This window comes from Pelophylax lessonae (assembly GCF_965119305.1).
Source record: "Pelophylax lessonae genome assembly, chromosome: 11".
Classification (NCBI taxonomy): Eukaryota; Metazoa; Chordata; class Amphibia; order Anura; family Ranidae; genus Pelophylax; species Pelophylax lessonae.
The window spans coordinates 123884033-124028211 of record NC_138778.1 but is presented as its reverse complement, the minus strand read 5'-3'; the positions used below and the strand labels follow the sequence as shown (position 1 = coordinate 124028211).

The 144179-nt window shown below is 44.4% G+C and overlaps 1 protein-coding gene across 1 annotated transcript; it reads left to right on the top strand.

Moving 5' to 3' along the window:
• The first annotated feature begins 63014 nt into the window (after positions 1-63014).
• LOC309566695 (uncharacterized protein) lies at positions 63015-138402 on the top strand. The gene is made up of 4 exons (XM_082271959.1): positions 63015-63239; positions 88538-88653; positions 98621-98690; positions 137682-138402. The coding sequence occupies exons 2-4, from the start codon at positions 88549-88551 to the stop codon at positions 138377-138379; spliced, it is 873 nt and encodes a 290-aa protein (XP_082128085.1). The 5' UTR covers positions 63015-63239; positions 88538-88548; the 3' UTR covers positions 138380-138402.
• The last annotated feature ends 5777 nt before the right edge of the window (positions 138403-144179 follow it).

The following is a 144179-nucleotide window of genomic DNA, read 5'->3' as shown; positions in this document are numbered from 1 at the left end:
TCTTGGAGTCCTTCAGGTGTTTTTTAGCAAACTCCATGCGGGCTTTCATGTGTCTTACACTGAGGAGAGGCTTCCGTCGGGCCACTCTGCCATAGAGCCCCGACTGGTGGAGGGCTGCAGTGATGGTTGACTTTCTACAACTTTCTCCCATCTCCTGACTGCATCTCTGGAGCTCAGCCACAGTGATCTTTGGGTTCTTCTTTACCTCTCTCACCAAGGCTCTTCTCCCCCGATAGCTCAGTTTGGCCGGACGGCCAGCTCTAGGAAGGGTTCTGGTCGTCCCAAACGTCTTCCATTTGAGGATTATGGAGGCCACTGTGCTCTTTGGAACCTTAAGTGCAGCAGAAATCTTTTTGTAACCTTTGCCAGATCTGTGCCTTGCCACAATTCTGTCTCTGAGCTCTTCAGGCAGTTCCTTTGACCTCATGATTCTCATTTGCTCTGACATGCATGGTGATCTGGAAGGTCTTATATAGACAGGTGTGTGGCTTTCCTAATCAAGTCCAATCAGTATAATCAAACACAGCTGGATTCAAATGAAGGTGTAGAACCATCTCAAGGATGATCAGAAGAAATGGAAAGCACCTGAGTTAAATATATGAGTGTCACAGCAAAGGGTCTGAATACTTAGGACCATGTGATATTTCAGTTTTTCTTTTTTAATAAATCTGCAACAATGTCAATAATTCTGTGTTTTTCTGTCAGTATGGGGTGCTATGTGTACATTCATGAGGAAGAAGAATGAACTTAAATGATTTTAGCAAATGGCTGCAATATAACAAAGAGTGAAAAATTTAAGGGGGTCTGAATACTTTCCGTACCCACTGTATATAAGATCTTTGGTAACATAAACATCTTAACGACGTTTATTCTTCCTACCCATGAAATTTGATTATTTGATTTCCTTCTTATGTCTATTTTTATTTCATTCAATAACGGTATTTAATTAGCTTGATATAGTCCAATCAATAGAATCAATCACTTATGTTCTTTCCGAGCCTTCCAGTCTGTGGCGGTGGCCACTTGATGATCTTCCTGTGTTTGGAACGGAGAGATCGCTTCCGGTTTCGCTTGGTACGCCTCCGCAGTGTCACTGCAGGTGTGTCCTTTTTTAGTTCTACTATAAAAACGATGTGACGCAGACGCTTGGCTACGCCCCCTTGAAGACGTTGTAATGATGAAACGCGTCGGGAGGAACTAGCCGAGCGTCACCTGCGTCACACCCGGAAGTTTGGAGGTCGGCCATCTTGTTGGTTATCCACGGTAGGAACATCGCTGCCAAATTTCTCCTGGTTTTTCTTTGCTACTACGTTGGCTTACCTGCATACATTATCTGGGTGAGTGCATACCCTAGAGGTTTTAATAAAGGAATTGTTTTAAAGATAATGCACTATGGGCCTTTTTCATTCTTAATATCTCCCCGTTCTATGAGGTTCATTGCTTTCAAGTGTTGATTTGGTTGTCTATCATCTCAGTGTCATGATTGGGGATAGAAGATTTTAAAGGCCGAAGTCCCTTTGAAGGTGTTTGGTTCGAGAGGGTCTTAGCGGTCCCATAACCGCTTACTGCTGTATCCCCGCCATCCTCTGGTAAGAGTCAGTGTGAGGTGGCTGGGATTTCACATCATTCTGTTGAAATACACGTGGATGATAATAGGCTGACCCTTCTACCTGCACTCCTTGTGATATTCATCTGATATGGACTATATTTTATACCATATAGTAATATAATCTTTTAACATTAACTGTGTATACCCATTTGTTTAAACCTTCCAGTGTTTTGAGCTTGCTGCTGTTGTTTTGTCAAAGGGCATGGGGTGTTTTATATTTTAACCTATAAGGTAGGCCAAGCTCATATTTTTAGGGTGATATTTGTTTTAGGACTCTTAGTATATTTTATTGGTACAAGAATGCTTTTGTTTTAGATAACACGGCCCCTTTAAGCCCATCCTACTGTTAACGCAATTCGACCACACTCACTGATCCTTGTGGTGCATTACGTCACATTGCTGCTCTACTTAGGGCACACAAAGGAGTCCCAGGTCTTTAACAATCGTATATTGTATACTACAAAAAAAATTGGCTTAAAGAGAAGGTAACAACCTTAGACACCATGCCAGAAGAATGCAGCAGTGCTTTATGTGCAGATTTCAAGTCTCGCCCAGGCAGATTGCTGGGGAGCCTCCAGGAAGGAAGAAGAGCACACAGAAGCAGGCCTGTCTGGGTGGGGGTGCCGAACTGAGTCTTTGCCCTGGGTGAAAGAATGTCTAGCTTTTCCACTGATCTGGACCCAGCCACGGATGTATGTATGGTCCAGTGACACATGCTGGTAGAGGGCAGGGATAGCTGGCAGAAAAAAATGTAACTAGGTAGTTGTCACTGTGTTTCAGCTCAAGTCACAAACTCAGCGAATGGGGGTGACTCCACCAACTGGAATGGCAGCAACTGTAAAGCCAGCAGTTTTGTTGATGGGTATAGGGGTGATTAGGGGACAATTCTTTTCTTCCACTCCAGCAACTGCAAAAAAGACATTGACCCTGTTCCTTGCTCATGTGCTTTTAGGTAAGACTCTCAAACCCCCTGTCGGACTTCCCTCCCTTCTGCAGATGTTGCAGTGGATTCAGGTGGAGAATGTCATGGAGTAGGGAGGAGAGGTCGAAAATGAGGACCAATAGAAGGCGGAGCAGGCCATTGAGGTGCTGCTCCTATCAAGGTTTGTGCCGCAGAATCATATGTCTCCTCACGCATGTGGTGAGATGCAAGTGTTTGTTTTCTTGCAAATGTTTTCTATCCCCCTGTATTTTGTAAAATGTTAATAAAATTTATATAAAAAAAAAAAAAAGCAGAAGCTACAAACCAAAACATCTCTGTTGGCAGCAGATTATGAAAAAAGGCACAGACTGCTGAGCTATGTAGAGTGGCTCTGGAAATAGCAGTACCCATATGACAGTGCCATCCAGTGGAATTGGGGGGTTTCTCCTTACAATCCTCTGAAAGCTACTTGAATTAAATCCTCCCTCCCTAATGTTTTACCTCTGCCTCACTTTCCTCCTCTACATTTCCGGGCACCCAGGCACAGTCTGCCACCTTGTCATCCCCACTCTCCTTCCACTTAAGCCCATTGGCAGTTAGCTGCAGGAACTTCACAGCCAATTGCTGTTGAAAACTAGCTGCTCTGCACCTAGGAGGAAGAAAATAAGAAAGTCCTAGTTAACCACTTAACTACCTCCTCCACCTGCTCTAGCTGGCAGTTAGTTCCAGGAACATCACAGCCAATTGCTGCTCCCCACCTGATGTACACTTCCTTTATGCTGTTGGTACTCTCTTCTCTATATTATTTATTATTATACACACAGAGTGATATATTTAAGGCAATTCATTATTTTCATTTTGATGATTATGGCTTACAGCTAATGAAAACCCAAAATTCAGTATCTCAGAAAATTAGAATATTACACAAGATCAATAAAAAAGGATTTTTAATACAGAAATGTTGGCTTACTAAAAAATATGTCCATGTACAGTATAATATGCACTCAATACTTGGTCTGGGCTCCTTTTGTAATGAATTACTACATCAATGCAGTGTGGCATGGAGGCGATCAGCCTGTGGTACTGCTGAGGTGTTATGGAAGCCCAGGCTGCTTTGATAGCGGCATTCAGCTCGTCTGCATTGTTGGGTCTGGTGTCTCTCATTTTCCTCTTGACAATACCCCACAGGTTCTCTATGGGATTTAGGTCAGACAAGTTTACATGATCATTAAACCAGGTATTGGTCCTCTTGGCAGTGTGGGCAGGTGCCAAGTCCTGCTGGAAAAGGAAATCAGCATCTCCATAAAGAATTTCCTGGTAGAGGGCTGTGCTGACAGTGGACTGTGCCTCTCCCTTCTCCCTCCAGACTCTGGGACCTTGATTTCCAATTGAAATGCAAAATTGACTTTCATCCGAAAAGAGAATTTTGGACCACTGATCAACAGTCCAGTCCTTTTTTCTCCTTAGCCCAGGTAAGACGCATCTGACATCTCTGGTTCAGGAGTGGCTTGATGTCTTGGATACATGTGTGTGTGGTGGCTTTTAAAGCACTGACTCATCGTAGTCTTCTCCATGTGAATCTTCCTCAAAGTCTTGAATGGCCTTTGCTTCACAATCTTCTCAAGGCTGCAGTTATCACTGTTGCTTGTGCACCTTTTTCTACCACACTTTTTCCTTCCACTCAACTTTCCATTAAAATGCTTGGATACAGCACTCTGTGAACAGCCAGCTTCTTTAGCAATGACCTTTTGTGACTTACCCTCCTTGTGGTGGGTGTTAATGACTGTCTTCTGGACAACTGTCAAGTCGGCAGTCTTCCCCATGATTGTGTAACCTACTGAACCCGACTGAGAGACCATTGAAAGGCTCCGGAAACCTTTACAGGTGTTTTGAGTTATTTGGCTGATTATAATGGGACACCTCGAGTCCACAATATTGAACTTTTTCACAATATTCTCATTTTCTGGCAGTTAGTTCCAGGAACATCACAGCCAATTGCTGCTCCCCCCCTGATGTACACTTTCTTTATGCTGTTGGTACTCTCTTCTCTATATTAAGATAACATGTGGACAGCTCCATGCCAGTTCGTGAAAATAGGGTGTAAATAACAGTAAAGGGAAATTGGGGCACCTTCGGGCTGTTGTTGAAAACTAGCTGCTCTGTACCTGGGAGGAGGAAGATAAGAAAGCCCTACTTATCCACTCAACTACCTCTTTCACATGTTCTGGCTGTATAGCATGCCCACTGCCAGGAAGAAAAGGTAGACATTCCCTGCTTCCCAAAGCCCAACAACCGCTTTGTCCTGCAGATGCAGATCCTGCTCCCTCAATATTAGCTGCTTCTGCAGAATCTTTGTCTCTCCCTTTAGGCCTGTCTGACAGTATGAATGCAGGGGATTGCCTAACTGTATTATCACCCATAGCAAGAGAAGGAAATAGGGATGTAGTGCTGTAAATGAGGTGGTTTCGTACACAAGTATGTGGTGATGTGTTGCAAACAAAGGGCATGTTGCTGACCCTGAAATAAAAAAAAAAATCCTAGCAAAATAACATTTTAAATAAAATATACTTTCACCCCCCCCCCCCAAATAAAATCTAAAACACTAAACCCCAAAACCCATAGGGGCAGAGGGGTAGCAGCAGTTGAATGGCAACTGAAGTTGTTGCTGACACACACAATAAGGTAGCCCTAAAAAATATTGTTGGGGCTATTGTGAACCCTGGGGGAAGGGGGTAACCATTAATATGTAGCCCAAAATGCTACTTTTTTACAGCTTTGTGTATAGCACTGTACAAGTGCATCTTAAAAAAAAAAAAATTTATATCATCAAAATGTTAATTTATTTCAGTAATTTAATTCTAAAAGTGAAACTCGTATATTCTATAGATTCATTACACACAGAGTGATATATTTAAAGCAATTCATTATTTTCATTTTGATGATTATGGCTTACAGCTAGTGAAAACCCAAAATTCAGTATCTCAGAAAATTAGAATATGACATAAGATCAATAAAAAAAGGATTTTTAATACAGAAATGTTGGCTTACTGAAAATTATGTCCATGTACAGTATAGTATGCACTCAATACTTGGTCAGGGGCTCCTTTTGCATGAATTACTACATCAATGCAGTGTGGCATGGAGGCGATCAGCCTGTGGCACTGCTGAGGTGTTATGGAAGCCCAGGTTGCTTTGATAGCGGCCTTCAGCTCCTCTGCATTGTTGGGTCTGGTGTCTCTCATTTTCCTCTTGACAATACCCCACGGGTTCTTTATGGGATTTAGGTCAGGTGAGTTTGCATAATCATTAAACGAGGTATTGGTCTAGGTATTGGCAGTGTGGGCAGGTGCCAAGTCCTGCTGGAAAATGAAATCAGCATCTCCATAAAGAATTTCCTGGTAGAGGGTTGCACTGACAGTGGACCAACCCCAGCAGATGACATGGTTCCCCAAATCATATGTGGCTGTGGAAACTTCTCACTGGACCCCATGCAACTTTGATTCTGTGCCTCTCCCTTCTTCCTCTAGACTCTGGGACCTTGATTTCCAATTGAAATGCAAAATTTACTTTCATCCGAAAAGAGGATTTTGGACCACTGAGCAACAGTTCAGTCCTTTTTCTCCTTAGCCCAGGTAAGGCGCTTCTGACGACTCTGGTTCAGGAGTGGCTTGATGTCCTGGATACATCTGTGTGTGGTGGCTTTTAAAGCACTGACTAGTCATAGTCTACTCCTTGTGAACCTTCCTCAAATTCTTGAATGGCCTTTGTTTCACAATCTTCTCAAGGCTGCAGTTATCACTGTTGCTTGTGCACCTTTTTCTACCACACTTTTTCTTTCCACTCAACTTTCCATTAAAATGCTTGGATACAGCACTCTGTGAACAGCCAGCTGCTTTAGCAATGACCTTGTGTGACTTACCCTCCTTGTGGTGGGTGTTAATGACTGTCTTCTGGACAGCAGTCTTCCCCATGATTGTGTAACCTACTTAATCAGACTGAGAGACCATTGAAAGGCTCAAGAAACGTTTATAGGTGTTTTCAGTTAATTGTCTGATTAGATTTTGACACCTTGAGTCCACAATATTAAACATTTTCACAACATTCTCATTTTCTGAGATATTGCATTTTGGGTTTCCACTAGCTGTTGGCCATAATTATCTAAATCAAAAGAAATAAATGCTTGAAATATATCACTCAGTGTGTATTGAATCTATATAATATATGAGTTTCACTTTCTGAATTGAATTACTGAAATAAATGATTTTTGATGATGCACCTGTATATGCAGTAGCACTGTATATAGCACTGCTTATCAAAAACAATCTTCCTGCGCAAACACATCTACTCCAGGTCTCAAACACACACTGACAAAATGCTGTTGGGAACCCTGACTTTTATAGAGAGGGGGCTAGCACATAATATACTGTAGCATCCTCCTAGGTAGGTGCTAGTGAGAGAGTATAGTTTGGCTCTGTCTACTTATTAGAGGGGCTGTAGGCAAATCTATATTGATCTTTGTTTACCAGAGAGCAGGATCTGTTAGTGAGGTCTGCTCATTGTGCTCAGTATGTGATTCAGTGTGTCTAGATAGTGTTTCACACTGGTCCAATAGGGAGGCATGTTGGACAGTGGGAGGAAACCTGACAAATGAATGCATAGGCTTTGATACAGTCATGGTGATTGGCAGTGGTAAGTTGCCTCAGTGTATGGGATACTGTATAAAAGCCAGGAGCACATGTGCTGCGGGGTCTTTGGCTGGAGAGCAGAGTCCCGGAAAGAGGGTGGTGGCTGTCTCCTCCTCTGAAGCAGTGGCACGTGGACGCAGGAAGTCGTCCTGTGGGCCAGAGGAACGGAGCTGAACCCAGAGGTCCAGGAGTGCTGACTAAAGGGGAGACACTGGAGACCCTGGAAAAACAGTATCATGAGTACAGGGACTCGTGTCAAGGGGCCTGACCTGAGGGGTGCCACCCCAGGAGTAGAGTACTCGGTGGATGGGTGTCGGCGGTGGAGAGAGAAGGCTGAAGGCAGGGTGAATCAACAGCCTGGCTGTACATGAAGATAGAAGTCCTCCCACATTGTGCATAGTTAATTCGGAGTATCCCACTATCCCCTTCTCCTATCCCTAAATTATAATAAACATAAAACAACCAAATACCCCTGGACTGGTTATTGGAGCGAGCCAAGGAGAAAGAGTGAGAAACTGTGCATGTCAAGGTTCAGTGCTGTATCCTGGCCTAGGCCGACAAGGCCCAGGCCTAGGGCGGCACTTTGCAGGGGGGGCGGCAAAAAAGCCTCCACCTGAGACTACTTGCCACTGGTTGCTAGAGCCACCCGGCGACTCCTTGGCCATGCCCATAATCCCATAATTCAAAGCGGAGGAGGATTTAACTTCCTCCTCCTCGTGCTTAGTGATCGTGGGGCCCAAAGCAGCTGCAAAGTTGGTTCCCTTGTCACAGAGAGGGCACAGGAGGCACTGCAGGCAGGGCTTTCTCAACTCCGCCTCACCCACCTCTCTCTATCTCTCGCCCCTTCTCTCTCCCACCCCCCTTCTCTTCCACCCCCTCTCTCTTCCACCCCCTCTCTCTCCCACCCCCTCTCTCCCACCACCCTCTCATTGTTTCACCATCCTTTCTCTCTCACCCCTCTCCTACTCCCCTCTCCCGCCCCCTCTCTCTCTCACCACCCTCTCATTCTCTCACCATCCTTTCTCTCTCCCATCTCCTATTCTCTCCCTCTCTCACCCCTCTCTCCCCCACCCCCTCTCTCTCAACCCCCTCTCTCGTGAGATCTCAGGGATTCGTGCTGGGACTTGTAGTCCTTCAATTTTGGATGGAGTCACATCCATTAAACAGGAAGGGGTGGGACAAATTTACCTAGGAGGGGGGCGTCCAATTTTAATCTTGCCTGGGGCAGCACAAAATCAAAATACATCACTGTCAAGGTTGCTGTTGGTAACTCAGGGGGACCCGGAAAGTGTACATTTGGCAGTCCTTGCGGGGGCAGTGCTATAATAACAAAACCCTATTACTGTCTGGTCTAGGTGGTGTATTTTTGGGAATTGGTTGCTTTAGCAGCGAACAACCACATTAGTTTGTCATATTCTCAAATTGCAAATAAGTTGGGCTTGTTTTGAGTCATGTTCAACTTGAACCCAAAGCTCATCTCTATTGATGAAATAACAGGGCATAATAAATTCTGTTTCCTACTACAGAAACAAGGTAAAACAATGGTTAGCCATTCTCTAACAGGTTTGGGGGGTACATTTGGGTATACAAACCTTTGACATCTGAACTCCATGAGTTATCTGTATTGAATACTTACATCTCATACATCATGGCTTGCTGGGAAGCTGAAAATCACTGTGGTAGCTGTTACTACAGTGATAACCACTATCTGCAAGATACTGTTCAGAGTCTGTGCCAGAGGCTTTCCCTCTGCATGCTGACCACAGGGGGTTGCTCACCTGCCACTGCCCACAATCATAGAGCTCATATTTTTTTCAATGAATACAAGGCGTTCTTTAATTAAATGCAGTGGAGAGGAGGGGGGGGGGGGGGCAATGTCACAATCTCCACCAATCAGAGAAAACCTTATAGTAATTGAAAAAAATACTAGGCATTCTACTACAGTGATTTTAACTTCCCCAGTGGCACATCTGGTTTGATATGTATGCTTGCATTATGCAAAGAAGGGCCAATGTATGTATGCAATACGGATAATTACTGGAGTTCAGCTTTAGCCCTGGTTCACACTGATGCGATGCGGGAAACGCAGGAATCCTGTGCTTTTCCCGCATCGCATTGCAATCGCACAGCGTCCATGCGATCTGCTGCTGGTGTCAATGTTACAATAACAACACCCCAAAACAGCTTGCAAAATGCAGTGCGGTTGCCAGAATCGGATCGCATGGGTGTGAACACCCATTTAATGTTATTAGGATGCAGAAGAAAAAAGGGTACTGCACCATTTTGTTGTGGATGCGATGTGATTAGAGCCATACAAAATGTATGGCTCAAATTGCACTGCACAGCCATCGCATGTGATGTGCACAGGAATGTGGTGCGATTCCTGTGCGAATCACATGCTGTTTCCCGCAACGCACAAGTGTGAACCCAGGCTTAAACAGACATAAGGCTCAATTCTAACATACTGGTATAATGATACCCATTTTTAAATTAGGTCTATTGATATTTGAAAATTACAGTCATCTGGCTAAAAAAGTGCTTTAGGCTTGTGTAAAGCTTTGTGAATTGTGCCCATAGGCTCTATAAGAATATTGGCCCAATTATGTACCTCCTATCTCCTTTGTTCTCTGCCTAAAAGCTACCACTGGCTTGTTGGCTGCCTTTGTCTTCTCTCCCCATCTCTTCTTGTTGATCTCAATTTTGGGACATAGGAAAATGTACAAAAAAAAAACTACCCATGTCTCCATGTTTTATTTTGTGGAGAAATAATTTTGAAAAATATCCCCATAGCATTTCTGTCTGTGGCCATCCTGAGTAGGGATGATGGAACGGTTTGGGTCGACCATCGGTTCGACCCGAACATTGGGTGTTCGAAATTCGGCCGAATTCCAAACTTTTTGCAGTAAAAGTTCGGAATTCGGTCACCAGAACCGCCCAAAATGCAATGGGTCAGAAAGTGGGCTTTAAAAACCCGTGATTGGCCCAGAAATGTCAGTAAAAGCAAATGAAGGGGGCAGGAGTCTGCTAGGAACGTGATTGGAGTGACTACGGGATCCAGAGGCCAATCAGGAGTGAATAAGCCCCCCAGTATATAATATAGCCCCGCCTAACCTCTAGCACTGTAATACAGAGGCTTTTGAAGAGAGTGGAAGCATGTGTGTTTCTTCTGCTGTATGGAGCTGTTCTTTTAGTGTGAAGAAAGGGATATGCAGTGTAGTTAGGGTACTATATACCACTATAGTTAGATTCGATAATCTAGTTTCTGTAGGGATACTTTTAAGTGTCAGGGTGACCGGAGTTTAGGGTGACCTAACTCTGCCATGCCTGGGTGACTGAACTCTGCCATGTCAGGGTGACCGTAGTTTAGTTTAGCTGACTCTGCCTGCCATACCAGGGTGACCGAACTCTTCCATGTCAGGGTGACCATAGTGTAGTTTAGCTGACTCTGCCTGCCATACCAGGGTGAACGAACATTTCCATGTCAGGGTGACCGTAGTGTAGTTTAGCTGACTCTGCCTGCCATACCAGGGTGACCGAACTCTGCCATGTCAGGGTGACCCCACTATGCAGATTTTGGGTTAGGGGTATACATATATATATATATATATATATAAATATATATATATATATATATATATATATGTGTGTATATATATATATATGTATATGTATATATACACACACACACACACACACACATGGTTCTGGACATGCTACAGAGCTGAAACTTCACAGGTACACTTTTTAGACCCCCAGACACTAAATCCAAAGAAATCTCTTTTTTTTTTTTTTTTTCAATAATTTTTTCAATAATTGGCTCTCTATCAAAAACGACAATTTTTAAGAACTTTTTTTTGCCTGATTCATAGTCCCTGGGGCATGACCCAGAACCCTAGGCACTTTTTAGGTGCATTTATTGGGTTTTAGGGCTTCAAAATTGTGTTTTTTGATTACCGAAGTTCGGGTCCCATTGATTTCAATGGTGTTCTGGAATCCGAACCGAACTTTCGGGAAATTCGGGTGTTCTGGTCGAACCGAACTTTTCAAAAGTTCAATCATCCCTAATCCTGAGTAAGGGGCAGAAGGTTTACAGATTTGAGGTTTACAGATGGGTCCACTGGTGTAGACTATAGGGTTGGATGCTGGCGATAGGCTCCTCTATCTGGATAATTCTGAGCCCTTGCTTCTCATGGTACTACAAAACATACAACAATTTGGGGAATATAGAAAAAAAATAATTGAGGCTTTCCAAATTCTTGGACAGTTTTCTGCCATCTGGGGAACAGGCATTTCTACCATTTGCTAGAGTAAGCTCATTACAATATCTAGGAGTACAGACCAGGTCACCTGCTAAATATGTATCGGTAAATGTAGAACCATTCTATTCCCTCAGAAATAATCTAATTAAAATGGACCTGCTACCTGTCACAACCCTCCTAGTCTTCTATTTCATTACCAATGTATCTGGGAAGTAGCTGCATCACTGAATCTAATCTAAACTTTAATATACATTTCTTTTACTCCTCCCTGAAACAACAAACATTTATCAGAATTAACCTCTTTACCAAGCCCAGAATTTTATGTGATTTACTGCATGTATCACATATTCAATGCTAAGGGCCTCAAAACAAGCACAAACAGACAAATTCTCTATAGCTAACTACATGCTATTCTCTTACCTTCAGCTCCAACACACAGTAAGGACTCAATTCCCTGGTACATACCCAGAGTTGATGTCGGTTCCTCTGCTGGACATTGTTTATGATAATGATCCCAAAAAGTGTACTTCTACATTTTACAATATGCTTCTTACCCCCTGTGATGGTGTTCACTATCCCTGGAATTTAAGGACAGATGGGTGAGGGGTGAATTGCGTCATTTTTGTCAGCAAGGTCAATTGTTCCCTTTGCCATGAGGTTTCTGAGCAGGAAGCCCTCTCCTAATATGGTCATCCCAGGAAGTTCAACTATTGTCAGGTGGGCTAATGCTAATGACCGCACCTGTTGTCTGCTAAGGGAGGTATTGACACAGAGTAATGTGTATTCAGGGCTCGTTAGACAACCATTGTTCTGTGTCTGACTATTGTGTACATTGATTGCCCCCTGGGGCTTCTGTCTCCTTGCATTGGTCAAAGTTATCTGACCAATCACTACTGACTCATTTTCAAGCCCTCATTTGCATTGGTCAAAGCTATCTGACCAATCCCTGTTGACTCATTTCAAGCCCTCATTTGCATGGATATTCCACTTTCTGTATAAAGTGTGCTGTGTTCTTCCAATAAATTGTCTTCCTGTTTGAACTTTCATACAGCCTGCTTGGTGTTTGTTCTAATGGATTCCGAACGGCACATAGCTGTAGTTCGGATCCCGGATCCTTGGTTGACCGAACCATCAGACGATGCGACCTGCAAGCTGACTGACTAGAAACAGAGGAGTTTCGGGAGAGCGGACAGGGCGAGCAAGGGTCTCGTCACACCCCCTCAGGCCCTAAAACTGTCTATTTTTCTAAAATTCATACGGCAACAGACATAGAGGGGCTGAAAGACACAGGACGGGATACGATTCTAGATACCTGTATGATGGTCTCCCCAAGTTGTCCAACTGCCACAAATATATTTACTACATAGGGCTTATCTAACCCCCATCTGTATATCCAATATACCGCCCTACTCATGACCCATTATGTCCTATGTGTTCTAATACTCCAGGTACATTTTACCACCTCCTGTAGGTCTGTCCCATAATTCAAGGGTTTTGGGCACAAGTGGTAGGGTTTATTTTTTACCTATTTTGCTCCCAATTAACCCTGCCCCCAAGCAGTGCCTGCTAGGCATTTTCCCTGATCCTGAAACAGAAAAAATCCTGACAATGTTCTTACATGAAATCTTTTTTGCCCAAGAAGGCTCATAGCCTGTAACTGGATGTGAACTGCACTGCCCTAAAGACAATTCTGTTTTTTGGAAGTCAATACTACCCTCCCCTATAAGAAACAAATTTATCTTCTAGAGGTGGTCCCTCAAAATATTACAAAATTTTATTTAATGTAATCAGTGCTATAAATATGCACTGTTACTGTAAAAATGACACTGACAGGGAAGGGGTTAATTTTATTGGTGATCAAGGGGTTAAATGTATGCCTGGTGCTTACTGACATGTGTGGGGGGAGGTGACTGTGTGACACAGGCACAGATCGCATGTTCAGCTATGCTGAACCCTGCAATCTGTCCCTGCCTGTCACTTAGGAGATCCGCTCGCTTTGTTTACACAAGTGGGCGGATCTCCACACTCGATTCCCTGACGATCGGGGAAGAGCGGCGGTGATTACCGCCGCTCCTCCCCTGGCCCGACTCCCACTGTGACTGAAAACAGTGGGAGCGAGCCTCCGGCGGCGCGCGCGCGTCGCCCACAAGGGGAGGAGTCCAACGACCTAGGTCTACGTCGCTGGACGATAACGAGCCACATTGCTGCAGTAGCAGCAATGTGAGCAGTGCTAAAGTGGTTAATATATTATGAAAATAGATAGAGTTAATCTGCACCACTTTAATTGCAACTTCTTAAGGTTGAGGTAATAATCTCTTTCTTTCTTCAAATAATATAAACAGCACCATACCTATTTTAAGTATATATCACTTACAATTTCTGTTTTTGCCCCCACACTCGCCGGTGAGACGTACTATGCCACGCACCTCCTATTCCATCTGGTTTTAGGGATACTGCATTCAGGGCTTTGCATTAAACCTGGGATATGGTCCACTTGGAGATGCACTAGAAATAATGTACCTATTGTAAATTTGTGTATATTAAACTCATTTTGATGTTTTATAGATAAAAACAGAATTCTTATATTGCCAATCTTCCCCTGAAGAAGCTTTTGTTTAGCGAAACTTGTCGGGCAAGGATATGGGTGGTAGCACGAGTGGCCCCACTCAAGCATAAGAGAATCTAACGTATCAAATATGAATTGTCACTACTATCCAGTATATGTTTTTTTCGTATGTTGAATGTCTGTGTCTAAATTCTATGTTTTTATTTATTATTTTTTGTAATAAAAAATTCATTTTACAGAAATGATGTGTTGTTATATATCATGAGTATGATACCGTAAGAATCCCCTCTTGGCCCACTTTCACCAATCCCCCTAGTGGTGATTTGGTAATACACGAAAGAGTGAGAGCGATAACACCAAATTTTACACACCTGCTGCCCATTCATACCTGAGACCTTGTAACACTAACGAGTCACATGACACCGGGGAGAGAAAATGGCTAATTGGGCCCAATTCGGACATTTTCACTTAGGGGTGTATTTACTTTTGTTGCCAGCAGTTTAGACATTGATGGCTGTGTGTTGAGTTACTTTGAGGGGACAGCAAATTTACACTGTTAGTCCCCGTTCACACTAAGGCGACCTGTGAGGCGACCTGGTCGCCTCACAGGTCGCCGTAGGTCGCCTTCCATAGGGAAGCTGCGGACCCGTTCTAATTGGAGCGACACAAGTCGCTCCGACTTAGAAAAAGGGTCTGGAGCTTCTTTGGGGCGACCCGGAGCAACCGTCATAGACTTCAATGTTATGAAGTCCGTGCCGGCCGCTCCGAGGTCGCGGCGCGCTGCTCGCACCGCGACCTCGGAGGTCGCCCCCCAAGTCGGATCGCCCCAGTGTGAACGGGGCCTTATACAAGCTGTACACTCACTACTTTACATTGTAGCAAAATGTCATTTCTTCAGTGTTGTCACATGAAAAGATATAATAAAATATTTACACAAATGTGAGGGGTGTACTCACTTTTGTGAGATACTGTGTAGTGTATATATATATATATATATATATATATATATATATATACACTGTATAATATATATATATATATATATATATATATATATATATATATATATATATACATATATATACACACACACACACACATACAGTATATATTAGAGATGTTTCATGGTAGTTGCCCTTTAAGAGAGAAGCATGTAATGTGGTGGTTGTTAGTGTGTTTGCATAGTGCCTGGAGTTAATGTTTAACCACTTAAGCCCCGGAGGATTTGGCTGCTAAACGACCAGAGGGCATTTTGCGATTCGGCACTGCGTGACTTTAACGGACAATTGCGCGGTCGTGCGACGCTGTACCGAAACGAATTTGGCGTCCTTTTTTTCCCACAAACAGAGCTTTCTTTTGGTGGTATTTGATCACCTGTGCGATTTTTTGATCACGCGCTATAAACAAAAAAAGAGCGTAAATTTTGCAAAAATAGCAATATTTTTCCCTTTTTTTTATATGAAATTCCCCCAAAAAAAATGTAAAAATCAAAATTTTTTAATATTTTCGGCCAATTTGTTTTATGCTACCTATGTTTGGTAAAAAAAATCGCAAAAAGCGTATTTTGATTGGTTTGCGCAAAAGTTATTGCGTTTACTAACAAAGGGAAAGATTTTTGTCATTTTTGTTGTTTTTTTTTTAACGCGTAATGGCGGCGATCTGCGATTTTTTTTGCGGTACTGCGACATTGCGGCGACAGATCGGACCCTTGACTGACATTTTTGACACTTTTGGGGTTACCAGTGACATTTCTACAGTAATCAGTGCTATACATATGCACTGTTACTGTAAAAATGCACTGGTAGTGAAGGGGTTAACTTTATTTGAGAGGGAGGGGCTGTGTGTGTCCCTAGGGGCGTGATTCTAACTGTGATTGGCTGTGGCTTCAACTGTATGAGGAGTGATCAATGGATCTACATAGTAGATCCATGTGATCAGCTCTCATACAGAGAGGAGAATGACAGGCAGCTTGTTTACACAAGCTGCCTGACTTTCTCCCTCTCCCCCGCCGATCGCAGAGTGGCCGGCGGCGATCGGGTCCGCCGGTCACGCGCGCGGGGGGGTCCGTGACCACGCGGGAGCGGGAGCGCGCCTCCGGCGGCGCGCGCTCGCTCCCTAAACCCTCACAGGCGAGCGACGTAGACCTACGTCACTTTGCCTGTGAGGGGCTGACCGCCCACGTAGATAGTCGTGCGGCGGTCGGCAAGTGGTTAAATGCTGCAAATGAAAATACAAGCAGTAATAGCACAAGCAGCTTAATGGCAGCGTAGCCCAGATCACCAATTCAGGTTACGAAGCAACTGGGACACCTAGTGGTTCTAGTTTAGTATTTCTCTTCAGGAATAAAAGGTCTGACTGCAGTTTCAAAAAGCTTCAAGAAAAATGAATCTTCCATTTAGTTTATGTGGATGTGGTGAGTAATTGTTCTTATTTTGCATTCTCCTAAATTTCTTTTCCATGTCAGCCTACCATGGGTCAGTTCTGCCCTCTGACCCCTCCAGGACCACCTTTTTCTTAGCCCATAAAGGATGGCTGTCTGCCTGAGCAGGTGTTCTTTTTTCATCCTCGCTCCGGGCGCCTATTTTTATATAGAAAAATATATTATATATATATATATATATATATATATTTTTGTTTTTGGAAGAAGCAAGAGATATTTTTGGCTATTTTTTTTTTTTTTATCACCCTGCTCGGGTTCAGCCTCTCCCATGTCAGAAGACCCCCCCTCCGTATGGACTGTAAATCTCCCGAGGTGGTGGGTTCCCTTGGTGCTGGGACTGGCTGTTATGCATCTACTTCTTTATGGGCAGATGGCTGATTGACAGTATAAACTACTGTCTATTATACATAGGATTCTGGCAGCTCCCTGTGTACTGACCTGCACTGGCTGGCACATGTAGTTCAGAGGGCAGCTGCCGCACATGTGTTCCTGGCAATGGATGAGCTAGTCGGGCAGGTGACATGGCGGAGGTGGAGCTGTTGTTCGGCAAGCATGTGGGGTTGCCTGGCAACTGCCGCTGATTTGCGGGTGTCCCTATGTTAAGGGCGGGCTTCCCTGTCTCTTTCTGGCTTCAGTTTGCTTCTATCTCATCGCTGGCCAGTCTCCAGCCTAAAATGACTGCTGCTCTGCCCAGGAAAGCCTTTGGTTTCTCCCCTGCTTTGTTACCAAGCTTGGCTTCAGGTCTGTGGGAGTCCCGATGCCTGATTCTGCCTTGCAGGTGTCCTTATTGAATTCTGCCTGCCTTTAGCACTGAAGACTCGAATGGAAAACAACCTTCCGTCTTTTTTCAGGAGGAAGAGCACACCGCAGAATAAACACCCGTAAAGAGGTACCAAGTCATATGTCTCCATGCTCAGAAAAATAAAAAGGGGGCAGGACATGACAAGTCACAAAGTCACCGGGAACAGGAAGATTGCGCGTCCGAACAGTCCAGATCACCCTCATCTTTACCTCACTGTAGCCGCCCGGATCTGAGCCAAGAGAGGCTACAGCATCGAAAGGCCTACAAAAAGCATAAATCTGGGCGTAAGTACAGAAGAAGATCCTCTTTGTCTTCCGGAGCATCACCAAACCAGCCGGAAGAGTAAGCATGTCAGGCTTGCTCAGCTGAAACTCTGCCAGGGAAGCTGGTATGGGCCTCTTGCTTCAAAGAAGCTGCACGAGACGATGCGGCAGATGCTTGGCAGGTGAAAAGGAAGGCAGCTGTCAAGGAAAGGTAGAGGAGCGTTTCAAGGAATCCAGCTTGCCTCACATTGTCTTCAGCAGTAGGTGATTCGAAACCGGAAGCGTCCGTTCGTTTCTACTCTGATTTGGAGAAGAACTCTTATTCTTCTAAATCTGAGTTTGAGCCAGAATCTCATGCATTTAATTCCTTGGTGGAAGAAGAGACAGATGCTATGAAATGGCGCGAGGGGGCCTCGACTCCGAGGAGGCAACGCAAATATCCTGATTGAATTAAATCAATTCCTTCCTTCCCTCTCATTTTTGAAATTCAGGAAGTGTTTGAGGATGAATGGGCAAGTCCAGACAAAAAGCTTAATGTCCACAATAGAGTCTCAAAGCTTTTCAGCTCTAAAGATGCAGAACTATGGGACACTACTCCTAAGGTGGATGCTTATTTGTAGAGGTTTGCCCACCATATTACGCTTCCACTGGAAGATTTGGTTTCTTTTAAAGATTCCATGGATTGGAGAATTGACACAGATTTAAAGAGATTGTATACTGTGGTGGGAGCAGGATGCAGGCCGGCTATGGAGCTTGATTCTGTGGCAGCAGCCCTCAAAGTTTGGGTACCAGAGTTGGAGGCTGGGTTTTCAGGAGAAGGGCTTTGAAGTGGTCATTCTTCTCCTTTACAGTCTGTAAAAATAGCAGTAGATTTTGTGGGGGAAGCAGCTGTGGAGCAAGTCAGGATGACGGCAAAGATGATGTCTCATTCCGTGACAACCTGTAGAGCTTTAGGGTTGAAGCATTGGTTAGCGGACAATGAATCTCAACACAACCTTTGTTTGGTCCCATTCAGGGGGAAGCTTCTCTTTGGCAAGGCTTTGGAATCAGCAATTGAGCAGGTCTCAGGTGGCAAGTCAGACCTGATTCCCCAGGAGAGAGGGAGGCAGCTTCAGCCCTTTCACATCTCCAAAAGGGCTAAGGATGGTTTCAGAGAGGCTAGTTAATGGAAGGGAGTTGGTTCGTTCTTCCTGAAGTCTTTCAAGTCCAAGCCTAACCAGGCCCCAATGGGATTGGACAAAACCTTCTGAAGGTATCTCCGCCCAGTCCACTCTAGGGAGGTTAGCTCGTTTCAGAGAGGTCTGGGCGGATGAGGTGTAGGATGAATGGATCTTGACAATCATTCGCAATGGTTATCAGCTGGAGTTAAGGGCAAGACCCCCTCAAGCCATTTTGTGGAAACCCGGCTTCCAGCCTGTCCAGAGAAGAATGCTTGCTAGCATACATAAGGGAATTTTTGGGAGCAGGGGCAATTGTTCTGGTTCCAAGACAAGAATGGGGTCAAGGAGTTTATTCTCCTGCCTTCTTAGTCACAAAAGCATTGTGAGGTTTCAGGCCGGTCTTGGACCTAAAGATTTTGAATTCCTTTATGAAAGTTCTGTTATTCAAGATGGAGTCATTGGAAACAATGATTTCAGTCATGAAAGAAGGAGACTGGATGGCTTCAATTGATCTGGCAGATGCCTATCTGCATGTTCCCATTGATGAGGCTCACCATCGCTTCCTCAGGCTGGCAGTGGAAGGCGGGCATTTCCAGTTTCAATACTTTCTGTTCGGCCTCTGCATGGCTCCCCGGACATTCTCAAAAGTGCTGTCATCTGTCATTGCGATACTGAGGTTTAAAGACATCCAACTATTCCACTACCTGGACGACATGCTACTTCTGGGCCCATCCAGAGCTCTCTTTCGGGAACAGGTGGAACAGACTTGTGAAACACTGTCTTGTTTCCGGTGGTTGATCAATCGTCAAAAGAGTCAGATGTGTCCGACCCAAGTTTGGAATATCTCGGGGTGCAGTTTAATACAGTGCTGGTTCGTGTATTTCTTCCCCAGAGGAAAATTCAGGGGATTCAAACCCGGGTGGAGCAGGTGATGCCCAAATTCTTCCTGAGGTCAAAGGAATGTATACAGTATCTCAGCCTTCTGTCCTCCATGATCCCGGTGGTCCCATGGACCAGATGGCGAAGAAGGAGGTTTCAAAGCAATTTCCTTCTCCAATGGGATTGCCACTCTTCGATCCAGAAGATCTACATGCCAGTTCCGATAATCCGGTCGTTGGCTTGGTGAAGGGTCTCCTGCAATATATCTTGGGGTGTACTGCTCGAGTCCCCTGGGCTGGTAGTGGTGACGATGGATGCCAGTCTTCTAGGCTGGGGGGCTCACTGTTTAAGGAGGCATGTTCAAGGTCGATGGAAGGCAAAAATGTCTCACAGTTAAAATCCCCTGGAGTTGGAAGCCGTTCAATGCGCTCTGCTAGTGTTCCAACCTGTGCTACAGGATCGGGTAGTCAAGGTCCTTTCAGACAACAGAACCACCATGTCTTACATGACTTGGCAAGGTGGCACCAAGAGTCTGTCGCTCCTTCAAGTGGCCTGCCAAATCTTCCTGTGGGTTGAGAGGAATATTATCTCTCCTACAGCGACCTATCTGCCAGGGGCCGAGAACGTTCTGGCGGATCGTTTCAGTCAAAGTTTCATAGACCACAATGAGTGGAGCCTAAATCTCAGATACTCACTCAGGATCTTCGAAGCCTGGGGGGGGCACCAGCAATAGATAGACCTTATGGACTCGTAGACGAATTATCAGCTTCCTCACTTCTTCTCCCAAGTCTGGCATTCACAAGCCTTGGGTCAGGATGCTCTCTTCAAGCCATGGAGTTTCCCCCTGTTGTATGTGTTCCCTTCCCTTCCGTTGATTCTCAAGGTCTTGTTGAAGATTTATTGAGACAGAGTAGCAGCAATAGTTATTTTGCCCTTCTGGCCCAGAAGGCCATAGTTTCCGCTAGTATGGAGAATGAAGATCTGTAATCCAATTCCTCTACCCTACTGCAAAACAGAAAGTGTCACCCAAACCCCGGAAGGCTAAATTGATGGCGTGGAGATTGAGAGGAGGTCTTTGAGGGGTCTAGATCTTTCAAAAGGAGTTCTAGACACTGTGTTGCAAGCTCGGGTATGGACAACAAATTCAACTTATCACTGGGTTTGGAAGGCCTTTTTAACTTTCTCTGCAGAAAGAGAGATTGAAATTCCGTGTCTCCTTCAGGGTCGAATATTTTGGAGTTACTGCCGTATGGCCTAGATAATAGATAAGCCTACAATTCTTTGAAGGTCCAGATTTCCGCCCTGTCAGCCTTGACAAATAAGAGATGGACGTTGGATCCTTTAGTGGTCTGGTTTTTGAAAGCAGCCATGAAGATTAGGCCTCCAGTGAAATCCTTCTTTACCAAATGGGACTTGTCTTTGGTCTTGAAGGCCTTGTTGGCTCCTCCATTTAATCCAGCTTCCTCCTTCTCCTTATTTCATTTAACCTTAAGTACGTTTTTTTTTTTTTACAGACATTGGCTCTGCCAGAATAGTCTCTGAGTTGTACGCCTTCTCTGCTAGAGAACCATATTGTTTGTTTCTTCAAGACAGAGTTGTGCTTAGACTGGTACCAAGTTTCCTTCTGAAAGTGGCGACTTAATTTCACTTGAATTGTGAGTCAAGTCTGAAGATAGAATCAGCTTTTTGTCTTTCTGATAGGTGCAAAGGGTATGGCTGTGCCGTCTAGGACTGTAACGTCTTGGATCGTCAAAACCATTCAAATTGAATACAAATCTCTGGGTCTTCCTCCACCCTCTGAAGCTAAGGCACATTCGACTAGGGGTATGGCAGATTCAAGGGCGGTATATGCTAAAGTATCACCTGAAGTAGTATGCAGAGCAGCAAGCTGGAGTGTGCCCAATACCTTCATCTGGCATTACAGGGTAAATATATCTCTTCCGCCTTCGGAAGCCTTTGGTCCAACTGTTATTACGGCGGCTGTTGGTCATTAAATATATTTAGCAGCATTAAATTCTGAGCTTTGTGTTTTTTTACTTATATTTTCTTTACCTTCCTTTAGATGATTGCTTGGTGCATCCCATGGTAGGGTGACATGGGGAGGTCCAGGAATACAAAAAATAGTTCTCCTTACTTACCATAATTTTCCTTTGCTGGATACTCCTCATGTCAGCTGGGGATTCCCTCCCTACTTTTCCATCGCGAGGTGGGATATTATGAACACTTGCTCAGGCAGACAGCTGCCCTTTATGGGCTAAGAAAAAGGTGGTCCTGGAGGGGTCAGAGAGGGGGGTGCTGACCCATGGTAGGCTGACATGCAGAGGACCCATGAAAGGAAAATTACGGTAAGTAAGAACATTTTTCCGTTCACGTGGATGTGATGTGTAATTTTTCTATATGTTGCATTCTCCTAAATTTTTTTTTCATTAGTTGCAGAATGACAATGGGAGTGCTTGTGCCTGCTGCCAATACTGATAAAGATAAATTACAGCAGAGATGATTGACATAACATGATATCTGAACTCCCACCTTTATACAGCTCAAACAGCACCATATTTCATGTATTGGGAGAAATTTAGGGGCATGTTTAGACTATCTCAGAGTACAGGTATGGGTCAGGTGTCTGTCCCTAGAAAACTCGTCCTGGAGATAGCAGATGAAACAATAGAGATTCTGCTCTAATGTTTGAATCGTTCCTTCGGTCTGACCATTTGATTGTGGGTGAAAGGGAGTAGATAGGTTAACTTTAATTTCCAAAGTAGAACAGAAAGTCTTCCATAGCCGCGACATGAACTGGACTCGATCTGATATTATTTCATCTGGAAGACCATGCAGTCTGTAAATTTCTTGTATTAGTATTCCTGTGGTGCCTTCAGCTGTAGGAATGCTACTGATGGGCAAAAAGTGGGCCATCTTTGTTAAACAATCCACTACTACCATGACAGTTGTAAATCTTTTGGATGGTGGTAGGTCAACAATAAAATCCATGGAAATGGATCCCCATGGTCACGATGGCACACTGAGGGGTTATAACATACCTACAGGGAGGGAGCGTGATAACTTTTGGTTGGCACGGGTCTCATCCTTTACATCTTTCTGAGAGGATGACCACCAAAAGGTATGGACAAGGAGGTTTACTGTTTTCCAAATTCCAGGGTGACTAGCAGATTATTAATCATGCATCAGTTGAAGAACCTTAGGACAGGCCTACTCAGGGACATACATTCTTCTTTCAAAGGTCCATTGGCGATCATAAAAGTCCATGTGCAAATTTCCTGGTGGATTTTTTAAGAGTGGATCCCTAACATAAGCTTCTTTAATCTTTGTAAAAAGCTTTGCAGGTTACATTACTCCCAAAAAGTGTTTTTCCTGTAAGATATACCGTATATACTCGAGTATAAGCCGACCCGAGTATAAGCCGAGACCCCTACTTTTACCACAAAAAGATGGGAAAAATCATTGACTCGAGTATAAGCCTAGGGTGAGAATGCAGGGCGGCGGGCATGGTACAGGAGAATGCAGGGTGACTGGCATGGTGCAGGAGAATGCAGGGTACTGGCATGGTACAGGAGAATGCAGGGTACTGGCATGGTGCAGGAGAATGCAGGGTACTGGCATGGTGCAGGAGAATGCAGGGTACTGGCATGGTGCAGGAGAATGCAGGGTACTGGCATGGTACAGGAGAATGCAGGGTACTGGCATGGTGCAGGAGAATGCAGGGTACTGGCATGGTACAGGAGAATGCAGGGTACTGGCATGGTACAGGAGAATGCAGGGTACTGGCATGTTACAGGAGAATGCAGGATACTGGCATGGTACAGGAGAATGCAGGGTACTGGCATGGTGCAGGAGAATGCAGGGTACTGACATGGTGCAGGAGGATCCGGGGTTGTGGGCATACTACAGGAGATGCAGTGCTGTGGGCATGGTACATGTGGACCATGCCCGCAGCACTGCATCCCTTGTAGTGTGCCCGCAGCCCTGCATAATGGCAGGTAGTGAAGCTGTTTCACTTACCTGTTCCAGAGGCGCCTTCATTTTAAAAATGGCGCCGCCCGGCGCCGACACGTCATTGCGCACGCGCCGCCGCCGCTCGTATACTTTCGGCTATTCCCGGCCTCTCCCGAGCGGCGCCGGGAATAGCCTAAATTACACGAGCGGTGGCGGCGCGGTGACATGTATGCGACGGGCAGCGCCATTTTTAAACCTTAAACCCGTCGGAGCGGACAGGAAACTTTTTTTTTTTTCCTTGACTCGAGTATAAGCCGAGGGGGACGTTTTCAGCACAAAAAAATGTGCTGAAAAACTCGGCTTATACTCGAGTATATACGGTACTCACTGGTTCTTTGACAGTAGCAGAGTCACCTGACATTCTTGACAAAGCATCTGCTTTTAAATTTTTAAATCCTGGTCTGTAAGAAATAACAAAATTAAATCTTGAAAAACAAAAAAAAAAAGAGTCCATCTTGCCTGCCTTGCATTGGGCCTACGGGATGTGTGGTGCCCTTTAGACAGACTTGTATAAAGTACTCGAAATTTCTACTTGAGTAAAAGTACAAGTGCTCGATCAAAAAGTGACTTGAGTAGAAGTGGAAGTGCTCGCAGAAAAAGTTACTTAAGTAGAAGTACTAAAGTATTCAACATTTTTTTTACTTAAGTATTGCAAGTAGTTTTTTCAAAAAATTTGCTACTTAAGTACTAAAAGTAAAAAGTACCAGTAGTTTTTAAAAAAAAATTCTACTCAAGTACTGAAAGTAGAAGTACAAGTACTGTGTTATGTAGTTATTAAAGAAAGAAGTCAAAAGTTTGAACATCATATTGTTTTTTATTATTTCAAATGATTTATTCAAATGATTAACCTGTGTTTGTTAGTAGTTTCTTGATGCACTTTAAGTGCTGTAGCACCATTTATTTGTTTGTTTCATATTTTCTTTTTATTGGAAAGATTTGGTATAGCAGCTTTTATTATACACAGCCTTTATTTTCGTATGCGCTGATTTACAAATGACATTATACACATTTTTTTGAGCTTTATGCAACCTGCCATCTACTGTTCTGGCAGTGGTAATTTTTTTAAAAGTAACGAGTAACTATGCAGCACAAAAAAAAAATACTTGAGTAGAAGTATCGAAATCATCGAAAAAATGTAGTGAAGTAAAAGTAGAAGTAGGAGAAAAAAATTCTACTCTAGGAAAGTACAGATACCGCATTTCGGTACTTAAGTACAGTACTTAAGTAGTTCTACTTCGTTACTATACATCTCTGCCTTTAGAAGGTGTCTCCATTCGGTGAAAGCTTCTTTTATTACTAAAAGTTCCTTGTTACAGATATTATAATTCTGTTCTGCTGTTGTTATTTGGCGAGAATAATATGCACATCTTTTCACTGATTTTTTGAGAAAGAACTGCTCCAATGGCTGTATTGGAGGCATTTACTTCTACTATAAAAGTAAGTTCTGGGTTGGGGTGTACTAGTACAGGTGCAGTGGTGAATATGGTTTTCAAATGTGAGAAGGCCACTTCTGTCTCTGTGGACCACTGAAAACATGCTTCCTTTTTAGTCGCATGAGTAATGGGGCCACAATTTTTGAAAAATGTATAATAAATCTCAGATAAAAGTTTGAAAATCCTAAGAACCGTTGCACATCTTTTGTATTTTTGGGGGTTGGCCAGTCCACAATGGTCTGGATTTTGCTGGAGCCCTTCAGCAAAATTGTTCAGCCCTTCAGGATTAATAATGTAACTCAAAAACTGTATATGGGTCTGTTCAAAAAGCAAAATTTTCCAACGTAACCAGTTACCTACTGCCCACTGCAGTTTTACTGCGGCAGGCAGCTGCTCCAGGGCAAAGCGACGTAGGTATACGTCACTTGCTCTCAGGAGGCTAGGGGGCGAGTGCGCGCTACCAGCGGTGCGCTCCTGCCCCCGCTCGTCAGCGGGGAAGCCGATGCGTGTGTCAGGAGGCTCTGATTGTTGCTAAGCTCTGATTATCATATACATACATGTGTGTGTGTATATATACCCCTACACAGAAGTTCAGATGTCATGCCCGACTCCAAACATGTCCTCAAAAAAGCCCTATAAACGCCTGCAACAAAAAGCAGGGTGACAGGGGCAAAGCCACTATCCGGTTCTATAAGTGTTCTAAGAGAAACAATCTTTTCTCTATAGCGGTCACCCTGAAATGGAAGGGTTTTGTCACCCTGCCATAGCAGTCAGAGTCAGTTAACCCTACACTACACTACGGTCCCCTTACACTTAACACTTTCCCTACAGAAACTAGATTATTAAATCTAACTATAGTGGAAAATAGTACCCTAACTACACTAGATATCCCTTTCCTCACACTAATAATTGCTAAATGACACTTTGAGAGCAGAAGTAACAGAACTGCTTCCAGTCTCTTCCACAGCCCGGTATTAAAATGGTAGAGATTTGGCGGGGCTATCTTATATACTGGGGGGCGTATTCACTAATGATTGGCCTCTAGACCCCCTAGTCACTAAAATCACATTCCTAGCATTCTCCTGCCCCCTCAATTGGCTTTTACTGATGGTTCTGGTCCAATCACGGGCTTTTAAAGCCCAGTTCCTGTCCCATTGCATTTTGGTCGGTTCTGGTTGCCGAATTCCGAACTTTTTCAGCAAAAAGTTCGGAATTCGGCCGAACCTCGAACAGTCAATGTTCGGGTCGAACCGATGGTCGACCCGAACCGTTCGATCATCCCTACTAGTGAGTAGGGTTGAGCGAACCCGAACTGTAAAGTTCGGGCTCGTACCGGACTTTAGGGTTTTTGGTACCCGGACCTGAACCTGAACATCTTACTGTATGTTCGTTATCGAGTTCGGAGTTCGGCAATTTAATGGCACGTTAAAAAAATATGCAGGGCAGCCAATCCACAAGGGTTTAACTGGTGTGCCCTTAGAAGCCATCACAGCCATGCCTACTAATGGCATGGCTGTGATTGGCCAGTGCAGCATGTGACCCAGCCTCTATATAAGCTGAAGTCACATAGCGCCGCACATCACTCTCCTCTATCTAGTGTAGGGCAAGGCTGCGGGTGCTGCCTTGAGGGAGAGAATAGGAAGAGGACAGAATCATATTCATTATTCTTTAATCAGAACTTCAACTCAATCTACATAGATTTTGTGGGGGCGTGGCTTGACGCGCAGCAGAGATGGCTGCTTGAGAGAGAAGCTCCGGACTGCAGACAGCTCTCTACACGTTCTAAAGCCACGAAAATCATCAAATTATCCTCGAGATGGGTAAAATCACTAAACCTAACTCACAGGGCAAACTTAAGAGATCCAGCAAGACCCCTAACAACAGGATTATTGCAGATCTCTTCAAGGCCCAGGCTCCATCCAGACGGAGTACACTAGGGCCCAAGATGGCGCGGGTGTCAGCACACGAGGAGGAAGAAGATTACGATGCTGACTCAATTACAGCATCGGAGGACACGGTAGGAGACATCCCTCATAATGATCGTCAATTGACATTTAATGACATGACTGCTATAGCAGCAGACATAAAGGGGTCATTTGCAGCGGCAATCACAGACCTGAAGGCCGACATTATCAGGCTCACAGATCAGATGGCGGGGGTGGAGAGATCAGGGAAGCACAGGGACAAGGCCATAAAGAGATTAGAAGAGGTCACAGCTACACATTCCGGCCACCTAATTGCTATGAACCGTCAGCTAGAGGATTTAGACAACTGTGGGAGGCGAAACAACATCAGATTAAGGGGAATTCCGGAATCGGTGGAAAATGATAATATCAGACCGGTCCTGACATCTATATTTAACAATTTATTGGAAGGGCCTTCTGAATCCCCAATTGAGCTGGAAAGAGCTCACAGAGCCCTTAGGCCGAAAGCCCCTGATTCTATCCCCCCCCCCCCCCGAGGGACATAATCTGTTGCCTGTCAAGTCACACCTTGAAAGAGGAGATTTTATATAAAGCCAGGCAAAATGAACAAATCCTGTTCAATGAAATACCGATTCAGCTATGCCAAGATTTATCACCCATCACACTGAAGAACAGAAGGGCGGTCAGACCTGTGTTAGATGCCTTGAGAGGGAAAAATATACCATACAGATGGAAATTTCCATTTGCGGTACAAGCACCCTTCCAAGGGAAACAATTCCTTTTGCGAACACCAGATGACCTACCCTCATTTTGTGCCAGCCTGCATTTGGATCCAATTAATCTCCCTGAGTGGTATGCCGAATTTATGCTGCCCACATCTCCATCTTGCCAATACCCTGTGACAAGCTCTCCTGCCTCTCATAAATCCCCATCTGCAAAAGGAGGGAAAAATTTCAAAAACAGGGATTTACTCAACCAATTCTCCTCTCCCCTTAAGACATCAAGGTCAAGGGATCTCAAATAGATGTACCTTAGGAAGATTTTCCTCGTACGGTGCTGCTTAATCTTGCCTGCCTGTGTTGCCCTCAGGAATCAGTCATTTTTCCTCAATTCTCTTAAACAAGGACTTCATTTTGGTTCACTTCCGACTTTCCCCAGTAGATGGGGCTCACGCTGCATTTGATTACAACCATAAAGTGCTTTGATGTTTAGTTTTCCCATGCAGTGAACTGCACTCCCTTTTACTTCCACTAGATGGCACTGCTAGCTTTGGCCTGATGATATCTAGGAAAGAAGAATTCTTAGGGGCCAGTTGCTTTCCACTAACCCGCTAATGATCCTTCACATGTCAATAATTCTGACTGTTTTTTTTTCCTCTCAGTTTTGGTTTATATCGCTGACATGTATTAGAAGATCTTCCTGAATCCCTACTTAGAAGACTCGGACCTGCCTCTTATTGCTAACGCTGTTCTAGCGCTCAACAGGTTGGTGAAGGTAATGTGAGGTATTAAGTGCAGAGACCCCTCTATTATGGAACTGTCACTTTGCCAACTCCTTCATACATTTTTAAATTAGGGCAACATCCTCACATGTTTTGCCCTCCCCCCTCTTTTGTTTTCCCTGCATCCCGGGATTCAAGAGACTCGACCACACTCTCTGAGTTTTCTTACTTGCCAAACTGTCGTCCATGTTGACCTGTTTTCCTTTCTAATCTTCTTTCTTTGGCCTTCTTGGCAAAACCTGTGGACCCTTCTTTGCAGGACTCCATAGGTTTGACGTATATTATTATGCTGGAATTTACTTGATTGTCCTATTATATTCTGGACAGATACGTTTGATATGTCTACAAAATTGATACAATCTGTTGATTGGATTGCCTGTTCATTTTTGTTAATTGCATTTTCATTTGTATTGTTCACATTGTTAATCTTATTTTTGTATTTAATTCTCAATAAAAGCCTTTATTGGAAAAGAAAAACATTTTTTTATGTTTACTAGCGGATGCTGCTTTGAGGGAGAGAATAGGAGGAGGACAGAATCTTTAATCAGAACTCACAGCGATCTACATAGATTTTGTTGTGTGGGTGCAGTGCACAATCTTTTTACCCTGCCCTGATCCCAGTGACAGAGAAAAAATACTTTTATCCATCTGTTAGGTGGGCGGTGGGGGGGCATTTTATGCAAGCTCAGTGCACCAGCATATTCAGTGTGCATTTTAAGCTATATACAGTATAGCTATAATTTTCTGGGTTTTAAAAACATCCCTTTTGGGCTAAAATCCACAATTTTATAGCCCTTGCTTGCTGCATCTGTACGTGTAGAATTCAAGCTGCTGTCATATTGTGTTAGTAAAAAAAACACCCTTTTTGGGCAAAATACACAACATACTGTTGTTCTATTCTGCTATTCAAAAAACACCCATGTAGGGCAAAAAAAATAATTTTGCAGCGTTTGCTGCATATGTTACTGTGAGATACACCCTTTAGATACTGTTGTTTTATTTTGCTACTCAAAAAACACCCATTTAGGGGAAAAATCTTAAATTGCGGCCTAGTCTGTATCTGTACTTGTGAGATACACCCTTTAGATACTGTTGTTCTATTCTGCTATTCAAAAAACACCCATTTAGGGCAAGATCCTAAATTTCAGAAATATGAGGAGAACCTCAAAAAGGGACGGTCGTGGTGCTGCTGGTGGAGCTCCTGTTTCAAGGAGAGGACGTGTCGATCTGTGCCAGCTACACCCACAAGTGAAACACCTACCTCAGGTGCGAGTAGGAGACAGAACCTGCAGCAGTATTTGGTCGGCCTAATGCGGCTCTACGAATGTGGAGGCCAGAACAAGTACAGGCGATAGTAGATTGGGTTGCTGACAGAGCCTCCAGTGCCATCACATTGTCTCCCACCCAGTCTCCTGCTGAAAGATCAGAGTTGGCACCTGCAACCGGTGTACATCAGTCTTTCACCTCACCCCTTGCAAATCAACCAAGCAGTCTGAGCCCCAAGTCATGCAGCAGTCTCTTCTGCTTTTTGATGACTCTGTTAGCATGGTTTCCCAGGGCCATCCACCTAGCCCTGCCCCAGAAGTGGAATAGATTGAGTGCACAGATGCCCAACCACTTATGTTTGAAGATGAGTACATGGGAGGACCATCGCAGCACATCTCGGATGATGACGAAACACAGGTGCCAACTGCTGCGGCTTTCGGAATTGTGCAGACCGACAAGGAGGGCAGGGATGAAGACTGGGTGGAAGATGGTGTGGAGGATGATGAGGTCCTCGACCCCACATGGAATCAACGTCATGCAGGTGACCTGTGTAGTTCGGAGGAAGAGGCGGTGGTCGCACAGAGCCACCAGCACAGCAGAAGAGGGAGCAGGGTGCAAAAGCGGCCGTCCCCTAGACAGTATGCCTGCTACTGCCCAGTAGAGCAAGGGAGCGAGCACACCAAAGCCAGCTCCAAGGAGTTCCCCAGTGTGGCATTTCTTCAGACAATGTGCTGATGACAAGACAGGAGTGGTTTGCACGCTGTGCAATCAGAGCCTGAAGCGCGGCATAAACACTCTCAACCTGAGCACAACCTGCATGACCAGGCATCTAAGTGCAAAGCACTAGCTGCAGTGGAGTAGACACCTCAAAAACCAAGAAAGGTCTCTGGCTCCTCCTGCTTCCTCTTCTGCTGCAGTCTCAGCCTCTTCATCCACCTCTGTAGTGACAGTGGCACCTGCCACCCCACAAACAGAGGGTCAGCCAGCAACACCACCACCTGGGTCACCAACCATCTCCACAATGTCCCATGGAAGCGTTCAGCTCTCTATCTCCCAAACACTGGAGCAGAAGAGGAAGTGCCCCCCTACCCATCCGCGATCCCTTGCTCTGAATGCCAGCATTTCAAAATTCGTGGCCTTTGAAATGCTGTCATTCTGTCTGGTGGAGACGCAGAGTTTTAAAAGCCTTATGGCGGTGGTTGTCCCACAGTATGTCGTGCCCAGCCGCCACTACTTTTCCAGGCGAGCCATCCCTTCCCTGCACAACCAAGTGGGGGGTAAAATCAGGTGTGCACTGCGCAACGCCATCTGTGGCAAGGTCCACCTAACTACGGATACGTGGACCAGTAAGCACGGTCAGGGACGTTATATCTCCCTAACAGCACACTGGGTAAATGCAGTGGCGGCTGGGCCTGAGGCAGATAGCAGTTTGGCGCATGTCCTTCCACCACCGAGGATTGCAGGGCACTTCAGTTTGCCTCCTGTTGCTAACTCCTCCTACTCCACTTCCTCATCTTCTACCGCCTCCTCATCCAGTCAGCGTAACACCTTCACCACCAACTTCAGCACAGCCAGGGGTAAACAACAGTAGGCAGTTTTAAAACTTGCCTGTTTGGGGTAAAAACCCCACACCGCGCAGGAGTTGTGGAGGGGCAATGAACAACAGACCGATGAGTGGTTGGTGCCAGTGAGCCTCAAGCCCGGCCTGGTGGTGTGCGATAATGTGCGAAATCTCGTAGCAGCTCTGGGCATAGCCGGTTTGACGCACATCCCTTGCCTGGTACATGTGCTGAATTTGGTGGTGCAGAGGTTCCTTAAAAATTACCTCGAGAGCTGAGCTGCTGCAGAGCTGCTGCAGAAAGTGCGGGCCGTCTGTGTGCACTTTCAGCGCTCTCACCCTGCTGCTGCTCGCCTGTCAGCGCTGCAGCGTAACTTCGGCCTTCCCGCTCACCGCCTCATATGTGACGTGCCCACAGGGTGGAACTCCAACTTGCACATGCTGGCCAGACTGTGCGAGCAGCAGCAGGCCATAGTGGAGCTTCAGCTGCAGCACGCACGCGTGAGTCGCTCTGCGGAACAGCACCACTTCACCACCAATAACTGAGCCTCCATGCGAGACCTGTGTGCCTTGTTGCACAGTTTCAAGTACTCCACCAACATGGCCAGTGCCGATGACGCCGTTCTCAGCGTTACTATCCCACTTCTATGCCTCCTTGAAAAAACTATTCGGGTGATGATGGAAGAGGATGTGGCACAGGAGGAGGAGGAGGAAGAGGGATAATTTCCAAGGCTTTTAGGGCAGTCATTCACAAGTGGCTCAGAGGGTGGGTTCCTGCACCCACAAACGCCAGGTACACAATTGTCCAGCAAGGGCACAGTTCTGGAGGATGCCGAGGTGGAGGATGAGAAGGAGGAGATGGAGGAGGAGGAACCATGTTCACAGCAGGGTGGCACCCAGACCAGCTCATGGCCATCACTGGTGCGTGTCTGGGGGGATACAGATGATACACCTCCCACAGAGGACAGCTTTTCATTGCCTCTGGGCAGCCTGGCACACATGAGCGATTACATGCTGCAGTGTCTCCGCAACGACCGCAGAGTTTCCAACATTATAACTTTTGCTGATTACTGGGTGGCCACGCTGCTGGATCCCCGTTACAAGGACAACGTACCGTCCTTAATTCCCTCACTGGAGCATGATCGTAAGATGCGTGAGTACAAGCGCACGCTGGTAGATGGGCTGCTGGTGTCATTCCCACCTTCATACAACAAAAGGAATGACCGCACTTCCGATAAGTTTCAAAAAGGAGTGTCTTTATTCCACATCAATCGGCAAATACAGATACACACTGTGAGTGCAGGACAATCGGTGGACGCGTTTCACGACTGGATGTGTCGCTTATTCATCACCAAGTTCACTCTGGATGTGCATCAGCCATATATACACCCCATACATACAGCTGGCAACAATTGGAGTCATCAAACTAGTTGTTCCTCCCCTTGGTCAGCTGTTGGGAATCTATAGCTAGATTGCACAGACAGAGTGATCCCAACAGGGGAGGAACAACTAGTTTGATGACTCCAATTGTTGCCAGCTGTATGTATGGGGTGTATATATGGCCGATGCACATCCAGAGTGAACTTGGTGATGAATAAGCGACACATCCAGTCGTGAAACGCGTCCACCGATTGTCCTGCACTCACAGTGTGTATCTGTATTTGCCGATTGATGTGGAATAAAGACACTCCTTTTTGAAACTTATCGGAAGTGCGGTCATTCCTTTTGTTGTATGAAGCTATCCTGGATTGCGGATCCGACCGGCACCTGATTCCAGCCTCACCTAGAGCGGTCTTCCCTGTTTGGATTCTGTCATTCCCACCTGACAGCGGGGGCACAATGGAAGCACAAGGCAAAAACAGAGGAGGAGGAAGAGGTCGCCAACGCAACCAGGGCACCGCCAGCACCTCAGAAGGCAGGGTTAGCATGGCGGAAATGTGGAAAAGCTTTGTCAACATGTGGCAACAACCAGCACCACCAGCTGATATGGAACGTCTTAGCAGGAGGCAGCATTTCACCAACATGGTGGAGCAGTATGTGTGCACATGCCTAGACGTACTGAATGACGGGTCTGCCCCCTTCAACTTCTGGATCTCCAAATTGGGCATATGGCCTGAGCTTGCACTTTACGCCTTGGAGGTGCTGGCCTGCCCTGCAGCCAGTGTATTATCTGAAAGTATATTTAGCACAGCAGGGGGCGTTATCACAGACAAGCGCAGCTGTCTGTCCAGAGCCAATGTGGACAAGCTCATGTTCATTAAAATGAACCAGGCATGGATCCCACAGGACTTGTCCGTACCTTGTGCAGAATAGACATGCATGCCGACCTTACCCAGCCATTGTTGTATTTTTGATCTTTCTCACTCTTTTGGGGTGTACCCTAATTTAAAAAAAAATAAAATTAAAAACAAAAACCAGTGTTGGCTATCTTGTCCTCCTCCACTGCCGCCGCTTCCACCTACACCGCCACATCCACCGCCACCTCAACCTCCTACTCCATATGTACCTACATCTAGATTATTATTTTTTATTTTTATGTATTTTATGTTATTTTAAGTTATTTCCCTATCTACATTTGTTTGCAGAACACTTGCCATGCTCTTAACAACATTTTGCTGCCATTTGTCGCCCTCTAGCCCTTTCCATGACTTTTTTATAGCCATTTTAGTGCTCAAAATTCGGGTCCCCATTGACTTCAATGGGGTTCGGGTCAAGTTCGGGTGCCGAACTCGAACTTTTTTGCGAAGTTCGGCCAAACCCATCGAACCCGAACATCCAGGTGTCCGCTCAACTCTACTAGTGAGGTCTGCTCATGGTGCTCAGGTGCTGCTCAGTTTGTCTAAAGTGTTTCACACTGGTCCAATAGGGAGGCATATTGGACAGGCGGAGGAAACCTGACAAATGGGTGCACAGGCATTTAGTACAGCCCTGGTGATTGGAAGGATAAAGTGCCTTGGTGCATGCTGGGATACTGTATAAATGCAAAGGGCACATGTGCTCAGGGTCTTTCAGCTGGAGAACGGTCTCTGGGAGGGAGGGGGTGGCTGGCCCTCCTCTGTAGAAGCTGCAATACGGCCTCAAGTGGTTGGTCTGAGGGCCGGAGCGTCAGAGAGGAGCTGAACCCAGAGGTCCTCCAGAGCTGACTGGAAGGGAGACACTGGAGAGGATCTGATTCTGCCTACAATTTTTTTTAACAAAGAATAGAGGGGCTCCATCAGGGGAAGTTGAAGGGCGGATAAACCCCTTCGCCAGAATTTCTTGTAGAAAGTCCCTTAATGCTTTCATTTCTGGCTTTAAAAAATGCTATTGGGCAATCATAGGCTTGGTGTGGTGGCAATTAATCCACATTTTTCTTATCACAAATGTCCTTAAAGTCTTGGTACTGAGGGGGCAATATTTCCAGGTTAGTTGATGTCACTCCGTTAATAGTAGGTGAGATATCTCTCTTTATTGTTATTTTTTTTTTTTTTGTATTATTATACAGGATTTATATAGCGCCAACAGTTTACAACACTTTACAACATGGAAACAAAATCTTTATTAGTAGTAAGACTTTTTTGTTGTGTTAGTAAGAAGATGTAATGTTTTTGAATACATTGTCTAAATCCATTCTTAAGAGTCAAAAAATAATATTGCTGTTCAGAGACGAACTGTTGTATGTGCTAGGGATAACCAATTCTCCATTTGCTATTGTTCTGGGAGCCAAAACCAATGTGGTTCCCAATGGAAGCCTTTCATGGAATGATCTTTGAACCCCCCAGCCCACCCCACACTCCAAAAAAAAAAAAAATATGTTGGTACCCAAATAGATGTCACAATGAATTGAACAACTTTTACTTGTTAGATGCCCACCACCATTTTTAGCTTTGATATGACTTTAAAAAAAGAAAAAAAAATCATTACAGACATTTTGCAAGATTAGGAATAAGTGAATGATCTGCAGTGAAGTTCAAGAGACAAAGTCCTTTTGGCAAAATATACCTTGATTCTGTAAAATATCTATGATCAAATTTCCAAGTAAAATAAGAAAGGCTGTAAAATATTCTTACAGTATACCTGATAAAGCAGTTCTCAGCGAGAAGAGTAGAGTAATGTTAAAAGTATCACCCAACAGTTTGAAATCTACAACCAGGACATTCTAGGGCCCATCCTCTGATCACTCCAATCGTGTACATTTTGTAAAACTCTGCATCTTAAAGACCCTTACACCAACATATAACCAGATAGAAAACGTGGAGCTAGTTATCCTTCTTTAGACAGTGTAACTGATAATGTTCCAAAGAAAAGGCAAGGTTTCTTGCCTGCCAGTCAATAGTGGGATCATGAAATGATAGCCATGGTATTCATAAAATAAAAGGAGTTTGGGGAGAAGAGTTTAGATTAAAAGATATTAACCCTTGATGTCCAGGTTCGATACTTAACCGCAGAGAAACAAACAAAATATTCTAAGGATGGGAGTGTGGTGACACCCAAGGCCGGTGCTTCCACTAGGCAAACTAAGCAGCTGCCTAGGGCGCATTGCCACCTAGGGGCGCAGCCAGGAGTCAGCAATCTCTCTCCATCATGAATGATTATTGTGAGCTGAGGGGAGAGGTGGCGGTAGGGGAGGAAGAAGGGACAGAGAAAGATACCAGGTGTCTTGGGCAGTGGCGGAACTATCAGGCCCTGGCTTTCCACTACTGTTGGAGGGGCCCCAAGAGGCAGGAATGGAGCCCACCAGAGTGCTGCCTGCATGATGATCCTCTTCAGCTGGAGCTGAACGGCCTTAACCCCAGGCAGGAAGTGACTCTCTGCACTGAGCTGGTCCCTGGGTGTTACATGGAGCATCCCTGGTATGAAAGGGAATCGGGGTCACCAGGTGTGCCATGGGGAATCAGAGTCACCAGGTGTGACATGGAGGATAGGGGTCACCGGGTGTGCCATGAGGAATTGGGGTCCCTGGGTGTGCCCAGAGGCGGACTGGGCCGGGGGGAAAGGGGGCATTCTCCCTCCAGGCCGCTGTAATTCCCATTAAAAAGGCCGCTCTGCCGCCAGCTGGAACTGCGCATGTGCAGTTCCGGAGCTGGCCGAGTCTACTGTTCGGCCGGTGTCAGAGAGGAGCAGCCAGGAACGCTGGTGCTGCGAGTTTCTTTGTGTCCTGTGACAGGGAGTCACAGGGCTGAGTCTGTGTTCCATACACTGCACAGCACAGCCCCCTCCAGAAAAGCTCTGCCTTCTCCCGCCCCTCTCTCAATGTGCCCGCCCACACTCGGGGAAGCCTGTGTGTCTGATGTCTGTGAAGAGGATTGTGTGGGCGGGAAGTTTGAACTGACAGCCACATCGTAAGTCTGAAGCCGTGCATTGCATTCAAGTAAGTGAGCTGTGACCGATCTCTCCTCCCCCCCCCCTCCTGCTCTCTCCCAAATCCCTCTCCTCCTATTTCCTTATCTGCAGCTAAGGAGTTCTATTTCACCAGCCTGTGCAGTATCTGCTCCTGTGTAGTGTGATTTGGCTGCAGTGCTGCTGATGTCCCTGCAGTCTTCCTGCATGTTACCCCCAGTCCCATAGACTTCTATTAGGCTGTACATTTAACTGCTTTCTCACCAGCCACCGCAGTTTTTCTCTATTACACGAAACGACATACCTGTATGTTGTTTAGTGTAATAGACAGCAGGGGCATGTGCTGATTGGCCAGAGAGGAAGCCAATCAGCAGGTACGGCGAACGCAATGTCCGCCAGCAACCCGCGATTGCCCCCCCCCATGCAGACAGAACTGCGGGCTGCCTATGTAAACAAGGCAGTATGCCATTCTGTCAGTAATGAACACTGGGATCCTATGTTCCTGCTATTTAGGAACACAGGTCTCTGTGTTCATCTAGTGAGTCCATCCCCCACACAGGTAGAAAGCACTTCCTGGGGACACACTTAACCCTTTGATTGCCCCTGGTGTTAACCCCTTCCCTGCCAGTGTCATTATTACAGTAACAGTGCATATTTATAGCACTGATTACTGTAGTAATGTCACTGGTCCCCCCAAAAGTGTCAAAAATGTCAGTTAGGGGTCCGATCTGTCCGCCGCAATGTCGCAGTCCCGCAAATAAATCACAGATTGCCGCCTTTACTAGTAAAAAAAACTAAAATAAATACAAATTACAAATCTATCCCCTTGTAGATGCGATAACTGTTACGCAAACCAATCAAAATACGCTGATTGGGATTTTTTTTAACAAAAATATATAGCAGAATACATATTGGCCTAAAATGATGAAAAAATTTAGATTTTTTAATTTTTTTTATTGGGAATGTTTTACAGCAGAAAGTAAAAAATATTGTTGTTTTTTTGCAGAATGGTCGCTCTTTTTTGTGTGTTTATAGCGCAAAAAAAAAAAAAAAAACTGCACAGGTAATCAAATTCCACCAAAAGAAAGCTCTATTTGTGGGGGGAAAAAAAAGGACATCAATTTTATTTGGGGACAGCGCCGCACGACTGCGCAATTGTCAGGTAAAGTAGCACAGTGCCATATCGCAAAAAAATGGCCTGGTCCTTAAGGGGGTAAAACTGTCTTTAAGTGGTTAAAATGAACAAAAAGAGCTGCAACTTTGATGCACTTTCTAAAAAGAACAGCAGGAAAAACGCACAACCTAAAATAAATCTATGGGACTGCAGCTAAGGAAAACTGAGTACACCAGCACTGCAGCCAAACTACAGTGCACCATGCCCAAAGGATTGTATGCATTTGCAGCAGGCACTGCCACTCCACTGAAAAGAACCATGCTCGGGTCACTTTTCAGAGGCATTTGGCAGTCAGTGAGGAGAGGATATCACTTTTCCTCACTGCCTGTTTTAACCTCCTAAATGTTAATCTCCCCAGGCAATGACGTGGTTCACTTCCAACTCACACCTTATTTCCATCATTTCTGTAGGTATTAGATGTGCTCTTGCCCTATTTTGTGCACATATAATACATAAAGAGAGTTCTGGATATAAGGTGGAGTTCAAAGTGCCATTCTACACCTAATTGGAGCACATAACAGAAGATTTGAGGATTTTGTTAAAGGGGTTGTAAAGGTTCCAATTGTTAATAAAAACCTACTGGCTCCTTCATCGGGTGCCACCATAGAGAGACGATTTCCGTGGGGGTACACCTTGCCGGCGCGTTCCCAAGTCCCACTGCTGCATCCATTGACACAGACTCAGCCCCGCCCCCGCTCCCATGTCACTGGTTTTGATTGACAGCAGCGGGAGCCAATGGTTTCAGTCAATGGCTATCAATCTATCCAATGAGGACAGAAACAGCCGCTGGAGCCACTGGGCTTGTGCACATCACTGGATTGGCTCAGAAAAAGGAGAGGCTCTGGGGGCAACTGCAGCAAACAAGGGTTTCACCTTATTGCATAGAATGTGTAAGGGGGCTGGTCCGACAGAAGCTGGCTTTTTGGCCGGCCTCTGTCAGACGAGCATACTGCAAAACCAGCAGCCAACAAGCTCCCGATCAGCGGGTGCTCTCCGCCAATGGGTGAGAGCGCTGACCGGAGTGATCTGGCGGGGGGTGGGCTGTCCTCCTGTTGGAACACAAATGAACATCAGGGGTGATCACTGTACTAACATTGGATAGTTAGTACAGTGGCTGCGGCTCTGATAGGAGCTGACAAATTTTTTTAGTTCAACTTGCTGGGTTGAATGAAAAAAACGATGTAGCTCCGTAGGAGGGAAGAGACCCAGAGATCGAGGTAAGGTCCTCACTATTATTTGTTTGCTTTATAATGTCTGGGATGGGAGCCGAGTCGATGCACAATGGGCCTCTTGGTTGTATTTTCCCCCTGGGCCAAAAGTTGCCAGTCCTCCCCTGGGTGTGCCATGGGGGATTGGGGTCCCCAAGTGTGACACGGAGGAACATCGGGGTCCCCAGGTGTGACATGGAGGAACATCAGGGTCCCCAACTGTGACATGGAAAAACATCAGGGTCTGACATAGAGGAACATTGGGGTCACTGAGTATGACAGCATGACATGGAGGAACACGGGGGTCCCTGGGTGTAACATGGAGGAACATCAGGGTCAGTGGGTATGACAGCATGACATGGAGGAATATTGGGGTCCAAAGATGTGACATGGAATAACATCAAAGTCCCTGGGTGTGACACGGAGGGACATTAGGGTACCCGGGTGTGACATGGAGGAACATGTCACTGGGTATGTCAATGGGTATGAAAGCATAACATGGAGGAACCATCAGATCAGGGTAACTGGGTATGACATAGAGGAGTATTTAACCCCTTCCCCTTTTTTTTTTTTTTTGGGGGGGGGGGGCGCAAGTAGCTGGTCTTGCCTAGGGCGTAAAATAGTCTAGCACCGGCCCTGGTGACACCCTGTCTGCCAACATCCTAATATCAATAGATAAAAAGAACTGTGTGCAACAGGTGTCACCAGAAGAACCCCTCATGGACTACAGAGGCAGACTCATATAAACAACTATATTAAAAAATATATTTGATTTAAGACAATTCATATAAAGGAGGATAATGGTCCTACTGATTCAGCATTACATCAAAAAGAACTGTGCGTAAACATATTGTAGGGTGACATATACTTTATATTACCCTGCATACATCACATTACATCCAGAGGGCTACCCGTGTACAATTCCAGATCAGCTCCAATAAATAGTTGTGATGAAACCCAACATGTTTTGGACTTGTAGTCCTTCCTACTGGGTATTTGTTTTGCTTCTAAAACATAGCTATACTGTATAATAAACATTAGTTGCATAAAAAAATAGCTTCATTGTGCAATTGTCATATAATATCTTGCATAACATACAGTATCTCACAAAAGTGAGTACACCCCTCAAATTTTTGTAAATATTTTGTGACAACACTGAAGAAATTACACTTTACGACAATGAGTGTACAGCTTGTATAACAGTGTAAATTTGCGGTACCCTCAAAATAACTCAACACACAGCCATTAACGTCGAACCGTTGGCAACAAAAGTGAGTACACCCCTAAGTGAAAATCTCCAAATTGGGCCCAGTGTCAATATTTTGTGTGGCCACCATTATTTTCCAGCACTGCCTTAAGCCTCTTGGGCATGGGGTTCACCAGAGCTTCACAGGTTCCACTCCTCCATGAGGACATCACGGAGCTGGTGAATGTTAAAGACCTTGCGCACCTCCACCTTCTATTTGAGGATGCCCCACAGATGCTCAATAGGGTTTAGATCTGGAGACATGATTGGCCAGTCCATTACCCTCAGCTTCTTTAGCAAGGCAGTGGTTGTCCTGGAGGTTTTCTTGTATCATGTTGGAATACTGCCCTGCGGCCCAGTCTCGGAAGGGAGGGGATCATGCTCTGCTTCAGTATGTCACAGTACATGTTGGCATTCATGGTTCCCTCAATGAACTGTAGCTCCACAGTGCTGGCAGCACTCATGCAGCCCCAGACCATGACATTCCCACCATCATGCTTGACTGTAGGCAAAACACACGTGTATTTGTGCACCTCACCTGGATGCCGCCACACACGCTTGACACCATCTGAACCAAGTAAGTTTATCTTGGTCTCATCAGACCACAGGGCATCCATGTCCTTTGCTTGTCTTCAGCAAACTGTTTGCGGGCTTTCTTGTGCATCATCTTTAGAAGAGGCTGTGACGGAACAGGACACCCCGACTGGGTATCTCCGCCAGTAACCTGCTTCCTAAGCTCTGGAACACGGGATCCGTGATTCTGGCTATAGTTACCCCGAGAACTAGACAGTACAAGTTTTGGAGCGAAACCAGAATGAACTGTTTATTAAAACCAACTCACAGACTTTTATACATTGGAGAAGTATGTCATTGGCCAGTCAAATATTTACACAAAATATCACACAATAGCTACGATAACGAGGTAGGGCTGACCATGATATCATTAACATACCAATTAACTGAGCACTTAAATCAGCCTAGGCGGAATGCACAGAATGCTAGCAGGCAAACAATAGATGACACAAACACCTGAACATTCAGGAATCTCATTCAAGGCCAGACACACGGGCATCGAGATCCCAAAGAACAATAGACAGCATTAAAGTGTAACACACCCCCCCCAGCAAGAGTCTGATTAGTGCAGAGCTGGCCTGACTAGGGTTTTTGGTCACCCTGTGCCCCTTATAGACACAGGGTGATTTACACATAAGAGGGACTGGGGATGCTGGACAAGGGGTCTCCCAACCTCCCTAAAGCAATTGGGGTTCCACAAGCCCCCCAACCAAAGTGTCTCACGTCACATATCTTCCCTTTCGGCAGGAGACTAACACAGAAGGAGACCCCAAACGGGTTGACTTTGAAGTTAGTTCGTAGTTCCAGTCCCCCAATGTCTGCACCCACACAGTACCCCAAACAAATTGTCCGGAACAGATCGTTACTCACCCAGCCAACCTCTGCCTCTCTTGTAGAACAAAACCCCTGCTGGGGAGAAGTGTGGACTGGTCCTTCTCCCTGGAGTCCATTTAGCCGCTGGAGAGAAGACAGGGTGACTGGGATCACTCCATCATGCTGTTGGGGATCTGGGCCGACTGCCCAGCATCCCTGGGGTATGCAGGTGGAGACTGTAGTCTCATATACTTTTTCTGTATGAAAATCCACCAGTGATTGCACAACAAGGCTGACATCCTCCTGTCCCAATGCCAGACCTTTTTCTGGGGTTGTGTAAGTGGGAACCAAAGTCTCATCCACTACCACAGGGAATCCATCTTCTATTAGTTGGGGGCAGAGGCCAGCAGCGCTCTGCTCTGTTGCCAGCCCTTCTGCTGGGTTGGGGTTGGCGAATACTACCCCCAGAACCTGGTTGGGGGTCTGCTGTAGAGAGGAGGGATCACTTACCTCCTCCTCCTTGTATTCCTGCGGGGTAGGTGGGGGATCTGGACCGGCCGTCCACCATCCCTGTAGGTCTGGTGCAGAGACCGCGGTCCCATCTCCACCTGCCATCGGTGGGTCTTCACAGTACCCCCAGTCTGTACTGTCTCTCCAACCAAGGAGAGACTGTTGTGGGCAGTGGCCAGTAGCATTCTGCCCAGCTTCCAGCTTTTCCACTGGGAAGTAAATTGAAACATCGGTGACCTTGCACACATCCTTCAGGGCCACCGATTGTTGTATGCAGGGGTCCACAGCGCCATGCTCTGAAGTGAGCTGTTCTGCAGGAGTCTCACCGGGTTGTTCCTCCTCAATAGAAAAGTCTATTAAATCCCCAGTCTCTGGTGGTGTCTGGGGATCGAGGTTCACCATCTCCTTTCTGTGGAATCCAGAAGATGTTACTGGTGCTGGGCAGAGGCTAGCAGAGCTCTGCCCTGTTGTCAGCACTTTAGCTTTGGGAACAGCAATCTCCGGAGTTTCCACTGCCGACTCATAGGCATGCTGCTGAACGTGTCCTAGCAGTTTCCTGTATGCCCTTTCCAGATGCTGTTCTTTCCTTACCAAGTGTTCTAGATCAGGTTCAAGCTCTGAGACCCCTGTGAGACGGAGCATAGCCTCTCTGTATTCTTGCAGGTTCTCAAGGGTAGGTTCCCCTTCATCCCCAAACACAAAGACATCTGTAAGGCTCTCCCACAGCAATCCAGGGCCACCAAAGTCATATCCCTCCGGAGAGCATTCTGATGTCTCTCCTAAATATTTCTGCTCTGCGTGCCATTGCAGAGCCCGATATTGATTGTCCAGCTCTATCTCCTGCTGGACCAGCCTGTCCAACTCGGATACCCATTGCTCCTGGGGCCGCTCTCCCAGGAATGCCATCCGCAACTTCCGTTGATCACTGGCCTGTTCCCCTGGGGTTGGAAAGCACTTTCCCTGGTATATACCAGCAAGCTGGAGGGCTCCAAGCCAGAGCCCCACCCGAATCTGCTGCCTGAGCTCCAGGTATTGATCCGCAGAGACCGTCCTGGGGTATACTGAAAGGGCGATCCGCAGCACCCCCTCAAACTCTGATGCCAGGTCCATATCTCCGTTGGGTTGACCAAAGTCTGCTATCCCGATCTTGGATCCCGGTGGAGGTTTGGATGTCCCAGACTGCAGGAAGCGTCCCACCGCTTGCCACCAATGTGACGGAACAGGACACCCCGACTGGGTATCTCCGCCAGTAACCTGCTTCCTAAGCTCTGGAACATGGGATCCGTGATTCTGGCTATAGTTACCCCAAGAACTAGACAGTACAAGTTTTGGAGCGAAACCAGAATGAACTGTTTATTAAAACCAACTCACAGACTTTTATACATTGGAGAAGTATGTCATTGGCCAGTCAAATATTTACACAAAATATCACACAATAGCTACGATAACGAGGTAGGGCTGACCATGATATCATTAACATACCAATTAACTGAGCACTTAAATCAGCCTAGGCGGAATGCACAGAATGCTAGCAGGCAAACAATAGATGACACAAACACCTGAACATTCAGGAATCTCATTCAAGGCCAGACACACGGGCATCGAGATCCCAAAGAACAATAGACAGCATTAAAGTGTAACACACCCCCCCCAGCAAGAGTCTGATTAGTGCAGAGCTGGCCTGACTAGGGTTTTTGGTCACCCTGTGCCCCTTATAGACACAGGGTGATTTACACATAAGAGGGACTGGGGATGCTGGACAAGGGGTCTCCCAACCTCCTTAAAGCAATTGGGGTTCCACAAGCCCCCCAACCAAAGTGTCTCACGTCACAGAGGCTTCCTTCTGGGATGACAGCCATGCAGACCAATTTGATGCAGTGTGTGGCGTATGGTCTGAGCACTGACAGCCTGACCCCCCACCCCTTCAACTTCTGCAGCAATGCTGGCAGCACTCACAACTCTATTTCCCAAAGACAACCTCTGGATATGACGCTGAGCACGTGCACTCAACTTCTTTGGTCGACCATGTCGAGGCCTGTTCTGAGTGGCACCTGTCCTGTTAAACTGCTGTATGGTCTGCAGCTCAGTTTCAGGGTCTTGGCAATCTTATTATAGCCTAGGCCATCTTTCAGTAGAGCAACTATTTAGAGAGTTCTTTGCCATGAGGTGCCATGTTGAACTTCCAGTGACCAGTATGGGAGAGTGAGAGCGGTAACAGTAAATTTAACACACCTGCTCCCCATTCACACCGGGAAGGTAAAATGACTAATTGGGCCCAATTTGGACATTTTCACTTAGGTGCGTTCTCACTTTTGTTGCCAGCGGTTTACATATCAATGGCTGTGTGTTGAGTTATTTTAGGGGACAGCAAATTTACACTGTTATATAAGCTGTACACTCACTACTTTACATTGTAGCAAAGTGTAATTTCTTCAGTGTTGTTACATGAAAAGATAAAATAAAATATTTACAAAAATGTGATACTCACTTTTGTGAGATACTGTAGGCTGCTGTTTATACTTACAAAAATCACTCAAAAAGATATGCATCATACACGTATATCATGGGACAGCCACACAAATTTATCAACAGGGGGACGGAGAAGATACAACAGATGGCCCTGCGTGCATACACAAGGACCCCCAAATTAGGCAGCGTAGCCCCTTGGCAGCGTAGCCCCTTATGGCGCCGGCCAGAAATCATATGTTTCTAAAAGTAAAAAGTAACAATATGGTATAGATTTTACAAGATGGTGTATAAAGAAGGTAATAAAGTATGTTAGAGTAGGGATTTCAGCAATATATGTAGGAGAGGGGAGTCATACAAAAAAAAGTCCATAGACAAAATGTATGTAAGAGGGGGGCGTCAGACAAGGAGCCCCCTCATATGGCCACAAAAATATCCATCAACCGGGAAAAAAATAATATATATATGATAGTGTTACCTTTGAACTGCAGAGAAGTCCATATGGTCATAGTCAGCATGCATTAAGCAGCAGTCAGTGGTTGGGATATTGCAGTATATAGATCTCCTACCTAATGCTGGAGGAAGCCTAATCCCACAATGGAGATGGACTTCAGCTGGGTATTGGTGCCAGAGAGCTGCCTTGTCACGTACCCAAGCCGAAATTCTGAGATGGCTCTCCTTGCAGGTAAGTACTCAGTGCCCCTGAAGGTGATAACAGGAGACACAAAGCCCAAAGAAGCAAGGGTTGCTGGCTGTGCCATAGATTAGAGATGATGGTGTGGAGATCTCTCTGCAGGTGAATCCCAGATGAGGTGTGCAGTAGGACCCAGAAGAGCTGAAGGTGGAGCAGACTGCACACAGCAGAAAGCAGGTTGCAATGGTAAGTGCAGCAGGCTGGATACAGTAGATAAGTGCTGCAGGCTGGAGCAACATGTGAGTACTGTAGATAGGTACTGCAGGCTTGGTACAGCAGGTAGACACCAAGGCGGATCACAGCAGACAAGGCACAGCAGAAAGCATAGTTGGGAACTATAGCAGAGGTCAGGAAGCCAGTGGCCAGCAGATCAGGTATCAGAATCGTGGTCAGGCAAGCCGGGGTCATACACAGAACAAGAGACAAGAGAAGATTCATGGGCAATCTGAGGTCAGAGCTGGGAGCAAGACAAGAGATAACCAAGGGCAAGCTGGGTCAGTAAAAGGTGATTAGAAACAGCAGCAAACACAGGAACAGGAAACAGGTAGTTGAAGACCAGTCAACGATGTCCATGTGCCACAGTCATATTTTTAAAGTCCTGAGGGCGCCAGGATCTGATGTGCATTACGTGCCCCGAAACACACACATGTTCGCCATGGGGAACGTGCGTTCGCAACACGTGTGCATGTGTTTGTGTGGGTGCTGCCATATTGTGAACTGGGTACTGTGCCAGGTCTGGGGATAACTATCCTCCGGCTTGTTCCCTGACACACCCCATCCCAGTTCCGGGCATGAGCAGCATCCCTGGAGGGTCTCCCGGAGTGACCCCATCCCCATACAGCGGGATTACATCACGCACTGCAATGCCGCTGAAGAGAAGGAGGCTGTGATGAAATCCGGAGACACCCCTGACTGGGTATCTCCACCAAGAATCTGCTTCCTAAGCTCTGGAACACGGGATCTGTGAATCTGGCAATAGTTACCCCAAGAACTTGACAGTACAAGCTTTGGAATCAAACCAGAATCAAACTGTTTATTGAAACACAAAGCACAAGGAGATATACACTCTTGGACAACCCCTCCCCCTTAGAGCCAATCCACACTAACATACACATCCCATAATAAGCTTACTCAAGGCAGACAGGAATAATAGAACAATGGAATGCAGGTATTCAGCAATAACAAACCCCAACCCCACTAGCAAGGGTCTATGAAATGCTTCTGCAATATCCTAGCAATCTGCAATATATCTTTTTTTATATTTCCTGAGGGACACTGTTCAGAAATATTATTGTCCCAAGTGAAAGAGCCCCTCACTCTTTCAACACAAACCACACATATAGAACCCAGGATAATCGGGGTAACAGGAAATGCTGAGTCTGGTGTGATTGTACAGCGAGTCTGATTAGTGCAGACCTGACTAGGGTTCTTGGTCACCCTGTGCGACTAATAGACACAGGGTGACTTACACATAAGAGGGGCTGGGGAAGCTGGACAAGTAGTCTCCCAACCTCCCTAAAGCAATCTGGATTCCACAAGCCCACCAACCAAAGCGACTCACGTCACAGAGGCCAGATCTGCTCTTCAAGCTGGAATGCATGTGAAGGCAGAAGTGGCCCATGAGGAGTACAAGGCGGCAGCATGCACCTCCTTCTGGGCAAATACAGATACCCAATCCGTGCCAACTGGGATCTAGCACATCAGGTAATCCACAAAGGGCCATCAAAAGGAGCATCCAAAACAATTAACCAGCGGAACACCCCTGTTGCTGGCTGACCTGCAGGAAGACAAATGTCAAATAAACATAAACAAAAAATAAATCATAACATGTGAAAGAAGTGCACATCTATTACATACATATACATTCATATTGCCCTAGTAAGCCTAACGGAACATAAAATATACAATATATTTGTAAATACATCAAATATGTAAATACTACAAAACAAAACAACAAATAACGGTATAGATAATTTAAAACCTGCGCTAAGTGGATGAAGTGACTGAAATATATATGTGAATATGTGATGCAGCTGCTGTTCACCAAGACAAAACTACTACCAAGAAAACACAGTGCTTACAAATAGATAAATTATATAATTATAATTAGAAGGTGCACTAGTGCTTACATTTCATACATTAAGTGCAATACTTATAAAATACTATAAAAACTGCAAAAATCCAATGATATTGTGCAAAATGGTGCAAAAATAGGTATATTAGGTGGAATACTTATAAAGTGCTAATAGTGCTAAAAAGTCCAATATATAGTGCAGTATAGTAGAAAAAGTGCTGCAAAAAAACATGCTGAAGTGCGCCAAAGTGATATCCAGTGCCGGGTGTCTCAATCCCCTTCTGGGACCCTACTCGCCGGAAGCGAGGGACCCCTTTGGGGGTCAAAAGAAGCTTGAAACTAAAAGGAGAATTCCTCCAGGTTGACTCCCTGTTGTGACCCCTTATGAATGGTTACTCTGGGCAAGACAGGCAATTAATCCTCTCAATGGGGATCAAAAAGACTTGGGACCAGTATATCTCCGCAAGGGTCTCCTCCAAACTGGCACTTTGTAACTGCGGCCCCTTAAAAATATTGGCCCTGGGCAGCTCCAAAGAAATGAATGATCCACGCAGTGAAGCCCGTTAAAACAAAATTGAATCCCACATCAAACATTACTTACAATGTATTAGGATAATAGATACATAAATGAGAAGAAGAAGCAATCCCGCTGTACACTGCAGATTAGTTCCGGGAACGCCACAAAGCGTGTGTTCCATGGATACCAGGAAGTGACGTCAAGGCTCTGCAGCACCGGAAGTACACTGACGCATTTCGCCCTCCCATTTGGGCGTTTTCAAAGACATCACCCAAGACATCGTCTTTGATAACGCCCAAGTGGGAGGGCGAAACGCGTCGACGTAATTCCGGTGCGGCAGAACTTTGACTTCACTTCCTGGTATCCGTGGAACGCACGCTATGCGGCGTTCCGGCCACTAATCTGCAGTGTACAGCGGGACTGCTTCTTCTTCTCATTTATGCATCTATTATCCTAATTAGGGATGAGCTTCAAGTTTGAGTCGAAGGTAACATTGCTAATTCGATCATTCATGGAATGACGAACAAATTTGCTTCTTCGCAGGAAATTAGAGTGTCCCATAATGCACTGCACGTGCAGCACGTTATGTGCTTGGCCAAAGCATGCACCCTGACCTCATGCTTTGGCAAATCAAATGATCTCTGCCATGATTGGACTTAAGGCAGGCTGCCTTTTGCCAATCATGGCTAAGGGGCCAAGTACACACCCCACACTACATAAAGGCTGCTCGCGCAGCCGCAGCGTGTAGTGTCATTGTGCGGGCGATGAGACAAGGACAGGCACGCAATTCAGGCAGGGAGAGAGTATTTTTTTTTTTTGAGTCAGTCAGTGCAGATAGACATTCCTAGCAGTGTAGGGAGGGACAGGTTCCTGTGTGAGGTAGGGAGAGATTGATTTCTTTACATCATATCAGACAGTATAGCACCAGTGAGTGAGTAGCAGTGTAGGGAGGGCCAAGGTTCCTGTGTGAGGTAGGGAGAGCTGTCTTTCTTTACATCAGATACCAGTACCAGTATTGTTCATCGGTCAGTTTCTGCAACATTCTATAATATTCACAGACCTGTAGGAATAGAGATCACTGCAGATATCAGCCACAGTGACCATTGCTCAGTTGTGGATTTTTCTATAGGGATCACAGACCTGTAGGAATAGAGATATCTGCAGATATCAGCCACCGTAACCATTGCTCAGTTGTGGATCTTTCTATAGGGATCTCAGACCTGTAGGAATAGAGATCACTGCAGATATCAGCCACAGTAAGCTTTGCTCAGTTGTGAATCTTTCTATAGGGACCTCAGACCTGTAGGAATAGAGATCACTGCAGATATCAGCCACAGTAACCTTTGCTCAGTTGTGGATCATTCTATAGAGATCTCAGACCTGTAGGAATAGAGATCACTGCAGATATCAGCCACAATATTCATTGCTCAGTTGTGGATCTTTCTATAGGGATCTCAGAAGAGGAGGAGGAGGATTTCGGCAGCATGGATGTAGAGAAAGAGGATAGCATACAGCAGTCTTCAAGGGATGGTTTTGATTCCCCAGAAACCCCAGGAGTTGTACGTGGTTGGGGAGAGGTTGCTCCTGCTGACAATGTCATCCTTAGTGACCCAGAGGACTCAGAAGCTCATGCCTCCTCCATCTTATGTTGCATGGGCTCCCTGATTCTGCAAAGCCTGCGAAAGGACCCGAGAATTTGTGCTATTAAGGAGAGGGATAATTACTGGTTGGCAACCCTTCTTGATCCACGTTACAAGGGTAAAGTTGCAGAGCTCATCCTGCCTTTGCAGAGGGAGCAGAGGATGAAACATCTTGAGGAGGCCTTGAAAAAAAAATTGTGTACCGCCTTTCCAGACACTGGAAGGTCAACATTCTCCGGACGTATTTCTGAGGCATCATTCAGCAAAAGGAAGAGCGGTGGAGAAGGCCTTTCAACAGTTCTTTTGTCCTCAGCAGCACACAGGCCTTTTAGGTGTAAGCAACCATCGTCCGAGTCTCCATCATATGGTGCATGATTATCTAGGCGCAAGAGTAGACTTGGAGACCTTTCCAGCTGCGCATCCACTGGCTTACTGAGGATGGACCACTGGCCAGAACTTGCTCAATATGCAATGGAGCTACTGGCCTGTCCTGCTTCCAGCGTGCTTTCCAAACAGACGTTTAGTGCTGCTGGAGGTTTTGTGACGTACAAAAGAGTGCGTCTGTCCACAGACTCTGTTGATCAGCTGACTTTCATCAAAATGAAGCAGCCCTGGATCAAAAAGAGCTATCATGCCCCTGATTCTGATGTAACAGATTGAATCTGCTAGGAGTTTGCCATCCCTTGAAGACTGCATATGCTGCCTATCCTATTCCTCTACCTTGATTCTGCCAGCTTCCAACAATGTTTTTGGTTTAGGTCACTACCAACCCCCAAGGCCTAATTTTTCTGCACTTGTATGACAGCTGCATACAATTTAAATGTCGTATGTAATTTTTAACAGCAGGCCCTGTCCCTGTGCCATGCTAACTGTGAGGGGTTACGGTGTTCAGGCACCACCTTCCGCAAAGGCCCAATTTTTGGCACTTGTATAGCACATGCAATTTCAAATTTGCATGGAATTCTTACCAGCAGGTCCCGTTCCTGTACCCAGGAAGAGTAACTGCGAGGCCTTGGTTACAGTGTTCAGGCACCACCAACAGCAAAGGCCCAATTTTTGGCACCTGTATGACAAGTACATGCAATTTTATATTTGTATGGATTTTGTAGCAGCAGAGCCCGTTCCTGCACCCAGCAAGAGTAACTGCGAGGCTTTGGTTACAGTGTTCAGGCACCACCTTCCGCAAAGGCCTGATTTTTGGCACTTGTATAGCACATGCGATTTCAAATTTGCATGGAATTCTTACCAGCAGGTTCCGTTCCTGCACCCAGCAAGAGTAACTGCGAGGGGTTGGTTACGGTGTTCAGGCACCAGCAACACCAAAGGCCCAATTTTTGGCACCTGTATGACAAGTACATGCAATTTCATATTTGTATGGATTTTGTAGCAGCAGAGCCCGTTCCTGCACCCAGCAGGAGTAACTGCGAGGGGTTACAGTGTTCAGGCACCACCAACAAGCAAGGCTCAATTTTTCTGCACCCGTATGACAAGTACAAGTGATTTTAAATTTGTATGTATATTTGTATATGACATTTTTGGCTTTAGAAATGTCATTATAGCTGCAGCAGGCTACATACATCGTAGAGATGCACTACTTTACAGGCACATTCAGGGGACCCCCCAGGCACTATATTTGAAGGAATTTTTCATTTTTATAGTTTCACTTTAAGCCTCATTAAAATTAGTAAATCACTGCTCCTTTAAAAACGATCATTTTTAAAAACTTTTTTTTTCATTGCTACATGTTCCCCAGGTCAGGACCCGGAAGTCCATATACTTTTTTGGGACAATAACTTGCATTTAAGCCTTCAAAATGAGGCCATTTGATTTTTGAGGTTTGAGTCCTGTAGACTTCAATGGGGTTTGCTTGTTCAAACAAACTTTTCCTCTGTTCGCGGTGTTCTGGTGCGAACCGAACCGGGGGGTGTTCGGGTCATTGCACCTTGTAATCCTAATACATTGTAAGTAATATTTGATGTGGGATTAAATTTTGTTTTAACGGGCTTCACTATGTGGATCATTCATTTCTTTTTAGCTGCCCAGGGCCAAAATTTTTAAGGGGCCGCAGTTACAGAGTGCCATTTTGGAGGAGACCCTTGCGGAGATATACTGTTATATAATTTATCTATTTGCAAGCGCTGTGTTTTCTTGGTAGTAAAACAATAAATAAATTACAAAAAAAAAAGGCAAGGCAGAGGAAGTATATAACAAGATCCATAGTTATATATACCCAAAAATTACAAATGAAGTTCACACCCCCTGAAATAAAGCCCTGTAAACAGAGCTTAAAGTGGAGTGCCAAATTCAGGACAGGTGGTACAGTAGCCCTCAAATCTGAGATCCACAGAGAAACAGTCTCATGAGTGATTACTCCAGAGGTGAGCAGAGATCCATCCACTGTCTCCATATGTACTGGGGATAGTTTAGGTATTTAGGTGATGCAATTTTCTTCAGAAAGCTTCAAATCTATAACGTTACTACTAGCCTCAGCATCCAGCATTGCTGAAGTGGAGAATAACTGGTCTTTCTCTTTAAGAAAGATGCTTAAAATAAAATGCGGGGGATGATCTCATTTTCACCTTGTGTTACGGTAGACAAGGGTTGTGTAATGGATCCCACTTGTTCCCTAGATGTGGACATTCCTTATTGACCGACGGCTGCAATTGTTTGTTTTGATTTATTTGAACATCTTTGGACAAAGTGACCTGACTGACCGCAAAAGATGCAAAGATTCAGTTCACGTATACGTCTCTTTTTAGCTAGGTTGAGAGATCCAATCTGCATAGGTTCAGGTTCTGGTTCAGAGCTAGTAAAATGTTTAACCATTTGCTGGAGATTAAAGGAAAGAATTAAAGCCATCTGGTGTTTGTTTCTCAGTTCGTCTCTCCATAAATGGTCTATCGATCTTAATGCTCAATTTAATGAAGTCATCAAGACCACTTGGCGTACCTATTCTGGATAGCTCATCTTTTATATCCTCAGAAAGTTCTTTTCTGAAGTGAAAGCACTTAGCACTGTCGTTCCAAGTGGTATCAATCAATTTGTATTCTGAACGTCCACTCCTATCATAGCAGGGGGCGGGGTAATATTCATCTCAGCCTCCTAGCTATCGGAATGGATCTGGACGACCAACCTCCTAATTAATCAGTTGAGAATCTGGTACTATTATGCAGAGAGCTGCACCTCAGTGACCATCATCTTTCAGACACTCCCTGTCTGTTTTTTCTGCCAGTGTCTATTCACTTATAGGTGGCGCATAACCCAGGTAGCCATGATTTATAGTCTGATCTGTGTCCCATGATGTACAAAAAAGAAAAGATTACATTGCGCTAAAATTAGGAAGCGTGAAACTACAACAAACTTCAGTACCCAAATTCGTCCATAGGCAATGCTGAAAAACCTTTACAGATCATCAGTTCGGAGGCAACCTTCATTAACTTTCTCTGTCCACATGCCATTTTAATATTCTCAGAAATAATTCCCAGACTTCTCTGGCCTCCCTGTACTGGTAGATTTTCATAGCTGTGCATATAGACAAGGGGATCTGGAATGTTTTCTAAAGGGATTTCAAATGAAAGTCATTTTCTGCTTTCAGAAATAGGCCTCAGTATTCTAAACTTTATTTAACCACATGCCGACCAGTCACGTTGACTGTATTGCGGCAAAGTGGCTCGTTATCGTCTGGCGACGTAGACCTACGTCACCAGACAATCCCCTCTCTCGGCGGCGTGCGCCGCCGGAGGCACGCTCCCACTGTATTCAGTTACAGCTGGAGTCGGGCCAGGGGAGGAGCGGCGGTGATCACCGCTGCTCTTCCACCATCGTCGGGGATCTAGTGTGGAAATCCGCCCGTTTGTGTAAACAAAGCGGGCGGATCTCCTAAGTGACAGGCAGGGTCAGATTGCAGGGTTCAGCATAGCTGAACCTGCGATCTGTGCCTGTGTCACACAGTCCCCTCCCCCCACACACGTTAGTAAGCACCAGGCATACATTAACCCCTCCCTCTCCAATAAAAATGAACCCCTTCCCTGCCAGTGTCATTTTTACAGTAACAGTGCATATGTATAGCACTGATTACTGTAGTAATGTCACTGGTAACCCCAAAAGTGTCAAAAATGTCAGTCAAGGGTCCGATCTGTCCGCCGCAATGTCGCAGTCCCGCAAAGAAAAATGCAGATCGCCGCCATTACTCGTTGAAAAAAAAACACCAAAAATGACAGAAATCTTTCCCTTAGTTAGTAAACGCAATAACTTTTGCGTAAAGCCAATCAAAATACGCTTATTGCAATTTTTTTTTACCAAACATATGTAGCAGAAAACAAATTGGCCAAAAATGTTAAAAATTTAGATTTTTACATTTTTTGGGGGGGGAATTTCATATAAAAAATGTGAAAAATATTGTTATTTTTTCAAAATTGTCGCTCTTTTTTTGTTTATAGCGCAAAAAATAAAAATCGTACTGGTGATCAAATACCACCAAAAGAAAGCTCTATTTGTGGGGAAAAAAGGACATACATTTAATTTGGGTACAGCGTTTCATGATTGCGCAATTGTCCGTTAAAGTAACACAGTGCCGAATCGCAAAATATGGCCTGGTCAGGAATGGGGTAAAACCTTCCGGTCATAAAGCGGTTAAAAATACGCTCATTGAGAATTTTTTTGTCAGACATGTAGCTAAATACATTTTGGCCTAAATATATGACAAAAATTGAATATATTGGATATTTTTTAACTGTCAAAGTAGAAAAAAATTGTTATTTTTTAAAAATTGTCGCTTTTTTTAATTAATATCGCAAAAAAATTAAAATCGCACAGGTGATCAAATACCACCAAAAGAAAGCTCTGTTTGTGGGGAAAAAAGGACGTAAATTTCGTTTGGGTACGGCGTTGCATGACCGCGCAATTGTCAGTTAAATTCGCACAGTGCCGAATCGCAAAAAGTGGCCTGGAAGTAAGACAGCAAAATCCTCCGGTGGTAAAGTGGTTAAAAGGTTAAAAAGGCTGGGTGTATAGTGGGGGCTCTCCACTTCAATCAATTCTGATATTGCCTCTGCTGTTGGTGATGGTCATTCAGCAAAAACCTGGATCGACTTGGTTTAAGGTTTTAATTGGCCTGTGCTGTGATAGCTAGGCCATAACCATGTGTTTATAATGTTTTGTTTTTTTGTTGTTCAGTGATTTGGGTCTCCTTTTCTAGGTATCTATTTGGTCCATTGTTGGTTTTATTTATGTATATTTAAATTAAATCTATGATCACAGCATGCACTTTCATTTTTTTAACACAGCATTGCAATAGCAATACAAACAATGGATATTTTTGACAATCCAAGGAAATATTATTTGAAAAATCTGCCTGTCTGCTGGCCATCTCTTTCCACAACTTCCTGGATTCCCTGCATGCTTTGCAGCTTCTCCTCTTCTGTTTGCTTTTCATTCCGATGACTACATATCCCATGGTACCTTACTGCCTGCAAGCAGTGATTTCTGTTCTCTGTGAATATTGTGACACAGTAGTGCCTACTCACAGGATATAGTGAATACGTGTAGCAGAATTGAAAGAAGTAAATGTGTGGGGATCATTACAAGGTGAGTTTAGAAACTTCAAGATTATTCAGGTTATGAGGTGAGGACTAGAAATAATTAAAATACAATGTGGAAATGAATATCTGATTTTACATTTTGACCATAGATACACTTTAATGAATGTTTTAATTTTTATTGAATTGGAATGAATGAATGCATATTTTTACTGAATGTATTACCTTTGTTTTCCTGTGTGCCATCCCATGAGTTAGGATCTCATCAGTCAGAAAGGGACTGCATGGAATGAACAAGGGGATGGGGGTAAGGTTGGTGGTACATTAGCATCTTCTGCTTCTCTTACAGGCCCTGTACTTGCATTACCTAACCAATCACCTGGGCTTCTGAAGTTGATCTGGAGCTAATTGGTCAGAAAAGGGAGGCTGTAGTGGTGTCCGTGACAGTCACCTATAAATCTCAGCACCGTCCTCACTAAGGAGCGCCTCACCTCCCCATGCTATGTCAGGGTTTTTTTAGTGAGGAGTGTTCTGTTGGGGTAAAACTGGATGGACTTGGTTTACGTCATTTTTGGCTGTCTTAACTTGGTCTGCGCAGTGCTAGTTAGGTCATTAACCTACATGTGTAATATTATGAAAAAAAAATTTAAACCCGCGCTACACTATAGTGTTAAATATTAAATATGTGAAATTGTGAAGGTGTGCAGCTGCTGCAGACGCTAAGAAATTCTTAGAACAGATAAATAAATACAAATTTATGCAGCGCTAGCATCTAATTAATAAATAAATAAAAGCAAATATATACCATATAAATTCAGTGTATATAAAGTGCTATAGTGCTGTGATCTAAATGGATCAAATTATACCATATAAAGTGCATATATTTTGTGATAATATTATAGTGCAATAAATTATTAGCAAATAAATACAAATATAAAGTCCATAAGTGATAATAGTAATAAAGTGCAATAAATTATTATCCAATATATAGGTGAAATAAAGTCCTTTAAATAGTAAACCAATAGGTGCCAAGGTACCAAGTGATAAGGTGCTTGTAAAGTGGTAGGTGCCCTCTTGGTTCCCCACTCACCGGATTAAGATTGAATAAAAGCCCTTTAGCTTTAATGCACTGTAGCCCGGGATCTGGTGTAGGACTTCTCCAATGTAACCTCCGAAATGGGTTCGTCTCCGCAAACCATTAAACAAAGAGAGGACCATATATCGTGAAGTATGTTAACCACTTAAGCCCCGGAAGATTTTACCCCCATTCCGACCAGGGGGTATTTTGCGATTCGGCACTGCGTGACTTTAACGGACAATTGCGCGGTCGTGCGACGCTGTACCTAAACGAATTTGGCGTCCTTTTTTTCCCACAAACAGAGCTTTCTTTTGGTGGTATTTGATCACCTGTGCGATTTTTTGATCACGGGCTGTAAACAAAAAAAGAGTGTCAATTTTGCAAAAATAGCAATATTTTTCACATTTTTTTATATGAAATTCCCCCCCAAAAAAATGTAAAAATCAAAATTTTTTAACATTTTCGGCCAATTTGTTTTATGCTACCTATGTTTGGTAAAAAAAATCGCAAAAAGCGTATTTTGATTGGTTTGCGCAAAAGTTATCGCGTTTACTAACAAAGGGAAAGATTTTTGTCATTTTTGTTGTTTTTTTTTTAACGCGTAATGGCGGCGATCTGCGATTTTTTTTGCGGTACTGCGACATTGCGGCGGACAGATCGGACCCTTGACTGACATTTTTGACACTTTTGGGGTTACCAGTGACATTTCTACAGTAATCAGTGCTATATATATGCACTGTTACTGTAAAAATACACTGGTAGTGAAGGGGTTAACTTTATTTGGGAGGGAGGGGCTGTGTGTGTCCCTAGGGGCGTGCTTTCTACTGTGATTGGCTGTGGCTTGAGCTGTAAGGACACTGATCAACGGATCTACATAGTAGATCCATGTGATCAGTGTCTTTACAGCGAGGAGAATGACAGGTCGCTTGTTTACACAAGCTGCCTGACATTCTCCCTCTCCCCCGCCGATCGCCGAGTGGCCGGCGGACATCGGGTCCGCCGGTCACACGCGCGGGGGGTCCGTGACCACGCGGGAGCGGGAGCGCGCCTCCGGCGGCGCGCGCTCGCTCCCTAGACCCTCACAAGCAAGCAACGTAGCCCTACGTTAGTTTGCCTGTTAGGGGCTGACCGCCGACGTAGATAGTCGTGCGGCGGTCGGCAAGTGGTTAAGGCTATTTTATTTCCTAAAAGCCAATTGCATACTTACAGGAACAAAAAAAGTGTTAGGCATATACTCTGATCAAACGTGCGGCGCCACACGTTTGATCAGAGTATATGCCTAACACTTTTTTTGTTCCTGTAAGTATGCAATTGGCTTTTAGGAAATAAAATAGCCTTAACATACTTCACGATATATGGTCCTCTCTTTGTTTAATGGTTTGCGGAGACGAACCCATTTCGGAGGTCACATTGGAGAAGTCCTACACCAGATCCCGGGCTACAGTGCATTAAAGCTAAAGGGCTTTTATTCAATCTTAATCCGGTGAGTGGGGAACCAAGAGGGCACCTACCACTTTACAAGCACCTTATCACTTGGTACCTTGGCACCTATTGGTTTACTATTTAAAGGACTTTATTTCACCTATATATTGGATAATAATTTATTGCACTTTATTACTATTATCACTTATGGACTTTATATTTGTATTTATTTGCTAATAATTTATTGCACTATAATATTATCACAAAATATATGCACTTTATATGGTATAATTTGATCTATTTAGATCACAGCACTATAGCACTTTATATACACTGAATTTATATGGTATATATTTGCTTTTATTTATTTATTATTTAGATGCTAGTGCTGCATAAATTTGTATTTATTTATGTGTAATGTTATGTTGTTTTAATTACGTTAAATGGTTTAGGTCATCATGTGATAGAATGCTGTGGCCTTTCCAACCATCTATTTGCTCCATAGCTCCCAACTGTCCCTTATTTAAAGGGACTGCCCCTCTATGCAAATTAAATCCCTCTCTCTTTCTTTCCCACTCCAGTAACCCCTTTTTTCCCTTATATATAGACTATTAATAGTGAAAAGTGTTATATTATAACAAATATTTTACCCAGTCTCTAAATTATTGCATTTGCCATGTTGAAAATGAATTCCAAAGGAAAAGAAAAGGAAATAATTAGCACTTGGGTGTACAGCCAATACTTTTTTGGATCTTGTGGGCTACTGTAAGATCCTTTGCCTAAGGCTAGCCATAGATGGCTTGTTTTTGTTTGTTTTTTTGGATCTGGCAGTAGGCTAATTAAAAAACAAAACATGTTCAGATACCCCATCCACACAAGCGAGGTGCCAAGAGGAATCCTACCTGCAGGAATTCTCCTCAGTCAGAATTCACTGATTGGTGGCTGCAGCCCATGAAACATTTTCCAACAAGCCTTTTCAACAGAAACCGATCATTAGATTGACTTCAGTCAAGGGGGAGCAACCGCACATGGATTGAAATGCATCCATTCCCTGCTGAACCAGCCATATTTTGATCCAGTTATGACCAGCTTATATAGTGCCTTGAAAAAGTATTTATGTTACAACCAAAAAAGTAAATGTATTTTTTTGGGATTTATGATAGACCAACACAAAGTGGCACATAATTGTGAAGTGGAAGGAAAGTGATAAATGTTTTTTTTTTTTTTTGAAAATGTAAAATTTTTATTCAAAAAAAAAAAATACAGGGAGAAGGGAATTGTAAATAAACCCCAGCATGGACAAACACAAGTTCAACAATCCTTTGTTAAAAGTTAACAAAATCTGTACAAAAACAATATTTTTGTTATTGTGAAGCTAATTTTAATGGTATCGCCTTGGTCCTCCTCTTCCTCTGCCACGGCCTCTTCCTGGTCCACGACCTCTTCCTCTGCCACGGCTTCTTCCCCGTCCACGACCTCTTCCTCTGCCACGGCCTCTTCCCCGTCCATGACCTCTTCCTCTGCCACGGCCTCTTCCCCGTCCACGACCTCTTCCTCTGCCACGGCCTCTTCCCCGTCCACGACCTCTTCCTCTGCCATGGCCTCTTCCCTGTCCACGACCTCTTCCTCTGCCACGGCCTCTTCCCCGTCCACGACCTCTTCCTCTGCCATGGCCTCTTCCCCGTCCACGACCTCTTCCTCTGCCACGGCCTGCAACAGCTTCTCTTTTCTTAGACTTAACTTTTGGTTTAACCACCTAAGCCCCGGAAGATTTTACCCCATCCTGACCAGAGCCTATTTTACGATTCGGCACTGCGTGACTTTAATGGACAATTGCGCGGTCGTGCGACGCTGTACCCAAACAAATTTGACGTCCTTTTTTTCCCACAAACAGAGCTTTCTTTTGGTGGTATTTGATCCTGTTAGATTTTTACTTTTTGCGCTATAAACAAAAAAAGAGCGTCAATTTTGCAAAAATAACAATATTTTTCAAATTTTTTTAAATGGAATTTCCCCCCAAAAAAAAAAGTAAAAATCAAAATTTTTTAACATTTTAGGCCAATTTGTTTTCTGCTACATATGTTTGGTAAAAAAAATCGCAAAAAGCGTATTTTGATTGGTTTGCGCAAAAGTTATTGCGTTTACTAACTAAGGGAAAGATTTTTGCCATTTTTGTTGGTTTTTTTTTTAACGCGTAATGGCGGTGATCTGCAATTTTTTTACTGCGACATTGCGGCGGACAGATCGGACCCTTAAATTACATTTTTGACACTTTTGGGGGTACCAGTGACATTACTGCAGTAATCAGTGCTATACATGTGCACTGTTACTGTAAAATGACACTGGCAGGGAAGGGGTTAACTTTTTTTGAGAGGGAGGGGTTATGTGTGTCCCTAGGGGCGTGCTTCTTACTGTGATTGGCTGTGGCTTGAGGTGTATGAATAGTGATCAACGGTCCTACATAGTAGAACCGTATGATCACCATTCATTCACAGGGGAGAATGACAGGCGGCTTGTTCACATCAGCCGCCTGCCTTTCTCCTGCTCTAATGGATAATCGCGAATGACCGGCGGACATCAGGTCCGCCGGTCACACGCGTGGGGGAGTCCGTGACCACGCGGGAGCGGGAGCGCACCTCCAGCGGCGTGCACTCGCTCCCTAGACCCTCACAGGCTAGCGACGTAGCCCTACGTCGCTCTGCCTGTGAGGGGCTGACTGCCGACGTAAATAGTTGTGCGGCGGTCGGCAAGCAGTTAACATCAACAAGCAAGGTATCAAGGGGCAAACTGTCAGGTAGAATAAAGTATCGGATGTTATTGCCTTGTATACTCAAAGTCTCCAGCTGAACAGGTTCTCTGTTCTTTACGGTCATTTTGACAGGTTTCAAATGTGTATTCATGCTTACATCAACCCCTGTGATAGTGCCGTGCACCTGAGTCCCATTCTTCAGCTCCACTGTCACCGTCTCATGACTGAGTTTCATCAGGAACCTGACCAGCTTCATGATGGCCTACAAGCAGCGCACCACACTCTCCTTCACACGGGGCCGATGGACCTCACATCTTTAATAATACAATGAAAAAATTATGGCAAAAGCCAACGTTCAATAATTCTAAATGGTTTTAAACATTTTTTTAAATAAATATCTGAAAAGTGTGGTGTGCATTTGTATTCAGCCCCCCTGGGTCTATACTTTCTAGAACCACCTTTCACTGCAATTACAGCTGCAAGTCTTTTCAGGTATGTCTCTACCAGCTTTGCACATCTAGGAGAGTGACATTTTTGCCCATTCTTCTTTGCAAAACAGCTCAAGCTCTGTCAGATTGGATGGAGAGTGTCTGTTAACAGCAGGTTTCAAGCCTTGCCACAGATTATCAATCGGATTTAGGTCTGGACTTTGACTGGGCCATTCTAACATATGAATATGCTTTTATCTCAACCATTCCATTGTAGCTCTGGCTGTATGTTTAGGGTAATTGTCCTGCTGGAAGGTAAACCTCCGCCCCAGTCCCAAGTATTTTGTAGACTCTAACAGGTTTTCTTTTAAGATTGCTCTGTATTTGGCTCCATCCATCTTCCCATCAACTCACCATGTTTCATGGTGGGGATGGTGTGTTCAGGGTGATGTGCAGTGTTCTTTTTCCACCACACATAGCGTTTTGCTTTTAGGCCAAAAAGTTACATTTTGGTCTCATCTGACCAGAGCACCTTCTTCTACATGTTTGCTGTGTCCCCCACATGGCTTCTCGCAAACTGAAAACAGGACTTCTTGTGGTTTTCTTTCAACAATTGCTTTCTTCTTGCCACTCTTCCATAAAGGCCAGATTTGTGGAGTGCATGACTAACAGTTGTCCTGTGGACAGATTCTCCCACCTGAGCTGTGGATCTCTGCAGCTCCTCCAGAGTTACCATGGGCCTCTTGGCTGCTTCTCTGATTAATGCTCTCCTTGCTCGGCCTGTCAGTTAGATGGACGGCCATGTCTTGGTAGGTTTGCAGTTGTGCCATACTCTTTTCATTTTCAGATGATGGATTGAACAGTGATCCGTGAGATGTTCAAAGCTTATGATATTTTTTTTATAACCTAACCCTGCTTTAAATTTCTCCACAACTTTATCCCTGACCTGTCTGGTGTGTTCCTTGGCCTTCATGATGCTGTTTGTTCACTAAAGCCTCGTACACACAAGTGGAAATTCGGCAGGGAATTTTCGTCCGACGACCGATCTGCCGATTTTCGGATTGTTAGTATGGTGCTTTCGACAACCGACTCCGACTTTTCAGCCAAAAAAATCCTGGTGTGCAGGCTATAAATTTTTTGTCGACCATCAAAACACGTCCGATTTTCATCTCATTAGTACAGATTTCGATGGGGAAAAATCTTATGAGCAAGACTAGGCATGCTCAGAGATGAAAGAACACATACAAAGCAATCCAACACATGACATCACTTCTGAAGTAGAATCCTGTCGTGCGGGAAAATTTGTGTGCAGTCTAGAGCACATTCCAACCAACAGACACCACTCTGGACAAAAGACGGATGAACGGTCGGTGGAAATTCTTTGCATGTGTACGAGGCTTAAGGTTCTCTAACGAACCTCTGAGGGCTTCACAGAACAGCTGTATTTATGCTGAGATTGAATTACACACAGGTGAACTTTTTACTAAATAGATGACTTCTGAAGGCAGTTGGTTTCACTAGATTTTAGTTAAGGGGATTAGAGTAAAGGGGGCTGAATACAAATGCATGCCACAGTTTCAGATATTGATTTGTAAAAAATAAAAAAACAACATTTATCATTTTCCTTCCACTTCACAATTAGGTGCCACTTTGTGTTGGTCTATCACAGTGGTGGCGAACCTTGGCACCCAGATGGTTTGGAACTTCATTTCCCATGATGCTGAACTACTTTGCAGAGTGCATGAGCATCCTGGGAAATGTAGTTCCAAAACATCTGGGGTGCCAAGGTTCGCCATCACTGGTCTATCACATGAAATCCCAATAAAATATTTTTACGTTTTTGGTTGTAGCATCAAAAAATGTGGAAAATGTCAAGGGGTAGGAATACTTTTTCCAAGGCACTGTAGGTGTCCCTCTTTCCCATTTCAGAAAGTCGGGATGTAAGTTGGTCCATCGTCCATTTCTTTATTTCTATTTTTTAACTTTCTTTTTCCCACATTACATCCAAGGACTGTGCTGTCTGGCAGAGGTGTACAAATCAGAAATGTGGCTGGACAGAATTACAAATCCTTTATGTACTTCAACGGTATATTTAGCTGTTTTAATTCTAGGAATAAAAATCAGCTAGTATAGACCCGTGCTATTCTACATTTTAGATTTTAGAAACAAGCAGCAGGAACTGCAGTTAGGGATGAAGGGGTTAAGAGCCAGCATCCGCTGTGAAGTGTGGAAGCTGGGTCCCCCCACCCTCCTGATTTCTAACACTTCGCACCCTCCTTCTATACAGGATTCCACACAGGAGCAAAGGGCTAGAAGACCACAGCAGAGACACCACCATACAATGATAGAGACATCATTCCTCATTTAACACCATCCCTGACATGGAAACAAAGAAAACTACACCTCCCAGCAGGCACTGCATGCAGAAGTGGCGGTCACATGGCCTGTCTGCGACCAATCAAAGGTGAAACTGTGCTGTCTGCTTCCTAAGATTACAGACAGGAGGATACAGGTAGGATTCTACTTCATTTACTAAGGAGTGTTATCTGATGACATGCTCTGCTATCACTATAGGTGCTGCATTCTAACCAGCTTACCTTCTGTTTACTTTAACTATTATATTGTTTACTAACAATGCTGATAATAGAAAGGCTACAGGACCTCCTGAAGTCGGGACTAGTTCATTCTTCCAAAATAAAAAACGACGAGCCTCATGGATGGTACGCTTTTTTCACAACGTAAACGCCTTTCGGAGGCACGGCTACCTATAGTTGGGGGCTGACTCCATACACTGCCATATTTTGGAGATTGTACTGCACAATTCCTGGGTTTTAATCTTTAATCAACTTCACAATCAACCCGTGTTTTTATATAACTTTATATATTATCCCCTAGAATGCAAATATTAGTGTATTGCTTCACAGTGGTCCATAAGGCAGAATTTAACGCTAGCTTCACAATTGTGTGTATGGTTGCGGGATGGCGTGTAAATTACACCTGTTGCCACACCGTGCTACTCCTTTGCAGACGCGTGGGGCTACCAATTATTCGTGATGGTACCCCCACACTGGGGATCGATCTATATCAGTTTTTCGTTGCCGATACCGATATTTTGGCCATTGCATATCGGTGGTGGGTAGCTGGCTGGCTGGCACCCTGTGGTGGGTGGCTGGCTGGCACCCTGTGGTGGGTGGGTGGCTGGCTGGCACCCTGTGGTGGGTGGGTGGCTGGCTGGCACCCTGTGGTGGGTGGCTGGCTGGCACCCTTTGGTGGGTGGCTTGTTGGCACCCTGTGTGGTGGGTGGGTGGCTGGCTGGTACAGGCCCAGGGCCTGTGACTGGCTAGCTGGTACAGGCAGGGCCTGTGGCTGGCTGGTACAGGCTTGTGGGTGTGTGCGGGTTGCTGGCTGGCTGGCACCGGGCAGCTGTGGGTGGGTGTATGTATGTGGCGGCTGTGTTAAACACACAGTGAACACTCACTGTTCTGAGACTCCAGACGAGGCTGAGGGAGGCGGCCTAAGAAGGCAGAAGCTGTCCCAGTGCGTGTAGGCGCATGGCGCAACATACGCAATGACGTCACGACAATATTGGCAATATTGGTAACCTCCGGGGCCGATTACGATATATCGGGGAAAGTGCATATCGGCCCCCAATACATCGGCCTTGCCGATAATTGGTCGATTCCTACCCCACACATCTGCAACCGCAGTGCATTTTCTGTTGCAGGATTGCGGTTTCCCTTCGGCTGCGGTAAGAAAAGTGACACACAGGCACAAATGAATGGGTTGCTGTGGCTGTGCACAGAGACACGTAGGTGTGAACCCAGCCTTAGGCTGCACCCATGCTATAGCGCTTTGTGAAAATGCGCGAAATCACGAATATGTGCACCTTTACCTTTCCCTGTTGCACTCATGGTACCATTTATTAACCTATTTCTGCTGCAACAAAATGGTAGGCTTTAACACCCATGCGTTACACATATGCCCCGCTGGGTGGCTGATGTTTCAGCGCTGGGAGGGCGCTTACTGCATGCTCCTAACGCACAGACTGAGCTGTCAATGAAAGCTTTCAATCCCCACTAATGATGACATAACCACAGTGACAGCCAATTACAATTGACACATGATTATCGATCCTTCCTACCCCCTAGGCAAAACCTTGGCACCCCATATGTTTTGGAATTACATTTCCCATGATGCTCGTGCACTCTGCAGTGTAGTTGAGCATCATGGGAAATGTAGTTCCAAAACATTTGGGGTGCCAAGGTTCGGCATTACTGCCCTAGGCATTCAGCGCTTTCTAAAGGGATGCCAGGGTGGGCAGAAAAAGGTTAATGACACCACAAATAGGGCAAGCAGACGCACAATTTTTATGCTGAGTGCTTAAAAATGATGCATGAGCTACTTTGATCTGTTTTTCAGGCCTAGGACAGCCCACTGAAATGAATGCATGCACAAATACACACATACAGGCCACAACTGGCGTCATGCATTAATGTGTAAATGGAGACTTAGTTATTTAGATTCTGGATTTACCTATGTAATATGAGGACACATTAAACAACCCATTCAACTTGTATTCAGTTAGGGAGGCCCTTGCACAACTCAATGGTCTCCAAACTATGGCCCTCCAGTTGTTCAGGAACTACAATTCCCATCATGCCTAGTCTTGTCTGTGAATATCAGAGTTTTACAATGCCTCATGGGATGTGTAGTCCTGCAACAGCTGGAGGGCCGTAGTTTGGAGATCACTGCGATAATTGATAATTAATAGGGATGAGCAAGTTGTCACCGTGCCAAATCAGCACTTAGTCAGCCATAGCGGGGAATGCTCTAGCTGTGGCTGCTGGAGCACTGATTTGGTGGGAGTTGATGTTTGCTTCTGGGTTCAGTCCAAACCTAAGTTTGGACCAAACCCATCACTAATAGTGTATCCAAAAGAGTTTGTACAGTTGGATTGTAAAGTGTATGGGCAAGTTAAGAGCCTGTTCACACCAGGTGTGGTAGGGCTGCACTGGGCAAAATGCCTGATTTCCGATTGGGGCAACTGAAGCTACTGCATTGTGGTAGTGTGCACTGAAAAAAAAAAGTACACCATGCAGTACTTATTTCCAGGGCCATAAGGTCTGAAGCAAAATACCGTGTCCTATGGAACTGCGTCCAAGAGAACTTACTAAAGTGTTACTTTGTAGCATTTCAATAAAGTTTGCATTAAAAAAGGAAACCGTGTGATGAGCCGTGATCAGTGCATCACCACTACTGTCATCCAGCCGCACACCAGAGAATGTGTTCCAGCACAGCTGCTGGTGGGAATGAGCCCCTAAATCTTTACATTTAAATGGGGGAAAAAAGATTATATAATCCATTTATTAGGCACATCATGCTTAGTCCATAACCTTTCTACTTAACAGATAATATTATAACTAGCCGGGGAACATTGTTTTAAAAGTGTTTATACACCGATCAGCCATAACATTGACCACTGACAGGTAAATTGATCAACATTGGTTACTTAGTTGCAATTGCACCTAAAAATCGTGGAGATATATTATGGAACAAAAGAGAACATGTTGTCCCTAAAGTTGATGTAAAAGTTGAAAACAGAAAAAAAGGGCAAGTGTAAGGATTCAAGCGACTTTGACTAGGGCACTTCCAGAAGCGCATTTGTGAGGTCAGGCACTGATGTTGGACGAGAAGGCCGGGCTTGCAGTCTCCGCTCTAATTCATAACAAAGGTTGTCTGTCGGGTTGGGGTTTTATATATATATATATATATATATATATATATATATATATATATACAGTCAGGTCAATAAATATTGGGACATCGACACAATTCTAATCTTTTTGGCTCTATAATGGATTTGAAATAAAACAAACAAGATGTGCTTTAACTGCAGACTTTCAGCTTTAATTTGAGGGTATTTACATCCAAACCAGGTGAAAGGTGTAGGAATTACAACAGTTTGTATATGTGCCTCCCACTTTTTAAGGGACCAAAAGTAATGGGACAATTGGCTGCTCAGCTGTTCCATGGCCAGGTGTGTGTTATTCCCTCATTATCCCATTTACAAGGAGCAGATAAAAGGTCCAGAGTTAATTTTAAGTGTGCTATTTGCATTTGGAATCTGTTGCTGTCAACTCTCAATATGAGATCCAAAGAGCTGTCACTATCAGTGAAGCAAGCCATCATTAGGCTGAAAAAACAACACAAACCCATCAGAGAGATAGCAAAAACATTGGGTGTGGCCAAATCAACTGTTTGGAACATCCTTAAAAAGAAAGAACGCACCGGTGAGCTCAGCAAACAACTGTGGTGGATGACCAAAGAATTCTTTCCCTGGTGAAGAAAACACCCTTCACAACAGTTGGCCAGATCAAGAGCACTCTCCAGGAGGTAGGTGTATGTGTGTCACAGCCTACAATCAAGAGAAGACTTCACCAGAGTGAATACAGAGGGTTCACCACAAGATGTAAACCATTGGTGAGCCTCAAAAACAGGAAGGCCAGATTAGAGTTTGCCAAACCACATCTAAAAAAGCCTTCACAGTTCTGGAACAACATCCTATGGACAGATGAGACCAAGATCAACTTGTACCAGAGTGATGGAAAGAGAAGAGTATGGAGAAGGAAAGGAACTGATCATGATCCAAAGCATACCACCTCATCAGTGAAGCATGGTGGTGATAGTGTCATGGTGTGGGCATGTATGGCTGCCAATGGAACTGGTTCCCTTGTATTTATTGATGATGTGACTGCTGACAAAAGCAGCAGAATGAATTCTGAAGTGTTTCGGGCAATATTATCTGCTCATATTCAGCCAAATGCTTCAGAACTCATTGGATGGCGCTTCACAGTGCAGATGGACAATGACCCGAAGCATACTGCGAAACCAACCAAAGAGTTTTTTAAAGGGAAAGAAGTGGAATGTTATGCAATGGCCAAGTCAATCACCTGACCTGAATCCGATTGAGCATGCATTTCACTTGCTGAAGACAAAACTGAAGGGAAAATGCCCCAAGAACAAGCAGGAACTGAAGACAGTTGCAGTAGAGGCCTGGCATAGCATCACCAGGGATGAAACCCAGCGTCTGGTGATGTCTACGCGTTCCAGACTTCAGACTGTAATTGACTGCAAAGGATTTGCAACCAAGTATTAAAAAGTGAAAGTTTGATTTATGATTGTTAATCTGTCCCATTACTTTTGGTCCCTTAAAAAGTGGGTGGCACATATGCAAACATGTAATTCCTACACCGTTCACCTGATATGGATGTAAATACCCTCAAATTAAAGCTGAAAGTGTGCAGTTAAAGAACATCTTGTTTGTTTCAGTTCAAATCCATAGTAGTGGTGTATAGAGCCAAAACGATTAGAGTTGTGTAGATGTCCCAATATTTATGGACATGACTGTATATGTGTGTGTATATATATATATATATATATATATATATATATATATATATATATTTGAACATACATATACAGGGGCATCTCATAAAATTAGAATATCAAAAAGGTAATTTTTTCAGTAATTCAATTCAAAAAGTGAAACTCATTTTATATAGATGCGTTACACACAGAGTGAGATATTTCAAGAATTTATTTCTTTTAATTTTGATGATTATGGCTTACGGTTAGTGAAAACCCAAAATTCAGTAACTCAGAAAATTTAAATATTACATAAGACAAAAAAAATAAAGGATTTTATTACCGAAATGTTGTCCATGTACAGTATAGTATGCACTCAATACTTGGTCGAGGGGCTTCATTTGCATGAACAACTGCATCAATGCAGGGCTTGCCATGGAGGTGATCAGCCTGTGGCACTGCTAAGGTGTTATGGAAGCCCAGGTTTCTTTGATAGTGGCTTTCAGCTCATCTGTATTGTTGGGTATGGTGTCTCTCATTTTCCTCTTGACAATACCCCACAGATTCTCTTTGGGGTTTAGGTCAGGCAAGTTTGCTGGCGAGTTTGCATTTCATTCAGAAATCAAGGTCAAAGAGTCTGGAGGAAGAATGTAAAGGCACATAATCCAAATTGCATGATGTCCAGTGTGAAGTTTCCACAGTCAGTGATGATTTGGGGAGCCATGTCATCTGCTGGTGTTGCTCCACTGTGTTTTATCAAGTCCAAAGTCAGTGCAGCTCTCTACCAGGAAATTCTAGAACACTTTATGCTTCCCTTTGCTGACCAGCTTTATGGAGATGCTGATTTCATTTTCTAGCAGGACTTGGCACCTGTCCACACTGCCAAAAGTACCAATACCTGGTTTAATGATCATGGTATCACTGTGCTTGCATGGCCAGCAAACTTGCCTGACCTAAAGCCCATAGAGAATCTGTGGGGTATTGTCAAGAGGAATATGAGAGGCACCAGACCCAAAAATGCAGATGAGCTGAAAGCTGCTATCAAATATTCTCTGCTCTAAATTATCCCAAAGGTCTTCTATCCTGTTTAGGTTAAATAGTGCAGGCCAGTCATGTTTCCCCAGCCCAAACTCGCTCATCCATGTCTTTATGGACCTCGCTTTGTGCACTGGTCCAAATCATTTGGTGGAGAGGGGGATTATGGTGTAGGGTTGTTTTTCAGGGGTTGGGCTTGACCCCTTAGTTTCAGTGAAGGGAACTCTTAATGCATCAGCATACCAAGACATTTTGAACAATTTCATGCTCCCAACTTTGTGGGAACAGTTTGGGGATGGCCCCTTCCTGTTCCAACATGACTGCGCACCAGTGCACAAAGCAAGGTCCATAAAGACATGGATGAGCGAGTTTGGGGTGGAGGAACTTGACTGGCCTGCACAGAGTCCTGACCTCAACCTGATAGAACACCTTTGGAATAAATTTGATCGATGACTGGGAGCCAGGCCTTCTAGTCCAACATTCGCGCCTAACCTTACAAAGGTGCTTCTGGAAGAATGGTCAAACATTCCCATAGACACACTCCTACACCTTGTGGACAGCCTTCCTAGAAGAATTTTAGCTGTTATAGCTGCAACTACAAAACATTTTTTTTTTGGATGCAAATATTTTTCCCGATCACACTACTGGGTGTCCATGCTGGACCACTGGCAGGAGGTGTCTGTACACACACTTTAGGAACTAGCTTGTCCTGCTGTGTAATGTTGGAGAAGGATGCAGCCATGTGAATAAGTGACTTAACTAAGTAGTTTTACAAGGCCTCAATGTAAGAGGGAGAAAAGAAGCAGGTTTTATTGTGAAATATAATTCAGAGAGTATTATTTGACAAAAGCCAGCATTTTGTAGAGACTGCATAGTCTGCAATTTACGCTGTTTGGCTTCAAAAGGATGCACAGAATGCAGCTTTTCATCTCAAAACTCAACATCTATAGGTATGTGTATATACATCATAGAAAACAAAGAAGAAAAATATTGTACAGACTATACAAATAGCATTTTAAGAGTTTGAGCAAAAATAAAAGACCCCTGTGCAGCTCTTCAGGCCACATATACACAACAGAGTGAAGGAATATTGTACATACTGCCACTTAATGCATTGCCATACCATTATAGACCCAGTCTGTCCAAACAGTATTGTCACCAGCTGATTTGGCACCATCCACAGGCAGCTAAGCAGTTGAATCCAACTTAACTTCAGTGCAGTAGAGAGTCTTTTTCTAGTCTTTTGAAGTTTAAGAACTTACTTCTGCAATGACTAACACTAGCTGACTGAGGAGGAACATGGAAGAAACAGGGAGAGTCTAGCTAGGAATGTACCAAATAGCACAAAACAAGAAGGCAGAAACAGAGGGATGTACCAAATCACAAACAAACAAGATGTAGTGGCCCTATCCACCACTAGATGTCAGCATGCACCAGAATAATAATGATGATATTCAATAGTTCAATGCAATAACAGAAAAATACTTCTAAGTGGGACAGATAATCTACAATTTCAGTTAGACGTTAAAAGCTAAAACACTATTCCCCATTTAGCTTTGGAGGACAACAAAACAAAGTTTTTTTTTAGTTTTGTGCAACAAATCAGATTGAAAAATACAAACAAAATCTGATTAAAAAAAAATGTTTATATATTTGTACTTAAATTGGGATAATATGCTAAAGACAGCATAGGTACTATTTCTACCACATCCTGTAGACCTCCTTTCTAAACCACATTGCTTTTGCTTTGGAGGAGCATTATACATTTAAAATTATATTTGTCAGATTGGCTTAAACCACTCGGTTTAGCTTTGGAGGTTAGAAAAATGAAATTTTATATTTTTCAGATTACAGTAGAAGTAATATGCCACACAGCATAAAAGTATTTTACCATTTTATTTAGACCTCATTGGTTTAGAGCAGGGGTGATTAAACTCAATTTCATCACGGACCGCATCTGCACTATGATTACCCTCAATGGGCCTGTTATGTGTGTAAGATTATATAAATTGTATCTATTTTTTATCAAATTAAATAATTGCCTCTGCATTTGATTATTACTGATTTTCGTAATCATTTAATACTTAAGCTGTGAAGGACAGGTTCAGACTGGCACCAAGCCCACTCACACTTCTTTACCAAATGGTGCAAGTTTAAAAGAAGGGTGGCATCATGGTATCGTCCACATGAAACTTTACTGGAGACTGCTCAGACAGAACATGGTTCTGCCATGGTGTCTGAGCAGTCCCCAATACACAGAAAAGCCCCGGATCTAGAGGAGGAGTTCTATCCTCCTCTTTGCTGTTGACTGCTGAGACAAGGTGGTGGAGGAGATGAGGGGGGTGTCGCAGCTGCAGGAGAGGTGCAAGGGCCACATAAAATGGCATGGAGTGCCAGATTCGGCCCTCTGGCCTTATGTTTGACACATGTGGTTTAGAGTACCAAAAAATGCAAAAAGGCAAGTTTTATGTTTTCACAATAAAATGGAAAGGAATTGGTACAAACTGCATGGGTATAATTTTAAAAATTCCCCGGGAAGCCTCATTTGAGAAAGCTGCCAGACCAGCTGCTGACAAGACCTGTGCTTTTAATCACTCTAGAAGAAATAACATTAAGGCCCCTTTCACACATGGGAGTCCATCAGGTGGACTCCATTTTTCTCAGCGGGGGATCGATCTGCCAATCCCCAGCAGAGCAGGCGGATGACAGCTGTGTCTCCACGCTGTGTGCGGAGACACAGCTGTCAGGTCCCCATTCTTCTCTATGAGGGAATCGGATGGCAATGGACCGTCTGTCCATTCTCATCTGATCCGCCAGACGGATGGAAAATAGGGTTTCCATCCATCCGGTTTTGACGGATCGGATCGGATCTCAGCGGACATGTCTCCGCTGACATCCGATGCCCCATAGAGATGCATGGGACGTCCGTTCAGATCCGCCAAGAAAACTGACAGGTGGATCTGAACGGACTCCCTGTGTGAAAGGGGCCTTAAGGTCCAGTTCACTTCTAGTCTACTTAACATGTGCTTGATGGACCCCATGTCTCTGATCATATGGACCTTGCAAAAGGAGAAAATGCCAGCTTTCAGTGGGTGCGGGAGGAAAATGGTAGGGATCGGTTCCTATACTTGCTACCCCCCGCAGCCCCTCCTATCCTGGTGTAAAAGGGTGACTTATGGGCTGGGTTGCAATTCAACCACTATAGTTAAGTCCCTGGGGTGAGTGGCAGTGGTGGTGCGGATAGATGGGAATCAGTGGCAGGGGTGGTGGTAGTGTGGCATGGAATCAGTGGCAGCTGTAGTGGTGGGATAGGATGAGAGGCAGTGGTGGGGGTATGGGATGGAATTAGTGGCAGCTGTGGTGGTAGTGGTGGGGGGATGTAGTAGGAGGAGTGGCAGTGGTGGTGGGGATGATGGGAACAGTGGCAGTGGTGGCGGTGAAGGGATGGGATGGAGGTGGTGGGGAGATAAGTTGGGATGGGATCAGTGGCAGTAATAGTGATGGAATGAGTGGCAGTGGTGGTGGTAGTGGTGGTGGGGGGGGGGGTGATCAATGACAGTGGTGGCGGTAGTGATTGTGGGATGGGATGAATAGCAGCGGTGGTGGTAATGGTGGGGGGATGGAACAGGATCAGTGGTAGGGGTGGTGGGATGGGATGGGTGGCAGCAGTGGTGGTGGGAGGATAGGATGGGATAAGTGGGAGGGGGGGAGGGGGGGTTGGGTTCAGTAGCAGTACTGATACAGGGGATGGGATCAGTGTCAATTACTTGGTTCCCCCTCCTGTTTCCTTCCTTCATGTGTCTCCAGTGACCGCTCTCCTGACATGGGGTTTCCCCACACGGCAGAGAGATACTCCCCCATCATCTACTGGCCTGGCCCCAGTCAGCTGACTTTCTCTCTGTCTCCACTCCCTGACACGAGACGGAGACGGAGGACGAGAAGCCGTTATATGTGTAAACTGTGTGCCTGTGAGTTCCCAATGTACCTGCTCCCATTTCAAATTGCTAGAAAACCCTGTGGGTGGCAGGGGGCGGCAGGGGGCAGAACTCCAGAGCCTAGTCGCAAGTGCGACCTTTGCAACGCTGGTTGTTCAGCCCCAGTGGTGAACAAATATGTGTCTCAAGCATATGGTACCCAAGCATCAAGTTGATTAGGGTGGCTACTCCCCCCACCTCTCTGCAAGCTTCCCCTAGACAACATCCTGCTTCACTGATCTTTTTCCTGCGCTAAAATCTGAGGCATCAAAGTGTGGTCATCCCCACTCATAACTTAAAGCTGAAGCCCACTTGGTAGTGGGTTGCAGCTGCAGGAACATCACTTGGAGAGGTGAGCTGTGGTGTCCTCTGAACTCATCCCTAACTTTAACTCTGAACTTTCCACTTTGTTTCTACTCCATGAGTAGACATGGGCGAACGACCCCGGTTCATCTCGCGGCAGAACTTTCGAACATCGCAAACGCTCGGAACCAAATAACGAACCCCTTTGAAGTCTATGGGACCCGAACTGGAAAAATCAAAAGTGCCCATTTTGAAGCTTTATATGCAAGTAATTTGGCATATAATGGTTATGGGGGTCTGGGTACTGCCCTGGGGACATGTATCAATTAACACAAAGTTTGTAAAAAAACATCCTTTTTAAATAATCAGTGATTTACTGATGCTTAAAGTGAAACAATAAAAATGAGAAATAACAAAAATAATGAAAAATTCCTTTAAATATAGTGGCACGTCTGTACCGTGTATAGAACCTGCTGCAGCAATAATGTCATTTATATTCCCTGCAAGCTGTTTTGTAAAAAAAGGGTTTGGAGAGCCAGTCTGTGTGACGACTGACGAGGCCACAATTTAGTGCATTCGGAACAAGATTAGAGATTTTTTGGATAAATTCTGGTGTCTCTTTTACAAACTTTGGATAGAAGTAACAGGTGCAGAAAATTTGGGCTCTGGGTGTTGGAGGTGCCTTCACATGGTAATCCTATAGAGGTACTCTTAATAAAAGCAAGAATTGGCCTTGCTGTCAAAAATTTAAATACAGTAATATGCCCCAGTCAAACAGTGAAGGAAAAATTGGGCTTTGGATGTTGGTTGTGGACAAAGAGGCGGAATAAGCACCTCTGTCAGCTGCGGTGGACTGCACACTAGTCTCTGCTAGGGTGATGGAGGATAAGGAAGATGATAATGATTTAGTAGGCATGTCCACCACCTTCTCTGCATGCTGTGATTGGATAGCACGGGCAACATCACTAAACAAAGGAAATGATGCCCTGCCTGAGGACGGACCATGTTCACCTTTGCCTGTGAACACAGACAGACCCTCGCAGTGCCATGGGAACATCTGCCTCTCCTTGCTGGCCTCCCATGATTGGGGGGGGGGGGGCTTATTAACAAAGTGTAATATAGATGGGGAAATGTGTACGTGGATGCCCTTTAATCAATAGAAAGTGGTGTTTGGTGCACTTTAACTTGAGTACTCACTACACAGACACACTCCACTGACACACTAGAATATACTGCAGTAAAAACTGCACTGACGCACTGCAATATACTACAGTAAACGGGCACTAATGCACTGAAATATACTATGTTAAAGGTGCAATAATGCACTGAAATATACTGCAGGAATGCTGCCCTGACAAAATAAAACAACACAAAAGTAAAAAATTTATGGTTACACTATACTCACACTGTACTGTCACAAGATTCACACTAATGTGACACTCTACACTCACAATAGAACTACAACAGAACACTATAGCACACTAACTCGCTAGTAACACTGAACAGAGCGCTGTTCTATCTCTTTCAACGCCAATTTCACAGTGCAAATGGCCACAATGGGAAGAATATTTTCATAGTGTGGGATGTGACCAAGAGCAATGAGCCATGATTGGATAGAGTCATTGTGACGGTACTAACCATCACTATGAGTAAAAGACAGATACTTAATGGTTTGGATTGCTTCAAGTGAGACAGTAATATTTGTCAGCAATATCTCTCCTGAACTATGAAGATTTAATCCCACTTTACACTGTGTATTCCATGTATTTCAAGGAAGGAGACACACACACTGTCCTTGGCAGGCTTGTCCTATTGTCTGTTTTGAGATGGAATGTGTATTGTGTTAAAAGTCTACCTGTTCCATTGTTAAATGTTAATGACCTCACATTTTACTGTCTGCCTTAAAATAAACGTATTATGGGATGTATATGTGTATTGGCTGTTAAGGGGGAGGGTCGATTGTCCCGCAGTGTATATTTCTTTGTGCATGTGTTTTTGACTAGTTTGTGTTATACTTCACCCTCAATCTAGAGTCCTGTCTCTCATTGGGGGAACCTGCTACAAGGAATTGCTATGTTCTTCATACTCCCTTGGATAATCACCAAGCTCTTGTAAGAGCTTGTGTAAGAGCTTGTTCCTGTTCCTGCTGCACTCTCTGGAGAAAGAGAGGTTCACCCACTGGAACCTGGAGCCTTGTCGTAGGTCCAGTGTTGGTAGGAGACGGCAAGACCCCAACCAAGCTGCGGCGGTTTGTGGGGTCTGAGGCGGTTATGGTGTCTCGTGGAGTTCTTAGAGCCCTCGTTAAGCACTAGGACCATCCGTCAACGGAGGTACCCGGTCGGTGTGCCGGTTGATCCGTTACAGTCATCATCACAGTGTCCAATCATGGCTCTGCCTTGCTAGGTGCCCTGATTGGCTGAAGCAATGAAAACTTTGCCCAGTCAGGGCTTCCAATACACTGTGCGGCGGCACAGTGCATTGTGGTCCTTTTGCGGGCCGAACAAACGGTCGAACCCCCCAATAATTTGGGTGTTCGTGGAATGGGTGAACAGCCAATGTTTGGGCTGAACCGTTCACCCAACTCTCCCAATGAGCCAATCTACCCAATGTTGTTCCCCAAACTGCAGCTCATGTGAGATTCAGATTAGAGATGAATTTGGAAGGTGCATCTCTAATCACTGGTTTATGGCTCACCCTGCCTTTTGTCCCCTACATCTTGCGCCTTCCACTATCTTCTTAAAGATCGGATAAAATGAATTCTGGAAAGAAAAACCCATCCTTCTTTCTCCCTCAAGAGAAATAGGGATAGGAGAATAGAGGGATTTGAAAGTGCCACGCATAAATAAGCAAATATACAATATTAAAAGAAATACATTTTATTAGTATACCAAGTGTTAAAAACAGATAACATTTAATAATACATCATTCCACATGGTGTGTCTCACTAAGCACAAACAGTTTAAGCAGATGTGGGTAATTCTAGATCTACGTGTTTCGTCCGGCTTCTTCAGGATCCAAAACAGTTGAATTAACCCGACTATGGATACAAGAATATAATTTAGAAAAAGTCAAACAGATCAATACATAAATACAAATGTTCATCTGTACTTATTACAATTAAAAATATATGTAGCTATGAAATAGCAGCATGTTAGTGGCAAAAAAATAGGGTTTCCATCTGTCTGGATTTCACGGACAAGATCGGATCGGATAGCAGCGGGTGTCAGCGGAGATGTCTCCGCTGTCATCCGCCACTCCATATAGGTGTATGGAGCATCTGATCAGGTCTGCCTGAAAAACTGACAGGCGAATCGGATCGGAAAGCCCATGTGAAAGGGGCCTTCGTTTTGTTGTTGTGTTCTCCTCTTTCTTCAGGGTTTGCTGGTCAGCTGTGAACTTTCTGCTAGGTGTATTGTTTTACCCTGATGGGTGTTTCTTTTTCTCAGTTTAGTATTGATTAAGTCATCTGTGTTATTATGCAATCCCCTTTGGAGCATGGCTCACTCTGCTGGGAAGTCACTGCTTCCTGCAACTGGAAGTAAAGTCACCGGGGTACCAGAAGTGACAAACCCAGGGGCAGTGGAGCTTGAATGGGGGATGCAGCAAAAGGAAGAAGTTGAGCATCCTGCTGGTGTACACATGCAGACCTATGAAAATCAACATAAATCTTTGTTCTGAAGAAGCTGACCTGTTCTGAGAAACACGTAGACTTGTAGAATGTCTTATACTTATTATGGTGGTGATAGGCTCATGTATATTTAAAGTTACCCCTTGGAACGTGTCATATACTAGTTTGTTTTTATGATATAACAATTTGTATTCTGGTGACGTTTTTAACTGTTGATATGAATACAAATTTTATATACACTGCTCCAAATAATTAAAGGAACACTTTTTAAACAAAGTATAGAATCAAGTCAATTACACTCCTGGGATATTGATCTGGTCAGTTAAGTAGCAGAGGGGATTGTTAATCAGTTTCAGCTGCTTTGGTGTTAATGAAATTAACAACAGGTGCACTAGATGGGCACCAATGAGACAACCTAAGAAATGGTTTTACAGGTGGAGGCCACTGACATTTTTTATCCTACTCATCTTTTCTGAACGTTTTTCACTAGTTTTGCATTTGGTTAGGGTCAGTGTCACTACTGGTAGTTTGAGGTGATACTTGGACCCTATAGTAATTGCACAGGCAATCCAACTCCTCCAGGATTGCACATCAATGCGTGCCATTGTCAGAAGGTTTGCTGTGTCTCCCATTACAGTCTTAAAAGCATGGAGATTCCAGGAGACAGGCAGTTACTCTAGGAGAGCTGGACAGGGCCGTATAAGGTCCTTAGCCCATCAGCAGGACCGGTATCTGCTCCTTTGTGCAAGGATGAACAGGGTTACCTCTGGCAGGCCACTGGCATGAATGTTTCTGACCAAACAATCAGAAACAGACTTCATGAGCCTGAGAGCCCAACTTCCTCTAGTGTGCCCTGTGCTCACTGCCTGGCACCATGGAGCTTGATTGGCATTTGCCATTGAACACCAGAATTGGCCGGTCTGCCACTGGCACCCTGTGCTTTTCACAGATGAGAGAAGGGTCACCCTGAGCACATGTGACAGACGTGAAAGGGTCTGGAGAAGCCATGGAGAACGTTATGCTGCCTGTAACATCGTTTAACATGAGGGGTTTGGTGGTGGGTCAGTGATGGTCTGGGAAGGCGTATCTATTGAGGGACGCACAGACCTCTACAGGCCAGAAAATGGCACTCTGACTGTCATTAGGTAATGGGATTAAATCTGAGGACCCACTGTCAGACCCTACGCTGGTGCAATGGGTCCTGGGTTCCTCCTCCTGGTGCACGACAATGCTCAGCTTCATGCGGTGAGAGTATGCAACCAGTTCCTGGAGGATAAAGGAATTGATATCATTGAATGTCCCCCACACTCACCTGACCTAAATCCAATAGAACACCTCTGGGATATTATGTTTCGGTTCATCCGACGCCACCAGGTGGCACCTCAGTCTCTGCAGGAGCTCAGTGATGTCCTGGTCCAGATCTGGGAGGAAATACCCCAGGACACCATCCGTCGTCTCATTAGGAGCATGCGCTGACATTGTCAGAAATGCATATCATCATAGCATATGAGTACCATTTTGAGTTGCTGCAATGAAATTTCAGCAAAATGGACTAGCCTGCTGCATCATTTTTTCACTTTGATTTTCGGTTGTCTTTGAATCCAGCCCTCTATAGGTTGATATTTTTCATTTCCATCAAATAATGTGGCATCCTTTCATTCCTAACACATTACCCAGTCCAAATCAGTATAGATATCTAGCATGATATTTTTTCCCCTTTGAAATCTGATGTGTTTTCAAAGTGTTCCTTTAATTTTTAGATTAGTGTATTTTTATATATCCCCTTTTTTATTTATTTATTTATTTATTTTGGAATGATATCTGTTACATCTGCTGGATTTAAACTCATACAGTACTTGCAGTAAAATGCACAAATCAGGAATATTGCTTTACTCCTTGGTATCTTTATTGAAGCATTACAATGACATCACATGGATGACAGGAACATTAGAAGGTGACACATTTCACGCTAAATTCAGCACTTACTCAAACCTCATATGCATATGCATCAACTGGAGATGAATTTTTTTTATTTACAGAAAAAGCCCCAAAATTCTGTACTGTCACCATGCCCAGTATCTAATCACAAGTATCAACAAAAGAGTGTATTTATTTCACTGAAAATAGGCCCCCAAAATACAGTCGGGAGTACGTGCACAGTCATTACACACTCTGACTAGGCTGCTTTGTCAACATGACCTACACCCCCTAGTTTTTAATTTAAAAAAATCAGCATAAGGCATTTATTTCCCAAAATATTGCGAGCACATTTACGGCTTTTAATCCCTTAGAGCCAGCTTATGCCAGCCCTTTAAAGGGTTTATCATCATGGGACCTCCATGATTGGCTGCCATGATGGTCACATGATCAGAATGCTCCCGATCGCAGAAATAAAGAAATTATTCTCCCACTCTACAAGTGATATATTTCAAGTATATGTTTCTTTTCATTTTGATGAATATGGCTTACAGCTAGTGAAAACTAGGGATGATCGAACTTTTGAAAAGTTTGGTTCGACCAGAACACCCGAACTTCGGTAATCAAAAAATACAATTTTGAAGCCCTAAAACCCAATAAATGCCCCTAAAAGTGCCTAGGGTTCTGGGTCATGCCCCAGGGACTATTAATCACACAAAAAAAAGTTCTTAAAAATTGTCGTTTTTGATAGAGAGACAATTATTGAAAAAATTATTTAAAAAAAATGAGATTTCTATGGATTTAGTGTCTGGGGGGTCTAAAAAGTGTACCTGTGAAGTTTCAGCTCTGTAGCATGTCCAGAACCAGAAAAAAAATTATTGTTTGTCTTAGAATTGCAGTAGAGCAGGGATGGGGCTCCGCTCCTTTCACACCTGGCCATTTTTGTTTCAGGCGTTTATTGGGCTTTTTTGTGGACGTCTTTGGAGGCAGGCATGACATCTGAACTTCTGTGTAGGGGTATATATACACACACACATATATGTATATATACACATACACACATATAGGTGTGAAAGTAGCGGAACCCTATGCCTGCGCTAATGAAATTATTTGCAGGGATGTGGCTCCGCTCCTATCACATCTATATGTGTGTATGTGTATATATACAGTACATATATGTGTGTGTGTGTATATATACCCCTATACAGAAGTTCAGATGTTATGCCTGCCTCCAAAGACGCCCAAAAAATGCCCAAAAAAAAACGCCTGCAACAACACACCTGGGCGTTTTTGTTGCAGGCGTTTATTGTGCATTTTTTGGGCGTCTTTGGAGGCAGGCATAACATCTGAACTTCTGTATAGGGGTATATACACACACACACACACACACACACACATATATGTATATATACGCATACACACATATAGGTGTGATAGGAGCGGAGCCCTATGCCTGCAAATAATTTCATTAGCGCAGGCATAGGGTTCTGCTACTTTCACACCTATATGTGTGTATGTGTATATATACATATATGTGTGTGTATATATACCCCTATACAGAAGTTCAGATGTTATGCCTGCCTCCAAAGACGCCTAAAAAATGCACAATAAACGCCTGCAACAAAAACGGCCAGGTGTGAAAGTAGCGGAGCCCCATCCCTGCTCTACTGCAATTCTAATACAAATGATCTGTTTTCTATGGCGGTCACCCTGACATGGAAGAGTTTGGTCACCCTGCCATAGCAGCCAGAGTCAGTTCACCCTACACTACACTACAGTCACCCTGACACTTAACACTTTCCCTAAAGAAACTAGATTATTGAATCTAACTATAGTGGAAAATAGTACCCTAACTACACTAGATATCCCTTTCCTCACACTAATAATTGCTAAATGACACTTTTGAAGCAGGAGTAACAGAACTGCTTCCACTCTCTTCCACAGCCCCTGTATTACAGTGCTAGAGATTTGGCGGGGCTATGTTATATACTGGGGGGCGTATTCACTACTGATTGGCCTCTGGACCCCCTAGTCACTCCAATCACATTCCTAGCATCCTCCTGCCCCCTCAATTGGCTTTTACTAATGTTTCTGGTCCAATCAAGGGCTTTTAAAGCCCAGTTCCTGTCCCATTACATTTTGGTAGGTTCTGGTTGCCGAATTCCTAACTTTTTCTGCAAAAAGTTCGGAATTCGGCCGAATTTCGAACAGGCAATGTTCGGGTCGAACCGATGGTCGACCCGAACCGTTCGATCATCCCTAGTGAATACCCAAAAATCAGTATCTCAGAAAATTAGAATATTACATAAGAGCAAAAAAGTATTTTAATACAGAAATATTGGCTTACTGAAAAGTATGTCCATGTACAGTATAGTATGCACTCAATACTTGGTCGGGGCTCCTTTTGCATGAATTACTGCATTAATGCGGAGCATGCCATGGAGGTGATCAGCCTGTGGCAATGCTGAGGTGTTAGGGAAGCCCGGGTTTTTTTTTTGATAGTGGCTTTCAGCTCATCTTCATTGCTGGGTCTGGTGTCTCTCATATTCCTCTTGACAATACTCGACAGATTCTCTATGGGGTTTAGGTCAGGCAAGTTTGCTGGCCAATCAAGCACAGTGATGCCATGATCATTAACCACTTCAATACAGGGCAATTTCACCCCCTTCCTGCCCAGGCCAATTTTCACCTTTTAGCACTGTTGCATTTTGAATGACAATTGCGCGGTCATGCAACACTGTACCTAAACCAAATTTATGTAATTTTCCCCCCACAAATAGAGCTTTCTTTTGGTGGTATTTGATCACCGCAAGGTTTTTTCTTTTTTGCTAAACAAATAAAAAAAAAGACTGATAAGTTTGAAAAAAAAAAAGTTTTTTGTTTGTTATACAATTTTGTAAATAAATATGTTTTTTCCTGCACTGATGAGCACTGATGAGACTGCACTGACAGGCACTGATGAGGAGGCACTGATGGGGTGGCACTGATGGGTGGCACTGATAGGCGGCACTGATAGGCACTGATATGTGGCACTGATAGGTAGCACTGATATGCAGCATTGGTGGGCACTGATAGGCGACACTGCTGGGCACTGATAGGTGGCACTGATGGGCACTGATAGGGGGCACTGATAGGCGGCACTGATAGGCGGCACTGGTGGGCACCGAATGGGCACTGATAGGCGGCACTGATGAGCACTAATGGGCACTGATAGGTGGCACTGGTGGGCAATAATGGGCACTGGTGGGCGGCACTGATAGATGGCAATGATGGGCACTGGTGGGCAGCACTGATGGGGAGGGCACTGGAAGGGCAGCACTGATGAGGAGGGCAATGGGGGGCTCCCTGAGCCCTGATTGCCATCCCTAGTGGCCATAGTGGGCATCCCTGGGGTCATGGGTGGGCATCCCTGGTGGTTCTAGTGGCACCCCCCCCTGAGGGTCTGCACTGGTAATCAATGATCTGATTACCAGTGTCGACCCCCCCCCCCCCCCTGTCAGGAGAGCCGCAGATCGGCGCTCCTTTACTCGTGCCTGTCAGGCACGTACTGAGGAAAGCCGATCGACGGCTCTTCCTGTTTACTATGTGACTAGCCGTGATTGGACACGGCTGGTCACATGGTAAAGAGCCTATGTCAGTAGGCTCTTTACCGAGATCGGAGATGCGGGGAGTCAGACTGACACGCAGAGCTGTATTATCCTGCCGCCGTCATATGATGTCCGGTCAGGATAATGCAACCACTTTCCTGACGTCAAACGCCTATAGGGCGGGCAGGAAGTGGTTAAACCTAGTATTGGTATTTTTTGGCAGTGAGGGCAGGTGCCAAGTCCTGCTGGAAAATGAAATCGACATCTCTATAAAGCTGGTCAGCAAAGGGAAGCATGAAGTGCTCTAGAATTTCCTGGTAGAGAGCTGCGCTGACTTTGGACTTGATAAAACACTGTGGACCAATACCAACAGATGACTGTGGAAACTTCACACTGGACCTCATGCAGCCAGAAAACAGTTTTCTGAAGAGAAACAGACTAAGGACATGGATTACTGGAACCATGTCCTGTGGTCTGATGAGACCAAGAAAAAACTATTTAGTTTAGATGGTGTCAAGCGTGTGTGGCGGCAGCCAGGTGAGGAGTACAAAGACAAGTGTGTCTAGCCTACAGTGAAGCATGGTGGTGGGAGTGTCATGGTCTGGAGCTGCATGAGTGCTGCCGGCACTGGGGAGCTACAGTTCATTGAGGGAACCATGAATGCCAACATGTACTGTGACATACTGAATTAGAGTATGATCCCCCTCCCTTTGGAGACTGAGCCTCAGGGCAGTATTCCAACATAAGGACCCCAAACACACCTCCAAGATAACCACTGACTTGCTAAAGAAGTTGAGGGTAAAGGTGATGGACTGGCCAAGCATGTCTCCAGACCTAAACCCTATTGACCATCTGTGGGGCATCCTCAAATGGAAGATGGAGGAGAGCAAGGTCTCTAACATCCACCAGCTCCGTGATATTGTCATGGAGGAGTGGAAGAGAACTCCAGTGGCAACCTGTGAAGCTCTAGTGAACTCCATGCCCAAGAAGGTTAAGGCAGTGCTGGAAAATAATGGTGGGCACACAAAATATTGACACTTTGGGCCCAATTTAGAGATGTACACTCACTACTTTACATTGTAGCAAAGTGTAATTTTTTCAGTGCTGTCACATGAAAAGATATAATAAAATATTTTCAAAAATGTGAGGGGTGTACTTACTTTTGTGAGAATAATGGATTTGGGGGCCTTTTGTTGGACCTGATTTTTTTTTTTGGGGGGGGGGGCAGCAATTTATTATTGTATCCAGGCAGCACAAAGTCTTGGGCCAGCCCTGCATTTGAGGATGCCTCACAGATGATCAATAGGGTTTAGGTCTGGAGACATGCTTGGCCAGTCTAGCCCTGGTCATCTTGTGAAATACTGTATATAGTGTATTTATTCCTCTGTAAAAAGCCCTCTAATATTCTAGTGAGTATATGTATTAAAAACTTTTATCAAACACAAAAGCCCAACTCCCCCCCCCCCTTTTTATTTAAACCAAACTGAAAGGGGAAAATCTTAAAATAAAATAAACAAATACTGTAAAATAGAGAGGAGAAACAGCAACCAGACAGCAACTGAAGTTGACACACACACACACACGCAAAGGTATATTTCTCTGGAAAATGTGTAATACACCTCGGAGTGATTCAATAAGGCATTTGCAATACATTTCTGGTGGTGTGTACAGTGGTGTATTTAGGTTTTGTGCTGCCCTAGGCCTGACTAAACTTGGGCACCCCTAATTTAAATATGACCCACCCCTCCCTGTAAAGGCCACACCCTTTCCTGTTCATGACCCGCCCTGTCATTTGTAAACCACAGACCACAACTACAGTCTATCAGTGCCCATCAGTGCAGCCTCATCAGTTCCCATAAGTTCATCTTCATCAATGCACATTAGTGCAGCCTTGTCATTGCTCATCAGTGCAACCTCATTAGTGCCTATCAGTGCGCCTTATCAGTGGCCACCAGTGCAGCCCCATCAGTGGCCACCAGTGCAGCCTCTCAGTGCCCATTAGTGCAGCCCATCAGTGCATCATATCAGTGCCCATCAGTGCTGCCTTATCAGTGCAGCCCTATCAGTGCAGCTTATCAGTCCTGCCTCATTAGTGGCCATCAGTGCAGTGTATCAGTGCCCATCAGTGTAGCATATCAGTGCCCATCAGGGCAGCATATAAGGGCAGCCACATCAGCTTTTGTACTGCCCCCCCCCCCCCCTGCAAAGTGCTGCCCTAGGCCTGGGCCTTGTTGACCTAGGCCAAGATACAGCACTGGGTGTGTATGTAGTTGGAAGGCTTAATATATTTTCATTGTTATTACTGACGAATGTGACAAAACATAAAAAAAAAAAGTTTATATATGCTTTGATTGATACCACATTATAAAACTTATTTTTATTATATAAAAGGTAAAAAAAAAATATAGTAAAAAAAAAAAAAAACCTATGCGTAAAGAAATCTGGAGGCTGCTTTTTAATATATTCTGAATTATTGATCTACTGTAGAACAAGTATGCAGGAAATGAATCACAACTCTTGATCTGCATGCTTCCTCCAGGTCAAAAGAAACCTTTGCATCAGAATGAGTTTAGTAAACAGCATTCTGAGTAAGATGTGCACTGGTTTCCTAAAATGTATACTGTCTAGCTGCAGGATGTTCTCTGGCCAGCTAATGTGTATCAAAAATCAAACCTTTTCTTTTATTTCAGAAAAAAAAAAAAAAAACATCTGTTTCATTTCAGAGAATTTTTTTGGTTTGCTGCCTTGTAAACACAACAGGAAGTAACAGAAAATATCCGTAAAGTGAGGAGAAATCCCTTTCTGATACTTGGAAAATATCCCCTCTTTTATTGTTCTGGGGACAACTGTAACATTTTGGATTTCCAATCACATTCTGTTCCAGTTTATTTGCTTTCTGCTCACCTATGCAAGAAAGCTTAACATTTAACAGAACAGGAAAGAATCCCCCAGGGTTTTTTTTAGCAGCAAATTACTCTTGAAAACAAGATTATAAAATTATCTGATTTTATTGAACAAATTATTAAAAAATTCCACGTAGGATAAAATATGAGCTCTGGTTACAATATTGACCTATCCAATAGAATAACAGGAAAAAGGTGTTTAAAACAATTCATAAGTGGGTATATAATCACAACCAAACATGGTACCCTAATGCGTTTCGACCTATTAAGTGATGGTCTTCTTCAGGGGTTTTGTGATATCTACAAAATACGTTATAATGTTAGAAATACAATATACTATATACAAATCATATCAAATTGGCTATAAGGATATAGTCCATGTATTTACCATTGGATGGATGGATATCTTTCAACCAGAGATTTTTATTGATCCAGAGAAAGCCCTACAAGCACCTGAGAGGAATGAGGAAAAACACTGACTTGCAGAGGGTCACATTGGGAACAACCTGTGAGGTAGTGGGAGGTCTGCCTGCATAAACATTCCCCGATATGGAGGATATGAACCATATATATAAAAAAATATTAGTCAATAGGAGAGGACTATCCAACAGAGTGACTTAATAAGTGCATCTGGGGCGGTCAACCCTATAGACCTGTATAGCCAAAATAGGATGAAATAGTGCACAGAGAAGTGTAAAGATGTGTGGGTGTTGAAAAGTGATGAGGAAAGTGATACAATTAAATACAAATATATTAAAGTTATCTAAAAATAACAGGATTGTTGTGAATTGGCAGATGGATATGTCACACAATAGCATGGGAATATGTGGGCTTGCGAGGAATGATGTCACAAATCTGTGTATAAAGGTGTGGTGCCGCCTAGCACATACTAAAGATAAAAATATTGTCATATGGTCGAGCTCCATTTGTGCCATTGCGTTCCATGTTGCCTACAGAATACCATATTGAAAGCACTTTTTATCTACCCCAATTGTAAGTGTTCTTAACCTTTGGATACATTTTGTAAGTGTTCTTAACCTTTGGATACATTTTGTAAGTGTTCTTAACCTTTGGATACATTTTGTAAGTGTTCTTAACCTTTGGATAAACCCTTTACTTTATGGTTTTTCACTATGATGGAGATGTTTTGTCTTTGTCCTCTGGATATTCATTCATTGAGCATAAATGGAGAAGAGTTTATCCATGTCTTATTGTGACTCGGTGGATTCCTTATTTAGTTGTTCCTGTTGATGGTAGATGTGGAGTATTCCGGGGTGTGGAGAACAGAGTGGAAAGTGGCAGGAGAGATTTCAACCACCTTCTTCCCTTTCTCACCAGGTGTATAAACACCACTGCCTGTGCTGACCCAATAGGCGTAAGCCAAACTTGGTTCATTTGCTCCGGTAAGCCTCTTTGATGTTGGTGGTGGTTGATCTATTCACACTGTTTCCAATATTCACTAGGATCACATATTGAAGATTCACATCTTCACATCAGTTTGGACTTTTGATTTGAGGACTTTTTTCTCTTTTTTATTACGTAATTTTAATAGGGTCACGGTACATGCAATATGTACCATTTACTAATTTGTAATTCACTGCATCATATGTATTATATTTCATTACCTTTATAGTTACACTATGATTTTTTGTGGTGATAACAGTCATGGATATTAATTGTCAGTTATTCACCATTTTCCTGTTATATTATGCACATTTATTTCTCAATCACTAGAGATATCCTAGATATAATAGTGCCAAACTATTTGTTTCCATTTTGTACACAGATTGTCTTCTGCTCACTTATCATCTCATTAGGTTATCAGCGCGGTATTATTTGGGTTTTTGTATATATTTATGCCTGTACACTACACTGACTGCACTAAACTGATTGAACATACTTGAATATGGTGTATCACTGCAGTTGCATTGGTGTCCGGGGGGCCGGGGGTGTGGCGGTGGGTTGGGGTCTGAGCGGCCGCTCCCCTCCATTCGGCGCAGTGTGTTCCCTTGCGGGGCGCCAGGGGGGGGGGGGGGCGGGTCCAGGCCTGGCTCGGGACGCCTTGGTCCGGGACACAGTTAGAAATGTGTTGATTGGCGTGACACGCCACTGTTCTGCGCTCCCTCGGGGGCTGTGTCGCTAGTTCTTTTTTCCTGATCTGTATTATTGTATTTCATAACAGCTGTTCTTACATTGTTTTCTTGTGTATTGTTCATTTGCACTTAAACCAAATAAAAATCTATTGAAATCTAAACTGACTGAACACGCTATCCACTAACTACCGGCCTAATCTCTATTGTCACACACTATACACGGCTGATGTGTAAGCAGCAGCCTTATATAGTGTGGGGCGATTACCTTAGCCCCTGAGCCATGATTGGCGAAAGGCACTCTGCCTTCGCCCAATCATGGCTCTTACTGTACATTGTGCTGTGATTGGCCAAAGCATAAGGGTCAGGTGCATGCTTTGGCCAATCATCAGCAATCAATGCACTGCAAGAGTGCAGTGCATTATGGGGCGCTCATCAGTGGGCGAACTTACCGCGAGCGCCCTGTTTGTTTCTGTGCTCAGAGAACACGCGAACAGCTGATGTTTGAGTCGAACTTATGTTCGACTCAAACACACAGCCCATCCCTAGCGCTTACACAGGACTCCACAGGACACAGGACTCCTTGCTTCCAAAGGAGGCAGAGGAGCAAATGAAAGTAAACAGCCTCAGGGCAGAAGATCTTCTACAGGGGGCCACATTAAAAACGTAACATTTTGTAAATCGAAATCTTCCGCTCCTATTATATAATATCTGAGTGGATCTATGTCGTTGTTGAAAGTTTGCAGATGCCCAAACATCATCATGGAGCATCAACTGAGAATGCCTACTGTAAGTAATCAGCATGTGTATATGCAAGGATTGTTCACTGTATATTCGGGCCGCACATTGGCCATGTTTATTTTGGTGCCGTTACTGGTACTAAAACTGCCATAAAAAAACATACATAATGTACTTGTTTAGGCTGTAACAGTTTACTGTAAGTTGGTTGTAAATCATTGTCTCCAGTCAACTGTATATAGTAATCAACACCAATGTGGAATTTTTCAGTTCCTGTGAAGATGACAGATCAAAGTATGATGAATGAAACGTCCCCGTCCATGTCGGATTCCATTTCAAATGAATGCAGCAACATTCCCATAGCAGAAAAGGATACATCTGTAAAGGTAATGTAGAAAACTTTTACTGGGGAAAAGTTAGGTGCCCATCAGTTAGCAACTGACGGGCATACTTTTGTTTGCTAACCACCTATGGAAAAAAAACATATTATATATACACTAACGGGCTACTTTATTAGGTACACCTTGCTAGTAGTGGGTTGGACCCCCTTTTGCCTTCAGAACTGCCTTAATTATTTGTGGCTAGGGATGGGCGAATGGTACGGACCGAGCATGAGTTCAGGCTGAACATTGGCTGTTCACCTGCTCGATGAACACCCGAATTATCGGGCCATTCAACCATTTGTTTCGACCCACCGAATGACCACAATGCACTGCTCCACCACACTGTGCATTGGAAGCCCTGATTGGCTAAAGCAATGAAAGCTTTGCCCAGTCAGGGCACATAGCACTGTCAGAGTCATGATTGGACATTGTCACGATGACTCTATCCAATCATGGCTCATTGCTTCTAGTCACACCCCACACTATAAAAGGATTCTTTCAATAGTGGCCATTTGCAGTGTGATATTGGTGTGGAGAGAGATAGAACAGGGCTCTGTTCAGTGCTACTAGAGAGTTAGTATGCTATAGTGTGCTATTCTGATTCCATTATCCGTGTAGAATATTCGTTTATTGTGAATCTAATGATAGTTCAGTCAGGGTGAGTGTAGTGACAATTCATTTTACATTAGGTTCAGTTTATTTTGTCAGGGCAGGTTTAATGCAGGAAATATTTGTGCATTAGTGCACGTTTAATGCAGTATATTTCTGTTCGTTACTGCACGTTTAATGCAGTATATTTCTGTGCATTACTGCACGTTTAACGCAGTATATTTCTGTGCGTTAGTGCACATTTATTGCAATATATTTCAGTGCACTATGTACTGTTTAACGCAGTATATTTCAGTGCATTACTCCACGTTTAACGCAGTATATTTCAGTGCATTACTGTACGTGTAACGCAGTACATTTCTGTGAGTTACTGCACATTTAATGTAGTATATTGCAGTGCGTCAGTGCAGTTTTACTACAGTATATTGTAGAGTGCCAGTGTAGTGTGTCTATGTAGTGAAACCCTATGTAGTTAACTCAGGTTAAAGTGCCCCAAACTCCACTTTCCATTGATTAAAATACATCCACGCACACAATTATTACATTTTGTTTAATATGCCCCCCCCCCCCCCATCATGTCTAGGAGGCCAACCAGGAAAGGCAGACGTTCCTATGGCAGTGTGAGGGGGGTCAGCAGCGTATGTGTCCAAAGGCAAAGATGGACGTGGTCAGTCCTCAGGTAGGGCATCATTTCCTCTGTTTAGTGATATTGCCTGTGCTATCCAGCCACAGCAAGCAGAGGAGGTGGTGAACAAACTTACTAATCCATCCTCATCCTCCTCATCCTCTGTCACCCAAGCAGAGACTAGTTTGCAGTCCACTGGCTTCTGCCTCCTTGTCCACAGCTACTCCTGCCATAGCCCCAGCATCAGGCATGGAGGAGTCAGCTGAGTTATTTGAACATACACTTGCTCCTTGACAATGCACAGTCATTACTTGATTCAGATGTTGATTCTGAGATTGAGGAAGGTAGGAACATGAGCCTACAGAGAGGGGAGAACATTGGTACACAAATTGGCAGTCATGTTCCCCCAGCCACAGCGTATTGCCAAGTTGTCTCCAGTGATAATGAGGATGAAGAAGATGATGATGAAGAAGTCACTGACGCGACTTGGGTGCCGGATAGAGCAGAGGATTGCAAAAGGAAAAAGAATGGGCGCTCTTGCTGGGGGATGGGTCCTTTGTTCCGGACAGTCTTGATAGGTGAGATGTTAACTAGACTGATGGTGAATGTTCCAAAAGCACAGTGTTAATGCTATCATCGAGGGCAGCTCTTACAGGGCCGAAGCGAGATTCCACATGTAAGCAGAGTAAAGAGAAGGCAACACTCAGTGAAGCAGTAATAACAAATTTATTAAGCTCATATCAAGACTTACATAAAAGCAAAAAGTGGAGCGTCATGATCCGGCGTCCTTCCTAATTCACCATGTACATGTTGTGGAAGCTGCCAGCAGCCTAAACCAATCTGAGGGCTGAATCAGAGTGTGGCTGCGCCGAACCACATACCTCACAGAAGGACCGTGCGGCCGTAGACGAGGAATGGGCGGTTACCGGTTTCGGAGCATGCTCACAATAGCTCCTTCTTCAGACCAATAGAATACACGGCCAGACGCAGGACACTTAAGAGCACTGGCCGGAAGTATCAATTACCAAAGGGGAAACAGGAAATGGAGCCAATAAGCCGGGGACACCCGAATCAGATGACAAAGCATGACAAATCAATTTAATATTAACAATATTTAAAAAGCATTAAAAAACTATAATGAATACTAGCATACATAACCATACACTAGTTTATACCAGGCACATGGTGCAGTGAACATTTTTTAAAAATAAAAATAATAATAAAATAAAAATGAAAAAACGAAGAAACTTAAAACAAAAAAAAAAAATATAAAGAATAAATAAATAAAAAAAAACAAAAAAAACAAAACACGTGAAAAAAAAAAAGTGAAAAGAACAGGACTGGACCTTACAAGATAGTGTTAACATCAAGTTCTTCATTAAGTCCTCCAGGCGAGAGGACATCCAGGGCATAGATCCAATAGGTTTCTTGCTGACAGAGTCACTTGAACCTTTCTGCCGCTGGAAGCCCTCTCTGGATGGACTCGAGTATGGGTCATTGAGTGACTCTGTCAGCGAGAAACCTATTCGATCTATGCCCTGGATGTCCTCTTGCCTGGAGGACTTAATGAAGAACTTGATGTCAACACTATCTTGTAAGGTCCAGTCCTGTTTTTTTTCACAGTTTTTTTTTTTTTTTCAAATTGTTTTTACATTTTTTTTCATAACTCAGCTGTTTAGATTCTTTTGAGGGAATTTTTTAGAGTGGTGTTCCATTTTACATTATTATTGTTATATATTTTATATATATATATATATATTTTTTTTATATATATAATTCATTTTATTCTTTATATTTGTTTTTTGTTTTTTTGTTTTTTTTAAGTTTGTTAGTTTTTTAATTTTTATTTTTATTTTATTATTATTTTTATTTGTAATAAATGTTCACTGCACCATGTGCCTGGTATAAACTAGTGTATGGTTATGTATGCTAGCATTCATTATAGTTTTTTAATGCTTTTTAAATATTGTTAATATTAAATTGATTTGTCATGCTTTGTATGTTTCATATACCAACATTGGGGCTGGAGTCCTCCTGATTCGGGTGTCCCCAGCTTATTGGCTCCATTTCCTGTTTTCCCTTTGTTAATTGATACTTCCGGCCAGCACCCTTATGTGTCCTGCGTCTGGCCGTGTATTCTATTGGTCTGAAGATGGAGCTGTTGTGAGCACGCTCCGAAACCGGTAACCGCCCATTCCGGGTCTACGGCCGCACGGTCCTTCTGTGAGGTATGCGTTTCGCAGCAGCCACACTCTGATTCAGCCCCCGGATTGGTTTAGGCTGCTGGCAGCTTCCACAACAGGCACACGGTGAATTAGAAAGGACCCCGGATAGAGCAGGAGGAAAGGGAGGGTGAGGCACAACTCCAACAAAGCAGTCATCATGGTAGAGTAAAGAGCAGCCACCCTATTCCATCACATTGTGGAGCTGTTTTCTCCTGGCCCACTTCCCAGAGCTCAGCTGTCTGGGCCTTTTTTTTAGCACATGTGCAGCCCATCGCACTGTTTGCAAACTTTGTCTCAAGCACATCAAGCACGGCAAAAACACCAGCCATTTGGGTACCACATGCTTGACAAGGCATTTAACCTCCCATCACTTGGCAAGAGCACCTAAAAGCCACACAAAAGGGGTGCAATTCTGTTCCTCCACCTTACTCACCTCAATCTACCCCTGCTATACCTCATAACCTCTCAGCAGCCCCCATTGATGGCAGGAGCAAAGTATAAGGCATATATTAGGTTCAATAATATGCTTAACCTCATAGTAATGCAAGCTTTCCTGGTGACATGAAATGTTTTTATTCTCCTGTCAGGTACTAGTGTCCTTGGCAACTGTTACATTTTAGAAGGGATTATGAACACTACCTAACCTGTTACTTTTGCATGTGGTCCTACAATTTCTGCAGCTAACAGATCTCTGCCTGAGACCTTATTTCACACTAAAGTTCCTAGCAAATACTCATGGGATTGAGCCCCCATTCACACCGGTGCGACTTGTGATGAATTTGACGGGTCCATATTGCATGGCAAGTCGCATCCTATTGTCAGCAATGGAACTGTTCAAATCAGTGCGACGCCAACTGTGTGGTGCTACATCGATTTGAGAAGGAATTTCCTGTACTATTTTTGGCAAATTCAGATGTGACTTGCATTGACATCAGTGCACAGATGTCAGCCAAGTCACATCTGAAGTCGCACTGACATGCAGTTTGAAATTGTGCAATTTCAAGTGAAGTGGAATGATTTTAAAGTCGGATTCAGTGTGAACGGGGGCTAGAGGGAAAGGCTAGAGAAGACATGTTCTCCTTTTTAATACTAGGCAGGCCAAAGAAAGTTCTGGTTTGATGCACCTAATGCTGCTTGAGCTGCTTATAACAATTGATTCTACTGTGGACAATGTAAATGATTTTCCTAATAGCAATAGTTTAGCACAATACTGTGCGCGGTTGAATTTTCCTTAGGAAGTGCATGGTCTTCAGATGATTTTTTTTTTTAAATAGTATGAATTGAGAATAGATTAAATAAAAACCTAAATCTTTTTGTTCCCAGGGTGTGTTTGGTGAGAATAATTCTTAAATCTGACTTATGACACAATCAGCATGAAGGGTCTATGTTCTCCATATACTGTATATTAGGGATAGACCGATTATCGGCAAGGCCGATATATTGGGGGCCGATATGCACTTTACCCGAAATGTCGGTATTGGCCCCTTAACTGACCGATATTGCCGATATTTTTGTGACATCATGCTACCTTCTTAGGCTGCCTCCCTCGCCTTGGACAGCCTCCTCTGGAGTTGAGACTAGTCTCGCGGGAGTGTATCACAGCCATACACCCACTCACAGAAGCCTGGTGCCAGCCAGCCACCCACATCCACAGGCCCTGTACCAGCCACCCACAGACAGGGTGCCAGACAGCCAGCCGCCCACAGGCCCTGTACCAGCCAGCCACCCACAGGCCCTGTGCCAGCCATCCACCTACTACAGGGTGCCAGCCAGCCAGCCACCCACCACAGGGTGCCAGCAAGCCAGACATTAAGCATTAAACAAAAATTGACATGTTCAGTACCAGATTCAAAAATTGTCTTTATTTTTCAAATTTTTAAGTGTACAAAATATCAGCCCATATCAGCTGATACCGATACGTTGTGACCAAAATATCGGTACCGGCCCTGAAAAAACCATATCGGTCTATCCCTACTGTATATGCATTGGCTTAAGATGGGTGCTTTAGTTTCCTCCCGGAATCCAAAACCAGCAAGCTGGTAGTTTGTTTTCCACCCAAATTGTAATGTATGTGAGTTTAAGTGATTTTAAAGCCTTTCTATGCATTTAAGTGAAAAACCTTCTGTGCTGTGGTCCCCCCCGACCCCCTTTTTCTTACCTGAGACCGATCTAATCCAGCGATGTGCTCCAGCCGCTGTCTCACTCCTCATTTGAGAGATTGATAGCAGCAGAAGCCTGCTGCTGTCAATTAGATCCTGTAACACGGAGGGGCGGGGCTGAACCCGCTGTCTGTGTCAATGGACGAGGCAGCGGGACTTGGGAGCAAGCATGCATGGGTCCCCCAGAGAAATTGGCTTTCCATGGGGGCACCTGATGAAGAGGGGGAGCCTGGAGTGCCGACAGGGGACCCCGGAAGAGGAGGCTCGGGGGTTCTCTGTGAAAAACCAAGTTTTGTTCCTTACTAAGTATGGCCTTCATCCCAGGATGCTTACCCCTATTTTACTAACTGCCCGTGCCTCTGCTGACAGAGCAGACTTTCAAGGTGTTTGAGAAAATGTGAGGAGGGCCTTTTAGCACTCTTCTCGCTAAAACAACTGGGCTAACAGTAAGAGGAGACCAGCACCTGTTTTTTTTTTCCAGGGTAACAAGTTTTTGATTTCCACTAAATATATTGGATTAGATCGGTCTCAGGTAAGAAAAAGGGGGTCGGGGGGGACCACAGCACAGAAGGTTTTTCACATTTTGGCAAACTTGCTCCGCAGTTTATCAGGCCCCTTCACAGTTCCTTCCAAAGATGACCCCAAAAACCTATAAACTTAAGTTGCCCCCATTCCTTTGTATCCATAAATAATTCCATGTGCCCCTCCTCCGAATGATAATTCTGAATCAGTATTACCACAAATTTCCCACTCCCTAATCTATTTCATGGATGTGGAGGATGAGTACACAGTGCAGAAAATTCTTGACTTCAGATTTCTGAAATTGCTTGTCCTGAAAAGCCTATTGATCTGAGGAGCGTTCTTGGGTCTTCAAGATGGATTTACATTAGGGATGCACCGAAATGAAATTCTTGGCCGAAGCCGAAGCCGAATAATAATGAAATGCTTGGCCGAAGGCCGAATACCGAACGCGGTGTTTCACATTTTTTCCATTTATTTTGCCAATTTTTAGGGGGCACGCTGATGGGCACATTTTATGTTAGGGGGCACGCTGATGGGCAAAACAAAACATTTAAATCAGCGTTGCTCTTAAAAATAAAATATGCCCATCAGAGTGCCCCTTAACATAAAATATGCTCATCAGAGTGCCCCTTAACATAAAATATGCTCATCAGCATGTCCCTTAGCATAAAATAAGGAGCACGCTGATGGTCACATTTTATGTCAAGGGAGCACTCTGTTGGGCACATTTTTTTTCTTTTTTTTTTTAAGGGGCACTTTATAGGGCACTCTAATGTAATGAGCATGGCAAGTGGCAACAACATATGGCAGTCTGCACACTAATGCTTGTGCAGCTGCCAGCTACCGTATTCTCCCCCAAATGTGCTCAGCTCCACATCACATACCTGAACTGCAGCCAGAGCCAAAAGCCGCGAACAGGGGGGCGGGGCGTGGACCTAGTGTGAAGGAGCCGCAGTCAAGAGCAGGGGGCCGGACGCGCGCGTGACGTCACACCCCCTACTCGCGGCCGGACAGGACACCGGCGGCGTGTGAGAAGGGAGCCGCGAGCCGCAATGAGGAAGGTGAGCGGTCAGGGTGGAAGCTGACATTGTTCTGCTCAAAATTATTCGGCCTTTTGACTTATTCGGCCGAATGCCGAAAGTGTTATTTTCTCTATTTTCGGCCGAATAATGTTCGGCCGCCGAATATTCGGTGCATCCCTAATTTACATGCTGCCTGACTACTCAGATTTACAGCATTCAAAAAACCAAGGGGCCCTAAGAGAGGGTATTGTGATAGATCAGTCCCAATTAATCTGACCCACAGTCGCTGGGGCTTGCCAGGCTCCTGTTGTACCCAATTTTGCTCTTTGCTCCAGCAGCGTGCATGAAACTCCTTTTTTTGTGTCAGTATCCTCAACTGATTCACACCTCAAGTGTTTCATAGATGTGAGCTTGTGTTGTACTAGGGTTTATTTTAGTACTACCATGCCAAGAACCTTATTGTGCACCTGAGAAAAATTTCTCTAAATGGCATATAAGGAAGCATCCGTCAGATTTCTGAGAAAAAAACTGTTCTAAGGAGTTCCTTAGCTCTGGTTTTTATTCTGTGCTTATTCAGTGTACTATGTCTACAAGACACGTGTGGTTAGTTTTGTTACAAATCCAAATTCGGACAAATGTTTTTCTTTTTCGGAAATTCAGATGTATCCAAATTTCTGAATGCCAATAGTAACAAATCTGAAATAACAAAACGCAATTTTGGACAAAATTCGACTTTGAATAGTTTTTAAATCAAATTCAAATTTCTGAAAAGAGTAAAATAGAATACAAAATAAAAGAATAGAATAGAAAATAAAAGAAAAAAATAGAAAATTAAAATAAAGAATATAAAAGAGTAAAGCAGAATAGAAAATAAAGGAATCTAATAGAAAATAAAAGAATAGAAAAGAACAGAGTAAAAGAGAATAACATAGAATGGAAAATAAAAAAAAAAATAAAATAGAATATAAAATAAAGATATAGAATAGATTAAAAAAAGAATATAATAAAATAGAAGATAACCATCTTCTAAAATATGAATTTCAAGTGAATAAATTTGAATAGAATAGAAAAAATAGAATATAACCTTCTTCCAAAATTCAATTTTTGAATAAATTTGAATAGAATAGAAAATAAAATAATAGAAAAAACTATGGGAAAAAAATGAATATAACCATTTCCCGAGATTTGAATCGAATAGAAAAAACTGAATAAATAAAATAGAATTAAAAAAACGATAGAATAAAAATAAACGTATTCATTTTAGCAGCCAGAGGAAAGAAAAATAAATTTAAAATCCCACAAAGAGAGGATTTTAAAAAATATCTTCTTGCACTACCAAAACAGTCCTAAAGCCCATGTCACATTAGTTATTCTATAATTTATAGACCTGTCTAAGTATCACAGTCTTCAGAAGGTACATGAAGAGTAGAGACCTTCAGCTGGTGATAGTCCTTCTACCTGTAAAACACTTTCTCCACTCTGAGGTGTTGAGGAGATCCATAAGGTAGGGCTAAGTGGATTCTTACTACTTTCCTAATTTGTTACCCAGAGTTTATGTACTACAGGTCTAGACTTACAAGTAATGCATTCAATGTAACAACATTTCTTATGGCTTATTAACCACTTCCCGCCCGCCCTATAGCAGATTGATGGCGGGAATGTGGTTGTATTATCCTGACCGGACGTCATATGATGGCGGCAGGATAATACAGCTCTGCGCGCCCCCCCGGGGTGACACCCTGACATCTCCGATCTCGGTAAAGAGACTACTGACGTAGGCTCTTTACCATGTGACCAGCCATGTCCAATCACGGCTGGTCACATAGTAAACAGGAAGAGCCGTTGACCGGCTTTCCTTAGTTCGTGCCTGACAGGCACGAGTAAAGGAGCGCCGATCGGAGGCTCCCCTGACAGGGGGGGGGTCGGCACTGGTAATCAGATCATTGATTACCAGTGCAGACCCTCGGGGGGGTGTCACTAGAACCCCCAGGGATGCCCACCCATGACCCCAGGGATGCCCACCTATGACCCCAGGGATGCCCACTATGGCCACCAGGGATGGCAATCACGGTTCAAGGAGCCCCCCATTGCCCTCCCCATCAGTGCTGCCCGCCAGTGCCCCTCCTATCAGTGCTGCCACCAGTGCCCATTATTGCCATCTTTCAGTGTCGCCCACCAGTGCCCATTATTGCCCACCAGTGCTGCCTATCAGTGCCGCCCGTCAGTGCTGATCAATGCCGCCTATCAGTGCCCACCAGTGCCGCCTATCAGTGCCACCTATCAGTGCCCGTCAGTGCCACCTATCAGTGCCCATCAGTGCCGCCTATCAGTGCCCAGCAGTGCTGCCTATCAGTGCCCACCAATGCTGCATATCTGTGCCGCCTATCAGTGCCGCCTATCAGTGCCACCCCATCAGTGCCTCCTCATCAGTGCCAGTGCAGTCTCATCAGTGCTCATCAGTGCAGGAAAAAAATTATTTATTTACAAAATTGTATAACATAAACAAAAAAACTTTTTTTTTTCTTTCAAACTTTTCGGTCTTTTTTTATTTGTTTAGCAAAAAGGAAAAAACCCAGAGGTGATCAAATACCACCAAAAGAAAGCTCTATTTGTGGGGGGAAAATGACATAAATTTGGTGTAGGTACAGTGTTGCATGACCGTGCAATTGTCATTCAAAATGCAACAGCGCTAAAAGGGGAAAATTGGCCTGGGCAGGAAGGGGGTGAAAGTGCCCGGTATTGAAGTGGTTAAAGTGTGTAAATTCTCATAAATGTCTGTCTCCTGAACCTTCTTTTCTTTTGAAACAGCATTTGGTATCCTGTAATTTGAAGAATGAAGAAGAAAATGCTTTGTTGGTTAAAGAGAAGCCTGAGACAGGTGTGTAGTTTTTTTTTTTTTTTATTAATATAACCCTACCAGTTTTGAAATTTTTATTGAAAAAACATATTTAAAAATATCAAAAGCAATGCTGTAAAAGAAGAATTCTGTGTGTAATCCTTCTCAAAGAAGATCCTTTCATAAAGACATTAAAAATGTATATATGGCTCAAATTCCTACCTGAATCAATCAGAATACTTAAATAATCCCCTAGGGAAATTATCACATTTCAGTTGCTCTCATTACAAAAAGAAATCAAAGTATAACTAATGTCAAAACTTTTTTTCAGTTTTAATGTATATGGATTAGAACACGTCACTTTTTATTGCTGTAAATTATTACACCCATGCTACCCATTCTGAACATTATATAAATATATCAAACATAAAATCCAGATCCAAAGACTAATTTATTACTCAATGGGCACAGTTTACTAAAGGTTATCGCATGAGTTACGATGGTTACGTGACCACTTAACGCATGTGATAATGAAAATGTAAATTAATTATTGCTCATAGGCGGTATTTAGCGCAAACGCCAAAAATGTTCATTAAATACCACACAAAAAGGCATTAAAGTCAATTTACAAAAGGAAATAAATAAATAAATGCATGCAGTAATTTAATACTGGTCAAAGCTTACAATAACTATGCGGTAACTACGGCAATGGTCAGACCCCCCAGTGATTGGTTTAACAAAATGGGCAGGAAAGTGCAAGCTAGAGCAGGTGTCAGCTAGATTTTAGTGAGGAGTTGTTTCTGGAGGCTGGCAGATAACATAGCAAAGAGGATGGAGCCTTTGAAATCAGTTTTCTGGAATTCAAAGCAATGGAGAAAAGGAGAAGATCTCAAGTGGTCCTTTTAAAGCAAAGAACCTTTAAGGAGCGCACACTGCTGGATCAATTTTTCCGATGATGATACCCTGCAGACGTTAAGGTTATCCAAGCCACTTATCATGGAGCTCTATACCCAACTCATAAGGTACCTTGAGCCTTCAACATACAGAAGCCATACCAGCCATACCATGCCATACCAGCCATGGCGTTCGCACATGGGATGGGAGGTTCATGCAAGATGCTTGCAATAACCTATGGTTTCATGGGGTAATTGAGGCATACTTCAGGAAAGATAGCGCATGTGAGTTTTTAACCACTTCTGGACCGGAAGGATTTGCCCCCCTTAATGAGCAGGCCATTTTTTGCAATTGCGTTACTTTAACAGACAATTGCGCGGTCATGCAACGCTGTACCCAAATAAAATTGATGTCCTTTTTCCCAAAAATAGAGCTTTCTTTTGATCACCTGTGCGATTTTTATTTTTCGCGCTATAAACAAAAAAAGAGCGAAAATTCTGAAAAAAAAAAAAATTTCACTTTCTGCTATATAACATTCTCAGAAAAAAAAAATTGCAATAAGTGTATTTTAAAAACATCCATAGCCGCAGAGTACAATACATTGTTAATAAGTGTATTTTGATTGGGTTGTGCAAAAGTTATCTCGTCTATACTAACTACGGGAAAGATTTATGTCATTTTTATTGTTTTTTTTTTAACTAGTAATGGCGGCAATCTGCGATTTTTTTGCGGGACTGTGACATTGCGGCGGACAGATCAGACCCCTTACTGACATTTTGGGGGGGACCAGTGACATTACTGCAGTAATCAGTGCTAAAAATATGCACTGTTACTGTAATAATGACACTGGCAGGGAAGGAGTTAACACTGTGGGTGATCAAGGGGTTAAATGTGAGCCTAGTGGAGTGATTCTAACTGTATGGGGGTTGGGCTTGTGAAATGTCTCACAGAGACATGTGATCCTATATAGAAGGATCACAGGAGCTCTATGATCATTCCAGGGAGAAGAACGGTCAGCTGTGTTTACAAAAGCTGACCATTCTTCTCTCTCAGTAGGGGCTGCCTGCGGTGGGCGGTCCAGAAGCAGTTAAGGAGAGTTTCTAGAGTGCCCCTAGTGTCTACACTTAAGGGAAGAATTATATAGTATGTAGCACCCTCCTAGGTAGGTGCTAGGAAGAGGCATATGGGTGGCCCTGTCTGCATATCAGGAGGGCCTGATCATTTTGTCAAGTGCTTCCCAGGGTGTCTGTTGAGTCTGGGGAGTCTCTCCACTGTGCCCAATAAGGGTTCTTATTGTACATTGGAGGAAACCTGACCAATAGCACACCAGGGCTTGTATTCATCTCAGAGGGCAGAATCTGCCGCAAAGCATCCTAGGATAGGGTATAAGTCTGAGGGGAGCACATGATGCAGTGTCTTTGGCGGGAAGCAGAGTCCCAGGAGGAGGGTGACGACTGTCTCTCCTCCTGTCAGCGCAAGTGAGAGTGTCCTGGGAGGTCGGCCTAGAGGACGAAGTTTGAGCTGGGCTGCAGAGAGGGATCCAGAGTGCTGTGGACTGAGTGGAGCTGCTGGGCAGAAGTTTCGGGGGAAAAACTTTATCGCGAGTACTTGAGACTGTCCAGGGGAGAGGGGACCACTCCAGAAGGTCAAGGGGATCCAGGAGCCAGCTAACCTGAGGAGATGGTTTAGAGAAAGGGGGTGCCAGTGTTTAAGCCCTGAAGATAAGTGAGAGGAAGGGGGTGCCAGTGTGGACCCTGGAGTGTTTAGCAGCGCAGCAGCATCACAAGTAGCTACCTCATCAAGGAGTGCTTAAGGGAGCTAAAAAAATGACTTATTTATGTGAGAAAGCAGTCCAAGGTCAGGTTGGAGTTAACAGGCAGCAAGCCAGCATTAACCAGCGTCAACTGGCATTGACCAGCATTTAGCCAGCATCAAGTCAGCGCCAAGAAGCATTTTCAGTTGTCCCTAGCAAATTGTGCATAGTTGAGCCAGAGGAGTATCCCACTCATTCCCTTCTCCCATCCAAGTTCTCAATAAACACAAAAAAAAAACAAAGATACTGGACTGGGCATTGCCTCAGCGCTCACACTTGGAGGAACATGCACAGGGGTACTTATGTTGCACGCGGTGGCCCAGGGGAACCCATATCCAGCAAAACGGCTGGGAATTCTGCTACAAGTATAATAGCTATAGGCAGAAATGACCTCCTGTGGCGGCTCATCGGGCATCATGGTTGTAACAATCAACTACTGAAATTACCCCTTAGACTGGCCAACATATTGTGGAGCAGATGGGAGGAGTTGTCCAAAATGGAACATACACTGAATCAATCTCCATTCCAACAACCACGCCAGCCTTGCAGATCAGTCTATTAAGCCTGTTTGTGTCCGCCACCCTCAACCTGCTTCCCCAGCATACCACCGCATAGAAGAGAGCACTGGCAATCAGAGATTTATAAAACATCCTCAGAGATAGTAATGTAATACCCCGATTCTCTTTTTATTCTGGACTGCAAAGTGGGAGAGTCCTTTTTCACTGCCTACTGAACTTGGCACTTCTTATAGGGTTCCAAGACATGATTCTCACAGGATCCTAAAGACCTTAGTGGCAGTGGTATGACATCATGCCAAGGAAGCAGAAACCAAACCCAAGCATGTTGTGGATTGTAACAAGACAACTTTTTTCTGTCATTAAAATGTGAGGGGGGAGGTCATGATCTGCCTGGATGAGTAAACAGTATCCTGAAGCTGTCATATTTGAATGTCCAGAGATAACCTAGAGAATTTAGAACTGTTTTGTGTGTCCCTTCTGCCCCAGTATCATAACACATTTTGCATGGAGACCAACAGTCCAACACCACGGTCTGGATCTAGTCTTAAAATGTTTTCTTTTCTGTTAGTGTGGAATTGTATTACACATTTTTCTTATGGTGGAAGAATAGATTCAAATTTTCTAACTAAAATTTACTAACAAATGTGTTAGCAATTTGCTTATACAGAAAATATGTATGTTGTCTACGTACCTTCCGGTCCAGAAGTGGTTAAAAACTCACATGCGCTATCTTTCCGAAGTTTGCCTTAATTACCTAATGAAACCATAGGTTATTGCAAGCATCTCGCATGAACGTCCCATCCTATGTGCGAACGCCATGGCTGGTACGCCATGGCTTCTCTATGTTGAAGGCTCAAGGTACATGTAAGGTATATGTATAGGTATATGTATAAGTAGTTAAGGCTAGATGTACACATATTATTCTGAGGACATTTTCTCAAAAATATATGGTATACAACACCACTCACTGTGTCAGTGTAATAAATAGGCTCAGCAGAGTATAAATTATTCATGTGTAATCTTTTTTCATACAACAAAGCTCTAAAAAACATTCCATGTATAGTTGTTACATAAAATCATATGTTATACAGTAAAAAGCCATTAGATAAAATATTCATGCAGAAAATGAATAATCATACAATAGGCCTTTCACATACCTCCTTTAGACCTGATAGGCGTCAACCCAACTAAAGGAGCACAAGCAGTGAAGCCAACTAATGGAACACACATGCCAAGCTGACAATACCGCTGCTAATTGTGACATAGCTTAGTAGGCTACGTTCACATGTTAGCGTAGCGGACCACGGGCAGAATCACTGCGATTCTGCCCGCGATCCGGAAATCATTGCAAATCGCGGGACGCCTGTGCGTTGCCGTTGATTTGCAATGGCACCCCAAATGCTGTGCGATGTTGCCACGATTTCCGCCTGCCGAATTGAGGTAACATCGCGCAAACAAAATTACGTGTAGCACCACCCCCGCAGGAGCTGCTGATTATATTATTGGGTCTACACCCTGCCTAACAACCCAATCAAATTGGCTCGATCCCTCCTCAGGCACAACTGACCCAGAATAGGACTGGACTATCAAATAGATACCCAGGTTGGAATACAATACTTCACTATGCAACAATACCTTGTTACCTTCTTGAATAGTAGTCCTTCTGGGTGACACAATAGAACAACGCACAAGATTGTAATTAACCAAACTTAGTTTACTATATATCAAATTGAATAGGGGAGATACAATACAATACAATACAAGTCCATAAAAGGTTATTTAAAACAGCTTTAAAAAGGTAAAAGAATACCCCCACACTCCTCCTGCATTAAGGCTAGACACAGTACCAGGTAGGTGGGCCTATCTGAGTCCCTCCCCCAGAGTTCTCTTCTTTCTTGTTGATCTTCGCTAGCAAGGTTATTGAATAGAGCTCATTTGTAATCCAGATTAGGAATAAAGATCAAGAGAGAGAAAACAACGAGCTGTTAGTTGTCACCGCAGGGTGTCTGCGTAACTGAGCAATAACTTCTGCGAGAGAGATAAGCCTCTGGCGACTCCTTTACAGACCTTATTGTTTGTCTATGAGTCTCCTGAGAGAGTATGGTGATAAACCCCGGGGTTTTATCACCTCCTGCTGCGCTACCGCTATCTGTAGATAAAACTGTCTCTTCAGCAGATAAAGTCAGTTATTGGGCATGTGCCCTCTCACCAACAGAAGTTTCTCCTTCGCGCGCTTCCACTGCGGTCTCAGTCCTTTGGCTATATGCCAGCCGCGCGGGGTCCTTCTGGCGGATGACTTCCGGTCTCGGCAAACAGCAGTATGACCTCCAGGAATGTGCCTCGTGCTTGAGATGGGACGGTTCCACGTCGTCCCTCCAGGCTAAAAGGCTCTGGCCCAATATCCAGTGTCAGTCCTTCACTCTCGCTCGCTGGTTCCTCAGAGTCCAGCGCAGAAAGGCCCCCCCTTCGCGCGCTTCTCTCTTCCTTTAAATAACCTCCCCCATAGTGCCGTGCGGTGCAGCCGTGCACCCTGGATCTTGCAAAGCAGCCTGGGAGATGTAGTTTCTTCATCTTGTGAAAAGGAAGTCACAGCCCGGGAAATTCCATGCAGCTACCACTAGAGGGAGCCTAGTTCCTGGATCTTGCAAAGCAGCCTGGGAGATGTAGTTTCTTCATCTTGTGAAAATGAAGTCACAGCCCAGGAAATTCCATGCAGCTACCACTAGAGGGAGCCTAGTTCCTTCCCACATATCAAACAGTGTCTTTAGGCATGTTTAACCCCGCTACACACTCCCCCCACTTGAGAAACTTTGGTCCCCAAAGAGGTCAACAGTATGTACCCTAGTGCATAGGTTGGCATTATACAACAAAAACATTAACATTTTGCTGAAATAAGTCAATCTGAATACATCCAATTTTGTATTCTAATAGCAGTGCAACAGTAAAACGATAAAGTGCAATTAATAAGCAAATAAGTGATTTCTACAGTGTTAATATAGTGCTGATTTCTAGTGCTTTTATATAGTGCTCCTTTAAAAAGCACATGTGCCTTTGCAATTTCTTAAACACTTACATCTTAAAGTTTGTGTTGAAAAAAAAACATCAAAAGGTGAGAAAGAGAAAAAAACATATAGTGAGGTCAGAGCAACAAAATGTGCGCAAACATTAACTCACAAAGTAAACCAAATTGTGAACATCAAAAACTGTGCTTATTATAATGGCCAAACCCAATATCCTTATGTACAAACTTAAATGCAAACGTTTTCTACTTCAATACTTTGTTCTCATGATCTCTCACAGACCCCCCAAAACTTGGGTGGCTTGTACAGTTGTGCCTGGGGGTGAGCTAGGGTTGTCCCCCACCAAATCTACAGTGGAGGAACTAGGCTGGTCAGGAGATCTTTTGGAGGTAAAAACAACTTCTTCCGAACATTCACCCAATTGATCATAGGTCAGTCTCTTAGGTGGGTGAATGACTCTCCTTTCCCTCTGTTCCCGTGGAGGCATGCTCTCAGAGGTGCTAGGATCAGGCACTTCTGAGGATTCTTCAATGTCCCCCTCCTCATGTTCCAACACAGAGGAACCTGATGGTTCAAGAGAGGTCAGTTCTTCTTCAGAGAAGGGTGCAACCTCCTCCTCAGGATCTTCATCCTCAGCTGCTTCTTCTGGAAGCATATGAAAGGGTATGAATTCAGGGGCTTCTGCCCGAAGGGCTCCTCTATCAGCCAAGTCAGATGAAGACAGGGAGGCAGGTGTGGGTTCTGGCAACTGAGATGACCACAACCAGTCGGGTACCTCCTCTTCATCTTCCAAATCTTCAGATGGAGAACTTCCCTCTCCCTCATCTGGGAGCGTCGTCTGAGATCTGGTAACTGGTCTGGACCGGCGAGAAGTCGAAGGGGCCTCTGACACGTCTTCCACAGGGGGCATACGAACCGCTTCAGAGAGAGGCAGCAAATGGTTCCGATGCCAAGCCTTCAATGGACCCACACTTCCTTCAGGCCGAATTTGGTACACAGGAAGGTTTGGCAGTTGCTTGCAGATAACATAAGGTTGGGACTTCCAGCGGTCTGCCAACTTGTGTTTTCCCGGGACACCCAAGTTTCTCAACAAAACCCTGTCCCCTGGTTGCAGGTCATGGATCCGAACTTTTAGGTCGAAATTTTTTTTATTCCGCAGTCCACGTTGATCAGATGTGGCCTGAGCCTTGTCATAGGCCGCTTTCAGACTCTTCCGCAGTCGGTCCACATATCCTCTATGCGATGCTGAAGAGGTATGATCAGGCGAAATGCCAAAGGCCAAATCCACTGGCAACCGAGCCTCCCTTCCAAACATCAGCCGATAAGGGGAATATCCAGTAGCATCACTGACAGTGCTGTTGTAGGCATGCACAATGGCAGCTACGTGCTTGCCCCAATGCTGTTTCTTCTCTGAGCTCAAAGTCCCCAACATATCCAAAAGAGTCCTGTTAAATCGTTCAGGCTGGGCATCCCCCTGTGGATGGTAGGGAGTGGTTCTAGTCTTTTGAATGCCTAACATATCTAACAGTCTCTTGATCAGTCTGCTTTCAAAGTCCCTTCCCTGATCAGAATGGAGGCGTTGTGGTAACCCATAATGTACAAAGAACTTCTCTACAAGAACTTTGGCTACCGTTGAGGCCTTCTGATCCCTTGTTGGGAATGCTTGAGCATATCTGGTAAAATGGTCTGTTACCACAAGGACATTCCCCTGGCCACTCAGATCAGGCTCTAAGCAAAGGAAATCAATGCACACCAGCTCCATGGGTCCCTGACTTTGTAGATGGCCCATTGGGGCTGCTTGACGTGGCAGAGTCTTCCTCTGTATACACCGGACACAAGAATGACAGTATCCTTCAACTTCGGCCCTCATACAAGGCCAGTAGAACCTGTCCCTGACAAGCTGAAAGGTTCTTTCGGGCCCCAGATGGCCATGATTATCATGAAGAGCGGCCAGAACTCCCTCTCTGTATTTAGCTGGTAAGAACAGTTGCCACTTCTCCTCCAGATCTTCAGATGGACCTCTCCGGTAGGCCACTCCTTCTCTGATCTGTAACCGGGTCCACTCTCTATGTAACAGACGGGCCCCCTGAGGGGAGTCAGTTAGAAGCAACTCAGGGCTCTGGATCTCCAAGGCTTCCAAAAGAAGTTTTCCCAAAGGGTCTTCCAACTGCTCCTTCCGCAAGTCCCTTTTGGACAGCCGGGGCAAACCCTCCCCTTCAACTTGGGTCACCTGGCAGTAGCATTTGGGTACTCCGATAGCCGAAACCCCAATCTCTTCTGCTCTTGACCCTCCTCGGGATCGAAATTCAGTTCCCTGATATAGGGCACGCACCCCTTCTGGAGCCAAATGAGTCCATTCTTCCGCAGGTTCCTGTGGAACATGCAACCTTCTGGATAGGGCATCTGCATCCCTATTTCCGATTCCTGGCCGATACTTCAGGCTAAAATTGAAGCTAGAGAGGGCAGCCAACCATCGATGTCCTGTTGCATCCAGCTTGGCCGTAGTCAACAGATAGGTGAGGGGATTATTATCTGTCTTGACAATGAATTCAGCTCCGTACAGGTAGTCTTTCAATTTGTCAACCACTGCCCACTTCAAGGCCAAGAATTCAAGTTTGTGAGTAGGATAATTCCTTTCAGCAGGCAGTAGGCTTCTGCTCACATAGGCAACAGGTCGCAGATGACCCTCATGCTCCTGATAAAGTACCCCCCCCAGCCCATCTCGGCTGGCATCAACATGCAGTTCATATGGTTTTGTGGGGTCCGCATAGGCCAACACAGGGGCAGTGGTTAGGGTTTCCTTCAGCTGGACAAAGGCCCCTTCGCATTCCGGGGTCCACTGATCCTGGATGGATTCCTTAGCCTTCCGGGGGCCTATGGTGGACTTCGCCGGCTTTACCAACTCAGGGACATCATCTTCTTCATTCTTCAGGAGCTCATTTAGGGGTCGGGCAATCTGGGCGAACCCCTCCACAAACCTCCTGTAATAGGAGCAAAAGCCCAAGAATGACCGGAGTTCGGTCACATTTGTGGGTCTCGGCCAGGAAGCAACAGCATCCAGCTTGTCCGGGTCAGTGGCCACCCCTTCTTCAGACACGATATGGCCCAGGTAATGGACCGAGGACTGATAGAATTGGCACTTCTCAGGAGAAAGTTTCAGACCTTCTTCATGTAGCCTCTTCAAGACCTTTTCCAACCTCTCCTCATGTTCTTCTAAAGTTCTGCCAAACACGATAACATCATCCAAGTATACCAGTACCTCTATCAAATTCATATCTCCAACGGTCCTCTCCATCAGCCTTTGGAAGGTAGCAGGGGCCCCGGACAACCCCTGAGGCATGCGATTGAACTCAAAGAACCCCACAGGGGTGATGAAGGCTGTTTTCTCCCGATCTTCAGGGTGCATGGGGATCTGATAATACCCACTCTTTAAGTCCATCACACTGAACCACTTCGCCCCTGACAGACTCTGTAGGGCATCTTCGATTCGAGGAGTGGTATACTGGTCTGGGATGGTTCTTCTGTTCAGCGTTCGGTAGTCGATACAAAGCCTCAAAGATCCATTTTTCTTCCGGACTACCACTATCGGGGAAGCATACGGGCTCCTGGATTCTCGGATAATCCCGATCTTTTTGAGCTCTGCCAGCTGTTGACGTAGATCTTCTAAGTCACCTAAGGGGACTCGCCGGACTCTCTCCCTGAAAGGCTTGTCCTCACTCAGGCGGATCTTATGAGTGGCGCTCCTGGCACATCCCACGTCAAACTCGTCCTTAGAGAATATTTCCCTACATCGAGCAAGTTGTGCCTTGGCCCTCTTCACCCATTCCGGCGGGAGGGCAGCGTTTCCAGAGCAAAGCTCCTCTATAACCGCTTCACCCTGTTCCTTTTCTTTGAAATCAATGGGGGCAACTGGGGTAGCCGGGTTGACTTGGCCCAGAAGCACTCTGGCCGGTACCTTCACTGGTGTAATAGAGGTGTTTCTGACACTCACTAAAACCCTTCCACGGTTTTCCTGTAACACCTTCAAAGGGATCACCTCAGGGATCACTTCTATCCCTCTCTGTCTCTCCTTTTGACCTGATTCAAAGATAATGAAGGGACCCGGCTGTTGCCATGTGAGTTTGACAGAAGCCTTAAAACAGGCCACCTCTCCTGGCTGTAAGACCTTTTCTGCTCTATCCAGCTTCCAGAGTCGTCCAACTCCTTCTGCGGGGGTCTCTTGCTCCAACACTAATCGTTGGTAGGCCTGCCGTAGCATGGGATGGATCCTTGGCGCCTGAGCATCTTGTCCCTGGACCAGTTGTATCAGAAGGCGCCTTACCAGGTCAGTGTTTGTTCCTACGATGAGAGAGCTTTTGTTGGCCCCTGGTGGACGAGGACAGACCACCGCTAAGGTGTCGAAGGTTTCCGCTTCACCAGCCACTGATGGATCAAAGGTCAACTTGATTGGCAGATACCCGTCATAGGGAAAACTTTGGGTCCCAATACCCCATATCTCCAGATCTTCCAACTTCTGCAAAGGTAGATGGGTAAGATATTTATCATAGAAGTCTCTATACAAAAGAGTCACCTGGGCCCCTGTGTCAAGGAGGGCTCTTGTGTAAATTCCTTCCACCTGAACCGAGACCACTGGGGAGGGCCCGACCAAGTTAGTTGGGAATTCTCTTGATGTAGCCTTGTTATCTGATTCAGTTCTCTGTACCCTGGCCCTCTTCTCCTTTTTCTTCCTTGATCTAGGCCCCCGCCGAATCCGGTGTGCATTGACTTTCCTTCCCTCAGTAACCCGGAGTCTAGAACTGGGGGTGTTATATTTGGGTCTGACCCCCTGACTCAGTTTCCCTGATCCTGCACCACTTCTGGAGTCCCTTAAGACTGGCGGACACCCGGTTGACTCCTTCACCGGTGTCCTCTGAAGTTTCCCGCTGGCTCGCGAGGTTTCGCGGCAGCATTTCCTGAGCTGGGACATACCCTTCTAACATGCCCAACTCCCCCGCAGTTGAAACAAGTTAACAATCTTGCAGGCCGTGGCTCTGGATCTGTGCTGAGACTAACAGGTTCATCTGGCCTCTCCGATATACTCCCCTTGGGTAGAGTGGATACCTGACCAGTCAGGATGGACACCATTTCTATCAACTGAGACACTTGGGTCTTTAGGAGTTCAACTTGAGAGTCACCCTCTTCCACACTTATCACTCCAACCCGGGCAGTTGAGTCAAACTGCCGACTTTTCTTCTTGTTGTCCAACATGACCTCTTCCTCTCTGACCATTCGAATCAGATCGGGGTATTCTAGAATGCCACCATCTCGACGAGTTCGTAACAGTATGGCAATGGGATCTAAAGGTTGAGCCCCTTTCAGAACCTGTCGTGCACGAGTCTCATCTATTTTCCGGGGGTCTATTCCTTTCTTTAACAGAATCTGGTGGATAATCCTATCCAGACGTTTAATGAATTCGGACAACTTCTCCCCCTCTTCTTGATAACAGTGGTCCAACTGGTAGAGAAGTTCAGCCGCGTTCTCCGTCCGACCAAACACATCTTGCAGAATGTCCAAATAATCCTGTGCAGTGCAGTTCTTCTTGCTAAGCTTTAGATTACGTACAGCCTCTAATGCAGGTCCCCTTAAACTCTCTGTGATCCTCTGCTTCTTGTGCTGTTCTGGTACCTCCCATTCCTCCAAAGCCTGAGTGGCGGTATCTAGCCACTCTTCGAACCCATCTTCTGCTGAAGGCACAGGCTGTTTCCCAGAGAATGTCCGGAGCTTCCTATATCCAGTCATCAGATAGCTCGAGGAGTCCCTGCTACATTTTGCCACAATCTCCCCAAGAACAGCACACAGTTCTGAGCTAAAAGTCGACAAAGGTGATGACTCAGGATGCCCTTCTTGGACACCTTTTTCTTGGCTGGATACCCCAGGGGTGGTGGATGAGGGACCCGCAGTAGGAACTCCTGGATGTATCAGGAAAAGTTCTGTTTGGTCAATAGTTTTTACACTGTTTCCATTGAAATAATCAGGGACCCCTTTCCTCCACTCACACAGTGCATACGTGTGTGGGGCAGTGGTGTCAGTTTTTATGTCAATCACCCAGAATTTCCTGTCTGTGGATAGTGCCCTTAAAACAGGGAGGAGCTTTTCTTCAGTCCAGGCTTCTCCCTTGATTTCAACCACCAGGCCATTTTCCACTATGACATTCTCTTCCTTGCACCACTCAGCAGCAGCGACAGGATCCATTTCTGCGTGGGAGGGGATTCTGGGGCTGAGAGGGTTGTGTTGCAGGACTGTAGAAATCCCGGACGAGCCCCCACGTGTAGCACCACCCCCGCAGGAGCTGCTGATTATATTATTGGGTCTACACCCTGCCTAACAACCCAATCAAATTGGCTCGATCCCTCCTCAGGCACAACTGACCCAGAATAGGACTGGACTATCAAATAGATACCCAGGTTGGAATACAATACTTCACTATGCAACAATACCTTGTTACCTTCTTGAATAGTAGTCCTTCTGGGTGACACAATAGAACAACGCACAAGATTGTAATTAACCAAACTTAGTTTACTATATATCAAATTGAATAGGGGAGATACAATACAATACAATACAAGTCCATAAAAGGTTATTTAAAACAGCTTTAAAAAGGTAAAAGAATACCCCCACACTCCTCCTGCATTAAGGCTAGACACAGTACCAGGTAGGTGGGCCTATCTGAGTCCCTCCCCCAGAGTTCTCTTCTTTCTTGTTGATCTTCGCTAGCAAGGTTATTGAATAGAGCTCATTTGTAATCCAGATTAGGAATAAAGATCAAGAGAGAGAAAACAACGAGCTGTTAGTTGTCACCGCAGGGTGTCTGCGTAACTGAGCAATAACTTCTGCGAGAGAGATAAGCCTCTGGCGACTCCTTTACAGACCTTATTGTTTGTCTATGAGTCTCCTGAGAGAGTATGGTGATAAACCCCGGGGTTTTATCACCTCCTGCTGCGCTACCGCTATCTGTAGATAAAACTGTCTCTTCAGCAGATAAAGTCAGTTATTGGGCATGTGCCCTCTCACCAACAGAAGTTTCTCCTTCGCGCGCTTCCACTGCGGTCTCAGTCCTTTGGCTATATGCCAGCCGCGCGGGGTCCTTCTGGCGGATGACTTCCGGTCTCGGCAAACAGCAGTATGACCTCCAGGAATGTGCCTCGTGCTTGAGATGGGACGGTTCCACGTCGTCCCTCCAGGCTAAAAGGCTCTGGCCCAATATCCAGTGTCAGTCCTTCACTCTCGCTCGCTGGTTCCTCAGAGTCCAGCGCAGAAAGGCCCCCCCTTCGCGCGCTTCTCTCTTCCTTTAAATAACCTCCCCCATAGTGCCGTGCGGTGCAGCCGTGCACCCTGGATCTTGCAAAGCAGCCTGGGAGATGTAGTTTCTTCATCTTGTGAAAAGGAAGTCACAGCCCGGGAAATTCCATGCAGCTACCACTAGAGGGAGCCTAGTTCCTGGATCTTGCAAAGCAGCCTGGGAGATGTAGTTTCTTCATCTTGTGAAAATGAAGTCACAGCCCAGGAAATTCCATGCAGCTACCACTAGAGGGAGCCTAGTTCCTTCCCACATATCAAACAGTGTCTTTAGGCATGTTTAACCCCGCTACATACGGGTCGCATGACGCCCTAAAGAAGCTCTTGTACCTTTTTTGGGCGTCATGCGACCCGCAATTTTGTTTGCACAATGTTACCACGATTCGGCAGGCGGAAATTGCGGCAACATTGCACAGCGTTTGGGGTGCCATTGCAAATCAACGGCAATGCACCGGCGCCCCGCGATTTGCAATGATTTCTGGATCACAGGCAGAACCGCTGTGATTCTGCCCACGGTCCGCTACGCTAACATGTGAACGTAGCCTTAGTGTTGTCTGCCTATAACAGGAAGTATTGGTATAGGCAGGTTAAAAAATAGCAACAGGTTCACAAAAAATATTTGCTTATGAAAACTGTATATAACGTGGCATTCCGCCAAACATAATGGAAAATAGATTTTGGGTTTAAGGGCTATAGCAACTCAGAACTTTTTAATCAGTTTAGAGTTAGAATAGTTGCCAGTGTGTTGAATCGTGCACTAGTTATCAAATATTTCCTGAGGCTATAATATAATGAACAACCACTGGTACACTACACCCATTATTTTATATTCAAGAACAGCCAACATAATCCATACAGCAATACCTAGAACTCCTGGCTGGCAGCACTAGGGTTGTTGGTTCAAATCCCAATTACAGCAACACCTGCACCTGAGTTTACATGTTCTCCCTGTGCCTGCATCGTTTCCTCCCAGGTACTCTGGTTTACTCCCACACTCCAAAGACATGCTGGTAGGTTAATTGGCTCCTGGATGAATTGGTCTTAGTATGTATGAATGTGAGTTAGGGACCTTAGCTTGAAAGCTCCTTAAGGGCAGGGACTGTTGTGGATGTATAATACATATGTAGAGCGCTGCATAAATTGACAGCACTATATAAACCTGTAATAAAAAAAATAAATTAAAATATCATGTGCAGCACTAAATTCACATACTGTGTTAGGTAATACATTAAATAGTATAACCAATGACATAGTATGAACAACATTTACCCGGAGGCAGTGTGCAAACCATGTGTATTTGACACCCAGGACAAATATTTTTAATACATTTTACTCATACTTCAAAATTATTTTCAGTAATTGGCAAATAAAGATTTAAGGACATTGACAGTTTTTTTATTACATAATCTTTAAATCTTGCCAATAAAAATAAAGAAATACAACTTTAACATTGAATGCAGTTTTGTTTTTTCATAATAATAGGCTTGCGGCAGTTCACATGATAGAAATACTGTCTGCTAAACAGCAGTGATTTGACAAAAAGTGACAATCCTGACTATACATAGGCTACAAATGGACAATTATATACAATATTCAGGCAACAAACAGTCACTGTTAATAGACAATAGACGGGCAACAAGACAGATGAACAGCCACTGTAATACAGAGGCAACAAACATGAGACTGTTGGAATGGTAATTTGGCAATTGTGGCAATATACTGGCATCAAATGTGCAAATGTGACATCATGCATGCAACAAGAAGGCAATAATAATCACATATGGGCAACTTCCCTAACATCAATCCTCAAAATCCACCTCCTACCTACCATGACACTCAGCAGTCCCCTCACCAAATCCTCCCTCTCTCTCTTTTTTATCTCTTTTAATTCAATTAAATTCAAATAAGCTTTATTGGCAGGAACAAATACATTTTAGCATTGCCAAAGCAGTTGAGTTTGTGAGGGGGGGGGGGTAATGGGTAATATAAAGGGGAATGGGGAGTGGGTCCATGTAAAGGATTTTTAAGTCCTCCGTTTTTCATGTCCCTCTCAGTCTGTGCAGCTATTTTTACCATTGGCTCCTCTTCTCCCAGTAGGATTTGGAGTTTCCTCTTCTCTTCTATAGAATTGAACTCCGGGATGAAAGCGTCTCTGGAAGTGAGTGTCCCTCACTGATGAGTACTTAGGGCACTGTAGCAGGAAGTGGTCCTCGTCCTCCAGGACCCCCTGGTCACATTGCTGGCACAATCTTCTCTCCCTGGGCTTGTAGGTCTGTCTGTGCCATCCTAACTCGATTTCCAGGCTGTGGGCACTCAGTCTGTACAGGCTCAGAGTCTGTCTGTCTTTGGGCTCTTGTAGCACCTCCAGGTATGGGGCCAGTTTGTAGTCTCTCTGCAGAGACTGGTAAACAGTTAGTTTCTTGGAGTTTATTTCATTTCTCCATTCTTCAACATATTTTTCTTTTGAATATTTCATTATGTTTTTTATTTGTGATTTTGTCAGGTTGAATTGTTGGGAGTTTGGGATAGGCAAGGCGCTGATGAGTTGTTGCAGACCGCCAGGCTTGGGCTGGTTCTTATTGGTCAGTAGGCCCTAATGGTGGTACGAGTCAGGACTGCTTTTTCGTAGATGATCCCAAAATGATAGCGCCCTCTTTTGTACTGCAAGTAGTAAGGGAAATCTGCCCAGCTCAGACCGGCAGGCACTGTTAGAGAGGTGCTCCGGTGGACTTGGAGGAGTAGCTTGCAGAATTCCAGATGGAATATTTCTGTCAGGCTTAAGTCCCATTTTGATTGGTCTGGGTAGGTGACAGGACCCCAAATCTCACTGCTGTAAAGAAGGACTGGGGTGATGACGCTATCAAAGATTCAAAGCCAGACTCTCACTGGGGGTTTTAGGTGATACATTTGTCTTCTGATGGCATAGAAGGCTCTGCATGCCTCGTCTTTTGGTGCCTCTATGGCTGGCTTGAAATGTCCTCATTGGTTAATTTCTAGGCTGAGGTAAGTGTGGCGGTTAGTTTCATCTCTCTCTCTCTCACTCTCTCCATATTTCTCTCTCTCTTTTTTTCTCTTCTCATAAAAACCTTATTAGACCTCGGATGCAAAGCACCAGCCAAATCAGATGGAAGGTAAGTCCTCCCCAGCTTCCTTTCTTGGCTTTGTGTCATGTGACACATCAAAGCCAAGGAGAAACCTTTTAGAGCTTGTGTCCCTCCCACACTGCTCTACATCTGGGGTCTTACGGGCACGTTACAGCTATACAGGTGGTCCTGCAGCACCATGTGCAGCACAACCCTGGCTTTGCAAAGACCCCACCCCCGCATAGTGGTGATGTGCAAGATATGTGTCCACAGAGCCAGGGGACAGCCCCATCATGGAGCAGGGGTGATATAACAGCAACACTCTCTTCACATTGTAGGGGTGATGCACTGGTCATGTCTTCTACACGTAGACAGATCTACACGTAGACAGATCTCAAAGCCCAAAGGCTGCCTGATCTTACACTTATTGGAGCTTAACAAAGAATTTTAATTAGTAGCTATGAGTATCTGAACTTAAGGATAAGAACTCATCAAAAAAGACCATGTGAGTCACTGAGAATTGCCACTTCCAGCAAAAGTTTCTGAGATGTTTAAGCTTTCTAATTCTTTTTAAGTGATATTTCACATTTAAAGGGAATCTGGTGGTTAAAACGGCTTCTCATATCTCGCAGGGACTTAAAGCAGCTGATTTGCCAGTTTTCCCAAATGCAAAGAATCTCTTTATCTTTGTAACGGAACTGCAGAAAGAAAGATACTGCTGCTGAATTCCCAGCGGTTTTAGAAAACCATAATTGACCCATCTGCATTCACTTACAACTGAAACATCCATTTTTTTTAAATTATGCTTTAAAAGGTTATGCACTTAAAAAAACTTCTCTAGGATTATGGTCAGAGTTAAAAGTCTGAATCCAGTGCATAAATACTTTTACTATTCTCTTCTGTATATTCTTTATAAATTAACTCTTCTGTATATACTTTATAAATTAACTTAAGGTAAGCTATACTATTTATTTAATAAGAGGGAATTATGTATGTATTCTAAATATAAAGCTGCTTTGGTAACAGAAGTTTTTTTTTTTTTTTTTTGGAGAAATGTCAATCATGTGTATATGGAATATGCAGTTGGCTGCTTCGTCTAAACATTCAGAATATACCCTCATAGTGTACATATGTATAATAACATATATTGATATATAATCACTGATATATATATATATATATATTTTATATACACACTGTGTGTGTGTTTATTCACAGTTTTATTTAATCTTTCATCAAGGGACATGGGAATTTAGGCAATTCTTAAACAGTCAGGTTATACAATGTTGCTTACAGGAGATTGGGACACTGGCAAACAAAAACAAAAAGTGGAAACCATCCCATGTAACCCTTCCATTAATTGTCGTGCCTCCGTTTTTTGCTACTAGGAGGGCGTAATTTTGGTATATTCTCAACGACATCTTTGAAGGCTGTACACAGACCCCACTGGACTGGATAATTTCAGGACTGGCCTGCCTTTAAAGCACTAGACTCTGCATTGGGGCACTTTCCAGACCTGCCTACTGTTTGCCGCACAGTGTTTTCTTATTCCAGAGACTTGGCACAGCCTCTTGTGTGACCCTGTCTTTGAAGACTCACATAGTGAGTACAGCTAGGCTCCTTTCACACGGCCGCTCCGCTGCTTCAGTCCGCTGCGGGACTTTTTTTTTTTTTTCCACGGAGCGGATGACATTTCTGTCATCCGCTCCGTTTGCGGATGATATGCGGACATAATGTAAGTATATGGCATTGCGGATGTCAGCGGATGACACCACTGACATCCGATTTTCCTTCCTTTCCGTTTTTTACACGGATGGAAAAATGGGGTTCTGTTCCATTAAGAAAAACGGAACAGAACTGAAAGGAGGAAAATCAGATGTCAGCGGATGGTTTTCCGCTGACATCCGCAGTGCCATTCACTTACATTAATGTCCGCAAATCATCCGCAAAAAAATAGGATGATTTGCGGACACACGGAAAGCAGCGGAGCGGCCATGTGAAAGGAGCCCTAGTCGAGCTAAAGCATTACGAGCTACTTCACAACTGGTTCTGTTGGGTGTCTTTTTAAATTTCCCCAAAACGTTTTTGTCTGTGAAAGGGTTGAGACTGAGGAATTTGAGTGCTGATGTCATCCACTAGATGGAGTATTACTCCACAATCTTTCTCTTGCCATTTCAGTCTATAACACGTGTGTTAAACACAAGGCCCGGGGGCCAAATCCGGCCCTCCAGGCCATTTCATGTGGCCCTGCAGCCAGGATTCTTGCCCTCTGCTCCCCGCTCACCACTATCACTTGTAAACACAGAAGCCTTCTGTGGTTACAAGGACAGCTTTACTCTCCTGAACTCTGTACGTAGCACATTGCTGAACTCTGACTCTGTACATAGCGTACTCCTGAACCCTGCACTCTGTATGTAGTGTACTCCTAAACTGTGCACTCTGTACTGAGCTCACTCCTGAACTCTGCACTCTGTACATAGCACATTCCTGAACTCTGCACTCTGTACGTAGCATACTCCTGAACTCTGCACTCTGTACGTAGCGTACTCCTGAACTCTGCACTCTGTACGTAGCGTACTCCTGAACCCTGCACTCTGTATGTAGCGTACTCCTGAACTCTGCACTCTGTACATAGCATACTCCTGAACTCTGCACTCTGTACGTAGCGTACTCCTGAACCCTGCACTCTGTATGTAGTGTACTCCTAAACTGCACTCTGTACTGAGCTCACTCCTGAACTCTGCACTCTGTACATAGCACATTCCTGAACTCTGACTCTCTACATAGTGTACTTCTGAATCTCTATATGTAGTGTGCTCCTGAACTGGGCACTCTGTACAGAGTTCACTCCAGAACTCTGCACTCTGTACATAGCGTACTCCTGAACTCTGCACTCTGTACGTAGCGTACTCCTGAACTCTGTACTCTGTACATAGCATACTCCTGAACTCTGCACTATGTACGTAGCGTACTCCTGAACCCTGCACTCTGTATGTAGTGTACTCCTAAACTGTGCACTCTGTACTGAGCTCACTCCTGAACTCTGCACTCTGTACATAGCACATTCCTGAACTCTGCACTCTGTACGTAGCATACTCCTGAACTCTGCACTCTGTACGTAGCGTACTCCTGAACTCTGCACTCTGTACGTAGCGTACTCCTGAACCCTGCCCTCTGTATGTAGCGTACTCCTGAACTCTGCACTCTGTACATAGCATACTCCTGAACTCTGCACTCTGTACGTAGCGTACTCCTGAACCCTGCACTCTGTATGTAGTGTACTCCTAAACTGCACTCTGTTCTGAGCTCACTCCTGAACTCTGCACTCTGTACATAGCACATTCCTGAACTCTGACTCTCTACATAGTGTACTTCTGAATCTCTATATGTAGTGTGCTCCTGAACTGGGCACTCTGTACAGAGTTCACTCCAGAACTCTGCACTCTGTACATAGCGTACTCCTGAACACTGCACTCTGTACGTAGCGTACTCCTGAACTCTGTACTCTGTACATAGCGTACTCCTGAAACCTGCACTTTGTATATAGCACACTCCTGAACTCTGCATACTTAGTCTTACAGATACAACCGACCCTTTGAGGGCAACCATAATGCCAATGCAGCCTTTGATGAAATTGAGTTTGACACCCCTGGTCTAGAAGAAACACCATCTGGCTGATGCTCTTGCAACACCATGTGGATCATCCAACCTCCCTCTTGTTCCACCTCCTGTATACAATGACTTGGTCGCCTCCAATCTTCTACAACCCTTATTAGCACTAGCTGCTTGGATTTGTAAGTACTCAAGGTCTCAAAAGTCTCACCTTGGGCCTAGTTGTTTTCTGCTACCCAGTGCAATAGGTCTTCTCAAAGAAGCACTGATTCAGCGTATATTGTCCTACTGGTTCTGATTCTGCTCACCACTCAGCATAAGCAGCAGCTGATACCTTCTTGGTAATTTGATAATTTCAAAATGTCACTCCCATTCTAGGCATTTTACCTGAATTGACTTTCTAAGTAGATGAGCAGTATAGATATAAGTGGTGTGTAACAGTGCTGTATAGCCATTTAACATCAGTGTTTTTTTTAAACTGTTTAACCACTTCAGCTCTGGAAGATTTTACCCCCTTCATGAGCAGGCCATTTTTTGCTATTCTGCACTGCGCTACTTAACCGGTTGCCGACCGCCGCAAGTACATATACTGCGGCGGTCAGCCCCGGCCAGGCAAAGTGACGTATGGGTACGTCACTCGCCTGTCACTTGCATGTGAGTCAATAGCGGGCGAGCGCGCACCCGCCGAGGCACGTGCCCGCCCCGGCTCGTTCACAGAGAAGTCCGTGCGTGTGGCCGGCAGACCCGATGTCCGCCGGTCACTCGCCATCGTCCGCCGTGAAGGGAGAAAGGCAGGCGGCTAATGTAAACAAGCCGTCTGTCATTCTCCCCTGTGTAGGAATGGTGATCATACGGTTTTACTATGTAGGACCGTTGATCACTGTTCCTACACCAGTAGCCATGTCCAATCACAGTTAGAAGCATGTCCTAGGGACACACTTAACCCCTCCTTCCCCAATAAAGTTAACCCCTTCCCTGCCATTTTGCAGTAACAGTGCATATGTATAGCACTGATTACTGTAGTAATGTCACTGGTAACCCCAAAAGTGTAAAAAATGTCAGTCAAGGGTCCGATCTGTCCGCCACAATGTTGCAGTCCCGCAAAATAAATCGCAGATCACCGCCATTACGCGTTAAAAAACCCACCAAAAATGACAGAAATCTTTCCCTTTGTTTGTAAACGCAATAACTTTTGCGCAAACCAATCAAAATACGCTTTTTGCGATTTTTTTTACCAAACACATGTAGCATAAAACAAATTGGCCTAAAATGTTAAAAAATTTTGATTTTTACATTTTTTTTTTTTGGGGAATTTCATATAAAAAAAAATTGAAAAATATTGTTATTTTTGCAAAATTGACGCTCTTTTTTTGTTTATAGCGCAAAAAGTAAAAATCGCACAGGTGATCAAATACCACCAAAAGAAAGCTCTGTTTGTGGAAAAAAAAGGACATCAAATTTGTTTAGGTACAGTGTCGCACGACCGCGCAATTGTTCATTAAAGTCACGCAGTGCCGAATCGCAAAAAAAACCCTTGTCGGAATGGGGGTAAAATCTTCCGGGGCTTAAGTGGTTAAACTGGCAGTCATGCAACACTGTACCCAAATGAAATTCAGGAAATCACACAAATAGAGCTTTTCTTTGGTGGTATTTGATCACCACTGTTTCTTTTTTTTATTCTTTACTATATAAACAAAATGAAACAAAATTTTGAAAAAATATATATATATATATATATATTTTTTACTTTTTTCTACAAAGCATATCCAATAAAAAAAAAACTTAAAAAAAATCGAATTTCTTCATAAATTTAGGGTAAGATGTATTCTGCTACATGTCATTTTTTTTCTTTTTTTAAATGGTAAACACGGTTAAAGCGGAGTTCCGGGCACAAAAAAGATTTTTTTTTTTTGTGCCCCTCCGCTAGGTATGCCGCACCTGAAAAGGAATTGGATAGTTATTTTTTTTTTTTTTGTTTACTCACCTTTTTATTGACGATCGTAAATACTCACCTATGACAGCTTCCTCCTCCAGCGCCGCGGCTCACCCCGTCACTTCCTGCCTCGCGATGATTCCTGGGAGCTAAACGTCATAGCTCCCAGGAATCAATGCGCCGCACCGGCCCCACTCGTCATTTCCGGGAGACGCCGCACACGAAGATGCGGAAGAAGACAGAGAAGAGGACCGCGCCGGCTTCAGCTGCCCACAACCGAGATGGAAACGCTGTGGAAGAAAATTTCTAAGTAAGTATTTCTTCTAAAAGGTAAGTGCGAACCGGGACAGATCAGAGGCTAGCCATTGTGGAATGTGCTAGCCCTGACTGTCCCGGGGGTATGTTCAACAAAAAAACGTTTCTCTGCCCGGAACTCCGCTTTAAGGAAGTCAAGATAATTGCAGTAGCACCTCAGCTCTGGCTCAGCAATTCAAGGCATCATGAGCTGCTAGAAGCAAGAAGAAAATGACCGCACTCCGATATAAATCAAAAATTGGAGTAAAATTTATTCCACATCAAAGCAAATGGGCAAACTGGAACAACACACTGTGGATGCAGGACACAAAGGCAGACGCGTTTCACGACTTAGAGATGTCGCTTACTCATTGCCAATCAACGGATCCGACCAGCACCTGATACCCAGCCCACCTGGAGCGGTCTTTTTCCCCCTTGGATTTCAGCTATCATGAGCTGCTACACGTCTTTGGTAAAAAATAAAAAAATCCCAATAAATGCATATGGATTGGTTTGTGTGAAAGTTATAGCATCTACAAATGATGGGATATATAGTGGAATTCTTTTTTTATACTAGTAATAGCGGCGATCAGCGACTTATAGTTGGAGATCGATAGTGCGGTGGGCAATCTGACACTGACCCTGGAGGGGAACTGACTGACATCACCAGTGACACTAATAATACAGTGATGAGTGCTAATAATATACACTGTCACTGTACTAATGACATTGGCTGGAAAGGGGTTAACAATTAGGGGCAATGAAGGGTTAACTGTGTGCCTACAATGTTTACTGTGTGTACTGTGTACTGTTTTTACTGCAGGGTGTGCATGTTTTTAGCCCGCATTCACACTGCAGCGGCACGACTCTGCACTACTTTGGGGGCGACTTGTGAAGTCCCGTGCACTGCGACTTCGGCGCAACTTGCACGGACTTCATATAATGAATGTCTATGCAAGTCGCTCCGAGGTCGCCTCAAAGTAGTACAGGACCCTTTTTCTAAGTCGGAGCGACTTGCGTCGCTCCTATTAGAACGGGTCCTGTAGCAGTCAATGGACCGTGAGGGACCGCGACTTGTCAGGCTGACAAGTCGCCTGACAAGTCGCGTTAGTGGGAATGGAGCCTAAAGCCCCGTACACACGTACTGATCGTCGGCCGAACGATCGGCCGTCTTTTGTCCAGGGCTGTCGTGTCTGTTGAAAAGTGCAAAAGACTGCACACGAATTTTGTCGGCCAACAACAGCCGACTGCAGAAGTGATGTCATGTGATGGTTAACTTTCCGTGTGTTTTTTCTTTTCTGAGCATGCCCAGTCTTGTTCATCTGCTGTCTGTCGGCCGAATTCTGTACTGACTGGCGAACAATCGGCCGTTCTGGTGTTGGCCAACAAAAATTTTAAAGTCTGCACGACAGATTCTGTTTGGCCGAAAATGCGCTGTCGGCTGTCAGAAGCATCATACTAACAAGCCTGCAATCGGCCGATCGGTCGGCGGCCGAATATTTACGGCCGACAATCGGTACGTGTGTACGGGGCTTTACTCCCTGCTTTGTAGCCAGATAAAAAAAACAGCACATCGCTATGGTCTGTAGAGCGCTTTAGGTTGTTTACCAACATAGAGCTCTCTTCTTTCATTCACTCAGTGGGTTCACTCAGTGATCAGTGGGTTCTGGCCATAAATCATTAACCAGAACCCTCTGATTGGCTTGTGCCAAGCTCACAGTCACTAGGTTGTTAAGGAGCAAGGGGGCGAGGCTGGCCATAGCAGATGCAGCTGAATGATAAAAAAAAAAAAACATTGTTAAATTTGCCGGCAATAGAAAATGCAAAAAAAAAAAACGGCGTGGGGGTACCCCCCTCAATCCACGCCAGACCCTTTTGGGTTTGATATGGATTTTAAGGGAAACCACACATCAAAAAAAAAAAAAACGGCGTGGGTTCCCCCCAAAATCCATAGCAGACCCTTATCCGAGTATGCAGCAGGCAGAAGAGGGGGTGGGGCGAGTGCCCCCTCTCCACCTAACCATACCAGGCCACATGGCCCTCAACATGGGCGTGTGCTTTGGGGCATTTCCGGCCACTGGAATGCACGGCTGTGATTTTACCATTTTTTACAAGTGAGTGGAATGAAGTTGTTTTATTAATTCATTTGAAATAAAAACAGTATCACGCTATGTGGGGCTCCCCTTCTGTCCCCTTATATGGTATCTGAGGCATAAGATTTTGCAGCAGAGTGGCTGAAGGAGAGTGCTGGAGGAGTGTAGCAGTAAAGGAGAAGAGGAACTGGCTATTCTGCAAAGACCCAGAAGGGTAGTATCTACAAGCCTATGGAGACTTTGTAGCTCAAAAGCACAAAGTCAAAGATATCTGGTAAGTGTTTTACAGCACAGAGTGTTGCATGAGGCACTAAGAGCCATAGCAGCTGCACTATAGCACTGTGTATTTGGAGCACCTTAGCAGAAGTTATTCAGTGGAAGCGCTTCAGAGATGAACGTTTACTTTTGGACTCCCAACAGTAGCACTTTTATATTGGTTCACTATAGTCACTGCACATATGTTTGTATGGTTATATACAGTATATAATTTGTATAAGTTTATTTCATTGATGTAACTGCCGAATGCCTGCTCTGCCATGTGACTGTTCTTAAATAGGTAAGGAGTGGGGCCACCTGGTGATGTCACCTGGTAGCACCGCCCCCATGTGTTGTCACCAACAAGTGAATGTCCCCCCTGCCCTAAGGGACATGGGGTTTCCCTTTAAAATCGCCATTTTTGTTGTTGTTGTTTTTCTGATAACTAATAACTGGAAGCCGTGATAATCAATTTTAGGCCCCCGTTCACACTGGGGCGATCCGACTTCCCCAGACGACCACACAGGTCGCGGCGCGCTGCTCGCACCGCGACCTCGGAGCGGCCGGCACGGACTTCATAACATTGAAGTCTATGCAGGTCGCTCCGGGTCGCCCCAAAGAAGCTCCGGACCCTTTTTCTAAGTCGGAGCGACTTGTGTCGCTCCTATTAGAATGGGTCCATAGCTTCTGTATGGGAGGCGACCTACGGCGACCTGTCAGGCGACCAGGTCGCCTGACAGGTCGCCCCAGTGTGAACGGGGGCTAAATGTCTTTTTTTTTCTTTATGAATTTCAGTTTTGCTGCAGCAGGTTCTATACACGGTACATATGTTCCACATATGTACTAAGGGGACCCCCCCAGGCACTATATTTAACCACTTTATCATCGGAGGATTTTGCTGTCTTACGTCTGGGCCACTTTTTGCGATTCGGCACTGTGCGACTTTAACTGACAATTGCGCGGTCATGCAACACTGTACCCAAACTAAATTTATGTCCTTTTTTTCCCACAAACAGAGCTTTCTTTTGGTGGTATTTGATCATCTCTGCAATTTCTATTTTTTGCGATATTAATAAAAAAAAGCGACAATTTTGAAAAAAAATAACAATATTTTTCTAATTTGACAGTTAAAAAATATCCAATATATTCAATTTTTGTCAGATATTTAGGCCAAAATGTATTTAGCTACATGTCTTTGACATAAAAATTCTCAATGAGCGTATTTTTAACCGCTTTAAGACCGGAAGATTTTACCCCATTCCTGACCAGGCCATATTTTGCGATTCGGCACTGCGTTAATTTAACGGACAATTGCGCGGTCGTGCGAAGCTGTACCCAAATTAAATTGATGTCATTTTTTCCCCACAAATAGAGCTTTCTTTTGGTGGTATTTGATCACCTGTGAGATTTTTACTTTTTGCGCTATAAACAAAAAAAGAGCGACAATTTTGAAAAAATAACAATATTTTTCACATTTTTTTATATGAAATCAAATCAAAATTTTTTAACATTTTAGGCCAATTTGTTTTCTGCTACATATTTTTGGTAAAAAAAATCGCAATAAGCGTATTTTGATTGGTTTGCGCAAAAGTTATCGCAGCTACTAACTACGGGAAATTTATGTCATTTTTATTGTTTTTTTTTAACTAGTAATGGCGGCGATCTGGTGCCGATCTGCGATTTTTTTTTTTGCGGGACTTCGACATTGCGGCGGACAGATCGGACCCTTGACTGACATTTTTGACACTTTACTACAGTAATCAGTGCTATAAATATGCACTGTTACTGTAAAAATGACACTGGCAGGGAAGGGGTTAACTTTTATTGGTGATGAAGGGGTTAATGTATGCCTGGTGCTTACTAACGTGTGTGGGGGGAGGGGACTATGTGACACAGGGACAGATCGCAGGTTCAGCTATGAACCGAGAGAGGGGAATGTCTGGTGACGTAGACCTACGTCGCTAGACGATAACGAGCCACTGTGCCGCAGTAGCAGCACAGTGAGCAGTGGGAAAGTGGTTAGAGGAATTTTTCATTTTTATTGTTTCACATCAAGCATCCTTAAAATTACTGCTCTTGTAAAATATATATTTTTTAAAAGTTGTTTTTTTTTTGCATTGATACATGCCCCTGGGCCCCCATACCCTTTCTGTGGCCAATAACTTGCATTGAAGGCTTAAAAATGGGGACTTTTGATTTTTCATGCTCGGGTCCAATAGACTTTAATACAGTTCACAGCTCGGGTCCGAACTGTATCCCTGTTCGGGAGTTTTGGTGCGAACCGAACAGGGGGGTGTTCGGCCCATCACTACTAACTACCCTGTAAAGGAAAGATGACTTACATAATTCCCACTGGTTGGCTTCAGGGGAGAGGAGAGAGCAGCCATAACAGCTGCAGATCCTGGTCGGTGACTTATTGAGGAAGATTATGAAATAATAGATCCTTTGATATATTGACTATAGGAGAACTGTTTTTTAGGCAGTAATATTGTATGTGTTACCAGTTAGTTTTTTTCACACAGTGTATGTACAGTATACCGGACTGTCTCTAACACGGGGCAAAAGGGGCAGCTGCCCAGACCCAGTCATTGTTGTGGGGCCCGGGGACAAGGACACAGACAGGCCCAGTGGAGATGTGTGACTGTCGTAGCCAATGTGGTAGGTCAGAGCCGAGCAGAGCAGGACATTCTGGGAAACATACACATGTTTGGTGTTACCGGTTCTCAGGACTGTAATGATGTGGGTAGTATAGGGGAGAGGGGACAGGAAGGGGGGCCCGCCAGAGCACTGACTGAAGCTTTTTTGCTGGAGGTAAGTGGGCTGATCCCCGGGCAGGAGGAGACTCTGCACAAAGCTGACAGATGAAGGGGTGGGGAGCCATTCACTTCCCTTGGCCAGTACCAAGCCTGGAGCTGGGGGGAGCTGGATCAGAGCAGGAGCCCAGTTCTAGAGTGCAGCAGGTGGGAGAAGAAGCTGAGGGGCTTCTGTGGACTCTGGAGCTCCGGATTTTTCTGTGGAGGGTAAATAAGAAGCACGTGCAGTGCCCCATGTTTCTCCGCTTAATCAAGAGCCTACAGGAGCTGTACTGATCGCTACGGTCAAGGAGAGGAGCTTCCAGGTGAGGAGTCATTAGGAGTCAACAGGATCGGGGTGAGGAAGGGCAGAGTGCAGGCCACTGTCTTCATACCACCTGGTAAGTGTCCCCAGTACAGGGAATCAGGGTGAATGGGTGTGACATGGAGGACTGGGGTCACCAGCTTGTGACAGGGCACCAAAGTCCCAAGGTGTGACATGTAGGAGTTTTTAAACCCCTTCCTACCTACCCACTGTAGCCCTTTAAGTCTTAAAGCAGAACTAAATGCTCCTATCCTTTACAGCAGTGGGGGTCAGGGATGAGCACTGGTGTGTCCAGACATGAGTTCAAACCGTCCTGAGTTATACCGCCAAGAAGCTGTTCCTGCAGACAGCAAATCAAAAGCAGTGGAGATATGCCCTGCCCTTCAGCCACGCATGTTCAAGAGGCGGATATAAATGTGACTGCAGAGCAATGCTCTCCATTGCTTATGATTGGCAGTCTGCAGTGACAGCTTCTTGGTGGGATAACTCAGGCTGGTTCAGATTCTTGTCTGAGCATGCTAGAGCTCCCTAGTGGTGGTCAACTTGAAAATTACAGAGGCATCAAGTGCAGCCCCCAACACTTCTAGAGGGAACAATAGCAGTGCAATTCACACCTCAGTGCCCCTGCATTTTTTTTTAGCTATTCATACTGAAGAAGTTTTAGTACAATAGTACCCAACATTAGTGTCAGTAAGTGCAATAATAACCCCCAGCATACCTGGCACACGCTAGAAGGAAAAAAAAATAATATTTGGTATTATCTAAAAGATAATAAGCACTGTTAAGCAGGAACACAGAATTATGTTGTTTTAACTATTCCTCTATGAGGACAGGAAACGACCCATGGGATTCTGAGCCCCTACTGAGAATATGTAGCTTTTTCCTTTGAACAGAATTTATATGGTTTGTCGACGGTAGATGCTCCACCTTAAAGCTGGCCGTACATTATACAATTTTCTTATTTATTTTCCCCGGAGCACTCGAGGCGTCCCGCGGGCTGCAGCGCTCCGGTCATCGTCCCAGACCGTGAGCGCTGTTCCCCCGCATCTTCAGTGACTCACCCGCCAGGTCCCGTCATCTCTTCCTCCCGGCACACGCCGGGTTCCTTCCTGTCCTCCTCCCGGCCCGCGCAGCCCCTCTTCCTAGGGGGCGCGAGCGCTGCTGCATTGAAATTTAAAGGGCCAGTGCACCACTAATTGGTGCCTGATCCAATCAGTCCAAAACATATAAAAACCCACTTCCCCTTCCTGTCCTTGCCGGATCTTGTTGTCTTTTGTGCCTTGAGAAAGCGTTTGGTGTATTTTCCCTGCCTGTGTATCAGACCTTCTGCCGTTGCCCCTGACTACGAACCGTTGCCGCCTGCCTTGGCCTTCTGCTTCGTCTGACCCTGCCTTTGCCTTGTCCTTCTGTACCATGCCTGAATCAGCTGTCTGTGAGGTTGAGCCGTTACCGGAGGATACGACCTGGTTGCTACCGCTGCAGCAAGTCCATCCCGCCTTGCGGCGGGCTCTGGTGAAAACCAGTAGTAACTTAGAACCGGTCCTCTAGTACGGTCCACGCCAAATCCCTCACTGACACAGAGGATCCACCTCCAGTGCAGTCATCTGCCGCCAGTCCGGACCCTGACAATATGGTTTTGGTAAATCTAAAGGAAATCTGAACAAGAGAATTGTATAATGTATGGCCAGCCTAAAGCCCCGTACATACGAGTAGAAATTGGGCTGGGAAATTTCGTCCGTCGACCGATCTGCCGATTTTCGGCTTGTTAGTATGGTGCTTCTGACAACCGACTCCGACTTTTCGGCCGAAAAAATTCTGGTGTGCAGGCTATATAATTTTTGTCGACCGTCAAAACACGACCGATTTTTGTCTCATTAGTACATATTTCGATGGGGAAAAATCTTATGAGGAAGACTAGGCATGCTCAGAGATGAAAGAACACAAAGAAAGCAATCCATCACATGACATCACTTCTGAAATAGAATTCTGTCATACGGGAAAATTTGTGTGCAGTCTAGAGCACATACCAACCAATAGACACCACTCTGGACAAAAGACGGATGACCGGTCGGCGGAAATTCGTTGCGTGTGTACGAGGCTTTAGAAACATACATCTACAAGGTGTTAATATAATCAATAACTGAAGTCCATACAAGCTGTGATTGTGTCGGTCACGCAAGCTCCGCCCCCCTATATGCGTTACGACGAGCGTATGGCTCCAACGTCTTCCTCGGTAGGGGTTGGAGCCATACAGTAAGACGTTGGAGCCATACGCTCGTCGTAACGCATATAGGGGGGCGGAGCTTGCGTGACCGACGCCGAACATCTCTCGAGTGACACACGCTATTACTATTGCCATAACAGCAGGCACGGTGAAGTGCCCTGTACATGTGAGTAAACTTCTATTTTCCTCAATAAAGCCTGATTGTTGAAATGGAGAGCACTATATTTTCCCTTTTATATTTTGCATCGCATGTCCCGTGTCTTGAGACCTCCGGAGGTGAGAGGCTGGAGTGTCTTTCCAGGAGTCTGATATCCTCAGTACATGCTTTTGCTGGCTCGTCTGGGTCCTGTTTGGAGGTGAGAGGCCAATCTAGCAGGTGGAGGGATTTCACAGATTGGTGTGCACTTTTCACCAGATTGCATTTCTGATTTGGACACTTGGACACTAATGCACATTTATTGGATTTTGAGCACAATCACAGCTTGTATGGACTTCAGTTATTGATTATATTAACATCATTTATGTTTATTGGTGCACGTCTGGCGCAGCACATTTTTTGTATTTATTTTGATTCATTGTGGGATGTGAACACGATTGGTGTTTGCTGCCGGCTATATTTGCTTTATTATTATTATTTATTATTATTTGCACAGTGATATTCAAGCACTTTTTCAGTACATTATTCACGCACAGTGTTTTTACCTATTTTGAGTGTTATATCACATATTTGGTTTTGCGCTGATAGTTTTTTTGTTATACACCTACAAGGGTCAATGTTCTCATATTTAAAGTGATTGTAAAGTCTTGTTTATTTATTTTTTAATAAATAACAAGCATTTTATACTTAGTGCCGGTTCACACTGCAGCGACGCTACTTCGCACCGCGACCTCGGAGGTCGCGGTGCGAGCAGCACGCCGCTACCTCGGAGCGGCCGCCACGGACTTCATAACATTGAAGTCTATGGCGGTCGCCTCCGGGTCGCCCCAAAGAAGCTCCGGACCCTTTTTCTAGGTCGGAGCGACTTGTGTCGCTCCTATTAGAACGGGTCCGCAGCTTCCCTATGGGAGGCGACCTGCGGCGACCTGTGAGGCGACCAGGTCGCCTCACAGGTCGCCCTAGTGTGAACCGGCACTTACTTGCTCTGTGCAGTTGGTTTTGCACAGAGTGGCCTGGATCCTCTTCTTCTTGGGTCCCTCTTCTGTGCTTCTGGCCCATTCTCCTGCTGAGTGCCCCCACAGCAAGCAGCTTGCTATGGGGGCACCTGAGCCGAGTCACAGCTCCTTATGTCCATTCAGACACAAAGCCGTGACCGAGCCCCACCCCCCTCTCCTGATTGGCTGACTGACTTTGATTGACAGCAGCGGGAGCCAATCACGCCATGCTGCTGTCTCAGCCAATGAGGAGGGGAGTCCCGAGCAGCTGAGAAACTCCTGCAACATCACTGGATAAAGATGGGCTCAGGTAAGAATTAGGGGGGCTTCTGCACACAGAAGGTTTTTTTTATCTTAATGCATAGAATGTTTTAAGATTAAAAAAACCTTCTTCCTTTACAATCCCTTTAAAGATTTTACTGACGGCAGTTACATTTCCTACTTAGGTCTAGTTTAAATCAATGGGAGTGACCCTCAATCCTGTGTTTGCAGTGACCCTAATTTGTTCATGCAACTTTGGAAAAAATGTCTAAAGCCCTGCGCTTTAGCTATGATTGCCTCTTACAAACCTCCAAATTGTTGTTTTGCATGAACGATGATGTCCTCTCATATGAACAAGGCACTTCGGCTACCTGCCTGGGACACTAATGATACCTTCTACGAACATCTGAATGACGCTTCTTTGGACCTGCTCTAGACATTGCCATTAGCAATGCCTTTCAGGGTCATAGTGTACCCTACACTTTTCCTTCAACAACTAAAGCAATAATACTTCACAAACTGTCACAGCTACCTTCCACTCAAACCACAGATCTTAAAGCCAGAGATCCTCCTTCCGACCCCCCGGTCAACCTCCTGCATGAAGACCCTCCCCAATCTTCTGGTATTATTGCACCCCATTGTGCATTTATCCAGGTTTGTTGTTTGGACTCCCTGCACCCTGGATTCTCTGATTCTTACTCTAGTAATAGCCTTTGCTTAGGAATAGTATTACATTTGAGCTCAAACTCCTCCCAGCAGGAGACTCCTTTTCTCTCATGGGTAGATGCAACCCCTGCAGTGCTTGGCAGTCCTCAGTCCTATCTGTCTTCAGAGGAACCTCTTAACCTACAAGGTGGACAGGGATCAGTCCCTACCGCTCCTTTATCTAGTGAGGACCAGACCCTTCAGTGTCCTCTGCCAGCACTCAACCCTGCTTATGACACAGGGCCTTCTGTCAACCCTAGTGCCTTTTCTTGGATCCTCATTGTGGAATGCTCTGAAGACCCTCTCTAAAGACGAGGGTCAGTTTCCTCGATTTTTCCACTGTCTACTATGCAGAGAATTGTCAGGTCCCCCACATCTAGTATCCTTGGGTTGCCCTTTCAGGATTTGTAGAATTGTTGTAAAATATCCGCTTAGAAGGTTGCACTTTCTTATGTAAAATGAATGGATGTGGTAGCGCTGCTAAAAAGAGAAAAGACTTAATAGTACAGTGTAAAAAATGATGCAAAATAAGATATAAATCTTACAAAAAAGCAATGCGATGCTGGTTATATAAGGTGCAACCAGCAGGATTAAATCCAAAAAAATGTATAATGAATGAATATGATAGCACTACTAAAAAAATGTAAAAAAACAGAAATTGTATACCATACATACTATTTAGTTTTAAATGTAGTGCCAAATAAAGTGAAAAATCTAAAAAAGTACAATGTGGTACAAAGGTCCAGTTCTAATTAGAGTAAAGTGCAAAACAAGCAAATAAGTCCAAAGTGAAAAATTAAATAAATATCCACTCTGAAAGTGCAAATGTGCAATATAGAGGAAGTCCAAAAAAGTCTCTATCAGAAAGAACGCCCATGATTCATTCCATGTGTGTCCACTCTTTGCATAATATGCTGTTATCACCAGGTTATCTGCTCACCTCCTTGATTCACCCACTAGGGGTCTCGAGCAGTTAGAAGGCGGATAGATTAATGCCGTCCATTCAATAGGTCACTCACCAATATTCAGTGTTAAGTCCCGTACACACGTACAGATCGTCGGCCGAACGATCGGCCATCTTTTGTCCAGGGCTGTCGGTGTCTGTTGAAAAGTGCAAAAGACTGCCCAAGAATTTTGTCCGCCGACTACAGCCGACTGCAGAAGTGATGTCATGTAATGGTTAACTTTCCCTGTGTTTTTTCTTTTCTGAGCATGCCCAGTCTTGCAAATCTGCTGTCTGTCGGCCGAATTCTGTACTGACTGGCGAACAATCGGCTGCTCTGGTGTCAGCATACAAAAATTTTCATGCTTGCAAGACAGATTCTTTTCAGCCGAAAGTGCGCTGTCGGCTGTCGGAGGCATCATACTAACAAGCCGAAAATCGGCCGATCGTTCGGCGGCCGAACATTTTCGGCCGACAATCGGTACGTGTGTACGGGCCTTTACTCCAAATAGGTTAGCTCATGAGAAAAAAAGGAAGACAATCTCCAATGGTGCAGTATCAATACATTCAGGAGACATGAACTCAAAACCCAACTTCAATTATTAAACTCACATTTATTAAAGTAAAACCCACCGCTTGGTACCTCTATGCGTTATGCCATATCCATCATGGCTTCAACTGGAGGAAGAAAAGTTGAAGCCATGATTGATATGGCGTAATGCGTAGAGGTACCAAGCGGTGGGTAGGTTTGACGTTTTGATGTAACCTCTTTGAAGTTATGATTGTTAAAGCTGGTTTTTACTTTAATAAATGTGAGTTTTACACTGTACTATTAAGTATTTTATCTTTTTAGCAGCGCTACCACATCCATTTATTTTATTTATTTCACATGTTGGAACACATTTAGGTGGTAGCAGCAGCTTTTTTTCTTAACTTTTTTTAACTTTTATCACAGTTTTTTTTTGTTAAAGGTAGCGCACAATTTTATCTCAGTCTCACTTTCTTATGTGGTGTCTTAAGCCCCGTACACACGTACCGATGGTCGGCATACAAATGTTCCTCTTTTCTCCCCGGGATGTCGGTGTCTGCTGAAAAGTGCAAAGACAGCACAAGGACAGCACAAGAATTTTGTCCGCCGACTGCAGAAGTGATGTCATGTAATGGTTAACTTTCCCTGTGTTTTCTATTTTCTGAGCATGCCCAGTCTTGCAAATCTGCGGTCTGTCGGCCGAATTCTGTACTGACAGGCGAACAATCGTCCGTTCTGGTGTCGGCATACAAAAATTTTCATGTTTGCAAGAAAGACTTTTGTCCGCGGATTGTGCGCAGACATCTGTCGGAGGCACCATACTAACACGCGTACAATCGGCAGATCCTTCGTCCACCGACGTTTGTATGCCGACGATCGGTACGTGTGTACGGGCCTTTAGTCCCTTTCAGCCTCTCCCTGGGTTTTGACATTAGGAATCTGGGCAAGACACAAGGATGATCTCTTTGGACCAAAATGTCCTGAGCTATATTTGCCAGTCTCTGACCCAGGAAAGGAGGGTACTTTCCCCTACTCCGGGAGGATTTCTCTAATGGACGTGGCCTGTGAGTCTGGTTCTATAGAATAGACTGTTCCTGAGTTGTTTAAAGCGGTTGTATCCCGCTTTTTGACACTTTTACCTACAGGTAAGCCTATAATAAAGCCCCGTACACACGTACCGATGGTCGGCTTACAAATGTTCCTCTTTTCTCCCCGGGATGTCGGTGTCTGCTGAAAAGTGCAAAGACAGCACAAGGACAGCACAAGAATTTTGTCCGCCGACTGCAGAAGTGATGTCATGTAATGGTTAACTTTCCCTGTGTTTTCTATTTTCTGAGCATGCCCAGTCTTGCAAATCTGCGGTCTGTCGGCCGAATTCTGTACTGACAGGCGAACAATCGTCCGTTCTGGTGTCGGCATACAAAAATTTTCATGTTTGCAAGAAAGACTTTTGTCCGCGGATTGTGCGCAGACATCTGTCGGAGGCACCATACTAACACGCGTACAATCGGCAGATCCTTCGTCCACCGACGTTTGTATGCCGACGATCGGTACGTGTGTACGGGCCTTTAGTCCCTTTCAGCCTCTCCCTGGGTTTTGACATTAGGAATCTGGGCAAGACACAAGGATGATCTCTTTGGACCAAAATGTCCTGAGCTATATTTGCCAGTCTCTGACCCAGGAAAGGAGGGTACTTTCCCCTACTCCGGGAGGATTTCTCTAATGGACGTGGCCTGTGAGTCTGGTTCTATAGAATAGACTGTTCCTGAGTTGTTTAAAGCGGTTGTATCCCGCTTTTTGACACTTTTACCTACAGGTAAGCCTATAATAAAGCCCCGTACACACGTACCGATGGTCGGCTTACAAATGTTCCTCTTTTCTCCCCGGGATGTCGGTGTCTGCTGAAAAGTGCAAAGACAGCACAAGGACAGCACAAGAATTTTGTCCGCCGACTGCAGAAGTGATGTCATGTAATGGTTAACTTTCCCTGTGTTTTCTATTTTCTGAGCATGCCCAGTCTTGCAAATCTGCGGTCTGTCGGCCGAATTGTGTACTGACAGGCGAACAATCGTCCGTTCTGGTGTCGGCATACAAATATTTTCATGTTTGCACGAAAGACTTTTGTCCGCGGATTGTGCGCAGACATCTGTCGGAGGCACCATACTAACACGCGTACAATCGGCAGATCCTTCGTCCACCGACGTTTGTATGCCGATGATCGGTACGTGTGTACGGGCCTTTAGGCTTACCTGTAGGTACAAATAATATCTCCTAAACCGGCACGGTTTAGGAGATATTTACAGTGCATGCAGCCGCTCGCGCGAGCGGCGCATGCGCTCTGAAGGTCCGGGGGGACCTTCAATTAACTTGCCAGGAGCTTGCCGGAAAAATCACTCCCGCGCGCATGCGCGGGAGTGACGTCATCGCGGCTCCGGCCAATCAGCGCGCTGGAGCCGTCTCTTTCGGCCAATCAGCGCGCGGGAGCCGCCGAACCCGGAAGAGACGACGAGGGATCATGGCAGCGCCCGCATCGATGTCCAGGGGTCCGTGTCGGGGCTTCGTTTTAAGGTAAGTTAAACATAATGGGCTAGTATGCGATGCATACTAGCTCATTATGCCTTTGTCTTGCAGGTTTTTTTTTTTTTTTTTAATAGGGTTTACAACCGCTTTAAGGGTTTCTTCTGTTGGGCAGTCCAACCTCTGATGGACCTCATCCAGATGCTTCAAGGCCTTGACCTCCAGGAGGCTGACAAGTGTTAGGCTTGCTCAGCCTGGGAGTCAGTGTTGTAATTGTAATTTTGTGTATTTAGTGCTGGGATTTTTCTAGGATTTTGTTTTGTAGTTTTTGCCCTGTTTTTTTCTGCAACACTGTACAGCACCTGTAAATGGACTTGTAAATAGCACCAAAAACACTGCAATGTTTTATTCCACTCCATTGATCTGGTATCTGTGCTTGAAAGTGTGCTCACCTTAGGGAGTTTTTGTACCTGTTACCTATCCCAAACTCACAAGGGTTAGACAGGTTCAGTTTCAGCCTTCTGCTGTTGACGACTAGCTGGTCTTTCCTGTGGACATATGTCTGTCCAAACTTCCTTTCCCTGAAGTCAAGGGTTAAGTATGCTATGCTTATGCCTTTTTTGCAGTTTACAACATTTTTAATGGATATGGTATGTCTGTTCCCACTTCCTCTAAAATAGGTGTTTTAATTATTTATCTGGTTTTCCCATGTTTGGTTAATTTGTTCCACCTTATGAATAGTTACTTAGAGGAAGATTTACTAAAACACGAGCACTCAATTTGGTGCAGCTGTGCACGATAGCCAATCAGCTACTTACTTCAGCATGTTCGAATAAGCTTTGACAATAAAATCTTGAAGCTGATTGGTTTCTATGCAGAGATGCACCACCCTCTCTGCCAACCCACTGGGACAGTTACAAAGCCTGTGTATCACTGGCCGGGTTTCCTCCACTGTCCAACAGGCCTCCCTATCGGATACAGTGGGGACACTCCCTCAGACCAGATGAATACATACTGAGCACAATGAGCAGGCCTAACTATCGATCAGGCTCCCCTGATAAGCAGAGAGAGCTTGGGCCGATGACCCCTTACTATCAGGTTGGTTAAGCATTAAGATAAGATATGTCACTTCCTCCACACACATTTGTATGTAAATATATGACAGTCGGAGAGGGGCTAGCTTCAGATTTTTGCCAGCGTGCCAACCATCTGTATGCAACAGTATAATGCAACTATTTAAGAATCTCCTAAATTCCTGTGTCCCTCCATAGACTTACAGTAAGTAAAAAATCTTATTATTTCCTTTATGGGTAGAAACCAGGTACTGCTAAACAAATACAAATAACAATGGGAAAAAAAAAAACTATAGTACATTTGAAATCTCCGGTTTGTGTCCTCTTAGCCTTGCATTTTTTTTCTAGGAATCGTAGTTACATTGTTTTTTTTTTTGCAGTGTCAACACACAATAGGGACTGTAGGTTTGTTCTTAAAGCGGAGTTCCGGGCAGAAAATCATGCCTTTTACATTTTATGGCATCCCCTTATCCTTCCATGAGCAAGAATTGGATATTACCAGCGTTTTTTTTTTTTTTTTACTTACCTTTTTACAGAGGATAATATACTCACCTTGACATCCACTTCCTCCTTCCTCGGCCGCGCGGCCCGCGCCGTCACTTCCTGTCCCACAATGCGTCCTGGGAGCTCTTACTCGTCGCTCCCAGGATGCAATTGGCAGTGACGTAGGCGGACGGCCGCTCCTCTCATCGCGTTATTTCCAAACAGGAAATGACGCAATGTTAGGCGGAGCACAGTGCGGACGGCGCTATATTTAAATAGGTCTACTATTAAATAGGCTTTATAGGGGCAGCAACTTCCTCCACGCTGCCGTCCCTATGGAAACAAATACTATGCCGATCGCATAGTACTGCGCATGCGTGAGATTTCGCGCTGGATTCACCGGCCTCCGCCCACTACAATCAGGAAGCAGGGCAGACAATTCCCCACAGCGGACTCGGCGAACCAGCACAAAGATGGCGGCGCTCAGCAGAAATTTTATAAAGTAAGATTTTATGCTTGCAAAACTATTATTCCAATGTATAAAACAGGATTAGCGGATATATAGAGGTCGGAGGGTCACTGTTTGGGGGACATTAAAAAAAAAAAAAAGATTCTGTGACCGAATCTGTGTAAGTCGAATTTGTTTGTAAGTTGAAACAGTGCATTTTTAAGTGCAACTTCAGCCTGTGCAGGGATGTGGGATGTTTCGGGTGCTTCTGTTATGCAGTCATGTTACCTGGGCGTGCAGTCATGTTACCTGGGGCTCTTGTGGCCATGCAATACATACACTACTGCAGTGTGTAATGTGTCTGGAGCAAGATGGCTGCTCAGTGGTAACTGTGACCAGCGTGGAGCACAAGTGACCGAAATTGACATCCGTTCGTAAGTACGAGTTGTTCGTAAATCAGGTGTTCGTAACTCGGGGACTGCCTGTACTGGTGAAATCTGGTTTGACTGTAAAATATAACCCTCGAATGATAATTCTATATCAAAAGCCTGTGTATTTCAGTAGGCCAGTTTCAGTGTGACAAATGTGATAGTGTTTTGTTGTTCCATGGGTACTGTGTGCAGGATGTGACCTGTACAAGTTATTACACACTGTGGTCTAAATAAAATATGCTAGTACTATGGTATTGTAATTTTTTTAACTGTCCTGATTTACTTCATTTTCATTTTCAGCAGACATACTTGGCAAAGAGAACACAGATCACTCCGTTGTAAACAAACTTTTAACACCAGAACAAGAATCTGGAGTAAAGATATGTCATCCAGCCGAGGAAACAATCAAAACAGTATCCAATGAAGGACCATGGAAAGACATACCAGTGTATAATTCCCAGGACCTCAGCAATGTAGTCTATGCCAGTCCTGCTAAAACTGGCACAGAAAGCACTGACCTCAATGCATTCATCTGTAATAGGTCAGACCTGCCTCTACGTGATACTGAAGCAAACCCTAGCACCGGACTTGAGAATTTACCTTATTCACCAACCTTGGACAGTACCGAGAGAAGAGTCATGGAAGATAAACCATATGGGTGTAAGTATTGCATTCGTAGGTTTGCCCATAGCTCAAGTCTTTACCGGCATCAAAAAAGCCACATGGAAACTAAGCTATTTAAATGTATCCTATGTAATAAAGCCTTTACCAGTGCCTCAAATCTTAATGTCCATTCCAGAATTCACACTGGGCTAAAGCCCTATGAGTGTAGCGATTGCGGGAAGAGGTTTACACGCAAATTTGGTCTTGACCAACATTTGAAAATCCACAGCCAAGAGAAATTATATATCTGCTCTCATTGTGGAAAGACTTATACTGACTACTTCTTTCTAGTCAAGCACCAACAAATGGAAAGAGCTTCTGTGCCATACTCTTGAGATTGTTCGGAAATAAAGCATGCGTGCCAAATATTTGTGTTTTGTGTTTGACTCCCCAAAAACAGAAACTACCCGATTTCATTTTATAGATGCATATTTAGGAAAGGACAACATCTTAAAATCACCAAAAAATATATTATCATAGGTGTCTGCAGCCTATTGCATTAGGGTGAGCACCCCAAAGCTTAAACACACATGTAGCCTGAGCCTCTGCTGGAAAGTGCTCTGTGCTTAACGGCTTCCTGATTATTCACAAACCGTTATGAATGAACACAATGAGTGATTGGCACTGATCACTCACTGTGTTCACTCAGAAAAGGAAGGGGCCTGTAAATGACATGTTTAGTGACCCCTTCCCCTGCTCTCCATCATGAAACATGCCCCTTTGTTCCTGCATATATTACAAAAACTAGTTAAGGAAATGGTTCACTCTGTAAGCCCCATTTGAATAAAGACAGAGCATCAGAGATATTTCTTCATGTTAAAGTTCATTTAAAGACTTTAACCACTTGCCGACTGCTGCACGGCTATGTACGGCGGCAGTCAGCCTCTCCTGGGCAAAGTGACGTATGAGTACGTCACTCGCCCACGCGCCTCTAGGGGGCGGGGGCGAGCGTGCGCCGCCGTCGGCACTCTCGTGCCCCCACTCGTTCCCTGACATTCCGGCACGTGTTACCGGCGGCTCCGATGACTTGCGACCTCCCACAGGAGAGGGAGAGAGACAGATGGCTGATGTAAACACAGCCGTCTGTCATTCTCCCTTAGATCATCACTGAGGCTATACGATCCTGCTATGTAGGATCGTATGTCTCTGTGATGATCTAACAAGCCACGCCCCCTGACAGTTAGAATCACGCCCCTAGGGACACACTTAACCCCTTAATCACCAATAAAGTTAACCCCTTCCCTGCCAGTGTCATTTTTACAGTAACAGTGCATATGTATAGCACTGATTACTGTAGTAATGTCACTGGTCCCCCCAAAAGTGTCAAAAATGTCATTCAAGGGGCCGATCTGTCCGCCACAATGTCGCAGTCCCGCAAGAAGAAAAAAAACGCAGATCGCCACCATAACTAGTTAAAAAAAAACAATAAAAATTACATAAATCTTTCCCGTAGTTAGTAAACACAATAACTTTTGCGCAAACAAATCAAAATGCGCTTACTGCAGTTTTTTTTACCAAAAATATGTAGCAGAAAACAAATTGGCCTAAAATGTTAAAAAATTTAGATTTTTAAATTTTTTTGTTTTTTGAGAATTTCATATAAAAAAATGTGAAAAATGTTATTTTTTCCAAATTGTCGCTCTTTTTTTGTTTATAGCGCAAAAAGTAAAAATCGCACAGGTGATCAAATACCACCAAAAGAAAGCTCTGTTTGTGGGAAAAAAGGATGTCAATTTCATTGAAAAAATGTATGTAAAGGGAACAGTGAAACGCCACCCCATAGGGGGAAGCGCCCCCACTGTACCTCTGGACACGGAAAAGGGATGATAAGGAGGCTGTCACCACCAACTAGTTTGGAGCACCAAAACCGCTGCAAACAGCAATTTGACAAACAATTGATAAAAATATGTAAACTTTATTATAGTGATTGACACACATATATAAATAAAAGTGGAGCCAAATCCACACTTGAAGATATTAAAAAACAGAAACAGTACAAATAACAGTGTTTGTAACCAATAAAGGATCGGTCTGACGCGTTTCGCATGAATGGCGCTTTCTCAAAGACCATTTGATGATCCTAGGTTAACTAACATAGAGAAAGAAAATAATGAGTTACAAAGATTCACAAAAAGATATATACATATATAAGCGTTTGAACATATGTTCATTACAAGATTATTTGATGCTCACCAAGTACTTGTGCTGAAAAGTGCTTGACCAGAAGGCTGGAAATGCTGGCTGCGCTAAAGACCATACTGGGCCAACATAACAAAAGGGATGCAACCGGGCGAGGATGTCAGGGTGAACCAACCCTAAAAACTCTCTCGGAGTTACTCCAGGAGACAGGGAAAGGTGCCGAGTCCCGTACCCTCAGGGTGCATTCAGAGGGGCGGCCTCCCCCACTGCCAAGCAGACCCAAGGCATACTAGGGAGATATCATCTGGGAAATGAATGACCAACAAGAAGAAAGAATTTAAGAATTAGGGGCATAGAAACGCAAATTGATATGGTATATAAGTTGATATAGGGGGGGGTTTTGGGGGGAAAAAGGGGAGAAGAAGGGGGGAATGAGGGGAGGGGGGGAGGAAAGAGGGGGGAGAGGGGAGGGAGGGAAAAAGGTAGAAGGGGGAGAAAAAGGGGGGAAGAGAAAAAAGAAAAGGGGGGGAGGGAAGAGAAGAGGAGGAGAAAAGAGGAGGAGAACAGAGGAAAGAGAGGGGGGGGAGGGAAAGAGAGGGGGGAGAAGGAAAGGGGGGGGAAGAGAAGGGGGGAGAGAAGGGAAGGGGGAGGAGAAGAAAGAGGGGACCCCGCAACAACTAAGGGACTGTGTATAGGCATCTGCCATACAGCACCTATAGATCCCACCTTCCAACACATAGGCAAATGGCAGACTTCAGAATATAAGTTTCATATATAGCTAGACATAGCTGGTCCAAATTGCCTCAAGTAGTGCCACGAGGTAATATTACTACAGATACCGATCCACTATGGGGGGGAGCAGGGAGGAAAGAGGAAACAAAGACCTCTCCACTTACCCAATGGGTTAGCACTGGATCTCCACTGTGCCTGCATATAAAAATCCCGTTTGGAATATAGATCCCGTCGCCAAGTGGGCCCCGGTGGAAGAGACAGAGGCTCGCCCCTCGCAGGCGAAAGCACAGCCTAAGGGGGAGAGAGACAGCCGTGTCTGAACACCGGCCGCCCTCCCCCTAAAGTACGGGACTCCACCGGAAGTGATGCGGCCGAAAGATCGCGCCAACCTCCGGCGGAAGTACTAAGACCCCGCCGGAAGTGACGGGACCGGAAGCCGTGTCATCCACGGCGCGGGCGCACGAATAAGGAGACATATGTCCGGGACTGGAGAGCACCCGAAGACAGTCTCCTCATTGGTCAAAAGAAATTTGACCAAAGCCGGGAGCCAGATAGCATTACTCACCGGCTTTGCGCCCGAACACCTCCCTATACATCTCCATATTGATCCCTAGGACCCTTAGGGCTTAGCAGCACACCCAACATCCAAACATTGGTCCAATATGCACAAAAAGGCCACAAGCACGTACATTAGGAAGAATACTGAAACAATAATCAAAAAGAAAATCATAATATAACATTTCAAAATATACAGAAGTTTTTCACAAACTTAATGATAACGTGTTAGAGAAAAAAAAAAAAAAAAAAGGATAAGAAATCAAGGTAGGAATTAGGATGGCAAAATAAAGTTAGGTTTATTTTAGAAAAGGTTGGTATGAAATCACTGAGTTCAAGCCCGGAGGGGTTGTGGCATGCAGATTGTAAATCCATCGGGCTTCCAATTTTAAAATTCTATTATCAACATCTCCTCCCCGAATATTGGGGTTAACCACCTCCAAGACATATAATTTAACTACTTCAGACTTGAAGTTGTGATAGTTACCTACATGCTTGCAGATGAGAGTGTATATCAATCCCACCTCCATGTAGTACAAATGGTCCCCCACTCGACAAGCCAGGGACCTTTTCGTTTTGCCCACGTAAAATGAGCCACACTCGCAGAGGGCAATATATACTACTCCAGTCGTTTGACAATCTGCATAGCAATTCAGCTTGTATACAGAGCCATTCGGGAGGGTACAGGTTGGGCCTGCCTGTATCCAAGGGCAAATTTCACACTGGCCACATGGATAAGTACCTCTGCGTGTTCGATCCTCACCCTGTTGTACCTGCCGAAGATGACTATGCACCATAAAATCGCGAAGTGACTTAGACTTGCGAAAGACCAACTCTGGATATTGGCGAACATAATTAGATAATTAGATAAAGGATGTCAATTTCATTTGAGTACAGCATCGCACAACCGCGAGATTGTCCGTTGAATTCACGCAGTGCCGAATCGTAAAATAGGCCCTGGTCTTTGAGCAGCCAAATCCTCCGGGGCTTAAGTGGTTAAAGTGTCCAATGATTCTACCATGAGGATCAGTACAAAATGTTCCAGGGGCGGACTGTACTTAGCAAAAGACCATTTTTACTGTTATGGGCAGTTCTACTTTTAAGGTGTCTATTTAATTCTTCTTTTTTTTTCTTTTTTTTTTTTTACACAAGATGTACACAGCTTTCAACCAGGATACACATTTTCTAATGAGATTTATTTGGAAAAATGTGGGAATTGTTGACAAAAAATGTGTGAAAAACATTTTTAAGTAGACCCCTAAGTATACGCATGCTATCTAATGTGAAAGTGTAGCACTTATTAGTATTTGTTACATCTCAAACTAATCACAGTACTCACTCAAGAATGCTGTCCATCTTTGTTCAGGCATTGTCCTCTACTATTGAAAAAAATGTGTTGTGCTTCTCCTTTTAAATTTTCAATCTAAAACCAGCAACTTTCAAATAAACGTCACGGTGAATAATGCAAAAGGCAATAAAATAAATATACAATCGTGAAAAAAAAAGTCCAGTGAGCATGTGTCCAGTGAAAAGCTTCATGAAACTCCAATAAGCATATGGCCAGTGAAAAATTACATGTCTCAGACTATACTCCAGATATGTGCCAGCTCCAGTGCACCAGCAACGAGAAACAAAAACCTCCTGACAGAATTACATGGCCCCTACCAACCAAGGTCATGCATGCTTACATGTACCGAAAATGTGCACAGGATGGAGATGGCCAGCTTGGCAGGGATCACAACCCAGACCACAGTCAGCTCAACAATAGAATAAGGCCAACAGGAGAAATGAGAAGAGAAACAAAGCAGACCAAATAATGTAGCACTATATAAAACACTGCACAGAGCCGGTTCACACTACCGCGACCAGAAAGTCGCCCCATGGAGGAGCGACTTTTTAGCGTGACTTTGAAGAGACTTGGAAGAGACTTGAGCATTACTTTGAAGAGACTTAAATGATAGGCAACTTTGTCTGTGGGGAATGCCTGGCTAAGCTCTCAAGTATCGGTGGAAGCGGTGAAGTCAGCAACTTAGGTTCGGCCCAACAAGTTTTGTCTCCAACAATGCTGACCAGGGGATGATGTGATCATGTAAACCGTAATATCTGCACAGAAGCTTGTCACATGTTCATTATTGCAGTGGTAAAGCTACTGATAGGTTCACTTTAATACAGAGCATTCGAAACACCTTTAAAGTAGAATTGTAGAAATGCTTAGAGTTATTTAACAACTTTGAGCACAGCTCCAGTGTCAGAAGAAAATCCTATATTAACAGAATATATTCTAAAAAATCTGTCTTTAAAGTATAAGTATTTTACCCCAAAAAAATATTTCTATTGCCTATAGGGTAATATCCTTTCTGAATCCCTGGAATTGAGCTTTTCCAACTTCAGGACAGTAATTATATCAGCCCTGATATCCTTGCCATTCTCTGCAAAATTAAGTCGGAGTAGCCTAGGTTATCAAAATGTGGACTAAGTAATTACTTGAACCCAATTGGCCTGTACTTGGCAGCTCATCACAAGGATATGGACCCCCCAGGAGAGAAAATTCATCCGAGTTGGGAAATCTAAGTGTAATAGGGCAAGGAGAAAGCCAAAGAAAAATCTTTAGGAGTTCCAATTCTTTGTTGTTCAACAAGTAGGATCAAGGACAGCCAATGCTTCTAGGTGTCCACACAATCCCCTTGCATCAGGGCTGATGGAAATGAC

Coding starts and splice junctions, on each gene's coding strand:
- LOC309566695 (XM_082271959.1), top strand. CDS start 88,549: ATGACAGATCAAAGTATGATGAATGAAACGTCCCCGTCCATGTCGGAT. Junction 88,654..98,620: donor AAAAGGATACATCTGTAAAG/GTAATGTAGAAA, acceptor CTTTTGAAACAG/CATTTGGTATCCTGTAATTT. Junction 98,691..137,681: donor TAAAGAGAAGCCTGAGACAG/GTGTGTAGTTTT, acceptor TTTCATTTTCAG/CAGACATACTTGGCAAAGAG.